At 45.0% G+C, this 144,179-nt stretch overlaps 3 protein-coding genes and 1 long non-coding RNA gene across 7 annotated transcripts; 2 read left to right on the top strand and 2 right to left on the bottom strand.

The window, feature by feature from the left end:
- The first annotated feature begins 28,855 nt into the window (after positions 1-28,855).
- On the top strand, positions 28,856-29,633 carry LOC125946138 (uncharacterized). The gene is made up of 3 exons (XR_007467421.1): positions 28,856-28,918; positions 29,015-29,110; positions 29,408-29,633. It is a non-coding gene; the product is annotated as an uncharacterized LOC125946138 (long non-coding RNA).
- Positions 29,634-34,593: 4,960 nt separating this feature from the next.
- On the bottom strand, positions 34,594-52,516 carry LOC119455924 (transmembrane protein 147-like). Of its 2 annotated transcripts, XM_037717459.2 has the most exons (6): positions 52,215-52,516; positions 51,085-51,223; positions 43,814-43,834; positions 38,393-38,614; positions 37,060-37,181; positions 34,594-34,819 (listed from the first exon to the last, which is right to left on the bottom strand). In XM_037717459.2, exons 1-6 carry the CDS (start codon positions 52,289-52,291, stop codon positions 34,690-34,692), a joined length of 711 nt encoding a protein of 236 aa, XP_037573387.1. In that variant the 5' UTR covers positions 52,292-52,516; the 3' UTR covers positions 34,594-34,689. The 2 variants fall into 2 exon arrangements, with proteins under 2 accessions (XP_037573387.1, XP_037573388.1); XM_037717460.2 differs by lacking the exon at positions 43,814-43,834 and having other exon boundaries at positions 52,215-52,500.
- A 5,930-nt stretch (positions 52,517-58,446) lies between these two features.
- LOC119455922 (DDB1- and CUL4-associated factor 8-like) lies at positions 58,447-116,624 on the bottom strand. Of its 3 annotated transcripts, none has more exons than XM_037717456.2 (14): positions 116,473-116,624; positions 114,553-114,909; positions 108,182-108,402; positions 105,664-106,014; positions 93,632-93,772; positions 89,116-89,210; positions 87,012-87,119; positions 86,725-86,791; positions 83,051-83,108; positions 82,270-82,377; positions 70,407-70,537; positions 67,912-68,031; positions 63,081-63,200; positions 58,447-59,140 (listed from the first exon to the last, which is right to left on the bottom strand). In XM_037717456.2, exons 2-14 carry the CDS (start codon positions 114,866-114,868, stop codon positions 59,033-59,035), a joined length of 1,944 nt encoding a protein of 647 aa, XP_037573384.1. In that variant the 5' UTR covers positions 114,869-114,909; positions 116,473-116,624; the 3' UTR covers positions 58,447-59,032. The 3 variants fall into 3 exon arrangements, with proteins under 3 accessions (XP_037573384.1, XP_037573385.1, XP_049525386.1); XM_037717457.2 differs by having other exon boundaries at positions 116,379-116,620; XM_049669429.1 differs by having other exon boundaries at positions 58,983-59,172; positions 116,379-116,622.
- Positions 116,625-116,751: 127 nt separating this feature from the next.
- On the top strand, positions 116,752-142,867 carry LOC119455921 (hormone-sensitive lipase-like). The gene is made up of 8 exons (XM_037717455.2): positions 116,752-117,682; positions 118,307-118,543; positions 125,294-125,476; positions 131,819-131,929; positions 136,440-136,584; positions 138,320-138,538; positions 138,985-139,655; positions 142,017-142,867. Exons 1-8 carry the CDS (start codon positions 117,176-117,178, stop codon positions 142,218-142,220), a joined length of 2,277 nt encoding a protein of 758 aa, XP_037573383.1. The 5' UTR covers positions 116,752-117,175; the 3' UTR covers positions 142,221-142,867.
- Positions 142,868-144,179: the final 1,312 nt, after the last annotated feature.

The following is a 144,179-nucleotide window of genomic DNA, read 5'->3' as shown; positions in this document are numbered from 1 at the left end:
ATGCACAATCTTGAAGGCTGACCACCTGCGTGCTTACTATGTCTCTGCCGAACAACCCTCGCATGTCGGCCTGTTAGCTAAAAAAACGTAGTTTCGAAATCAAAATTTGCGTCAGAGTACGTTAAGAGTTCTTCAGCCTTAACCAAAAGCTCTGAACGCACTCGCGTAATCCAGCTCAGTGGTTATTGCGAGCTAGTCGGGAACAAACATTCCATGCATGTTTCATGAAATTGAGAAACCAGCAGTTGGGGAAAGCGGACGGGCGGGGTTTAGGTTCATACACAATTCCTACCCCGAACAGGCACACGCTATAAAACACATCACACTGAGATTTAAAACGAATATGCACTTGCACTAATATCGCCAAACGAGTTCCAGTATATAATATGTAAAATGACCAGATCCAAGCACAGAGCAGCAGCAAAGAATAAAATCGAATACCTTTTTCTTTGTCTTAAATATTGAATGTTCCTTGGCATGAGTGATGGTCTCATAAATCGATTGCAGAGAAAGACAAAGATTTATGCCCATTATACAAAATATACTTGTGTATTAGTTTATGGTAATGGTAACTGGGAGATCACGTGGGATGTCGAAAGCGCTTCGCGCTATACTTCATTGCACTCCTTAGTGGACGCGAAAATTCAATGTCTAACACGACAAAACACCTTATACTATAGACCATGGAGGTCTAAGCACTATAAGTGCACAAGGAAGCCTGCAGAACGCGCTACAAACAACGCACGCAAATCAGCGGGTATTGCAAAAGTTCCGCAGTGACAAAGCCAATGCACCTCTAAACCGACGTTGATAAACACTTATTCGGTATAGCAGTGAATGCGCAAACGCTCGCGCGCCCTAAGATTAACGCGATAAGATGTAAAATATCTACAATAAAATATCGACACTCGAAATTTCTATGAAGTTTCTTCGTCAGGCAACAATCTCATTATCGGGCACAATGCATATAACCTATGCAAACTGAAAGCTTAGATGCTACTACGCCTGCTTCACCAAACGCTGCGAGAATATCTCATAATGTAATTTATTTGCACGTTAACTCCCGCAACAACAGATCATAGAAATTTTCCTGTCAATAAATATTTTCCTTGCTTTGTCACTATAGGCCTAAATGAGGCTGACTTCTTCAGCTTGAAAGTACGATTAGCAGCACGACATATTGTGGATAAAAGGCGTTTTGGACTTTCCATTTAGCGTATTGGCACTGATGTAAGCACATTGTGCATTTTCTTGTTTTTAGTCCCGCCTTTTAAACAACTTCGTTATGCACAGCTAGCACTAATGATCTGGGGCCGGATTCACAAATATTTTTGTTCGTAGGGCACTCTCTGCTATTGGCCAATCGCCAACGCTAACAGTATGTCCAGCATCAGGGTTGGCTGGTATTTGTTCTTACGAATAATTCTAGCGTAAGAGTTTTTTTACGGTAACGGGCCCAGATCAGCAGTATACGATCATGCGTATATATAGGATGGCGTAATTTTCCTCAGCTTCGAAGAGTTAAGAAATAGTATTAACGCAACAGTATATAGTTCCTGTTGTAAAGTGACATGCGATACTTTTCTGAGTCGACAATTCGCACACTCGTTGGCTTATTCGTTTCCTCATAATGCCCGCTCACTTCCACAAACACCAACTCACACGAGTTCAGAATGGAACCTTATAATATATATGTGTTTACTGCGCGAGGCAAGTCACTGACTGGAGCAGCTGCGAAGCATTCGCTAAGCCAATAAAACGGCACTACCAGACTGTTTTATATGTGTATAATGGTACGAACCGGAACTGACACCAGTTTTAATGAAACATGCCAGGCATGGTTGCCAAGGCTGCTTAGATAAATTTGACAGTTTTGACACCCTTAGAGCTTCCTCCTGTAGCCTCCCCCCTCCCCCTTGTTTTTTTTTTTTTTTGTGTGTGTGTGTAACGTAGCCGTATATTATTACATCTAAACACTCGGCTCACCCCTGTCACCATGCTGGGAGATATATTTAAATGTCGCACAATAGCGGCTTCAAATACAAAGAGGGTTATTACGAAGCGCATTAACCTGCCCACTGCCAACCCGTCCGAGTTACTACGTCTCTATAGATAAAAGAGGCGGTATAATCAGACGAATAATTTCTCGCTTCGTAAAAATAATCATTGAGAGCCGGCATTAAATTACTTTTGCCCCACGATCCGGCGCTGTCAAAACTAAGGAACACGTATGTTCGACCATAAGAGGCTAATATTTTGGGTGTGTGTGTTTTTCTTTTCTTTTTTTTTTTTACGTCACGCGTAGAGCAAAGGCGTTTTATGCTTATGCGTGTGATACAAACCATGGTAAAACAATTTAAAAAACAATATCATTCCGTTGTCTAGATTACAAGAGCGAAGCGTTGCAATTAATTTTGATAGCGTTTCATCTTGGCACGTTTTAAGACGCATACAACATAATTTTTACTTATTTACAGGATGGCGCTGACCAGAGAAAAGAAGCACCGCCCCATGACAAATTTAAAAAATATATACATACAAATAAGTAACACGTACCTTGCACAGAAGTATGAGATATTGCGACTACATAAAGCGTTCAGGTTTTGATGGCCCCTACAAAAGCACAAGAGTATGACCGATAACAGTCAATGTGGCTCAAACGCTACATGACGTTCTGCTGCTGAACACAAGGTCATAGGTTCAATTCCCGGCCACGGCTGCTGCGTTCCGATAGGGGTAGAGTGCAAAAAACGCTCGTGTGCTTAAATTTAGGTGCACGTTAAAGCCTCGATAATTGAAATTATTTATGCCCCCCCCCCCTCATAACCCCTACATTTTGATATTTCAATCAACCCGATATAACACTTTCAACAATTATTCTGCAAGTTACAGTTGTGCCTGCCCTGATTTTGCATACGTCAACTAGAAAGTCGGTGAAGTTACTTAGAGTCTTTACTGTAATGTTTCGTGCAAAATATTAAATATTTATTTATATTATTAGCGATACGTTCGTACCTGGAAGTTAACTGTGTACGTAAGTGGAATTTTCTCATCAAAAAAGATCACGGATAGATTTTTTTTTCTTTTATCAGTGACTTTTATCTATCTGCGGTCAAAGAGCGCAGGACGTAATCAAGTAAATCAGGCCAAAATACTATTAGTGACGACGTTACTGATCCTAATGTCACTTTGTAATGCTTGTTCCTATAAGCAGCGGCTTCTTATTGTCCCCGTTAACTTAGTCGAAACTAGGGACTAAATGTTTTGCGGTAATAATTTTATAATACTAAAATATACGTCGGTCAAAATTAACGGCAGAGCAACTCGTTCTCAGAGCACGTGCTTACTTGGAGACACCACAGCCAGTGCAAAAGGATGTGCACAAGAACGCACGAAACGGCGCTGTGTGTGCGTTATTGCCGCTCTTTTCGCTCTAAGGAGGTTAGAAGCTTCAACATAAAAAGTCACATCTTATATTCGTGCCGGCCAAACTATACTTCATAATGAGCGTACCGCGATGACTCGGCAGCTGAAGTGTTCATCGGCTGAGCAAAAGGCTGAATCCTAAAAGGGCCACGTGTTATTTGTTTCGGCATTGCTATCACATCACTGAGCATTTTTAGGTCATTTTCCTTTCGCTCGATATATCGTTGTTTCATATGCAATTGCAAGCGATTTCTTGTGAAGAATTTATGCATTTATTTCGATGGCTGCATCACTTACGTTCCTTACTGTGTACAACGTGTACTCATATGGTGAACGCTGTTATGTGAGCGTGCGAATCACTCTTATCTCTTTCTTTCTCTTTTTCCATTTGTCTTTTCTCCCGCTTCCTCCTCCCCTAGTGTAGGGTAGCAAACCTGGTTATCCTTCCTGATTTTCCTTCTCTCTCATACAGTGTCTTGAATGATTAGTTGATGCGAAGCTGCCCCTTAGAGGGCCAGCAACACAGCCAATCAGGTGATATGGCAATTTGGTGAAGTGACAGCCTTCAGTGTAATCCCGGCCGCGGCGGCCGCATTTCGATGGAGGCGAAATGCAAAAACGCGTGCTTGCGTTGTAGTGCACGTTAAAGAACCCCAGGTGGTCAAAATTAATCCGAAGCCCTCCACTACAGCGTGTCTCATAATCAGAACTAGTTTTGGCACGTTAAACCCCAGAAAGAAGGAAAGAAGAAGAATGCTCACCTCCAACATCGCGGATGCAGTTGCAAGCTGTGGCCAATGTTGATTCATTAGCACGCAACACAAGTTGTTGCTGTTGTGGCCTCAAAGCATGGCCAATACCCGCGAAGGAGGATCGGCCACGCAGAAGGAGATGACTGCACACGGCAAGAAATACTGGAAGAAACAGTCAAAAAGACAAATTTGGGTAACACAGAGACAGCACAATTTGACTGGGCATACTACACAACAAAAAAGTGCGCCATGATCGGCATAGGTATGGTCGATTATGTTTTTTTATTCGATTAAAAATTAATCATTCATCATTTTAACCTTTAATCAATTAATTGCTTTCAATACAGGAATTTTCATTCATTAATTGATTATTCGAAATTTTGCCCGGACACTCTTAAAAAGGTTGAAACACAGTAATCTACCTATGTAGGACCCTACATTAATGCTTCATAGGTACAACCAAGTTTGAAACACAAGTGCATAAACGTTTGATAAAGGATAACCTTCAACTTGTTAAAGACTAATCATAGTTGGCACTAGTGGCTTCTGAAAAGATAAGCAATATATGTTATAAAATGGCACTTAAGTAGAATTAAATAAGATGCATGGCGAAAGGTGAGTTCCCACTGAAATATGCATTAAATTGCAATATACACACGGTAAAATCAAATTACTGGTTCAAGATTTTTGACCACATACTGTTTTCTACAGAGCCAAGGAATATCAATTGGCTAGGATGCTTGGGTGAAACCGACACCTTCTTTGATTGGCCACACAACCAGCATGCGAGAATTACTGGTTCAAGATTTTTGACCACATACTGTTTTCTACAGAGACAAGGAATATCAATTGGCTAGGATGCTTGGGTGAAACCGACACCTTCTTTGATTGGCCACACAACCAGCATGCGAGAATTACTGGTTCAAGATTTTTGACCACATACTGTTTTCTACAGAGACAAGGAATATCAATTGGCTAGGATGTTTGGGTGAAACCGACACCTTCTTTGATTGGCCACACAACCAGCATGCGAGAATAGATGCATGCTTGCGAGAATAGATGGAGGCTTGAATTGCGAGGGCATTTCAAGCCTCCGGCTTCGGTCGGCGTGGTGGCATGTGCGTTGTGGGGAAAGAGAGTGGAAACGCTCGGCTCGGCATCACTCGGGAGTCGGCCGAAAAAGCAGACGACAGTCGCTCTGCTGCAGCCGCCCAGTCATTGCTCGTGCGCCGCCATTCCAGAACGACTTTAAAGTTTTGCGCGCCACTCCTGTCAAGCGCTCGAAAACGATTAATCAAAGAGGTACAATCGGTTAAGCCGATTAAATGAAAGGTATACCTCGATAAAGATTTATCGTTTTGCGAGATACATTTAATAGATTAATCGATTAATCATTCATCGGTGTTACGAACCCTAGATCGTCATAGGGAACCTACACGCCGTTTTCGGCACGCCTAGCAGCGCAACGTTCGGAATGAATTGAACTTGAGGATGCAAGTTGTAAATAGTTTCTTCTTCTACTACTTCTTCCAAACACCCACGGCAGCGTTCCTCAGGTTGTAGTCATCATTGTCGTCGTCGTCGTTGCTGTTTAACTGCGACAAAATGCGAATTCTAGCTGCTAAAGAGTCTGCTATCTCGAAACCATGGCAGCACAGCAAGGCTTTAAAGAGAATATTTAGAACATGAGCACTTTGAAACAATGTCTTGCCATCAAATGGCAAGCTGGAACCTCCGCAAGCCTCTAACCACATATAAGCCTCAAAAACAAGTTTTGCAACATCAGAGAAAAAAGACAGCGAAATAAGATCTGGCTGCGGTTCTTCGTCTGAGCTCAGCTCTTTCCCCTATAAGCAGGTCTGGGTAAAATCCTATCGGTTCCTGCGTTCACAAACAACCGTGAATTCTCCGCGGTAACAATAGCCTTTCATTGTAGCCGTTCCAGAAGACACATTTGGCCAGGCAGGGTGCTTTTTGGATTGCTCAAATAAGATGGGAGGCAGGTTTTCTGTAGAAGTATCGAAGGATTTCCTCAGTGTGGTCAGTTACCGCGTGCCCAGTGCGTTTTTGTTTCCACCTCTCACTTCGCTCCTCTTGTTCACAATGCGGTCAATACCGCGCACACTAAACGTGTACCGCATTCTAGCAACGCTATTCGCAAGCCGAATCAATATCGAACCATGCAGACAACGACATTTCGCCTTTCTGAAACGGCTTTTCTTTAACCCTGCTTTCCCTTCAGTCTGACTATTCTGCGTTTAACCCCAAGCTCATAACACGAAACACTCACTTTCATCTCACGGTCGAGAGAGAAGCTCTTGGTGAATGAAAAAAAAAAAAGAAGAAGATGTGAGCTTAAACTTAGACGTGCAGGCCAAGAGAGTGGCATGGTCTGTTGAAAAGCAAACGAGCTTTGCCACCGTATCCACACGGGCTTTGGCAATGTTGCTGCACCTTTCACCGTGCAACTGCCGTTTAATCTGTTCCCCGAGCCAGGCGAACGAAAGCGCGCTGTCAGTCCTGGCCGATATAGTTGCTCTGTAGAGCCTTCGCGGACGCTGGCAGGCACCGGTGGAGCCGAGGTCATATCCGCGGGAGTGTCGCTTTCCTTATACGCCCGGTGCGGTGACAGTGGTAATCCAATTTGCCTAGCTTTTCCTTTCCTTGATCTGACGGCCAACGCACGCTGTCAGACGTGGTCAGGCGGCTGTGGCGATAGCCCGTCCTTCACCGCAAAGGAGGGAGATTGCCTGAGTCTCCTACCTAAGCCTGAAACCTACATACGCCACTCCAGAGACACACACGCTCAGACACGCTGCCTTCTTGCAATGTGGAGATGCATGCGCACGCGCGCAATCACTTAGTGTCAACCCGCGCATGCTATCACTCATCGTTAGCGAATGAGAGACACGCAGGTGTTAAAGGCTGCATAGTGTCTATTCCACCCACATGCTTGTTGTTTTCAATATAATTAACGACACGTGGTCAGCACCGACTAGCAGAAAAGTTGGCACTCGAGCTGTGGCATGAATAAGTGCAGGATTGAGTGTGACGACCGTTTTCGTTTACCTCGTATCAGTATAATGCAGCCGCTTAACAGTTCGATATCGTAAATTTTTGACAGCTAAGCAAAGAGGGCGAGTAAATCTATATACCAGCCAGCATAAAGCAACAGGAAGGACGGTGTCTCACTTGCAAGAGCTGTCATTGGACTATGAGGGATGCCGTAGTGGAGTACTCCGGGCTAGTTTTCACCAAGCCGAGTTCATTAACGTGCACAGGGCTGCAGAATACCAGCGTTCCTGCTTTTACTACCATCTAAAAGGTACCAGAGGCCGGAAAGTGAACTTAAAACCTCTTTCTGAGTACTATAGAACGGGCCAGACTAAGTCACCGCTGCAGTTCGATAAACAAGGTACGTTTGATACTATGTTTCGGAGACGCAAGAGGACAACGGACTAGATTGGGTGCAGAGTTAAAGCTACCAAGGCCTCTTCAATTACGGCTCATGGAATGTCAATGGGCAATTCTGCTGGCGTCGTTCGCTTTCAAGTAGCACCATCTGAGAGAAAACGTGCTACGTGCAAGTCCAAAGGTGTGCAGCTCTTCGCGCTACACACTTGGACTATAGAAGACGCTTTAGAGAAAGTACATGCGCGTGAGCCCATAAGGAACATCGGAACCAGGAAGCTGGAGATCTTACTATAGACCATCATGTTGAGGCAGCGCATGAGCGACTCGTTTCTTCAGACGTAGGCACGCCAAATCATACGCTTTGTTGACTAGGCGACCTTCACAAGATGGTGGAAATATTTTTCAGCGTGTAACATTCCCGTGGGTTTCTGAAGTATTAATGGGATAGCGTTAACATGCCACCACTGGTAACCAAATTGGGAGCCGTAGCTTCAAATTTATATCATCGTCGTCATCATCATCATCATCATCATCATCACTACTACCACAACCCATCAGCCTCTAATCAAGTCTACTAGAAGACAAGTATCTCTCCGAAAACTCCGACTACTTCCCTACCTGTCTTGCGCCAACCGAGCACATCCATCTCACAACCACAATGTATCTAATTTCGTAACCTTGTAAAATTACACTCCGCCCTAGATTGCGTATTTCTCACTTTAGAAAATACTTTAGAAGCTACTTTAATACGACGCCACTTATATGTTCTACGCATTACGTGGTCGCCCCACAGCACTTTCTCTTCACTCAATCTCAAGGACAATGCCATCTGTATACTGCGCGTTCTCGGTGGATCTTTAATTTATGTAAATTATACCACCGTGTTACTGTTCCTTAATGTTAGGCCTATTATTTTCCGTATCTCCTCTCGTTGACCATTCCTCAACTTCAAGTCATAATGATCGATATGCTGGCGTCACTCGGGAGCGCGTCCCGTAAACCTGTTCGGTAAACGAAATTACATGACTAACGTAACGTTAGTATGCCACTACATTTAGGGACCCTAAGGAGAGAGTAGTCGGGAGACCCACTCTTAACGCCAAATTATTTCCCCTTATAAGTAGTCAATTTTGCTTCGTCGGGTCCATGCTGTCTTTCCATACAATAAAAGCCGTACGAGAGATTTCAGAAGCGAGGCTTTCCGCAAGCGTGCCTGGCGATATCCGACTGTTTTGGGAAAGAAGGCTTCACTCGTACTCCTTGGTTTCTACGTGAAACTGAGCTCTGACGTCTTGCTACAGTGGGATGGATGACAGTTTGCACTTTCATGAACGTTCATCCACGTCACCGTATTCCGCATAACTTATTTACCCCTTCTGAGTCGGTACATGATGAGCTGTTCCGCAAGGTTTGCAGACTATACCCGCCGGCAACAAGCACTGCCGCTGTTCCCTAAAGCAGCGCAGTGTCAGAGGAGGACGACAGCTCCAAGTGCAGACTGTAGTTCCGGCTGGAATAAAAGCTACCTTGAACGGAAGTATCTTCTGACTGGGCCCAGTCCAAGCAATGCTACGCCACTTCAATAGCAATAAAACACGAATATAGGAATGCATAGGCATTACACGCTCGTCTCACGTTTCGTAACTATGTTGACACTGTTAACATTAGGGGAGGGGGTTTAAGTGCGGCTTAACACGACTCAGACGTACGACGAAATGAGGACGGCGAGATGGCAGAAAACAGGCGGTGTCATTGCTCCTAAATACGATAAGAACCGGGACACCGGTCGCGCATTATATATTAATCTTATCTTCGTGCGGTCTTGAACGCGCGCGCGCTGGCTAATGCTATTTCTCTGGCACTGTAGCCAGTGGACAGCACAAAAACGCTCACACGTTCAAGACAAGAAGCAACGGCAAATAATGGTGTACCTGCTGTGCGAGCGCACTCGCATGCAAAGCCAGAAAGCTAAGAAGGGAAACACGGGGCCCGCTGGGAGTTAATTAAGCGTGCGCGGGGTAACAAGCCGTAAAAATAAAGCAACGAGACGATGGCGGCAGGACTGGAGCTGAGACTGACCAGGAAAGAGCCGATTAAAAAAAAATACGAAAAAAAAAAAAACAACGAGCTTTCGCTCGCAAAGCTAGACAGTTTGCTTTCAGCCGTCCGCCAGGAACACGTGGCGCACGAAACGCCTTCGCAAACATCGCCGGTCGCGTTGTCGCTGTCGTCGAGCGATGCACAGACTGTCTAGCAGGCGCTCGCGAGTAGTCTCGCTCAACTCTTACTCTGTCATCTTGACTTGCCTCTGGAAATGCTAAACGAATTAAGACATCCGCCTTTGCTGCGTTCAGTAAAGCCGACAGCTTTTGCGAGCTAAGCCTCGCTGAAAGCCAGCGCGTGAAAAGGAGCGTCCGCTCGTCAAGCTACACTTCGCCAGCGACAGCATGACCGCGCAACCAAGTATGGCAGCTTCCGAAAGAGGGCGCAGACTATCGTGCCGCTCGCCAGACGTGTCTTGCTCTTAATCCGCATGCGCATCAACGCAAAGATGCCATAGTAGCACAAAGAAGAGCAGAGCACTCCTGACGTCGTCAAATTAGCACTCTCCGGGCTCCTTCCTATACGCCTGCCAATCTGGCGTTCCTTCAGATACTCGTGTCTTGTCAGTCTTCAATGCCGCTGTCGCGCGTGTACAGACCGTTACGATAGACAGACCGCTTTCTCTGCCTTCCCTATGCCTCTATGGAAGCGTTGTAGTGGCTGAAGCATGGTTTTCGTATTCTGAGCGAAGGATTCAGTGAGCTCCTAGGCCCCTCTGCCTCCGCACCGAGACCTTCTGTTTCTTCGACGCCGAGAGACAAGGATGGACCCGCCAATCGCCGTCGCTCGTCACTGACGTCACTCCCCTGTACTCGCTGGCTTAGAAGTCTACATGCTTGCCTCCATGACCGAGGAGGCGACTAAAAGCCCGTTGAGCCAGCTTGTCATGCAAACACAATACAAATACAAAGCAGTAATACATTATCCCGCCATGTCAAAAGCAAAATTATGTTTGTACTCGTACGTGAAAATACGGCTGTTTTCCGAACGGCGAGCGTGATTTCACAGAACACCAAATACATCTTGGCAGCGTTTCGCATAAAGAAAGTAAAAAATCGAGCGCTCTAACCGAACTATACACAACTAACTATCTGAAAATATTCCTTTCTGATCACTATGTATTACACCCGAAAATCGTTGTGGTCTGAGAAATCCTGTCAATTTAGCTGTGTCCCACGTTTATGGGTCGTTGCTCTTCATGTGTTCCTTCAAATTGGCCCAGTCAGTTCGCCACTCTTTTTTAGCTGTAGGATCTTTGTCAGAGCTATTCAGCCACATCTTATTACTCCGCCCTCCTTTCTTCACGGCCCCAACATCAAGGAATCATTAGTCATCGGCTTTCTGCGACGTACGTACGTAGCTCTCGTCTTTTCTCCGTTACACGGCTAAATCATTCATCACGGTTAAGCGGCGTTGCAGACAACACCCTATACTTTCAGTTTTGCGACCCAAACCATATATTACTCTTTGCACTTGAACCATGGCTCCAATTGGCTTTGGTTCCGAACTCTGTAGTTCTTTCTCACTCTGCAAGTCAATTCCATCATTCTCGCTTCGGCCGAGTTCATCAAACGAACGTGATCCCTCCAGACAATATGATCTCTTCGGCTACACGCATGATCTCTTGTCACCCCGAGATGGTTCGTGTCTTCTTGTCTCACGGTATCTCTCGAGCATGCTGTCAGTTGCTGTTGTTGTTGTTATTATTGTTGTTGTTCCTTAATGACCTGGCGCAACCCACTCTGGGGGATAAGTCATGATGACCAACAATCCCATATAGCCGCTTTCGCGTTCACTGCTATGATTTCACCTAAGCAATTTATCATGTGATGTCGCTTACAAGGCAGGATGCGGATGAGTACGTGAAGCTGTCATCTTCATCTGGGAACCATGATATTCGTTCGATCCCCACTGCCCTGAAAGGGAAAGGCCATGTGACCATTGCGAACAGCACAACAGAAAGTGAAGAACATCAAGCCACTTGCAGGTTCTTCGCTTCCTGTCCTTGTTTCTACTGGTATTATTCGCTATGAAATGTTACCACCTAGCTAAATTTGTCATCCTAGGCCCGTATCATGCAACGATTATTTTCATTTTTCCTTGGTTTGGTATGGTTTGGTTTGTTTTTCCTTTTATGATGGCGCGCATACCCACCGCGAAGCATTGGCCAATATTTTGATGGTATTAGAAAATTTCAGTTACAACTAAAATTTGTAGAATTGTCAGGAAGAAATGAATAAAAAATAACCTATGAAGAGCTTAACAAAATCTCCCTGCAACAGCTATAAATTCTTCCGCGGCGGAGCAAGCGTCCCTGTGGTATTAGTAGTGTGGTTTGCTGGAATCCCCTGCACTGTCATCCCTGTAGTAGTTTCCAAGAGAGGAGGCTCCTAGAGAAAGAATATTCAGAATGGAAAAATTTAAACAAGTTGTCTAAACCTTGATTCTAAAATGTTTTTCTTTAAGGGGAGATGCTACTTTGAGAACTTTTTCTTTCAATATTTGTGACAGCTCAATGAAACTTTCACCATTGACAGAGTTTGAGCTCCTATTTTCAAATCTGCTTTTAGTTTTTGATAGCTCATTTGGTTAACTTTTTGCACACCATACATTTGTAAGAACAATGCATTTTTGTGCAAGCTTAGGCGATAACAGTGAGCACAAGAAAACACTAAACATAGTTAATATTGCTCCCAATGAATAGTAGAATTCAATAAAGCAAGAAAATATAGCGTAACGTTTGTGTTTTAGTCTAGAAAAAAATTCCAACGCTGAGTTTCACTTTTACCATTCTCAACGAAGAAACTTTTGAAATTATCTTACTGAATATGCTTGTGGAAAGCTTTGAAAGTTGTTTCCTTGAATTCTGGATATGTTAAAGCATAATCATGCCGAATTTCATTATGATCAGACTATATGAAATACATAAATTTTAGTGCACAAACTCTAAAAATGCTACAAAATGAAGAACGGAGAAAAAAAAACATGCTTGGAAGTAAAAAAAAAAAAAAAAAGCGCGATGCTAGACTTTGACGGGAAAACAATTTTGTTTCTCATATTTTCAGCAAGAATGCGGCGCTGTCGAATTGGGCTCTGGGAGAAGGGGGTTAGGCCTACATCCCCGCGAACATTTAAGAGCAGGCAACGCCGCATAACCGAACTGCCGCGTGCAATAAACTAGGGTAAATTCGCACTTTCACGAGCCACCGCGAATCCTTTTTGCGTTTTTTACTAACTACTAGTTGATTCTCAGCGTTGATTTGCTAATAAATAAAAGAGGAGGCTTGGAGGAAAGCAAAACACAACAAAATACACAATCAACTTTTTCTGAAAAAAAATCTCGGTTTTTCGACCTTCATCTCCCCTTAAAAAGAAGAAAAACGGCAGCAGAGTAATAAAAAATTATCAATAGTCTCACCGATTGGGCGCAGAGGGGAGGGCGCCAGACCAGCCCTGCGACAACAAAAGTTTTTAAGACTGACGTTCGACAACGTAAGCGGGCAAAAATTACTTCAGTTGTTCTGGTGTAAAAGGAATTTTTGAGCCAAGGGAATAGGAGATGTCGATATTCTGAAACATTAGCTATAGCTGGGTCAAAAAGTATTGAGTAATTGCATATCTCTTGAATTTAGCAATAGTTAGGTAAGCTGATGTAGGAAGTAATGATAGTACAGGGCCGCTGAGGGACGCTCTCGCGATACTTTCAGCCAGTTTGTTCATGAACAATCCCTTATGTCCAGGCACTCAAAGCAATCTAATTAAATAAATGTGGGCAGGCGCTATAAAATTAGTTCTACGTAAAAGATTAGTTTCGCTATTTGCTGTGAGCGATGGACATATAGATAAAGAATCCGTTATTATCACGACCATCGATATCGATTAAATTAGTTTACGTAAGGCTACCACTGCGGCTAGAGATTCAGCCAGAAATACGGATAAGTCCGGAATCCGGATTGAGAATGACCAGACTATATATAGAGAGCAGGAACGAAAATGACAATTCCAGATTTTTCTTCACACTGTGAGGCATCTGTCGCGATGACCGTATTTATATGTAAGCTCAATAAATGATCTTGGAATAGTCATTTAATATATTATGAGAGAGAAGGTTTGCGTTGCTTGGGTAGATGTCGTCATAGATGATTTGTAGACTCTCTCGCACATAACAAATAGATGGCACCTCTCAGATACATACATTTAAGGGATTAATCGGTGCTCGTGCAAAGACCACCTGCGGTGTATAAAACCGAGGCCAGTGTACTCCAAAGAATAATGCAGGCTGGGAAATAAAGATGTTTTCCAATATTCTAACAAAGGATTCATACATAATTAAGAAAGTTTGTACCGTCAGTAAACGAAATCTACACAATATTTAGGGCAACCTGGCATCTTGATGTAGTACGTTATTGGCAATAAATTTCATTAATCCGCAGCACAATCGCCGCGCTTGCCACTCAACCAGAGCAAGGAGGCGAACAAGCTGGCACACCATAAAATAATACGCATCCACATTTTAAAATGGGCCGCACATACATTTTTTATATCATTAGAAGTGGGTCTCTCCGCATCCCGGACCGACTGCTGCATAGCTTGCGTAGCATGCCAACTACTCTCACTCCTTTTCTAACCTTATGGTCAATATGGCCGAGCCAGCTGAGGGAGCCGTCATAGACCACACCCAAATACTTCACCGACTTCACTTGAGATGGAGTCGCGAGACGGTAGCATAGCGATATGGTAACGGGATTGTTAAGAGCGAGAAACAATATCAAGCACTTTCTAACGTTAAGTGAAAGGCGAATCTTGTTTAGCCAGGTTTCGATGGCGTAGAGGTAGTTCTGTAGTCGATAGTAGAGGGAGTGAATGTCACTGTCTGATGCGAAGAAACCAATATCATCTGCGCATACATATGTTTGAGCATCTTGATGACGAGGAATGGAACTCATCAGAATGGTAAATAATAATGGCGAAGCGACAGCTCCTCGAGGAACATCAGCGTGATTGATTATGTGTGCTCGAAGCACACATAAGAGCAGTAAAGTTTCCTCCGATTTTAAGATTCACACATCCAGTTTAAAAGATAATTTGGAAACTCTAGATTTCGTAATAGATCCAATAAAATTACGGATTCTATACTATTGTAGGCTTTATAAATGTCTAGCGTCACAATAGCACCTATCTGCCTCTGTCGTCATGATAATTTTTTTCTGCTTCCCAAGTCCGCGTAAGCATGCCAGATTGAACATGATGGTCGGAATCCAATTTGGTAGGGACTAAGCAAGTCTTTGTTCAGTACATATTTAATCATACGGGCATATAGGATTCTTTCAATTAATTTCACCAAATTAGAGGTTAGCGTGATTGGTGGGCTAATGTTATACAGTATATCGTGTATTCCTCCCCGTCATATTTAAGAATTCTGATTATTTTAGCAATTTTCCACGCACACGAAATCCATGAAAACCTAATTGAGTGATTTATAATAGCCAAAAGGTCATCAGGAGCTTCTTAAAATAAAATTTTGATTATAGCAGAGTTTACCCCATCCTCGCCGGGAGCTGAATTTGGAAGTCACTCCACGATTGCAGCCAATGCTAACATAGTAATTTCTGTAAAATCATCTGGTGCACTTCGCAAACTAGAACAATTTGGCAAGACGGAAGAAAATCTAATTTCTAATCTCTGTGAGATTTCTTCTAATGATTGGTTAATTTCATAACTTCTTAAGACTATAGAGTCAATATTAGTTGGACGCGGAAGTACTTTCCTACTGCGGAGAAAACTGAACAACGCGCGCTTATTTTTAGTGTTAGATAGGAGATCAAAATGCTTGCAGCCGTACTTGTTTTTTTGCTTTTGAAACTGGTACGTTGTTTAAAGACGGCTAGAAAAAAAATGTAATCGCTCCAGTTTTTTGGGAAGCTGGTTATGTAATATCTTTTTCGAAGCGGCTTTTCTCTTTGTGTAATCACGAGCGCCTTCTTCATTCCACCAAGGGCTGCATGAATTTATATTATTCAATCTAATTTCAATCGAAATTCACACTGTTTGCGAGAACTTTCCAAAGCGGTACAGATAATCACGGTTTTTTGCTCAGTACACGCATCAGAGACGAATTAAAGAACATTTCGTGAGCATTTTTAAAATTTAATGAAAGTTCACCCCTGATCACTCATAAATGTTACAGGGTGTGCTACTTAAAAAAAAAAGTCGCAGCTTCGCCCGAAAGGCGAAGAATCGATTGCGATAGCAAATCAGTAGAGAGCTATACGAAGCAAGGATAGTTGTTTATTGGGCTGTGTTAAGTTGTAAACATTCGCTTACTAACTAAATAGACAAGCGCGATGTCACGCGCTCACAGGTAAACATGGAACACATCTCGCTCGATGACCACGGAAACTCGCTGTGGAAACGCCGGAGTGAGAAAGCGCGGCTGCAGCAGCGAGTGAATCGACCTTCGCGCTGTCTCTCGTCTCGCTTCAACGCGAACTAAACGTCGAAAGTACAGCGCATACGAAGGTACCAGCACCCGGCGCATGCACTTTGTCCCCATCGCAAATCGCTTTGAAGATGAGGCCCGCGCGGGCGTGCACTTCGCCCACATCGCAGATTGCTTTCAAGATACGGAGTCCGCGCGGCCACGCTGTGAGCAGCAGCCGACTGGAGCCGAACGCAGCCCCCCCCCCCCCCCTTCCTCTCCGTCACATCGTCCCCGTGCCTTGCGCGCGAAACAAGAACGCGCGCTTCCGGCCTGCCTTCCTCCCTCGCGTGCGCTTCATTGAGCCACGATTGCCAGCTCACCCTCGTACGCTTTCACTCGCACACACAGCGTACGGCGAGCGGTGACGATCTTATCGCCGTTGGACTTTATACGGAACCTCATGGCGATGGCGGCGACGACGGCGATGGCAGAAATGTGTTTGGAGTGTCCATAATATAAAAGTACTGGAAGGTGACCACTGCTTGTCGAATACTCAACTGCTTGTCGAATACTCAAATAGTTTCGGAAAAAATCGGGCCACAGAGTGTAAGATCTATTGCGGAGTAAGGTCAGCCCCGCACAAGCGTAATAGATGTAGATGTAAAGCCTAGATAGGCGTGGCACATACCCACTCTGGGGGATTGGCCAAGAACCGGGTACTTCTATATAACAATAAGAAAGGACAATTATAAGTTAATGCAAACATAAATTTTGGAATAGGTACGTATGTGAGAATTAATAGGTAGATCATATATCATGATTTTGAAAGAATACAGGGATAGTATATCCTTAATATTTCTCTTCTGTATTGCTCTTCGTCTTCGGTTTGTACGAAGGCGTGTCCCCACTATCACTGAGATTGGCTACTCAGCGGGACGTATGATAAGAAATTAATAGAATGGGACAAAAAGAATCCTTACATAATATGATCCCTTATAGGGCTATATATGTATTTTTTCAAGTGAAGCTTGTATACGCTAGCCTGCGCCGGCGATGGAACGCTAAAACTACTATGGCTCATACCCGCATTAGATATGCGTGTATGAGCCAGGGACAAGAAATAAAGAAAGACAGAAGGAAGGAAAGAAAGAAAGAAAGAAAGAAAGAAAGAAAGAAAGAAAGAAAGAAAGAAAGAAAGAAGAAAGAAAGAAACAGCTGGTGCGGGAAAAGCTGTACCGGCGCTGGATGACGTGACGCGTGCGACCAATCAGGGTCGTTTGGAGCGTCACGGGGAGAGAAAGGGAAGGAAATGGTGTTGACTCGCGCTCCGCCGGGCTTCCCTCGCCTCAGATTAGTTTTGGCGCCCGGATGTGAAGGCCTCGCGTGGTGCGTTCCGCCGAGGAGCAGGCTGCGTTTGAGCAACGGCGCCGTAAACTTGCTCGGGAAAGGCCTCGTTGTCGACGTGCCGATTCTAGCGTGAGGGCTTCCGAAGCCCAGGCGAAACGCCGAGTTGCGGACCCCGAGTTGCGGGAGCGTGATGTTGAGGCCAAACGTCAGCGAAGAGCCGCCTACACGGAGTTTAGGGCAAACGAAGCGGAACGCCTGCGACGGCGTCGTCTTGCCACCAGCTTCCCTTTTACTCCCATTTCCTCGACAGGGGAATGGCTCTGATTTTTTTACATTGTTCTTGCTAGGTTGTTTTCGCTATCCACTTTGTTTTCGCTATCCACACCACGTATTCGTGACGTGGAAACACGCAGAATCCAAACTGTTAAATATCAAACTCTTTATTGGGCGATCCTGTGACCAGCAATGAAAGTAACTCACTTTACAACAAGAGCGGCGAGCACAATCGTTGGTCGTCGACAAAAACTGATCAGCGGCGACACGCGTCGGCTTTTATACATGAGTCATCGAAGGTTCCAGAGTAATCCCTGGTGCCCCCGTGTCTTCCAGAAAGTACTACACAATCCGCGTCGCTCATACAATTAGATTACATAAGCGTCGGTGACAACAGACAACGGATAGAAGCATCGATAACTTTCGAGAAACTTTTGATACATGCAGGTGGATCCTGCGCCGAGCGATAACGTTTGTTAGCCGGTGGAAAGCGGTCACCGGTGAAAGATAAACAAGTGCACGTGTCACTATGTTGAGCGTTGAACGAATAATATTTGTTGGTGACTTCTGGATTACAAAGTAATTCTAGTAGCTTTGCAATTTTCATCATTCGTATTATAAATATTTTCTTAGTGTCTCAGTCACGTTATATTTCGCCACCAACAGCTGCTCGCAACGTAACGAAGAAGCCCCACCTCATGCTTAATAAATTTTCAGGAAGTCATCTGTGGAATCAAAACTGCCACTTTGACTGCTGTCTATGATCTCATCTATACCAAATCGTTTCTTGTCGAGTTCTTATGGCCATCCACAAGTAACGATGCTCATTTATTACATTTTCAATGCCGAGCCCTTGTCTGGTGCCCATTCTTGGAGACTTCTGAGATACACTCAATAAATTACCGAGTGAGTTGCTGTGCTGCTCAATTAATTACGCCGCTGCAAGCTTTATGTCTTCAGCTTGCACAACTTCAAACTTAATGACACAAAGCAGCAAATTGTTGCAACCAGTTCCCCCGTTTTCCTCGCTGCCTATGTTCGATCGCAAACGCCTGTAGTTTCAAGACCTTTTAGAAGCACGGCGTTCTCAACCATCGCCTACCGTTGTAAGTAATTACTTTCCGTTATTCTCGTTAAATGCTCTCTTCCTACAGAAAAGCATGCCAACGTCGGTTCCTGGCACAGTCTTTACCGCTGGGCCCTTAAATATCTAAAAGCGCGACGTCGCACGTGTTTGCTATCGAGCGGCAAGATCTCACTTATAAAGAAATAGGTTCGAGGGGTCTCCCACTTGTTGCTGTAAATAATTACTCTTTCACCTGATGGCTCTTGGCGTCGTCTTTCCACGCACAGCGTGAGTTCAGGAAGGAAACGCGGAAATCGTCTTTACCGTTATTAGCAATTAAAAGCGTATAGCGTTGTGCCTTCGAGTTTCTCCGCTGGTGATCTCACTACATAATGCAGAGCCAGACTATAGCGCACGACATCAGCTTGCCTGGTAAGCGTTAATGCTTCGCGCGTTCCAAACACAGCGGTTCTGTTTGTCGGCGATACCGCGCTCCATTTTCCGCTCAAAGCCCCGTAGGTAGAGGCAATACCTACGTAGTGCGTAGGTATTGCCTCTAAAAATATAATGATAAGTTTAACTCCAAATGAAACAAAAAGGTCAAAGGAAGATGAAGACTTGTCGTAATGAAAAATTGGCAAACAAGGGAAACCCTAGCTTGGAACCCATGTTTCGACAACAAGACTTGTCTTCGTCAAAGGCTGACGAAGAACAGGCCCCTTGTCGAAACGTTGGCTTCATGGCTCATACACAAATAATTTGTTATAAAAATAAAAAGAAATTGACCTGAGCTAGTATGATCTGGCCTGCTATACTCAGCAGAGGGGAACCCGCCGTGGTTGCTCAGTGGCTATGGTGTTGGGCTGCTGAGCACGAGGTCGCGGGATCGAATCCCGGCCACGACGGCCGCATTTCGATAGGGGCGAAATGCGAAAACACCCGTGTATGTGCACGTTAAAGAACCCCATGTGGTCCAAATTACCGGAGTCCCCCACTACGGCGTGCCTCATAATCAGATCGTGGTTTCGGCACGTAAAACCACATAATTTGAATTAATTAAATCAGCACAGGGAAAGAGGACAAAAAGAATTATGAAAGAATAAGATGACGACACGAAAGAATGGATAAAATAACCACGTAAAAACACAATGGCTTTCATAAAATCTCGAGTACATTCCGGTGTTCCGCAAATAGTCTATAACAGGTTCCAGTTTAAGACCTTTCTTGCTCCGCCACTGTTGATGCCAGTTCATTTCAGCGCAAGTTTATGGACGGATGTCATGAAACTGGCACAAGACCGACGTCAGTTCTGCAATCGAAATATATGCCCTACAGTTGATTATTATTAAGCATTTTAACGCGACAGCGTTAAGGGCACCGTGTTGCAGAAAATCCGGTGTCGGCGTGCCATGTCGGTTGGTGGCGGAGAAAATCATCCCCAACCACCCCGACCGCGCAGGCCCTCCACGTGGTGCAAGGTTTTGGTGAACAAAAATTGAATTTCTCACAGTGAAATCCGTCAGAAAACTTGTAAAGTACGACTTTACCATTCGACGTCAGATTCGCCGTCGGACCGTTTACCAATCGGCGTTGGCTTGTGTATAATTTGAATGTACGAGAAAACCTAATTCTGCTATGAGGAAACTCAAACACGAACCCCTTTTCCAGCATTTCTACCAGACCTACAGCCGCGCGCGTTCGGGTACTTGCGAAAATGATATCCAGATGGCGCTCGCATCCTAGGCAGATCAAATTGGGACTTCGCCTGCTAATTCGTTTTGGACATGCACGCGCGTCGGGGCAATAGCAAGCAAGTAATAAAATAATAAAAAAGGTGCTAGTGCCTTCACATTTTAATATAAGACCACTTATCTTGCTCCTTGAAAAACTTCTTTCCAGCAATGCATTTCTTTTTAAAAGTGAAGCCGACTTTAAGGGGGTCGGTGTAAGCTTAGTCTTTGCAAGCTGGCTTTCCCACGTTCAGTGTTGCAGTGAATGAAGCCTACTTGCCCTATGCGAACGATGCGATGCGAACGGGTCCCGATAACGCTATCGCGTTCTACTCTTAAAGGCGAAGCTTAAGTGTCCTCCAATTTAGATCGGGCCCCATGTCGCAGAAAATACGGTTTCGGTGTCGGCATAAATGGCGTCCAATAACGCTATCGCGTTTGGAAGCTTAAGCATATTCCAAGTTTTTTAACTTATGTTCTTATTGCGACTATCACATATGGTCTAATATCCGCCAGTCTTAATTTCAGTCGGCGAAGAGGAGCTCAATTAAGAGCCTGGAAACTGCTAGCTTTGGCCCATGGGGTGCTGCCGAGACCAGAGACCTGCGGCGCAAGCCCTCGCGAGAATACTCCTATATAGAACTTTTTAAGCAAGTGCGTCCTCCTTCCATTTAGATAAAGGTTCCCACGACGTTGTTGAGAGTTAGTAAGAACAACCTACCAGAAGAGTGCATGCCCATGTAACCACCGTCAACGACGACTCTCAAAGCGTTAACGCCGTCAAGCACTAAGATAAACCTTTTGAGCGTACCTTACCAAGTGACATTACACCACCCACGTTTCTCAGTTGCCGTTCTTTTTTTTTCTTACTCACACTTTTAAGAGCTAATTCATTCGATTTATTTTATGACACTATGTGCAGGCAGAGAAATTGACGCCCAGTGTTTAAAGTTGCAGCTGTTTCTGTTTCATGCTTTCTTTCCTAGTGCACGTCGTTGGTTATCATAAAAAAAAGCGGACATACTAGCCCGGCATTATTCAACCACTACGCTGAGATAATGAACGAATCAGCGCGTGGAGTAATGTGACGTCACAAAGATCCATCTCACATCTTCTCAATGCCCACCCAGAATCATGCGGACAAGGGAAATGTGGCCGGCGTCGGAGAGGTGTACGCACTTTTTTAAACATTTTAAATCGTGGGCTTCCCGCTACCTCACGGCGCCGCAGTATTCAGTATGTATCAATACATCACCGTGTTCAATTGATTGCATCCTTTCATTGAAAATATTCAAACCTGTCTATAAGGCGCCTTTAGCGATAAGGATTCATTCCAAATTTCTTGTCTGAGTTACAATGAGCCAGTCGTACACCCTTAGCTGGGTAACCCTTAGTATAGGTGCACAAATTCGCATTAATAAGGTACATTGTAACTAACATATTGTAAGGTACGTTGTAACTAATACAAAATATAAGGTACATTGTTACCCATGAAAAAGTTGAAAATTTAGAGGTTACATCAAACCTTCCATTTTCAAAAAGCAACTGTAACCTCTAAAATACGTGTTAAATTTAGGCGTTACTTCAGCTACATTTAGGCATCTTTTTTCTTTTTGATTGCGCTGTATTTTTATAGCCAACCTAGAAAACTTACAATGTCCCACTTCAAGATATTTTGCATCTCGAATTGGGACGATATTGTCATGTCCGCCAGTTGACTGATTTGTTCCAGTCTCTATGTACCTAGGAGATCGAGGATTCAACGCCCTACGTACTTGGACAATCGAGTGAGCCCCGACGCACTTTGTAACTTGTGTGCTCGAGTCGTTATTCATATACCATTATATGTGTCCTATGTATTTCCTATAGGAGCCCTACGTATTCCTATGGGAAAGGCGTTAAGTCACGGACACATTTGCTAGGTAAGGGGCCTAAGGATGATTGCGCATTAAAATCGAACGCCACAGGCAGCGATCAACAGCACCGCGTGCGAGCCGCGCGAGAGTAAAAGCGAGTAAAGCTTCTTTTTTGATTGTGGCGGAAACACCGACGCGTTTCCGTGCCAATCGCTTCTCACCACTTTGCTTTCTTTGTTCCACTTCTCTCACCCCTAGTGAAAGCCAAGCTGCAGCCTATAGTTAACCTCTATTATCCAAAGCAGTAGCTACATACTCGAATCTATTGTCAGTGTGTATCATGGCCATCTAAAGTTCTCGTTGCTACAAATACTTATGAGAACAGTGATGGCCGAGTAAGCCATCATTGCAGGACATTGAACACTTTCCCACTAAAGCGCACGTAGCATACTGCGCTCACGCACGAATTCCAGCAGTCTTACTACACCGGCAAGCGTCCACCCATTCAAGCGACGGGGAGCATCGCGGAAAGAACAAACAAAACACAAAAGCTCATTATACTAAACACAGACAAACCAGCACAATCCAAGAACACTTACCAAGTTCGTCTATTCTTCCAGGCGATCCGGGGCAGTGGTCGCAGTAATCGCATCGGATGTGTGCCGAACTGAAGACGGTGTAGCGTTCACAGTCTCAAAATGAATCCTTGCAGCGGCCGCGCTCTTCCAAACAAGTCCCGGTTCGTCACTGTCATGATCGGACGCAGGCGCAACGCGCATAGTACAGAATTGGCACGAAACCAGCCAGAAAACACACACAAATGCACCGCTCATGACGCCATCTGTGCAACTCCGTCCCGTCATGCAATGCTGGAGCTATATAAGGAAACGCGGAGCGATGACATAAAAACGTGACCACTGCTTCAGCACTGAAGCATAGTTCGGACACTCAGATCCGGCTGCATTCAAACAAAAACAGGTTCGTCGAGCGTAAAAAAAAAAACAAATTTGTGGACCGAGTGCGCTCTTGGAAGCAATATTGCCGCATTGAACACAATCATTCTTTATTGTCATCACGGTGGCAGAACTTCAGACAATTTTGTCTTTCATCTGTCTACACGGCTCCGCGACCGTGGAGCGACCAGCGGCTGTGGGCTGTTTTTCCTTGCCGAGTATCCGCACTGGAATGGATTGGAGCGTTGGACCAACCGTGTTGTTGTACAATATAGCGAAATATGGCGTGTTGCAGACATTTAATCGTACCGTTGCTCGGTAAACAAACAATAATTTGAGAAACGTGCCAAGCGCATTAATGATTGCAATTTGCTTGCTCCAATTTCGCAACCTCGGCTGCACAGATTGTTTGCTAAAAATGCTCAGTTATACCTTCCACTGGGGCAACTCTCATAAAGTTCTTTGGGCACTTTCTACGCAACGACGCGTTGCACCGGCTGGTTTTAATATGAATGACACGTTGGTACACCAGTCTACAATTGAGCTCGCTCCGTGACCCAGCCAAATTCGCACTTAGTAAACACGGCAAAGGACAATGCCAGGTTCCTACCATATAAACAAAAATAGTAATCATGCTTTTAGGGGCGAAGCTCCTTAGGGTCGAGCCTTGTCCGTTGTCGCGCCGTCGTAGCCACGCTAGTACTCGCCGCTCCCGCTAGAGGCGCAGCTGTGCTCTCTTTCTCTTTCTCTCTCGTTCCCGACGCACGCTCTCTCTCTCTCTCTGTCTCGTCCGTAGCTAGGGGCGCTGCGGTGCACAAGGGCTATATAAGCGCTGTATATACTGTACACATGTACTATATATATATATATATATATATATATATATATATATATATATAGTATACGTACGCCACGCTCCGTCTTCCGGAACCGGAAGCCAGCTTCCAGCTTCCAGCTTCCGGAGAACGCTTCCTGCGTTTTGCCCGAATGATCCCCCGGCCGGTGCTTCGCCCACTCATCATCATTCTCTTCGTGGATATGCGTTTTTTTTTTCTCTCGCTTCATGAACAAGCCAGAAGTGACAGATCTAAGGGCATTATTTTGTCACGAAATACACTAAACGTATGTCAAAAGCGGTCCCCAATCCGCGAATTTTTTAATCAAAACAAACATCAACAAAAACATTGCGGTGGCATGTGTCGGCTTATCGGTAATTTAAAATATTACATGCAACAAAATCGCCTGTAGCGAGTGAATGCGGTAGAATAACGAGGTAGCTTTCTGCAGGAACCATGTAGGGCGTGTGAAAAGCGCTAATTGTATAATATTTGTTCTGCCGGTGATTGTACTTCCGGCAAGAATCGTCATTATTATTGTAGGACATTATTTTCCCGCGGGCTACTTCATATATGTGGCTCTGCCGGCTCAATGAGTAATTTGCCCTCAGGCAAAATTTGTGACTGAGCAGCCGTACACGTGCTTATCAAGCGGATGAACCATGTGTGCACGCAGGTAACTTAACCTGCGCTTTGCTGGTGTGTAAATTGCGAACTTCCCCATCCCTATATGAGGTGTTCGTGGAATCTCGGTTAAAGTTTACTTAGAATTATATAGGTTACACGCCGGCGCAGCAGATCAAAGTAACTAATAAACAGCTCCCGTCGCACTCAGTTTCGTCATTGTAACCCTTAGCGCGAGCTATGAAAACATCAAAAGGACGGACGAGGTAACCGTTATTTTATTCGTTACTCATGGTTATAAGTTAATAGGTTACCAAGATTAGGGTGTATGTTACATTCGAAGTGATAATCTGTACATAGTAATATATTCTCATTATATTGTATTCTACCGTATTGCGCTGCACCGCTGCAATTCGCGTGCTTTCTAATTAGAGAGGCTTAACAAACAATTTTGTCTCATGTCGCATTTGTAAGCCGGCCCGGAAAGCAAGCGTCCCGTTAATAGGGACGCAATCTCTCTGCTTGCAATATAGGTGCCCTTTTACCTATAGACGCACCCCTGCATACATTCGAACACGGCGCTCGACTGAGGCCTTGCTGGCTCACGTAATTACGTCGCAGCGGCTTTACGTTGTCTATGTATACAGCATGCTGAAGAGCCCGGTCGTTTGTCTACAGCGTGTAATTGGTGCTACAGAATTACGAAAATTGCCCCACGTGCTTTATGTACTGCCCCTTATCGAGCGCCGTTGACATTACACCTTATTCAATTTATATTCGTGCATAATGCTCCGTATACGTTCAAGCGACTGTTGAATTCACCTCGGTTAACACGGAATTTTCTACCAATGAATTTACCAGCTAACTCCATCCGCGCAACTACAAGCGTTTGAACTTAAGCAATGCTATTAGGTCAGCGCGAGATTTCAATAAAACACAACCAAGTGCGCAATAACCTTACGAAGGCTTTCGTACAAAGGGTCGCAGTTCGCTTTTAACTAACGTTATTACTTCATCTGGCAATTAAGGGACAAAATATTTCGCCTGAGACAACGATGTCACAAAAAAAAAAAAAAAAACAGCCGGTAAAGCTCCGATCCGGCCTTCCACGTAAGCGACGCACGCCGTGGCGTAACACGAACTCGATCGTTCATTTAATTAACTCTTAACTCGTGGCAGTGCGCAACGGCACTCTGAAAAAAAAAAAAGAAAGAAAAGAAGAGAAAAGAAAGGAAAAAAGGCGGGCAGCGCTTGCACCTATGCCCAGCGACAGGACAGGATTCAAACTTCGACTTTTCGGTATATTGCTCCGTCGGGACCCCTGAGGCGACGTACCGTTCTTACAGTAACATAACTAACGCACACTTGATAATTTCGATATTCTGGACACTATCGAATTTCGTCATACTGTTCGCCATGTTTGCCTTTTTGTGTCAGTCAGAAAGAGCGTAGCCGCACTGGGAGCCGTTCGAAGATGGCAAGATGTCGGTCAATATGGTCGGATTTTTCCATCCCAGAGGGAGCTACCAAACTGATTGATTCGTGGGGTTTGACGTCTCAAAGCATCGCGGGGGCTGTGAGGCGCGCACGCCGTATATTATATATAGTCGAAGGCTCCGGACCAATTTTGACCGCCTGAGGTTCTTTAACGTGCACCTAAATCTAAGGTACGCGTACGGTTTTGCATTTCGCACCGTCGAAATGCGGCCGTACGTCGCGTCCTGGGATCGAATCCACGACCTTGCACCCAGCATCAAAGCGCCGTACAGCCACTCAGCCACTTCGACGGGTCGGCGGACCGGTGAAAAGTAACTACTACACAAGCCGGGCGCAAGGAGAAGTCAAAGACTAACCGCAAGACTTAATTGACGTCACGAATAATGTGGCGACGCTGCCGTCCATTTCGTTGTAGGCAAAAAGAGAAAAGAGATGGCTGTTAAGCTTATGGATGTATTCACACAGTAGCGCAAAAGCACACGGACGACGAGAAGGAGCAGACGGGACACAGAGCTGTATCCCGTCTGCTCCTTTTCGTCGGCTGTGCGCTTTTGCGCCGAAATAATGCCATACCAACTAGCCCATCAATCTGTCCTTATGGATGTAATCGACGCAACTATGACGTATATTCTACTGACCCGATTCTCATCGAACTACAAGTTTGATCTTGCAGGCAAGCCCGAAGAAGTCTTAAGTGCCGAATATTTTTTTGTTTCAATCGGCGCAGAGCGAGACACAGAACTTGACGAATTTTTTGTTCATAACTGACCTTTGCCATTGGCCAGTCGCCTTCCGTAATAATATCTTCAGCATTAGGATTGGCTGGAATTTTACTCTTACGAACAATTCGAATGTATAAGAGCTTTTTGTGAATGCCTATACCATGACATCTTGCTTAAGCGATGACTATGCGCTCTTATGCTGCTCCAAGTGGCGTAATAAACGATGTCGATGTCGAGCGTAACAAAATAGGCTGCAGATGTTGGTGCAGATCCTCAGTGGTATCGTATATTGTTCACACAGGGTAATCAGAAGTCCACGACAGTTTACAATAACATTACATAAGGGCACAAATAAGGGCCCGACAAAATGTAGCATACAGCTACATTTTTTGTGAGTTATACGACATCATTTAGTGAACAGTAGCAACGTAGCCAAGGAAAGCGCAGGATAAATTAATTGCTATATTTAACTGAAATATAGAAATTATGATAAAAAGCTTGAAGGCGTTTCCAGTGCAGGTTTCCTGCAACTTGGGGCGAAAATTGAGCACCCGTGACATCGAACTGTTCCATGCTTCTTACGACAGCGTGCCACAGAAGGTATACGCGTATAGGCCGCCTTGGTATCTCCACTGGTGTAGTACGTTGGCGAAAATGTCGTAAAGCAGGCGAATTTCTTTGACGCCTTGAACATTTATAAATTTAGCATCAAGGGTGAGACCCTGCGTATTCATCGCCGCCTCAAGGTCATCGATGTTCCAAACCTCTCGGCTGAAATAGCTGCTGCTGTTTGATAGGTAGCACACTGCCTCTTGCCCGTGTCCTTCTTGAAATTGTTCACAGAGAGTTGCAGCCAACTTGGTGGTACCCGTTGTTGTCGCTGTCGAATTCGTAGTTCGTTTCAGCGCGTCCACGGTAGCGTTCAAATAGTCCAGAGAGCGGGCGTCGGGATCACAAGTAGCCGCGATTCCCAAAAGAGCGCTCCTAGTTCTTTGGTACGAGACCTTGATGACTGAACGGATAGAATACCTGAAAGACGCCGTCATGCTGAAAACCATGGCCGTCCCAGAGTCCACTTGATTCAGGAGTTCCCCCTCTTCCTGCAACAAGGCACTCGCAAGTGAGGTGGCGAACGACTCGCGGTGGGAGATGGTCTGCAAGCACGTCGATCTGGTAGAATGAGTTGAGGAAGCGTCCCGACTTAGCCATTCTTACGCTGGGTGGCATCACGCCTGTTATCATGGCGCTCTTGAGTCTAAAGTCAATAATGATGTCATTGTGGCGGCCGTACTCGATTGAACTTGAGCAGACGTACGCGAAGAAGTCCTGGCCATGATGTCATTGTGGCGGCCGTACTCGATTGAACTTGAGCAGACGTACGCGAAGAAGTCATCGCACGGGTCTACGCTCGTGTTGAGGTGCCTGGCCATGATGTCATTGTGGCGGCCGTACTCGATTGAACTTGAGCAGACGTACGCGAAGAAGTCATCGCACGGGTCTACGCTCGTGTTGAGGTGCCTGGCCATGATGTCATTGTGGCGGCCGTACTCGATTGAACTTGAGCAGACGTACGCGAAGAAGTCCTCGCACGGGTCTACGCTCGTGTTGAGGTGCCTGGCCATGATGTCATTGTGGCGGCCGTACTCGATTGAACTTGAGCAGACGTACGCGAAGAAGTCCTCGCACGGGTCTACGCTCGTGTTGAGGTGCCTGGCCATGATGTCATTGTGGCGGCCGTACTCGATTGAACTTGAGCAGACGTACGCGAAGAAGTCCTCGCACGGGTCTACGCTCGTGTTGAGGTGCCTGGCCATGATGTCATTGTGGCGGCCGTACTCGATTGAACTTGAGCAGACGTACGCGAAGAAGTCGTCGCACGGGTCTACGCTCGTGTTGAGGTGCCTGGCCATGATGTCATTGTGGCGGCCGTACGCGATTGAACTTGAGCAGACGTACGCGAAGAAGTCGTCGCACGGGCCTACGCTCGTGTTGAGGTGCCTGGCCATGATGTCATTGTGGCGGCCGTACTCGATTGAACTTGAGCAGACGTACGCGAAGAAGTCGTCGCACGGGTCTACGCTCGTGTTGAGGTGCCTGGCCATGATGTCATTGTGGCGGCCGTGCTCGATTGAACTTGAGCAGACGTACGCGAAGAAGTCATCGCACGGGTCTACGCTCGTGTTGAGGTGCCTGGCCATGATGTCATTGTGGCGGCCGTACTCGATTGAACTTGAGCAGACGTACGCGAAGAAGTCGTCGCACGGGTCTACGCTCGTGTTGAGGTGCCTGGCCATGATGTCATTGTGGCTGCCGTACTCGATTGAACTTGAGCTTGACGTACGCCCGTACGCGAAGAAGTCGTCGCACGGGTCTACGCACGTGTTGAGGTGCCTGGCCATCTTTTTGACCTCGTCGGGGCAGCAGAACGAGTGTGTCTCTGTGTCGGACGCCTGCTTGCTTCTTCCCTTTCCCACACTTGCGTAGACACTGAAGAACACGATCGCCAGGATTATGGCCACAGACACTGCACCGGCACACCCAGCGAAGAACGCGCGTTGGGAGCTGTTCGTGGGAGGCGGAGCGTTGACGATACAGGTTGCAGCGGGAGCCACAGAGATGCGAAGAGGCGCAGTTACCGAGGTCGAACACCGTCCGCCATGGTATAGTTCTTCTTCTTCTGCGCCTCGCGGCCCGTGACTTGCACGTGCCGTCATTGGGTTGATGACGAGCGTGACATTTTACAGTTAAGCTGGTAATGCGACTACAAAAGCACTCGAAAACGTCATATACGCCAGCTCTCACGGTTTTCAGAACAAAAAATGAAAAAAGGAAACTACATAACACAGGATGTTTATAGTTTGAAAAAATGGGGAGAATTGTAGGGGAAATATGCAAGCAAACTCTGAAGTATGTGTGCCAATCAGGGGTTAAATAAAATTGCCTAAACCTTCGTTTTCGGCCCGCATATAGAACGTTAAATGAAACGCTTAAAAAGTTTATCCGCTTGTCTGAGAGGCGCAAACATGGAAGGTAATTCACATTTCCAGGAAAGTGGACCGCTTTATGGGTGACGTGTGCTGAGAGGTCGAAGTGTTCAGGTTAATTATGGATATTGAAAATAAAATTAGGGCCTAAACCATATTTGATGAATATCTACGTCATGCGAAACTTTATGAAAGGTAGAGACGACACAAATGTGCGCAAAGAGTTGTGACGATCGTATGACGACCATGAAATGACGACTCCTGATCGAGTGACGACGATGGAATGAGGGCGATGTTGGACGATGAAACATCGTCCGCCATTATATCGCTCTTTTTTTTTTTGCGTGTAGCGTTTAATGACTTGAGCGTGCCGTAACTAAGTTGATGAAGAACGTGAAAAATGCCAAGTGGGCATCAGTCTCCCGTCCAGATGCGGTAGTATAAACCGGGTGTCCCAGTTATCATGAACAAGGGTTTCTTATTAGACCGAAGCCTTCTTTGCAGATAAAACCCACTCTATGGTGTTAGCAGCAACCGGAAGAAGTATTCAGAATATTTCTGCTGCTCCTAATTAATAAGATTTCAATAATCGTTTACCTAACTAAATAGTTATGTTAGTTTAAATAGTTTAAAAGTTTAAATAGTTATATTTAAATATTATATGACAGCTAATTTATTATAATTTAACTGTTGAACTTCAGTATTTCAGTCGGAAAGACAAACTTTATTCTATGAATCTATGGTCTTTATTCTATGAACACGTTGCGACGACTTGACGATCGACCGTTGTCCGTGCAGGTGCTCCTTGAAGACCGTCCCCGTCGCTCGTCGGCCCACAAAGCTGTGAAGGCCCTGTTGTCTTTCTTGAGGACGACTGGCCTATGTGAACGCCTTTGAATTGCTCAGGCCCTCCGCGTGCGTGCGCGAGCTCACCGTGTCCTCCCCCCGCCCCTCCTCTCTCTATCTCATCTTTCTATTCCCTCTTTCCCGTCCCCCAGAGTAGGGTAGCCAACCAGACGCATTTCTGGTTAACATCCCTGACTTATTTTTCTCCCCCCTTCCTCCTGTTTTCCCATATATTCGAATTACAATACGAAGCTATCATGGCTGCAGCGTGTGCGTAAGTCGTACTTTACAAATTTTCTGACACACTTCGAAAAATTCACTTAGTTCAGTAAGGCACTTGCACTTGGCAGAGCGCCTAGAAGAATGACGATGTACGCGGCACTTCCACACACGTGCGTGCGCGCGTGACGTACGTCGCTTGTGCTTGTCTAACGTCTGCAAGGGCTTCGCTGTACAACCACTTCCACAGGTTGGAACAGGAGGCAGATGCAGATTTTTTTTTAATATACACATCTCATGCCATTGCTACTACATAATTACATAAATTGCCTCTGCCACATCGTCAATTGTACATAACCCTCAAGTTACAGAGTGTCATACTTCTATTATCCACAATGTTTCCAAGAGTCCTAAAACCACTGTACAAGATACCGAGTTCAACAATGTGCATATAATGTGGCAGTTTATGTGCAACTGTGTGTTTCTATTGGTCTAAGTAGTAATCTGTTAGTAATATTGTGTGGAGCCAGACATTTCTGTGAAAATGTGCCTTGTATACAAGTGCTTAGGTCTTTGTACATTAGCATCCTGGTGTTATTGTGCCGTCATCACGATTCACAATGATTGTATCGTTTGTTGGCATAACGTTTTTCTAAACACACATCACACAGATGTGAGCGCAATAGAATCTAAGATGTGTAAAGCATGGTGAAATAAGGGACATTCCTTACTTAGCAGAACATAGGGATATCCATACATCCGTGCAGTCATCCAAACTGGATGAGCCCAATCAGCGTATATATTGGTCAGTATGGTGCGACGCGCGTCTGCAATATGACTGCTGCGATTGCTGGAAGCTAGATGTTGGAAACTTGCTGGACACGGTTGTGGGTACTATTTGTGTATCGGATAGTATGCACACAACCACACCACTAAAGGCTGCAGCCAAGGTCCAATACTTCGAAGGACGTGCAAGCTTCGACAGACGTGACGCACATGGACGTCACCGTCATGGTCTATGTCTCGCCTACTCTTCCAACTTCGTAACTATGAAACTTATGCGCCATGATCTTGCTAATGTACGCTGTGCATGACTTTGCATGGCGGGTAGACTAGAGAAGTGCACAAAATCATACAATGCATGTTGCTGTTTGTATCAAAGACCCTCTTGCGTTCTACTGTGGACAGTCAATGTGGTGGCACCGCGACGCAGCTGTCGGTGTTGCTGCTAGCGCTGGCACGTCAATGTAGACATTCTGCTTAATCAAAAGTTGTGTTTTGCATGCTAGTAGTGGCAGGATATTCAATGTTCTGTGGCCCAGAAGTGTAGGTGACCCTTGCAACATTTAGACCCCAATGGGAGAAACTCTTTTGGCCCAACCTTGGCCCTACATATTGTAATGGATGGGATGGGTTTATTTATAAGATGATAGATGGTCAATGTAGCGCAAGGGACACAGCAGTCATCCAAGACCAACAGGCAGCAGCCAGCTGCTCGTGTGCACTTTGACTTGCTCTTCATTCATCTCCGCTGTACAGGTGTCACCATCTTAACCGGAGGCAGAGGAAGCTCTTCGAGTGAGTTACATAGCCCCGTGGTAGTAAAGCTTAAGCCAAGCATCATGCACAACTTGCATTTTGCATGACCGCCGGTTCCAAAAGGTCACTCTTGCAGTGGCATATGTCACGTTACTCAAGCAAGTCAGTACGACGAAGGAACTTCAGTATCTTGATAGAAACCGTGTACAGCCCCTTTTAATGTGAAGCAATCTTGTCGAATGAAGCTGAGTTTTCCTGCCGTCTATCTGACCATTTTTGTGAAGCAGCTAGAGTTATCAAACGCCTACATAGTGCCCGAAGTGCCGGTGAAACACTGTGCAATCACTCATAACTTGACACATCCACGCTTGGCTTCCCGGAAAAGCATGCCACAGTCCTTACACAAGTGGTGATTGTTGACTGTTGAGGTCAACCCTAGGCGTCTAGCAAAATACACGACAATTGACCATGTATACTCACATTTCAGCTGCTTTGGCCACTGCTAAACCCTGTTTATTTAAAAATTATTGCTGTACAATGCTTCCTGGATGGCACTTTACAACTTCCAATGCATAGCCAAAATTTCCAATAGGGGCTGGTGAAGTGCCCTTTAAGGAACCCAGTGCAGCGACGCTATCTTCAACCATGGTGCCTCCGACAAGGAATACAAACAAATGATGAGCGTGAAGCACGAGGGAGACATAGCTCAGCCAGCGATCAAGACTGTTTAAATGGCAAGGACACCTAAGGTCCTTCGAAATAAATGTGGCCATGATCATCTGCAATGGCAACCTCCACATATTCGTGACACGACAAGCCGCACATTTCTTGTGCACCGTGCAACGATGGCAGGCTGGTTGACGGCTAAGTTCAACCACTCCCTTCCGAGGTTCAAGCAGCAGGAAGATGTCCAAGACATCCATGATACAGCCATTCAAGCATGAAGTTCTAGTGTTCACTCTCCCTCTAACGTCCTTCTCCACCAGTCCTTGGCACTGCTCAGCTCTTCCACACCTTACAATGACCTCAAGGCGGACATCATAGTTAATTTAACTGTCGCACCATCAACCTCACTCCCCCCTGTCCATGCTACCAATCAGCCATGGCCGTCGGAGATTCCTGGTTGAAGTGCAGGATGACTTCTTCCCCCCAACTCACTTACCACAGCTTGTGTGTGCACAGGCATCTTCTTTTGTCCGATGTGAACACAGCTGCACACTTACAGTGTGCATCAAACACTAGCGCTTTGTGTGCGTGCGCAAGGAGGGGAAGCAACCTGTAGTGGCTCTATCTTCAACAATGGCGTCTCTGACACAGAAGACAAAAAGATCACGAGTGCAGAGCGCAAGGGAGAACACAACCTTGCCAGCGACCGGAATTGGTGGTGCACTGGAGCCACTCAGGCTTTTCTCAAATAAATATGGCAATCTTCATACCTAGCACTATCAACACATTCAAGCATTATTTTTATCTTTTCTTTTAACTTGTATAAATTCTTGTTTGTTTATATCCTGATTTTTTTTTCATTTGACTGCTGACACTGCATGAAGAAAATTTTTTGAATAACATATTACAGAGAATCCTCCTTTCAGTGTGACTGCGGGATCTCAGCCTGTACATTCCTTATACATGTGAGGTCCTGTTGCATGCTCAAGAAAACTATACCAATTCTGAAGGATGTAAACACAACATCTTAAAAGCTGGCACCTGTATTGCAGCAATGAAGTTGTATTTAAGTTTCAACAAATCACGTTTAGTATCAGGGCATTGGTCAAAGAAATCTGTTTACAGAGTAATCTGTTACTCAAGGTGCTATGCAACACTGTCTTAAAGCCAAATATTTCCAGGTGTCAACAGCAGTGCCAACACATAAGGTAACTTTCACAATCAAAAAGTCATTATACAGGCTGCCTTGAACCATTTCTTTGCACTTGACACAGACACATAATAACACAAGCAACAAATGATAACAAGAGCACAGCCAGAACTGTAAAAATAGCATTGTATTTCTAAACATAAATTTAAGGTTGTAGATGGGGTGACTATGACAGTATGTGGTCACAAAGCAAGAAAGAAAACCTTCAGTACGAGTTCATGCTTTGTGTTAGGCTTAAGTAGATGTGTAGGGCACAAAGACCAACACTGATGGCTGCCATGAGTTTGACGGCCAACACAAGCCAGGGACCAAACGCCAAAGTTTGGACCATGAGCCTGAAAAGCAAATGAAAAAGCAAGTGTTACACACAATCTTAAAAAAAAAATTTAACATGCAGGTGCAACATGCTGACCACTGTACTTCTATGACAGCCTACTGCGACCAAAAAAAGAAGAGAGCATTCATTAAATCCGTTGAACTCACGCCTCTAATATTTTCCTCAATCTTCTCAGTCTCAATTTTCAGAAGCCTTTGAGGCTTTTATGCCACTTGTGACCATCCTCTTTCTCCTTCTGTGCATCACTTATATCTAGAGGCGCGTGGATGTTCAGAATTCCGAATACTGATCAAATAGTATATGCTATTCAATTTGAGGATTTACTGTTCGAAGTTGCCCAATATTTGTTCCTGTTTGAATACTAGAAGTTCTAAAAGCAGTAGTCATAGTCTACACGGAGAAAGGCCCCGTAAACTGCAAGCGGAGACTTCTGATTAATTCTGCTGCGAGAGAAGCGATGGTTGTTTCGCAGACACACACAACTTCCCGAGCAAGTGCATCGAGGTCACTTAATTATTTAGCCAATCCCACCATGTTTGGATTCCTTCAAAACAATGTATGGTGCTGTATCTGTCACTTAGCTCCTTAAACCAATAAAATTTAATTCCAGGGTATTACATGCCAAATTCAATCCGATTATGAGGCAGTTCGTAATGAGGAACTCCAGATTAATTTAGATCAAGTTTTTTGAAGTGCCACCTATGCACAATAAATGAGCGTTTTTGAATCCCGCTCTCATCGGAGTGCGGCCACTGCGACTCAGATCGAACCTGCGACCTCGCGCTCGGCAGCACAATGCCATAGCCACTGAGCTACCGTGGCAAGTTCCTTAAACCAAATGCCCACTCTACTACGTGCATGTGGCAACACACTGTTCATCAGTTTCATTAATATCAATGCCATGATGCATCAGATGGAATCATTTCTCACTTGTTTCTCATTTACATTAGTCTGTTTACCTGACATTCAGCTGTTAATGGCATTGCATGCACCAAATAATGTAAATGAGGTCTTTTCTTTTTCTTTTTTTTTTCTAACAGACTCTACACAACTATTAGTATATTTCGCTTCACTTAGTTTGTAAATCTTTGATATTCTGTTCAATATTCAAAGGCCACTTTTCTCTAATATCCATATTCACTTCAAATACAAAATTTCGCTATTATAACACCCCTACATATTTTTTACGACTACATTCCTGGCTTTCCATTTATCTCTTTTTTCCTTTCTGCTATTTCAAGCTCTTTTTCATAATTGCGAAATTGGTGAATTTGAAAGTGGGCAGTGGAATAGATGGGTATTAAATGTAGGCTGCATAACTGCACTTTATGACATTCGGTTCAACGTATGCTGACTCAATGAGGAGCAAGAGTTGCCTCTGTGCAACAGGAACAGTACAATTTCAGCACACATATACTAGTGCAATCATGAGTATGATGAGGTTCCGATAATTTGACATTATTTTTAAAAACTCCACTCAAATCTTTCATTTTCATTACAGTCAGCAAGTCAAACTTCCTTTTAATTAGACTAAGTCACAAAGTTTTAGGTACCCCAAAATGTCGAAGCACAAGAAATTGTTCAGCACTGGACCCGTTACAGACTTTTTAACTATTTTTCCAAAGAATGCTTTAGCATAGACTCTGTAGTAGTGGAGTTTCCCCATACTCAAGTCACTGAGCAAAGCAGGGCATTTGCCACACAATCCTAGCTCCTTGCACCTGAACAGTGCAGCTGCCAATGGACGAGATCAGAGCTTGTGAAAACACTTGGCCAGAGAACGACAGGTCTTTGAAAATTGTCTTATTTCCCTCTTCCTTTTCTTTTACCACCTCTATCTCTTTTATGGTGAATACACTAGCCAGGCCTACTTAAAGAGTAAAACGCACAAGTGCTCAGGGTGAGCAAATTTCCTTTTGTGGCAAGTTTGTAAATGTCTAACTCAGCAGAAGAAACTCATTCCTCTCTTTTTCCTTGCACAGTGTTGCTTTCACCAGCAACAGAAGTTAGAGCACCCCTAAAGTGAACCCTATATAGGGTGCTTAGAGCACCCCTATACCATTAAAAAAAAGTTGTTGCAACTCTAACCATGTCACATAGGCCCATAAACTATGATCAACTACTGGAAAAGTGGTGCTTTCTAAGTGACTCCAAGTTTTGGTGTCACTGGGCAGGCATTGTAAAAATAAAGGTCATGACTTCAGGTACAACGAGAGAATTCGAGATGCGTCTACGTACTCAACGAGCAGTGACCGGTAGCAGGTGATGGCAAGCAGCACTGTCACCATGGGAAGGTGCACTTTACGCAGGTCATGTCGGTTCCATAGCCAAACCAGTGTGGCTGTGGTGATGTGGTTAACCTATAATAATAAATAAATAATAACAAACAAACAAAGAACGCTACAGAATTGCTCACATATGCTTGTTGGAATTCTATACTGGGTGTTTTCAGGCAAGACTGACCCAGCCTACCGAGACATTTTTAATTTTCATGAAAAGAACGCATGTTGAAGATCGTTTCCTCCAGGAAAACAAAGCACATGCTGCCACAAAAATTTCCAGGGCAGGTAAAAGCCCTGTAACAGCTATCATTGTGAAGAACAATGACAACAATTAGAACTTTACTGTTTTACACACACAGTTGGAAGAGAACCACAATGTGCAGCCCTGTCACTCAATAGTCTTAAGAGTGATTTGCAGTGGCCACTTAATGACAGACACCACTTACTAAACTGATGTTACTTATTGCCAGCAATACATCTTCCAAGGGTGGTCAACCAGTGGCAGTTGTCCACCTCAAAGTGTTAGCACTTTCAACTGGAGTGCATTCGGCTGCACGTCGGTGATTTTCTATAGAACTGTCTTTGATATAAATATCCCTTTCATGCACTGCATGCACAATTGTGAACGCCAAGATGGTGCATCAAAAGCGAAGGCACTGATGGAAATATTGACATTAAAAATGTGTTGCAGACAAGACTGTTCTGACTGGACCTTTGATGTAAATTTGAATGATGTGTGCACAGCGTTTTAGTGAAAGAGGTTGAAAGGCAGACACCTGGGTGCTTGCTCTCGGGGCCTATATGTCCGTGTATTAGGTTCGCTTCCTTCCCTGTTTCTGACAATGTTTTATATCAGGTATATTTTTTAAGTGGTTGGATGGGTGCATTCCATGCATACCAAGTACGCTAGATAGCAAATAGTTGATGTTCATATATCTTATATTTATCTAGAAAGTTCATGCATGCAGTCCACATTTTGTAAACTTGACAAAACTCACAGAATAATTGAAAATCCTTAACCAGTTCTGCTTCAGTGCGCTTTTAATAATTCTGAAGGTGCAAGAAATGTGGTGAAACTAAATTTCCAATGGACAAAATTAAATGATGCCCGGAAACTCTATTAACTGAAGTATGCTTTATTTTAATAATTTGATCTGTTTCACCTTCGAAGGTCTTGCTGCTGGTACTGTAACCTTAGAATCTCTTCTACCACTAAAGACCACGAATTCAATGCAATCTTATGGTAACATGCCCTAAAATTAAAGTGACTGCACCCTCGTCACACTCACCAGCGAAATGTTAGAGTCAAAGCTGAGCTGCACATAGCGCCAGTCAAACTCCATCCCCCTGGCGCCGACCCACAGAGGCACGAAACGAGTCATGAGCAGCTCTGCACTAGCCCATCCCAGACCAGCGACCAGGAACTTGGTCTCGCCTTTGCCAGCCACCTTGGTCATCACTATATGCAGGCCCACAAGGTCGGCCAGGTCGACAGTGGCCTTGAGGAACTCCTACAGAGCAACAGGAAAGGAGAACACAGCTGCATTATTCAGTTGACGCAGTGGCAGCAACACATGCCATCTTAAAGGGACACGGAAGAGAAACAACAAATCAGTTTGGAGTGATAGATGATTGCTTTCAAAACTGTATCTGCATTTTTTAAAGCAAAGCTTTCTCTGTAGCATCAAACAGCTATGGATACTGTGGTCGGTGATATAGGGTGCAGGTGGCAAGGAGGAGGGATAGTCACACATGCCGGTTTGTTGGCCCAAATGATGATGCCATCAGACAGATTGGTAAACAATTTACTAGCCCTAGGCAAACACTGTCAAAGTCTATGAGAACATGAGTATCTGCTGCAAAATATTAAATGCAAAATAAGCACCTATCTTACATCCCTGGGTCATTCCTACCTTACAAAGCATATTCTCACAGTGAGATGAACCAATTCACGATTCCATAGGTGTAATTATCTGTCTAAATTAACTTAATGCTCCTCTTTGGCGTCCCTTTAACTGCAAACTACAACACAACATGCAAAAGACGGGCATACAAATGTACACACACGCATGCTACACCAGTAAATTTGCTCCGCACAACAGCTCCAAGTGAACATCTTCCTGATCAACATCAAGGATGAGAACTGAATTCACCAGAACATGCCATTCAGCTCTTGCACAGGATGCTCTATATAGTGCCAGCAAAAAGTGGAATGCAAACAAAAACTAAATTACATCACATCTCCGCACTTTCCACATTCCGCACAGTGTACATCACTGCTGTGGTTCAGGTTTGAATACTAGGCTATGGGACAAGAGTATGTTTGTTTAATCTGTTTCTTTAGGCAAGAAAGACAAATAATGCTTGTTGCAGATAATGCAATAGGCTGATCCCACCACATTCAGAGCACATGGGTACTCGCCCTGATAGCACCATGACACCTGTAAGTAAGTCACAGTGTACAATTTTGTTAATTAGATAAGTGTGTTTCGTGATTTGTCATGCAAGCGACCTCCACCACTTAAAGACGTCCAAAAGAACAGGAGAAACTTTGCTATTATGCAAACAATTTTTTTTTTAATCTGCATAGTAAAAATAAGATCCTTCAGTGGACTGGCCATGCAATGATGCCACATCACACTTTGAATTAGCCAAGCATAAGAAGTGTTTTCATTTATTGTTTCCATTTATATTTCAACTTACCCAGCAGTTCATTAGCACGCTTATTTATGATAATCTTAACATTCACACTGGCTACACCTATTGATAAGGTTAGTAATAAAAACAGTGTGTTTGTAAAGCCTTCCTAGTAGAAGCGTGTGTTAATAAAGCCTTCCTAGTAGAGGCGGGCGAATATCAGATTTTTTTACTATGAATCGAATATGAATGGTCAGTATAGAATATCAAATAGTCAAATGCACGTGCTTATATCTACAGCTCAATTATTTATTTAAGCCTAATACGTACCACGCTTGTACTGGCTAGCGAGGACCCGTAGAGTCCTCGCTAGTCAGGACCATTAGGATCTATCAGGGACCATTAGGATCAGTTTTAAACACATGATTGCTAATTGCCATTTAAAGCTCTCAACATTTTATTGCGATAGCAATTATATGGACACTCCAGGTGAATTTCCGCTGTAGTTGTCACCGTGATGTTCCGTACTAAGACCAAGTGTGACGAGATTGTGGCCGCAATGCACTTCTTTTCTACACCGGCTGCAGCGGCTGACCGTGGTCGCACATCTTGGAAGTCATCTACGGAGGGTTCAAAGGCTAGGCGACCTGAGATAGCTGATGGTTCCATGTGTACTGTGTTCTCACGTGCCTAGTTCACATTGAAGCAAGAGGCAGCACGAACGGGAACTCGCCCGCCGCTGTTACCGCTCTTCATTCTACCGTTCTGACAGCAAGTGCCTGCGGTCATCGAGTGAGATGCGTTCGTGTTTTCGTGTGCATGCATGACAACATGCTTGTTAAATTTAGTCAGTAAGTGAATGTTTACAGCAGTTTATGCAGCTGATAAAACTATTAACCTTACTTCGTATAACTGTCTATTAATTTATTATGTCAATCAATGCTTCACTTTTCAGGAGAAACAGCAACATTTTCAGAGCCTGGCTACAAAAAAGCTGTCTAAGAATGAATGGCTGTTGTATGAGTAGCTTTCCAAAAGGTTAAATAAATGGTTGCAAAAAAAAAAAAAATCAGAAGTCGTGGAAACCGAAAAAAAAAGCTACTGAAGGACTTCTGTGCCATAAATACAAGTAAAAGGCCCTGTTGTAAGAAAAAAACTAACTGGTTGTAAATCTTCCCCATGACTACACTAGTACAAACATTAAAAGACAGACTACGAGCAAAAATCCTGGGTTGTCATGTAGGCTTCTGCTGTAAGACCGAAAACAAAACTTGTATTATCTGTGACGTAGCGTTAACACGACCTTTAATACACCCCGAAGACGCGGCGGACCGATCACACTCAAGGCACAGATCAATCTCAAGATGAATCCCCACAAGCGATGAAGACGAAGAAACCGATGAGATGATGAACATGTGCCGCCAACGAAGAAGTGACTAAGAAATGCCCACACTAATTTCCCTCGCATGCGAGCAGCCAGCCTGGCCGCAACTTAAAGGGACGGCAAATGCCTTGTGAAAGGCTTCATGCGAGAGACAAGGACAATCTCGGCAGCATGACAGCGGTGGTCAGTTGGAACCACAATAGGTTGGACGCAATAATTAACGGGAGAAGTATGCTCCAAGACTCTTTATGGACCTATGAACCGAAACTGAAACTTGTCGCACAAGCCAGGAGTGCGAACTGGTGTCCGGAGTAACACTTCATCGCCCGGGCGGAAGAACACTGCGCGATGGGATGCGTCATAGAGGTTCTTGCGGTCCTGTTGCCTTGCTTCAGTGTTGATGCGGGCGGGCTGGTGACAGTGGAGGAGGCGTGATATATATTGTTCACAAGAGGATGCAGCTGGAGTGACTGAAGCGGAGAAGAAAGAGATGTCAAGAAAAGAAGAGGCGAACGGCCATAGATGAGGTAGAATGGTGAGTAACCAGTTGTCTGTTGTACGGCGGCATTGTACGCAAATGTCACGAATGGCAAAATTTCGTCCCAGTTAGTGTGGTCTGGTTGAAAGGACATGGCTATCATGTCGGAGAGCGTGCGATGAAAGCGCTCAGTCAGGCCGTTGGTTTGAGGGTGGTAACTGGAGGTTGTCTTATGGGTGGTGCCGGAGGCTCAGATCAATTCGTCTAGGATTTGTGAAAGGAATGCCCTTCCACGGTCGCTAAGGATGACACGAGGAGCACCGTGACACAGGATTAATGCTTGAAGTATAAATGCAGCCACTTCAGAAGCCGACACCGAAGTCACGCAAGCTGTTTCGGCGTAACGTGTCAAGTGGTCGACGGCTGTCACTATCCATTCATTTCTGGTAAGAGTCCTGGGGAGAGGACCATACAGGTCAATGCCAATGACTTCGAATGGTGCTGACGGGCACGGGACTGGTTGGAGCTCTCCGCTTTGACCTGATGTTGGTAGCTTTCGGAGCTGGCAAATGGCGCAAGAAGCGATGTACCGCGCTACACTAGTCGATAAGCCAGGCCAGTAGAAGCGACCTTTGATGCGGTCATACATTTTCTGAAAACCAAGGTGACCAGCAGTCATGTCATTGTGATAGGCCTTAATAACATGAGCGCGAAGAGAGCAAGGTAGAACAGGCACCCAACGTTGACCGTCAGGGTGATAGATATGGCGGTACAGGGCGCAGTTGTCGAGCTTGAATTGCGTCAGCTGTCGACGAAGGCGGGCGTTGGGCGGGCGCGAAGTTCCCTGAAGGCGGTCTACGATACGTTGACAGTAGAAGTCTGAGAGTTGGTGAGATACGAGAGATCCATGGTCATCAGAAGGAATCTGGTCAATAGCGGTTAAGGACAACACATGTGGGGAAGGACGGTACGAAAGCTTGTCGCGGAAGGTAGGAGCGGAACCATGGCATGGTGTCGTAGGAAGGGGCAGCACGAAAGCGCATCTGTGTCCTGATGCTTTTCACCACACTTGTAGATAATAGTGAAGTTGTATTCTTGAAGACAGATAATCCAGCGACCAAGGTGTCCAGACCAGTTCTTGAGCGTGGAAAGCCAACATAAGGCATGGTGGTGCGTAACAATGGTAAAATGGCGGCCGCGGGTAAATTACCCATTTCATTTCCTTATTGCTTTGAAAACTTTTGTAATTGTTTCACTTCTGATAATTTGTGATACTTTGTTCAGCAGACAGAGAAATGTACCAATACTTTAATAGCCGGTTGCTGCAAAGTACTATTAGGCTAGCTTAAGGTTTTAGAGAATACCGAATATTTCATTTTCAATTATGAATACGAATAGTCACAGTGTAATAATCTATTTGTATTCAATACTTCGAATATTTGCCCGCTTCTTCCTACATACACAACTGTTTACATATACCTAACATAAAGGTGGCCATTTTTATCATATATGGGGTCAAAAACTGAAGGTGACAAAAGCAATAAGTCATCACTATTCAAAGTTTTTTTTTTCTGCTGCATTAAGTACACATTAAGAGTCACAGCAAGGTCCACTGAAGCATGCAATGTGAAATTGCTGCAGGCCCTACACCAGAACAAATTATACAGAACCCCCACTGGAATGTTTTTTTCCTTCCCTCAAAGGAAAACTTTCTGGCAAGTTTCACATGACATTGTTGCAGGTTTACTCTACTAGTGTGTCAAGCTGCCTACTTTACATGCATAAATTAAGGGCACACAATATGCAAAAGCCTTTTGGTTACTTCCTCACTTCTTAGTGTGGCAGCTGCCTTTTCTACATGTTATGAAGGAAGTAAACTGACCAATCCTGTCAGCTGATGTGGTCGTGGTGATATGTTTTCTTTTTTTTTTCTTTTTTTTTACATGTGTGCGGCTTAGAACTTTGCCAGCATTTTCAGCCAAGACAACATAAGAAATAAAATCAACTGGGATCATCATGCAGCGTACAAACGTCACTCAGGGGGGAATAAAAAAAGAGAAGATACAGGCTAGTCTTCTCTTTCCTTCAAAACAAAAAATAGGAAGCAAGGACGACAATGCGTGTAACTCTTAAGCGAGCTCTAAAGCAATGCACACAACTGCCACTTCTAGCAACCATGCTTTGCAAGACCATTCGACCAAATTTGCTCACCACGTCCATTCGAAAGGGCACCTGGCAGAGAAAAATTCAGTGCAATGTTTCTGAATGCAATTTAAAGCATAACCTACTTGCACACTTCAATTGACCCAAACACACAACGGCACTAACAAATGTGATTGTAAGCATACAAAGCACAAAATGTTATAAACCTGTAGCAACATGTTTCTAAAACTTGTAGTCATCGTAATAATTTTCCATTACCCTTTACCTGGTATGAACTACAGTGCTTTCTACTACTGTGTTGCAAAATTATTAGGATAAGCCAGTAGGCATCATCTAAAAAATAATGCAAAAGCTGTACACATATTAACAAGTTGGTGATAGTATCACCAAGATGATACTTATTCACTAGCATGAAATTCATTTGGTTTTCTTGCTAGGAATGAACACCACTTGTCAACACACAAAAGCTTAGTCATCAGTAATGCATAACACATTAACAAGGCACATATTAAAAACCAGGCAATGGTAACTGAAAATCACTAGTCCCCAAGGTCAAAAATATCGCAATTTCCCAATGTTACAGTGCACCAACAAATGATGGATGTCACATGACTTTTTCTTCGCAAATGATCTCTTTCATCAAATGTTGATTATTCTGGGGGCAGTCACTTCTTGCTTGATTTTCGAGACCTTAGAGTGAATTTGAAAAATTGATGACCTGATCAGTACAAGAATGCCAAGTCAGGCTAGCTAGTACAGCAACATTCGGAAAAAACAGTGCTAGCTACAGGACCTAGCTTTATATATATATATATATTGTCACGTAGTAGTGACGATGAAGCAAACAGTCGTAAAACTGGGGATGACGAAACTGATTCTTTATTGGGCGAACCTGTGCCCACAAAAGCAAGTTACACTTGAAGCACAACGATAGCGGCGAACACAGTCGGCGATCGTCGGAATCTGATCAGCGGCGAAACGCGTCGGCTTTTATACCTGAGTCATCGAAGGTTCCAGATTAATCCCTGATGCCCGAGTGTCTTCCAGAAAGTTCTAGATAATTCGCATCGGTCACACAATCAGATAACATAAGCGTCTGTGAAAACAGGCAACGGAAAGAAGCATCGATAACGTTCTAGAAACCTCCGACACAGGCGCGTCCTGCGCCGAGCGATAACGTTTAACATTTGTTAGCCGGTGGAAAGCGGCCACCGGTGAAAGATAAAGATGTATACGTGTCAATACCCTCCCCTTAAAAAGCATCGTCCCGATGCTACAAGCACGAAAGCGAAAACAAAACAATGCGTTATAAACAACAAAAAAAACAATAACAAAGTAACACAGTACCGAATGTCGTCAGCGGGCGTAGAAAGGTTTAAGACGCACCACATGGATGACTTCAGGTCGTGCCCGGCGCCGCTGTGATTGCGAAATGCCGTCTGGCACGACCTCATAGTCCAGTGCGCCAATACGTCGGATTATCTTATATGGCCCGAAATAGCGACGCAACAGTTTCTCGCTAAGTCCTCGTCGGCGTATCGGAGTCCAGACCCAAACACGGTCGCCGGGCTGGTACTCGACGTTGCGTCGTCGAAGATTGTAGTGTCGGCTGTCGGTCCTCTGCTGGTTCTTGATGCGCAAGCGGGCGAGCTGTCGACCTTCTTCGGCACGCTGCAAATAGGTGGCAACGTCGAGATTTTCTTCGTCGGTGACGTCCGGTAGCATGGCGTCAAGCGTCGTTGCCGGGTTCCTTCCGTACACCAGGTTGAACGGCGCCATGTGCGTCGTTTCTTGCATGGCCGTGTTGTATGCGAAGGTCACGTACGGAAGGATGGCATCCCACGTCTTGTGTTCGACGTCGACGTACATTGCCAGCATGTCGGCGATGGTCTTATTTAGGCGCTCGGTGAGGCCATTCGTCTGCGGGTGGTAGGCGGTGGTGCGGCGATGGCTTGTCTGGCTGTATCGCAGGATGGCTTGAGTTAGTTCAGCCGTGAATGCCGTACCTCTGTCGGTGATGAGGACTTCTGGGGCACCGTGACGCAGGAGGATGTTCTCAACGAAAAATCGGGCTACCTCGGCGGCACTGCCTTTGGGCAAGGCTTTTGTTTCGGCGTAGCGGGTGAGGTAGTCCGTAGCTACGACGATCCATTTATTCCCGGACGTCGACGTCGGAAAAGGCCCCAGTAAGTCCATCCCGATCTGCTGGAACGGTCGGCGAGGTGGCTCGATCGGCTGTAGAAGTCCGGCTGGCCTTGTCGGCGGTGTTTTGCGTCGCTGACAGTCTCGGCATGTCCTTACGTAATGGGCGACGTCGGCAGAGAGGCGAGGCCAGTAGTATTTTTCTTGTATCCTCGCGAGCGTGCGGGAAAAGCCGAGGTGTCCAGCCGTTGGGTCGTCATGGAGAGCTTGCAGAACCTCTGGACGCAATGCTGAGGGTACCACGAGGAGGTAGTTGGCTCGGAGAGGCGAGAAGTTCTTCTTTAGAAGAATGTCGTTTTGCAAGAAAAACGACGCCAATCCTCGCCTGAACACCTTCGGCACAATGACGGTCTTGCCTTCCAGGTAGTCTACAAGGCTCCTTAGTTCCGGGTCGGCTCGCTGTTGTTCGGCGAATTCGTCGGCACTGATGGGTCCCAAGAAAGTGTCGTCATCCGGGTCGTCCTGAGGCGGCGGTTCGACGGGGGCGCGAGACAAGCAGTCGGCGTCAGAGTGCTTTCGCCCGGACTTGTAAACGACGGTGATGTCGAATGCTTGAAGTCTCAGACTCCATCGTGCGAGGCGACCTGAAGGATCCTTCAAGTTAGCTAGCCAACACAAGGCGTGGTGGTCGCTCACGACTTTAAAGGGCCTGCCATAGAGGTAGGGGCGAAACTTTGATGTAGCCCAGATGATGGCGAGGCACTCCTTTTCTGTTGTGGAATAATTTGATTCCGCCTTCGATAGCGACCGGCTAGCGTAACTTACAACCCTTTCTAGTCCGTCAGTCCTCTGCACAAGAACGGCGCCGAGTCCTACGCTGCTTGCGTCGGTGTGGACTTCAGTATCGGCGTTTTCGTCGAAATGCGCAAGTATTGGCGGCGATTGCAGGCGTCGCTTCAGTTCTTCAAATGCTTCGATTTGCGGCGTCTCCCACTTGAACTCGACGTCGGCCTTCGTGAGATACGTCAGTGGCTCAGCGATCCGTGAAAAATTCTTGACGAAGCGCCTGTAATAGGCGCACAGTCCAAGAAATCTACGCACTCCCTTCTTGTCAGCGGGCGGAGGAAAGTTGGAGATGGCCGCAGTTTTCTGAGGGTCGGGGCGCACTCCAGACTTGTTAATTACGTGGCCCAAGAACAAGAGCTCCTCATATGCGAAGCGGCACTTCTCTGGCTTTAACGTGAGTCCGGAGGTTTTGATTGCTTGAAGAACTGTTTCAAGGCGCCGCAGGTGTTCTTCGAAGCTTGAGGCAAACACAACGACGTCGTCCAAATAGACAAGGCAAGTCTGCCATTTCAAGCCTGCCAGTACTGTATCCATGACGCGTTGGAAAGTCGCAGGTGCCGAGCAAAGACCAAACGGCATGACCTTGAACTGGAACAGTCCGTCTGGTGTTATAAAGGCAGTCTTCTCCCGGTCCCTCTCGTCGACTTCAATTTGCCAGTAGCCGGTTTTGAGGTCCATCGACGAAAAATACTTTGCGTTGTAGAGTCGATCCAACGCGTCGTCAATCCGTGGGAGGGGGTATACGTCCTTCTTCGTGATCTTGTTGAGGCGACGATAATCGACGCAGAAACGTAGGGTTCCATCCTTCTTCTTCACTAACACCACGGGGGACGCCCACGGACTCTTGGACGGCTGGATGATGTCGTCGCGTAGCATTTCGTCGACTTGGTGCCTTATGGCTTCACGTTCGCGCGCCGAAACTCGGTACGGGCTCTGACGGAGTGGGCGGACATTTTCGTCGGTGATGATGCGGTGCTTGGCGACAGGGGTTTGTCGAACTTTTGACGACGACGAGAAGCAGTCCTTGTATTGCAGGAGCAGAGCTTTTAGTTGTTCTTTCTTATGCCTGGGAAGGTTCTGATTGACGTCGAAAGAAGGCTCAGGTATTATAGTCGTCGTTGCAGGTGCACTGGAATCCGTGAAGGCGAAAGCACTGCTGGCTTGTACTATTTCGTCGATGTAGGCGACCGTGGTGCCTTTGTTAATGTGCTTGTATTCAGGGCTGAAGTTCGTGAGCATCACCCTTGCTTTCCCTGCACGTAGCTCAGCTATGCCTCTAGCGACGCAAATTTCACGGTCGAGCAGTAGGTGATGATCGCCCTCGATGATGCCCTCCATGTCTGCAGGCACTTCGGTACCGACGGAAATCATTACGCTGGAGCGAGGCGGAATGGTGACTTGTTCTTCAAGCACATTCAAGGCATGGTAACTTATGCTTGTATCCGGTGGTAGCGCGTTGTGCGTTGAAAGCGTTATCGACCTGGATCTTAAGTCGATGACTGCACCGTATTGGTTTAGAAAGTCCATGCCTAGGATGACATCCCTGGAGCAGTGCTGCAGGATTACGAAGCTCGCCGGGTAAGTGCGGTTGTTTACCGTGACTCGGGCTGTGCAGATTCCAGCCGGCGTTATTAGGTGGCCTCCAGCTGTCCGGATATCAGATCCTTGCCAGGCCGTCTTCACCTTCTTTAACTTGGCGGCGAACGCGCCACTGAAGACGGAATAGTCGGCTCCAGTGTCGACGAGAGCGGTGACGTTATGACCGTCGATGAGCACGTCTAAGTCGGTAGACCGTCGTCTAGCATTACGGTTAAGTCGTGGCGTCGGATCACGGCTGCGTCGGCTTGCTCCGCTGCTGCTACGTCGCGTCGGCCGGTCTTCTTGCGGCGGCGAAGTGCTGTCAAGGCTGTTGCTAGGCGGCGTGCTGGTATCTCGTCGTAATGATTCGCGAATCGTCGTCGTCGTCGGCGGAGGATCTTCGGCATTGCGTCGTACAGCAACCGCACCTCCATCGGTTGCTGCCTTTAGTTTCCCCGGTAAGGGCTGGGAGATCGGCCCCGGGTGGGACCGGTGTACTGATGACGATGCGGCGAGATGTAGCGGCCTGGTGACGGCGAGCGTGAGGGTCGTCGGGGTTGCCACTGGGCTCCGGCGAGGTAGTCGGCAATGTCGCGCGGTCGTTCACCCCGCACTGGACGCGGCGCGTTGACGGCGAACCCTCGTAGGCCCATCTCGCGGTATGGGCATCGGCGGTAGACATGGCCGGCTTCCCCGCAGTGATAGCAGAGCGGGCGGTGGTCGGGGGCGCGCCAAATGTCCGTCTTCCTCTGGTAGCTGCGCTGGGCGACGGGCGGGCGTGCTGGCGGCGGCGGTGGTGGACGTCGGAACTGCGGCGTTACGGGGCCCTGGCGCGAGCGCGGAGGGGGGCCTTGACGACGGGCGACGGCGGCGTAGGTCAGCGCTTCCGGCTCGGGTTGCGGCGATTCGGGAAGTCCTAGCGATTGCTGGATTTCCTCCCGCACGATATCGCCGATGGAAGCAACTTGAGGCTGCGACGACGGTAGCAACTTCTGCAGCTCTTCGCGTACTATCGCCCTGATGGTGTCTCGTAGGTCGTCGGAAAGTCCTTGGACTTCGACGTAGTGTGGCGTCGAACGGCGATTGTATTGCCGGTTGCGCATGTCCAGTGCTTTCTCGATCGTCGTAGCCTCCGAGAGAAAGTCTTGGACTGTTGTTGGTGGATTCCGTACCAGTCCGGCGAATAGCTCCTGCTTAACTCCCCGCATGAGCAAGCGAACTTTCTTGTCTTCGGGCATAGCTGGATCGGCGTGCCGGAACAATCGAGTCATTTCTTCAGTGTACATACCGATGCTCTCATTCGGGAGCTGTACACGGTTTTCCAGCAAGGCTGCAGCTCTTTCTTTACGGACGACGCTCGTGAAGGTGTCCAGGAAGGCGGCTCGGAAGAGGTCCCAGGTTGTTAGTGAACGTTCCCTATTCTCGAACCAGGTTCTGGCGCCGTCTTCAAGAGAGAAGTAAACATGGCGCAGCTTTTCGTCGCAGTCCCACTTGTTGAACGTAGCGACCCGGTCGTATGCCTCCAGCCAGCTTTCGGCGTCTTCACATGGCGAACCGCGGAAAGTCGGCGGCTCCCTGGATTGTTGCATCACGACCGCAGATGTTGGTACAGGGGCTGTCATGGTAGCTGCTGCCGAGGTCATGACTTTTGCCCTCTTGGTCTTCTCAGGTAGGGGTTCGTACTCCGGTGGCAGGTTCAGTAGCCTGCGACTAGCTCGCTGGTCGGGGTAGGCGTCGACGTCTTCTAGACGGTGTGGGCTTGGCTCACGGCTGGACGGGGGGGTCCGGTACAAGGACATAAAAGCACCTCCACCAGATGTCACGTAGTAGTGACGATGAAGCAAACAGTCGTAAAACTGGGGATGACGAAACTGATTCTTTATTGGGCGAACCTGTGCCCACAAAAGCAAGTTACACTTGAAGCACAACGATAGCGGCGAACACAGTCGGCGATCGTCGGAATCTGATCAGCGGCGAAACGCGTCGGCTTTTATACCTGAGTCATCGAAGGTTCCAGATTAATCCCTGATGCCCGAGTGTCTTCCAGAAAGTTCTAGATAATTCGCATCGGTCACACAATCAGATAACATAAGCGTCTGTGAAAACAGGCAACGGAAAGAAGCATCGATAACGTTCTAGAAACCTCCGACACAGGCGCGTCCTGCGCCGAGCGATAACGTTTAACATTTGTTAGCCGGTGGAAAGCGGCCACCGGTGAAAGATAAAGATGTATACGTGTCAATATATATATATGAAAAAAATTTTCAACAATTCTGCGGAGGCAATTTTCCAGCCACGTGAAAATTTCCATAATTTGCACGTTTGTTCTACCAGCAGAGACAATAACATACTGTTGTAGCATTAAACAGTCAACGTGGTAGAGAATAGCTTGCATTAATCATATTCTGCATAGCGTGATATTCAAATATAGATCAAGCTCATGTTCATAATGTCACAGCATTTTGTCGCAGATTTTTTAAGTATTACTTCAGCTTAGCATTGACTCGAGGATGTAGATTTCTGTGACAACCAAGCTGGCATGCATGCTGGCAGCAATAAAAACTGCTAGAAAAAACATGCTGTAGCAGCGGATATAAGCATTTTCCTTATTTCAAGCAGCAATAGATGCACGGAACACACATCCTGTCAAAAATTCTAACACTATTACACAAGCAGTGAGCTATTGATAAATCCCTTGTGTTTCGTTGCCTTTTTTTAGAGGATAGCAACAACCCACATTGTTGTTCACTTACCCCAAGAACATCAAATCCACCAACTGAGGAAACATCACCGGGGGGAAAAAATGTTGCCAGGATCAACATTTTGCAGAGCTGCATAACGATATACATTGCTGCGGCCTGCACACACTTCCAAAATGCTCCATATTCCGATCTGAAAGAAGGGAGGAAAGAACAAATTTGGCATAAATTTTATCATGCATTCCCAGGGGCCGTATTCTGAAACGTTCCACTTCGGCGAAATTTGTTTTTCGCTTTCAGGCGCGCGATAATTGGCTGTTTTAGCAAAATTGGATGAGCTGATTGGCTGGTTGAGCCAGACGTCATTCAATTTTGCTCAATCAACGCGCGCCTGAAAGCGAAAAAAGAAATTTCACCGAAGTGGAACGTTTTAGAATACGGCCCCAGCTGCATGACGGCAATCACAAATCAAACTAGTAGACATTGCGCATGCAGCAGGCGCACAGTAACGTAAACATTTACAACGAATCATGAAAACAGAAAAATTATGCCGCTGGTAACATCGGTAACTGTGCTCCCACTTCACTTTTGCAGTGGCTTGTTTTTGCGGCTATTGCTAATTACCTGGTCACTATGGTGATTTTAAGTATGGTTTAAAACCAGGTGCGAGATACATCTTCCGCGGTTTATGATGGCACCAAGGCATTGCCTTAGTGGCCCTTCATCCTTTCTTTTTATAAAGTGGCTTTAAACAAAATATGTCGGTATAGTTTGTGCGCCTTTATAGTTCAGCGTATACAATCCCACTGTTTGAAAGATAATCAGTGTGCTTTCGCTTGAGTTACAATCGCTACACTATGGGATGACTTAATGACTAATGACGATATTCTCTTACAATATCGAACCAATAACGTCTTATGGCACGGACTACGAACACGTCTACATCTGAAATATATATATATATATATATATATATATCAGCTACCGTGGTAACAGGTATCTACAGGAAACAACTTTTCGTTTCTACCACGAAACTAATACCAAAACCGGCATATCGACAAGCGACAGGCAGCGGTGAATGTGCTTGAACATAAGCGCGTTTCCAATCGCTGCTGGCGTGAAATAAACAAGCTGCAGCGGCAGTTCGGTAGAATTCGGCCCACAGGGACGTTTCCAATACTTACAATCCGGAGTACTTGTAGGTGAGGAGATACGGCACGTATGCTAGGGCGACGCAGTTTCCGAAGTGAAACAACGTCATTATAAGCCCTACTTGTAGCACTTGGCAATAGTACCTTTCTTACTTCACCAACCAAACCCCACAAGAGCTCTTTCACGATTCTTCACAGCACTGCTCACAAATATTCAGGATTCTATTAAAATCAGCCTCTTTTCCTCATAAGAATGGAAGGCGCCATGTTGTCATCCCGCACGATTACAGATAAGTCTCGCATAAAATCACATTGCTAGAGAAAGAAACTAAATAAACACTCTTGGTTAAAACTAGACAAAAAAAACTCAACTAAAAAAAAATTCTGTTGATAATGCATTGTTTATAACATGTCTGTTTTCAAAAGGGAAATTTCGGCTACCCACTTGTTACAACCACGACGGTTACAACTGAAACCCCTATATATAAAAAGTAGCGTCACGCTTTGAAGAATGCCGCCGCCTCCTCGCACACCCTGTCCGAGGCCGACGCCGCGTCGGTATTGGCCTAATGGCATCACGTGGACCGTTGAGCCCCCGGGCGCTGGCTGCGTTTGCTTACGATCACGCTCCATCGCCATTTTCGCCCGAGAAGCGTCTACCGACTGGCGAGGAGCACGACGATAGCGGCGAACACAGTCTGCGATCGTCGAATCTGATCAGCGGTGAAAGATAAACAAGTGCACGTGTTACAAGCGGTGTAGGCGGCGCAACGGTCGAAAAAGGAGCGCGAAAGAGAGGAGAAACGAGGAGGAGGGAAGGCGGAGGAGAGTGTCGCTACTTTTTATACATAGGGGTTTTAGTTACAACAAGGTAGTTACAAACACCCAACTTCGTTTGGATTGGTTAGAACATCAATTGAGAACACCTCAGGTACTGCACTTTCTTATTATTTTGATATCACCGGAAGTAAGACAAGGAAGAAATACATTGGAAGGGTTAACATATATACACCGACTGGTACAGCCGAACTGATTTAACGAAATACGCGACTTAACAAAAATTTTTATACGGGTTATTCTTCGCTTTCCTAGCCCCGGGCACCAACAGCCATACCGTTGGACAAATAAAGTTTATTCCTTTCCAATCCTATCCTTCGCTTTCCTTGATTCAACTGTGAAGTAGTGTTACACTAAAGTCTCAAATGAATGATGCAATAAAGGTCTGTGCATATGATTTTTCGTTCCATCGCTCTTTGAGCGGTCCTTAACTCGTTCTTGAGCTTCTTCGTTAAACCCATATGTTAGCGCCGGTAGAATGCAATGATTGCACACTTCTCTTTTGAACGAAAGTGGTAAGCTCCCAGTCAGGATTTGGCAATGCCTGCCGTATGCACTCCAACCCATTTTTATTCTTCCGTAAATTTAATTCCTTCTCATGATCATGCATATAATACTGCAATCCTGGTTGTGGCTGTGGCTGCACATCGCGAGTAGATGGAACGTGCGTTCCTGTGTCTGCACTCGCAATCTGCAGGTCTTATTCCTCCTCAGACTGTTCACTACTGAGGCCTTTTTTTTATTACTATTTCCGTACGACCTTGTATATAAATCAATGAAAATATTGGGGCTGTGGTGCCAGTTTCATTTATGAAAACATGAAAAGCTGATACTATTTGTAGTACACGCTTTGTAGCGTCAACAGAAGGAGAACCAGCTGCATGGCTAACAGGGAGGTGGAAGACTTGCCAATTGTGCAACACTATTCCTTCCACAGTCTTTCCATTCAGCCAGTGACGTGCACAGGAAATTAGCTGGAGACAAAATGCAAACCCCAGCAATCTTGTTCTTGCTCATGATTGACTTAAATGACCTCCAGCTGTAGCTGTGCTGCACAGGCAGAGAGCCTAGTTCCAGAACTTACATCATCTGTACAAGGCTCAGCACACCGCATATGTGTCACACCAGAAGTGGCCACAAGAGTGGATGTGCAGGTCCTGGGATAGCGGTCCATTTGTCCCAGCTGTAAGGTTTGATGTAATGTGGTTTAAGAAAACGTGTGCATGGGACTTTCGAATAGAAGAGTGCATGGGAGAAGAACAGTGCCCTATGCGTGTGATAATTATTGAATGAGTCTTGGTAGCACTAACATTTGGCCAACTTACGTGAGTGGTCCCTGGACATTTTTCAAAATCCACTAACTGTAATGCCAGCTTTCAAAGGAAACCTGCTTTGCAAACGAATACTCTAGTGCGTGGAGTGCAAGCCAATTCTCCCCCTTTGATCCCCTTTTCAACCATTATAACCAAGCTGTCGCCACTGCCTGGCACGGCCAAGCATGGAAGTTGTATTGTGATGGAGATTTAGGTGTGCAAATCAACAGGAACATAACTTTTCACCTTACTATGCGGATGTTTTGGGAAGAGTGACAACTAAATTTCCAGGCTAGTTTTCAAAAGAGCCAAAACCTAACCGAGTGTAAGACATTTTATACATACCACCCTCCAGTGCCCTCCTGATCGCACCTTTTCTAAAAGAACTCTGCACACACTAAGGGAAGAAAAGTGGTCCGTGTGGAAGAGATTTTTCAGTTGGAAAACAGCTTTGCAATGCAGCACTCTTCTGTGTTTGGGTTTTGCAAATTGTCCATTAAGATGCCGACATTTCAATCCGTCGGACTTGTGCCTAGATCCTTTTGTTATGATAATCCACTTACGAGTTCTTAAATAGCTAAGTCATACGAAAGTCTTGGTCACTCTGATATGGCAGCCTTACAAAATGTCCCTCATGCAGCTACCGCTGCAGAATAAAAGCAATGGAGCGAAATGCATTGCCACACTATGTACAGGCAACACATTCTGCGATCTAGTGCTGGGTGCATGCCATCCGCGGCCTCTGTTGGCACTGTAGGTGTGCACATTCATGAGCATGCAACAGCACAATCTAGCAAAGACCATTTGTTAGGGCCTTTTGGGGGGGGGGCTAAGGTACGAGCAACTGCAGACTAAAGTTACCGAAAAGCACAGCAGGCTAGTGTGACCTTGCAGAATCGCAGCCCAATTTCCAGCGAGGCTGCTTCTTTCAAGCATTTGCAAAAAGAATTTCAAGTGCCTGTAGTTAAACCACAAGTTGCCTGCATATGACTTATGAAATGGGAGTCCATTTTGTGCACATAAAAACTCTGTCATATTTTTATTGCATGATGCTAACTTGCATATACTGCTTGTGCAATATCATAAGTAACCCATGTACAGGCATTATAAATTGCATTAACATCAGAAGCGATGTCCCCCCCCCCCCCCCCTTTTCATGTTGCCGCCAAATATGAAGCTGCTACCACGCTTAGTTCCTCAAGGACAGAGGGGCAAGCACACAGAGGGGCAAATAAGTACTCGATAATTATTTCGAAAGCACATCATTTAGAAACATTAAACTTTCACCATACATTACACCTAACATGGGGCCCTATTTTCACTGAACTCAATGACGCATGCAGTTCTAGGACAGTGGAAAACATTGCAATAATGGCCATAGTACAATGCTTTCAAGCACGTACGGCAAACCGCCCACACAATTTGTGAAGTGAGCTTCTGATGCTCTGGAACTGCTTGTACAAGTAATTTCCTACAAAGATACACTTAATTTACCTGCAGTTTAAACTTTGATTGTACACCACCCGCAACATGCCCCCCCTGTTTGAACTAAATGTAAATAAGGTGCCTTGTTTAGCTCACCAAGGAATAGGGGTGTCATATATTCAAAACTTTCGAATAACGAATTGAGTAGTGTCCTATTCGATTCGACCTTTGAATCGAATGATCACTATTTGTAAATGCGAATATTTTTCAAATACTTTTAGAATATTTCAGAATGTCAACTGTACCCAATTAAACATAAAATTGGAGCAAAAGTAAGATAAATTTTCACCCCCCCCCCGGGCATAGTATAGACATAAAACATGAGAACCTGCGTAGTGGAGCAGGCTACATGTCGCTTAGGTAGCCATACCTTACAGGCCATACCGGCGATCATTTGCGCTCTTCTAAGAGCCTTGTACATGCGAGGAAACTGCTAGTTTGCTCCTAATGTTCCATTTGTGCTTTTAATAAACAACACTTTATAACATACTATGTAATGACAGAAACTTGCTAAGCTTAAGAATACTGGGATGTGAACATCATTTTATATTAATTGTGGTAACAGCTGTTGATTATTTGAAACCTATTCGATATTTGATTTGCTCCTGGCCCTATTCGATTCGTTGTCAAAAATCACTATTCGACACCCTTACCAAGGAAAGTGGGGAAGTATAGTTCTCGCCTTGTACAATGCAAGAAAATATGGAGAAAACGAGCATTCAGTAATTATCTTCAAAGCTCATAATTCGAGACTCTGACAATTTCCTAAATGTATGTGTATTGTTAAGAATGTTTACAATAAACCTCAAAAAAAAAAAGTCTGTGCACATCACCCGTAACATGGTCTCCATTCTCTCCAAATATAAAATTGCTGCCCTGTTTGGTTCTCCCAAGGTAACAGAAAAAATTCAGCGTATCATATAAGATACCTAAACAGGCAGAAAACGAGGGTTTATCAATCTTAATTTAGTCCCCAATTATCCCACACACTTCGAAATTTGCCTAAACATTACTTGCAACGCACCCCGCATTACCTCCAAATAAAAACATGAACTGTCTAGTTCTCTCAAGCCATTATGAAAGCACGTATAGTACATTGTTTTTGAGTGCTAGACTCACTAACTGTTTCACTGGGGTACTGTGACATTACTTTTAAGTAAAGCATGCTCTTGCTCACACAGTGTGTCGGCATTGCAAATGTAAATCACCAATGCACACCAGAACAACCAATGTGCTACAAAATGCTGAAGAACCTGAAAAACTGCTATCTGCACATTTTTTTTAAAAATCAGCATTGAAGCACACGTGTGCACTTGTCAAATGAAATACTGTTTCTGTGCAGTACATTAGTCAAAAGTGTAATTGGCACATTTTTGCAACACAGAATCGCGACTGTCATGTGCTTAGCCAATATCGTTCCATTTAGCAAAAGTGTGTCGCCCCAAGTACGGTTTACATATTTCAACATGGCAACTTTCACAGAACTGCAAGGACACTCCATTTTTGGTGGTTGGAAAGCTAGTCCGTACTGAAACCGTGCGCCGTTACGCTACTGCACAAGGAGCATATTTCGCCACTGCAGCTAATAAAGGCCAAAAAGTATCCTTTGCTGATGTTCAGTGTAAAGTCCAAGGGCGATCACATTGTCACCGCACATCATATGCTGTATGTGCAAGTGAAATCGTGCGAGGGTGAGCCGACGATGGTGGCTCACCAACAATGGTGCCTCCCCAGTGGGGAGAAAGTGCGCCATCTTCCATCACATGCAAGGCTGGGGGGCTCTACTCCGGCGGCGGCTGCGTATGGCACGGCCGCGTGGGCCCTATTCTAAAAGCGTTCTGCGATGGGGGCAGAGTGTGCTGAGTGCTGATAGCTTCGTGTGCGTTGCGTTTGTGCCGCTCAGTTCACGTTGAAGCAGGAGGCAGCACGAAGGTCAATTTACTTGCTGCTGCTGCCATGCTTTCTCACTCCAGCGTTCCGACAGCTAGTGCGCACTGTCATCGAGCGAGATATGTCCATGTTTGCTTGTGCGCGTGTGACACCATAATTGTTAATTTGGTTAGTTAAGCGGATGGTTACAAGTTTACACGGCCGATAAAACTACTATCCTTACTTCGTATAGCTGTCTACTAATTTGCTATCGCAATCGATGGTTCACCTTTCGGGCAAAACTGCAACATTTTCTCAGCCAGAATTTTTACCACAGCATGAAGTTCTTTGCCTAAGTTAACGCTAGGTTGGCAAATTTTCCATTTCACTGCTGAGAAAAATGAGTGGTTGTGAGAAGTGAAAAATTGACGGAGATAGAAAATCACTTTGACACTTTATCTTTATTCATTATGGAATACCATCTAGCCCGCTCCCAAGCCTTACTGTTTGGTATAAAAGTGTGCTAGAGTGAAAAAAAATTGCCACACAGCCTTTTCACATTTACCTTTTTTAGAACAATCCTTCTAATTATCAGTATAGACACGGCATTGGGCTCTAATACTATCGCTTTTTTAAGTCAAAGCTAGAAGTACTTGTTTCAAGAATGCATGTATAAGGCTGCATTCACAGCAGAAAAAAGTTTAATATCAAAAAACAAATGTGCAGAAAAAAACCCAGAAATAACTGGGAAACTAGACTAATTCAATTGGCAACAACCTCAAGAACCACTTTATTCAACTAACACTCCTTTACAGAAAAAACTGCACTTAGTACTCTCCAGGGCTGATAACACTGCTTCTTGCATCAATACTCTAGAAGCCACCTCTACATATGTCCAGAGTTGCAACGCAGTAACTTTATCACGCTTGCAACCAACGTCCTCTGTACTAGCTACAATAAAAATTCTCGCCTTCATATTTCAAACCAAAAAAAGTTTTACTCACGACACCTGTGAACAGTAGATGATGCGCAAATTGGCGCTCACATAATTCAAATCTGAGCTGTTATTTTGTACAGACACACATTTTTTATGTAAAGTATTCACATTTTTGTGCAGCGTTCCTACACTAGTATAAAAGAAATGGGTAGCTGTGCAACCCTTTGGTGAAATAATCACTTCCTCCTTGTAAGCACAGGGAACCACACAGCACTATTCGTTTAATTAACGAGAAAGCAAATGACGCTTGCGAGGAAGTGTTCATTGCACACAGTCTCTTTTTTTCTGCTTCATCACACAAAAAGAATCTTCACCAGTGGCTCGGGACAGCACCCATTCCCTCGCACACATCACGACTGTACGCACTGCACAGAGTGCTGAGTGTCCATGTCGTCGTCGTCATCACTGTTGTCGCTGTCGGTGCTGCTGTCGGCGCCGCCACCTCTGTCACTGCGCGCCTTCAAGGGTTCAAAAAGAGAATGTTATATTGCTGAAAAAGAAACAGCAAGCGCAAACATGTGACTGCCTAAGCATGAGAAAACATCTTCCATAATAACACGTTCAATTCCAAACCACTTGTTTTCATGATTGTTTATTTAGTCGAATGTCTTGCTTCTATAGCTCAACAGCTTTTCTCAAAAAAAAAAAAAAAAAAAAGCAAATACATATAGAGAAGAGTGCAGATCAGCTTAAGGGGGGACGTGGCTTTGAAAATCAACTTCCTGATTTCTTCATGGATTTTGATGAAAATTGGCACAAATGTTTAGAATGTCTCCCTGATACTTCCATAAAAGTTTCAGAGTGATACCTTGAGAACATTTTATTGAGCAGAATTTTTCTCTCTTGAACTTTCTGGAGGGCCTGGGGAGCTTAAAAAACATGATGGAAGGCTCGTTGAGTATTGACTGCATAGCTCAATGCGTGCTGAAGGTCGTGACAGTCTTACTTTTTTTTTTTTTTCGCAACACAAATTTTTTAGATAGTCATTTTTCAAGTTACCTTCGCACCAAGCACACTTTCGGGGTGAACAAATAGCCACGCCATAAATTTATAAAATGTCAAGATAAATATGCGAGACTGTCTCGACCTGCACTGTAGTCCAAGGAACGTGACAAAAAAAAACAGAATCAAAATAGGCTAAACGGTAACGAAGAAATCAGCTCCAGAAACTGAGCAGAAAGGCGAAAAAACAGTTTTGAGAAAACGGCTCTCAAAGTTGCACTTTCTCTTCAGTTCTCTAAAACGCACCAAAGTTGTAATCTTTGATGTGTTTTGGGACGTGGGGTTTCTGGGACATGTGGCCTCTGGTCTGCTGAGCCTTCGTTCTGCCTTTTTCATGTTTGTATGGCATTCTTTGCTGCTGCTCTACAAAGAGCATGGTGCCTGGGTTTCAAACCAAGTGAGGTGCAGAACTATGTGGCCATAAATATACAGTAGTTCTAGCGTTGTATCTGCAGACTGCCTCATTGATAGCAGCCTATAGTGCAGTCAGTGAGGCACTGTTTTCTTTTGGTAGAATCGACCATGTTACTGAATGAAGCTCTCAGCAGCCTTCTGAATCATCTTCCATTGACAATGGCTATGGAGGTTAGGAGAGCCACTGATAGATAGGCAGCAATGCAGCTGCTAGGTGCTTTCCAGCATGTACTTTTGTTGCCTCACAACTTGTTGGCTTGAAAAACGCCGTTTTTTCACGATTTCCGCGCAATTTTTCGGCACCTTGGCTGATACAACAATTTTTTTAGAGCACTTCTACTTGGTTTTCAGTGATGATATTTCGGAATCAGATAGAATAAGAGTTACAGAAACTGAAAATATGATTTTCAAAAAATCGATTTTTTAGCCATTTTTCGCGATGCGAAAGCCGCGTCCCCCCTTAATTATTTCAAACTTGCACTGAGCAAGTCAACACACAGTTTGCTATGATGCATTGAATTGATGTTTTCTGTAAAAAATAGCCTCCAATCTTGCACAAAACAAGATTGCAGCCTCTGCAATTTTCCTTTTTCATTGCTTGTAAAGTTAAAATTCTGACAGCACTGTGTGGAATGCATGAACAAACAAGTAAACAAATAAAAAGCAAGCTTCAGCTAGCAATTAGGACAAAGATATGAATCGAAAAAGCACTGCTATTTTTATTGTTTCTTAATATGGCTGCTGTCTCCTCCAAAGTGCTTCACGTCCTTAGTACACCTGAATCTCGTTAAACGAAATTCGCATTGGACACGAGAATACCTTCACTATATTTAACATTCATAAGAAGCTTACACACAGATATCGGCCAAAAAAAAAATAAATAATCGCGATCAGGTCTATGAGAAAGAAACACAAGTTGAGTGCCTCCGATAAGCAAGCAATGGGTCTCCTGCGGATTTTGAGAACACTCAACATTCTGCTGTGCTGATACGAGGAACAGGAAAAATAAATTACATACATACATGCGATCTGCCCCACTGCGAATATGCAAGCGTGCCATCAGTGTTATGGCGTGGGATCGGCACGTTAGCTTGCCTACTCTGGCCCAACCGAGTCAAACCGCTGGCTAAAACGCCAACGCCGCCAACATACATTTCGGACTCAGAGGGGACCACACGTGGATCTGTACTTCGCTACTATGGCCATCATTCTTGCCCGTGCGTCTGATCTCACGCTCGATCACCGATAAGTTCTACAGGTGCAGACATGTTGACGGCTACCGTCCCGCAACGGCTTGCCACCAACCACAGTGCGTCCAATCGAACAGCTTAGGCCACTAAGGTTTGCGGCATAGCAAACAAGGTGGCTTGTAACAGCATGTTACAGGCATGGCATGGCATCAAACCCTCGTTAATTTGGACGTATTTGGCTGCACACTGGTTAATTCGGACAACCCTCGAAGCCTCGACAAATTAGTGATGGAAAAGAGCAAAAGCAGTGCTAGCGCCCATTTGAAACAAAGCAGTGGAGTATGCATCGCCAACACCAGAAACCGTACAGGAATGACAGAAACGCTGAACGCTTCATGTCTATTTGTGCATTTATGCATTTTCCACCAGACATGACACCATGTTGGCCGCACGCGCCTTCAGAGCTCCTTAGTCGCCATCCCTGATTGCGTCGATAATGACCACGGGTTCGTCCACACCATTTGTGGAAAACAGTAGTTTCGTTTTGACTTAGTGTGTGCATCGGTCGCCATCAAAACTGCGGAGTCACCACGAAAGATCGCATCAATATCGACCGTGGTTTCGTCCGCAGCGGTTGCGGCGAGCAGTTATTCCATTTTGACTCAGTGCAATGCATGCGCAATCTCAGAAACACGGTGGAAGCTAACGAGGATGATGACCAATTCTACCGTAGCCCGTACAATGACATAAAACCCACGGCTACATTGCAAAGAACGAACGATCTATTGCCGACCAGCTCACTAGCAAAAAAATAATTGGGATGTGTGGGCGGTAGTGAAAGGCATGTCTACTTGGATAAAGACGTGGGTCTTCATCCAAGTACAGCCAAACGAGCCACACTGCGAAGGGAGTCGCAAGGCTCTCGCCACTGTGATCACTAATCAGTCACGAGATGACGAGCACTGCAGCTTCTCAACTGATTTCTCTGAGTCGACGAAAAGTGCAGATGAGCTCATGTCGCGCTCGGCAATTTTCATACGTTTCGTGGGGAAATTTCCTCGCTACGGCGGCCGCATTTCGATCGGGGGGGGGGGGGGATTGCAAAAACGCTTGTGTAGTTGGATTTAGATGCACACTAAAGAACCCTACGTGGTCAAAAATAATCCGGAGTCCGAAGACGTGCCTCATGATCAGATTGTGGTTTTCGCACGTAAAACCCCATGATCTAATCTAACCTACCCCCGGAAATCCAGTACTACCAGAAGCAGAAAAATGAGGGTAACCCAGGGATACCATTTTTCGGGATCTCCAACCATTTTTGGCACCGATATCATCTCAAGAAGATGTGCATGCAGCGCTAAGTCTACCGAACAGTAGGGAAGTGGCGGCAGCTGCGCCGGCCGCACCGGTGAAGATGGCGACGCATATGGTGGCCAAAACACTTGCAGCTGGCGCAAATAACAGTGCCGCACAAGCCACGAACCCCATGATGATGGAAAGCATAAAAAAAAAAAAAATTTGATGGCGCATGAACACCCTGATATATGCAACCATGAAGCCAGTGCCACCCGAGACAGGCCTAAGTACACCCAGGCCGTCGACGACGATGAGGGATGGAGGACAGTGCTCACTCTCTGCCAGCGAAAACAGCAAGTGGGTGCTCTGTGCACTCCTTAGTCAGCATGATTATCCTTGCCCTGATAAAAATAATAAAGTAAGTTTAACAATGCACCTCCTCAGGCTAGCAATTCAAATCATATTGTGTTCTCTCCTTATTAGGAAAACATCTTACTCGACTCTGGGCTGATCGATGCAGTTGCTGCATGAGATACCACAACATTTGGCTGTCAATGGCTTCGTGCCCTTCACGTTTCCTCTCCTCTTCTCGCTCTTTCATGTTTTTGCACACCCTCTGCAAGTGAAGGACAAAATACATCCTCAACTCACAACCAAGCTATTTATTTCTTTTATTTGTGAGCACACAAAACATCATTCAGCTCTGACAAAATTGTCAAAGCACAATACATGACGACCACAGTTCCTAGTAGTTCATAAGTATCGTGAAGTAATTTACAATCAATCAATATATACAATTCGAGGAGAGCAATAGGAAAACAATTCCTTAGGATTTCAATCACCACATTAAATATTTATAAGTTCTTTTCATATATACATGTATGGGCACAAGCATGACATGCTTTGGTGAAAACAATTATCAAAGTATGATTAATCTTGATAATCAAATGAGCTATGTAGAGATCCACGAGGTGAAGAAAGTTTGATAAAAGGAACAGTTGAATGAATGAACTTTTTCTTTTTGATGCCTTCTTTCTAAGAAAAATGTACTTTGCAGCTTTCACAATTAACAATGCCTGCAAGCATGGGCAAGCAATGATGATATACACTGCTGAAATTGCACAAAGGCCATGCACACATGCTTATGCAAATGATGGCATTTCAGATGTGCTTCACTTGTTTGATAGCATATGTATACCTATGGAATGCTGTGCATTGCGTTTCTGTTTGCAATGACAATAAAGCAACTTTACAGCTCTATGCACTTGGATATCATACAAAAAGCACTGAGATTTATAAAAAAAATTATCTAGAAATTTTTACTAGCTGATGTTCAATGTCAGAAAATGGTTCCTCTGGCATTAACCGAGCAGAATTTGCCACATAATGTGAATATTATATAGCTTATATAGCTTCAATTGCACGGGAGGCCTCTAACATGCATATAGGTGATTGGATTGGTAGGTCATTGAATGATGCAAACACATCCCAATGCCACTCTGGGGTTATGAGGGATGCTGTACTGCAGGGTTTTTGCATTTCACCGATTGAAATATGGCCGCCCTGACTGGGAATCAAACCTGGGACCTAATGCTCAGCAGCAGAACGCCACGGCCGTTCAGCCAGGTTTTCAGTATGTGCAACAAAAGTTGGTCTAGCTCCTATGTGTCTATCTCAGAGAAGTCAGCTGGAAGGACAATCAACGCATAAAAAGACGTACCGAATCGTTAGCATCAACCCATGTTTTCCCATTTTTCGTGTCCCTTACCCATCTACCTGACTTCCTCTAGGTGACCTGATGAATGCAGATAGGGCTCAGGCTGCCAGGTCGACAGAGCAAGGAACCAAGCCTTCTCTGTACCACAGCGGGTGCTGAGTGTGGCTCCAAATGAATAATATGCAATACAGTAAAAGCTCGGTGATACGAATCTCGCGGGGTCATGTGAAATATTCGCATCACCCAAAATTCGTATCAAAACATACACAAAGTCAAGAAAAAATTAATTTACTTTTTAGCAGAAACAATTCCCAATACAGTGAAAGCTCGTTAATTCGCACCTCATAAATTCGAACTTTCGGGTTAATTCGAACTGATGGTCATGGTCCGGCCACAATATATAGCCGTCTATGGGTTAACCAACTCGTTAGTTCACGCGCGCATCGGCTCCTCTATCGATAATTCGAACTGCGCGCCGCTGCGTGGTGGTATTGTATACTGCCGCCGCAAGCTTTCAAGGCTCAACGATAGATGGCGCGAGTGCAGCGGCGTCACTGTCGTCATTGCGCTCGCTCTTCGCATCGTGTGGTGGTTCGTGCCGGACGTGTCTGCGTAGTCTCCGTGTCCTTTGTGTGCCGCATATTCAGTCGCTAGGCCTCGTGTACGTCAGAGCTACGAAGTCGTTCGGTGCCGTGTCGCTACGATGTGACGCTGCTCACGGCCTTGCATATGTTGGTGCGGGCCTGGGATCAGGTCACGGCAACAACTGTTGCCAATTGCTTCCGCCACAGTGGCTTTTGTGTGACCTATGAGGGCACAGCTTGCGAGCCCGACGAGCGCGAGGCCGTGGTCATTCCTGCCGGATTGCGGGATGCGCTGGAGGACGTGACCTTCGACGACTACGTCGATGCAGATCGCTGTGCAGCGGTCTGCGGCACAATCACCGACGATGATATCATCCCACAGGTGACTGGTGGAGAAGCGCCCGTCGTCGATGTAGGTGCGGATGACGAAGAGGATGATGCACCCACGTGGCCCTCAGCTTTGGAACTAATGGAGGCTATGCGTGTCGCGCGTCTATTCTTCAGCTTCGAGGAAAGACGCAGAGGATGCTTTCTGCCACGTTCGCGCGTTGGAAAACAAGGCTATGGCGATCGCATTCAAAGAAGAGAAACAGACAGTGATCACGGATTATTTTCGCAAGTAAATATTTTGAGTGATTTTCCAACAACCCGGTCTCAATTCCTGCTGTTTTTTCAATGAATTTCGTTAGTTCGAATTTCGGTTTAATTCGAACTCAATGGGCGTCCCCGCGAAATTTGAATTAACGAGCTTTTACTGTAGTGGAACCCCTTTGATACGTCCCTTGCTGCTGCGTTTTCCCTGCTGCTACATTGCGTTTTCGCCGTCCCCACCTAGATCCCATTGACTTCCATGTATTAAGTTTCCCTTGATAGGTCGCCAATCTGTAATGTTCCTGCATCTTACGTTGCATTTCAATGTGGCAGTCATGTAAATTTAGCGGAGCAGCCAGCTTGTACGTTACAACAAGTGACCGATGCGTTGCAACAAGCGACCGGCACGTTGCAGTTAGGACGCGGCCGCCGCATCTTGAAAGCTATCTGCGACGTGCACAAAGTGCGAGCCCATGTGGGCCTCATCGTCAAAATGATCTGCGATGTTGACAAAGTGTGTCTAGTGCCGGTAGCTTCGTATGCACTGTGCTTATGATGTTTAGTTCGCATTGAAGCGAGAGACAGCGCAAAGGTCAATTTGCTTGCTGCTGCTGCCGCACTTCCTTACTCCAGCATTTTGACAGCGAGTTTCTGCGGTCATCGAGCGAGATGTGTTCATGTTTACCTGTGCGCGCGTGACACCGTGCTTGTTAATTTAGTTAGCAAGTGAATGTTTACAAGTTTATGCAGCCGATAAAACTACTATCCTTACTTCGTACAGCTGTCTACTAATTTGCTATTGCAATCGTTGCTTCACCTTTCGGGCGAAACTGCAACATTTTTTTTTCCTTCGCGGTCCCTTTAAAAATGTATCAATGGGATTCTAACCATGTATGTTTTCTTCTTGCCGAAATCATCAACAATCGCCTTCTGAAAGGCGTAAAAGTGTACGCATGTGATCTCACGAATGTTTTCGCATGCAACTGAATGCGTCGCAATCGCCTTCTGAAAGGCGTAAAAGTGCGCGCACATGATCTCATGAATGTTCTCGCATGAATGCCTCAGCACTTCCGAGTACAGCGAGCGTTTTGGCCATCGGGGCTGCTGCCGCGGTCGTCGTCTACTTTCTCACTAGTCAAAGCATCAGCTAGGCTGTGATGTGGTCCGGTCCGCTTAACGTAGGGACCAATGAAGAGATTGTGCAGCTGCGTGACGTAGCTGGTTGCTTGACGACTATGGATCCCGCCCAGAGTCCACTATGCCGGCTTTTCTGTGCCAGTCGCTCTGCTGGCTTGGCCGCCGCCGCTAGCTGTTGCTTACGCGTTTGTATGATCCGCAGCGGTGCAGCAACGCATTCGGAACAGCCGATTTTTTTCGTATTGTGAGCACTGTATTTCAGCCGGGGAATGTTACGAATTCGTATCACATCAAAATTTGTACCAGCTGTGATCGTAACACGGGGGGATTTACTGTATAGTAATAATAATCATAACGTTTCCATCACACCAACTTGCCATCGCTCCGATCGTCATCCCTCTGCCATCCTCGACTACCTTTCTCTTCCCTTGGCACCCATTTTGCTACTCATGCTGGCTTTCTGCTCTGTCACCTGGCCAACTCAACGCCATCCCTCCTCCAAATCTCAACCAGAATGTCGGCCAACTTTATCTGCTCTCAAATTCCCACTGCCTATCTCTGTCCCTTAATGTTACACTTGCTATTTTCTGTTCCACTGCTCATTGCACTGTCTTCAGCTTCTTTACAAGCTTTGCTGCCCTCCAAGTTTCAGCATCATGGCTCAGTATTTCGTTATGGTGTACAAGACGTGAAAAAATGTGAAGAAAGAACAGGACAGGCAGGAGCATTCTGTTTTGTCCTTTTGTTTCTTCCCATACTTGCACGTCTTTTGCACCATAACCAAGTATGAACCAACTAGACCAGCAACAAGTACTTATAAGTTAGCATTGGTAGAATGCATCACCAGGGGAACCATATTGCTACGCAGTGGTGATAGTATGCAGGTGGGTAGTGAAGAACACTGCTGAAAAACTGTGATAAGTCTACCTGGTAAAATTGTGCGCCCAAATAAAGCAAAGAATAAACAACTTGGTGGCGGCAATAGCAGCAAGCACCATCAGCGGTCCTCAAATCGAATGCTTCCATCTGGCCACTGTTATACATGCATAATATAATTTCCGATGCGCTCTCAGTGACAAGCAAAATTCTAGAGCATGCCGCAATCGTCTACTAGTGTGCCTACAAACTGATACAATAGGTCTGTCTACCTGGAAAGAATGACTAAGAGACTGACCTATTCTCCGTAATACCGCAGGTGTGTTCCTCGAGCGATAAAAGACACATGATAACAAAGTCGTGCACCAAAAGCAAATGATTGAGGCTGTGTATGAAAATCACGTGGCAATATAGACGCTCACCGTCTTTAGGTCTGACATGTCTGGAGGGTCCTCACAAGAAGGCACCCATATTTTGACATCTTCGTCAAGCCCGCTTGTGGCAAGTATAGGACAGCTGGGATGAGGTTCCAGGCAGTTCACCTATGAGGGCAACATGAAAAAATAAAATTAAAAATAAATAAATAAATTCTGGGGTGTTACATGCTAAATGATCTGATCATGAGGCACACCATGGTGAGGGACCCAGGATAACTTATGACCACCTGGCGTTTTTACCGTGCGCCCAAAAGCCTCGTCGCCGCCTCTCGGGCCCGCTCTGTCTTGTGTCTTGAAGTTGGAGCTGCGCAGAGTGGCAGCCCACTTCGACAGAAGAGCCTCCGGAGCTACTGCCATTTTAGCTGCTATAATACGACACTACCACAACATGTGCGAGAGCTTTGCTCTAGTTGCCTGACATAACTTGCAAAGGGCACTGGGGTATTGTGCGGGGAAAATGTGCCGCAATCACACCAGACTGGGGAAGGTGTGTCTGCAGTGTTCGCCAAACGACTGCCTGGGGATGTTTCACTTTGGGGTGAGGTGGGGGCATTATCCTCCCGCCTAACTGGTAGTGCGTGGTGTTGTCAGTATTTGACTAAGCATTCTCGCGTGTTTCGCACCAGGAGGTCCGAACTCGAAGAGGGGGTCTCTGACTGCGCGGCGGGTCAGTTCTCATGCAGAGCGCAGGCCGAAGATGGCCCGGGTGCCACTAGTCGGGTCATTGCAACATTGAACGCAACCAGCGTTAAAGAGGTAGAAAGAGGATTGCTGGCTATCTGCGCCACTAGTTTGTACGCATGCGCGCTTTACTGCAGGCTCAATAAACGTTTTCCCAATCCAATCCAATAGGATACCCGACCTCCCCTTGGAGGCACGGATGCGACCGTCCACGCAGTTGCCAGGTGGCGCAACGCATGCGCAACATTAGGCCATCTAAATCGGTGCCCTCTCTCCCACCTCACCACAGCTCTCCGCCTTGCGGCTCCCTCACCCTCTCCACCAGTGGAAAATGACTCGCATGCGCAGGCCGGCTTCCCCCCTCTACCTTCCACAGCTAGGGGCAAAGTAGCATAAGCCATTGCTCTTAGATGGTGCCACCATCCCGCAGTGGAGTGTGAGCTATTCGGCGAGACGGCAGCAGCAGGTGGCGGCTAGGGTTAACAAGAGAGGCACAGGGGGTTTTGCAAAAAAAGCTTCACTCGAGAAGTAGTACTGTTACAACACATTTCAAACCCAATGAACAGAGGGCAGGGCACACACGAAATTTCAAATCCCAAAAGCACGACCGAACTGGGTGCATGGCAGCAGGCCCCCTCTCCAGTCCAACCATGACAAAGATACGACCGCCAAGATAAGCGAGCGCCGCACGCAGATTTCAGAAGGTGCGAGGAAAGGCACTTTTAACCATGCTAGAGCAATCATGTTTTTAAGGCATGTCTTCAATGTGCTTCAGGGCGAGGCAGTACAGCGTTTGGCGGCAGTGGTCTCCGAGATAGCACGGGTGTGCATGCTGGTACTTTCTCAGGGTCCATGGCAACGACACTCCTTGCGCAGCTCTTCATGCTGCACTGCGTGCACTACAAACAGGCGTGCACTAAGCCTATTTGCATGATTTCGACCAATATGGACCAACGACCACTCAAGTGTCGTTATCTTATTGTTGCTGTCGATATTCATGTGGAACCATTAAATCTAAATATCGAAGTGGTGCCGACGGCAGCTTCAGTGTCGCTAATTTTTGCACGTTTTGAAGGGCGTGTTCACATATAACGAAAGCGACGGATACAATGACCACTATTCATGCAACTATCAAGTTCTTTACAAGTGGGTTTAACTGATGAAGCAAGGCACTCTCTGTGCAGCTTTGATGTAGGCAGTCTTGCTCGATGGCGACCTTGGCAGCCAAGAGTGCGAAGCACATTATTCCAAAAGAACAACTTTTTCACACAAAACCATGAAGGTAAGCCCCGTTGACATATCCACTTTATATCTTATGCACTACCAGTGCACAGGTAAAATATCAGAAGCACAGCATATCAGGAAATTTGGTGACAACAGCATAAGTCAGCCTTCAGTCGCCTTGCACTGAAAAAGAATTTCTTCCTTTAAATCAATGTGCTCTGCAATATTGACTATCTGAAAAAAATTTTTTATTCTTTTTGTGGTTCTTGTCTGGTAACTCAATTGATTTTAGTTGTTACTATGCCAACGTTGCCACATGTTTTGTTTGCCTGTGTTCAAAAACACCTGTACAAATACCCAATACAGGCCCAATAAAGTTGCAACAGATAGTCAGTGCTTGTGTCATGCTCGTCTTATTGTATGTTTCCTTCTTTGCACATAGTAGTGTAGCAAACCCCACAACTCATCTCTACCTTTCCCACCCTGCTGCTCGTGCTCTTGTACCAGACAGACAGTTGGAAGTGCACGTCTTTCCACACAAAACTGCCCATTGCAGTGCCCTTGAATTTACTCACCACGCCTTCTTCGTCTCCGTGCATGGAGTGAATAATGTGCTCACTCTCCTTGTCCCACAGGTAGATGTAGCCGCAGTCGCTACCGCTGACGACGTATTCACTCCGAAGACCCATGTAGTTGACCCCTTTCACTGTGGGTGAGAACCATCAGCATTATGACGCATATTTTTGAAGTTTTAGGAATTCTACCACATGCTTCTTGTATGTAAAAGGATGACGCTCAACAAATACAGTGGTGCAACAGCCAAAATAGGATGTGGAGCAATTTTTGGAGCAGGAAAATACAAATTTGGAGCAGGTTACGGAAGAAAAACACCTCGTTTTGGAGCACTAAATCCAAAATTTGGAGCAGTTTCACAAAGAACGCTTACTTATAAAACGCCATAAAGTTTACCCTGCCTAATAAACGCACCCCCCAACTTTGCATTGGATTTCTGGAAAAAAAAGTGCGTTCATTACGCGACTATATACGGTAATTCACATTAGCAGCAGAGGTGAGGGCAGGGGCGCGATCGGAGATCGTTTTTCGGAGTGCACGTTCAGTTTCGCCGTGCACCGTTGACCTAGGTCGCACCCGGCGAAACTGAACTTGCGCTCCGAACGACCTCGATCGCGCCCCAGCTGTATACTACACACAACGTTTTCCGCCAGACATGTGTAAAGTACACTTCGTGAGTGGATTCCTTTCGTTTTTTTTTCCTGACGATGTGTCGCGACGCTCCGGCGGCAGTTGAAACATGCAGCGTCTGTTTGACAATCTGTTGGCGTTTCGGTGGTGTGGCTTCCAGTTTCGGATACTATTACGATTTCGGATATTAATTACGGATGACGGATAAAACAGAAATTGACGCGGATTAGCAGGGTCCGTTGTAACGAGAGTCGTCTACAGCGTATGTTTGTGAGAGAGAGAGAGAGAGAAAATCGGCACCATTTCATTGCAAGGCGGATTACGATTTCGGATATTAATTACGGATGACGGATAAAACGGAAATTGACGTGGATTAGCAGGGTCCGTTGTAACGAGAGTCGTCTACAGCGTATGTTTGTGAGAGAGAGATAGAGAAAATCGGCACCATTTCATTGCAAGGCGGTGCCTGTTGCCACGTGGAACCGAACCCTCGCTAGTTTTGTGCGTTGCCTACAAAGCTCACGCCATCAGTGCCGGGTAGCTTGCTGTACCGTACACGCGAGTTTCTCGGGGAGTATTCGTAGCCGCTCCGCTCGTGACCGCATGCACGGTTACGGAGAGGATCTTGTTGAGCCAATGCGGCAATGGCAAACTGCTTTCGTTACTGCAAGCAACTTCGTGTCTCTGTGAGATTTTACTGCATATGCAACACACCATACTGCAACCAGCAGCAACAATATTCTTCGGCACCAACCATCAAACACGCCAACGTCTTGCCTGGGCATGTGTTTGGACCTCGTCTGCGCTACTGGATCGGACTGGATTGGACGGAGATGTACAAGCTGCAGGTTGCCAACGCGGCCTTTGTTTCCCGCTAAAGCTAGCGTAACCGTGAAATTTCGTGGCTGGTCGGGCGTTTTGGCACAGCGTGGCGCAAATTCAACACATATCACGGTTTTGGTGCAGCCGTCGCACCCCTGCAAATACGAGGACTGGGAAATATATAAAAGGTTTAAATAAAATATATAAAACGAGGAGTGGCAGCAGCACTGCAGTCATGTCGCCTAAATTCGCATGGCTTGTTTTACAGAAACTGCCGTAGACCGTCACTTTTGTTGCCTCAAGTAGACAAGGGAACGTGTCATTGAGCGACTTCTCGACTTCGCGATTGCAAGCGGATGATGTCATATGGCCAGGAAACTGGGCGTCGCCACGCGGAGGGACATCACATTGCTTTCCGGTGCCTATAAAGCCTTCACTGCATCACTACTTCATCACTGGGAGCGGCAGCAGCATTGCAGTCATGTCGCCTAAATTCGCATGGCTTGTTTTACAGGTTAGTTACTACAGTTAAACCTGCTTATAACGAACCTCCATATAATGAATTCCTGGATATAACGAAGTTTTTCAATTCCCCGCCATTACTCCATAGAAGCACATGTATATTAGATCTCTACGTAACAAAGTAGCAGCGGGAGACCCCCTCGATATAACGAATTTTCCCCGCAGACAACCTCGAGATTTCGCCCCAAATTTTGTTATTTTTGCGCGAGGCAGCGCACGTGTGCGTGCGAGCGTGTGCGAGGCGGGCCTGCAGCCCTCGACCCGGCGATCTCGCCGCGGCAGGCGTGACCTTTCCCCCTCCCTTCAGTCAAACCTGATCCTGCTGCTTGCTGCAGCTGGCCTAGCCTGCCAAGCCGGTACTCTCCTTTTCCAGTTGATGTTGCCGACGTGCTGGCAGATGCTGTGACACATCACACTCGATGAGCGCGGACACGCGCTGTCAAACGCTGGCGACGTGTGGAAGTGCCGCTGGAGTAGCGAGCGAAGCGACCTTCGTGCTGTTGTCTATTGCTTCAACGCAAACTGAGCGCCGAGAACACACAACACGCACAAAGCTACGAGCCGCCGACGCACCTACACTGCTAGACTCTGCCCCAATGCAGATCGCTTTCAAGATACGGCCGGCGCTACCGTCTACGCCGTGCAGTACGCAGTTGATGCCAGAGTACAGTACAACATCGCCCCGCTATCCCTCCCCCCTCGCCGGTCGTGCAACGAAAGAAGGCGCGCTACCTCCCTGCTTCTCTTGCGCGCGGGAGGGCTCCCCTCGCACGTTTTCACTCACACATACAGCATACGGCGTGCGGCGACTGCGTTATTGTCCTTGGACTTTATATGGAACATTATGAGCCAAAACCAATTTTAGGGTCACAACGCGTCATAGACACCATCTTTACATAGCAAATACGGATCTCAAGGGCCATACTTTTGCTGGCGGAAACTGAAAATACGTCATAGTTGTGGCCCCGGCACTTTGGGCGGCCAATGCCATCGTCAAGCCACCAAGACAAGCGACATGAAAAGTCAAAATGGCCGCTTGGGCCGGCGCGGGGTGGCAGTTCGCAACGTATGATGCGGGAACAGTCCCACAGTTGCGACGCAACAGCGGGGTTACCAATGCATTGGGTTCTATGGGAGCTGTGCCAAGACCGGCCGAAAAACGACGTAACAGCCGGGAAAACGCAGTCCCCGGCAACGTAACAGCGGGATTCTACTGTAACACGACGCTATGACGCCATCGTGACGCTCGCTCATCATTTCTAATGCCTTGCGCTTGTGCGAAACAACACGGGTCCACGCATCCAGTACCTGGTGTGACATTCCAAGGATGAATGCTTCGACGAAAACGGAAAACGGGCGCGCGTTACAATTGAGGGCGCGTTAGAATCGAGTAAATACGGCAAGCGTTTATTTTTTGAATTTTCGTGCCGAAGCTGCATATAACGAAATCCTCTTTATAACGAAGTTTTTCAGGAATTTGTCAATTTCGTTATATCCAAGTTTAACTGTATACGAAGCAGAATATAGTCGAGTCCCGCTACAACAAAATTCACGGGACACGCGAGAGATTTCGTTGTGGAGGAACTTCATTGACGCGAAATTAGTATGTACATACGTATGCCAAACGGCAAGGCCGCGAACGAAACCGAAACCATCATCAGCGAAATCTTCGAGATGGCGTGGGTGCAAAGTTTGAGACGTACCGAAGGTGGTTAATCAGGAGTCAACTTAACGAGAGAATGCATTTCGCGCTACTGTTACAACATTTTTATACATTGCGGTCGACGCCTAACTCAGCGCACGTGCCCGGCCAATCGCGAAACTCTCATTTTGCGGCACATGCACCGTCGCAATTAATGAAGCGGTTTCACAATTATCACAAGCAGTATCGCTACAACAGCCACTACAGGACCACCCACTTTGTCCCTTGATCGCTCGTTCTCCTGTGGTCCCCAACACGGCGTGTTGGCTTATCCGAAAAACTGCTCTTCCAGTACACCGGTCCATATCTCGTGTGCCGCCAAGTGACTGATGTCACTTATGAAATCGCTCCACTACTGACTTCGTCATCCTCTGCTCATCCCTGCACAGACATTGTACACGTCCGCCTCAAGCCCTATCGTGCCCCGGACACCCCTTAATACTTCGTGTGCTAGCTTTATTTTTTTTATGTAGCCTCCGTTCACCTGCACCGAGTCAGTGCTTTCGCCGCCCGAGGGTAGTGTTACCAGCCAGTTGTCCTGCGGACAAAGAAGATGCGGAAGCATAGAGCCGACGAGATGAGGAAGAAGTGAAACTGGTTCGCCATCTTTGTTGTTGCTGTCCAACTTTTAGTATCCTTGTAAATAGTGTAAATAAACCCCCTTTTCTGTAAATGTCCCCGTAACAATATTTATGACAAAGTCGGCAAACTTGGCAAGCTTGCGCTTACCAGATGTTTTATTTCCAGAAGTCGGTAAGCCTGGATTTATTACGCTTCACAGCAAGCAAAGGTGTTACGAGAGTCTCACAGTCCGTTAAAAGAGCCATCGCAATGTCATTGTCGTGGGCTCTGTTAACTTTTAAGATGAGGTCAAAAGGATCCATTACTTTCAAAGCAGTCGCTGGAGTCAGTGTGTCTAGCAGGTTGTCATTTTTCCCAGACGACATGTTGGCATCATGTTGACAACAGCGGCTGCGGCGCGGCCGCAGTATCTTAAAAGCAATCTGCGCCATGCATGAAGTGCGCGCCCGCGCATGCCTCATCTTCAAAGCAATCTGCGATGTGGGCAAAGTGCAAGTAGTACCGGTAGAGTCGTGTGTGCTGTGCTTTTTTAGTTAGCGTTGAAGCAACAGACGGCACGGAGGTCAATTCGCTCGCTGCTATTGCTGCGCCCTCTAATTCCAGCATGTTGACAGCGAGTTTCCGCAGTCATCGAGCGAGATGTGTTCATGTTTACCTGTGCACGCATGACACCGTGCTTGGTAATTTAGTTAGTAAGTGAATGTTTACAAGTTTATACAGCCGATAAAACTACGATCCTTAGTTTGTATAGCTGTCTACTAATATGCTATCGCAGGCAATGTTTCGAAACTGCGAAATTTTTTCCTTCCGCATTCTGCCTCGGCGATCATATGTGCCTTCTCGAGAGAGAGAAATTTACGCTTTTTTTGTTGACGTAGCCATTTCGACCGGACACACGCACCACTGAAAATGGCAGAGATTGTGGTGAACCTGTGCATTTGCGCACAGGCGTGTGATGACCACGCGTGGCTATGGATTGCAGTGGCGTAAATCGGTACGTTGAACTTGATTTCGTTCGCGAAAACCTCATTCAAGCGGACATACGATTGTCACAGCTTTGGAAGGGCCTTCTAATTTGACTACTCCCGGCAGTTCCAATTTCAATTCAATCCCAGTTTCATTCTCGAAAAGTTCGTTGAAGCGCATGAAACACCTTCGTTATGGAGATACTTCTTTTGTATTACTTTCTATGGGCAGCTGATAGGGAATCGGAAAACATTCGTTGTGGTGGAAATTTCGGCGTAGCGGCATTCGTTGTAGGGAGATTCGACTGTAGTACTTATGGGCGATTTCAATTTACTGGGTATTGAGTGGAATAGACGAATTCCAGGTTCCTTAAATCGTTTGTACGTGGACGTAAAGCTAGAAATAATGGGAATAGTACAAGTAGTGAATTGCCCAACACGGATACAAGACAATTGCCAGTCAATTCTAGAGCTCATATTTTTGTTTGATAAAACTTTCATCCATGATGTGACTGTTGAAGATGGGATATCAGACCATAAATCTGTAGTAGTTGTCCTTAGTGCGACAAACGAAAAATTAACTAAAGCCTGAACAGCATACGTGTACGATTTTCAACGAGCTGATGACACATCAATTCTGGATGCTCTGGAAGTAGGTTTCAACATGCTTCCACAGGAAAAAGATGTAAATAAATTGTGGGAGCACTTCAAGTCCCTGATATCACATTGTTTATCTGGCTTCGTTCCCAGGAAAGTAAAGCGAACAGAAAGGGCCAACCCGTGGGTAACCCGCAATATTATTCATTTAAAGCGCTGACTGCAACGTGCTCGAAAAAAAGTTCCAAAGATAGCGGCAATGATTTTGCCGCTTGGCACGCAGATACGAAGAGAGCTGAAAGATGCCTGAAATCGTTTCTTTTCGTCTACGCTGACTGATTACATGGTTCATAACCCGAAAAAATTTTGGAGGTACTTATCTTCTTCAAAGCCAATGATACATAGTGTTTTAGTCAATGAAACCGTCTGTAGCGAACCGGTAAGAATCTGAATGGCTGAGGCTTTTAACAAATACAGTGTAGACCGCTTATAGCGTAAGTCGCCGGAGTCGCGAATATCCGCACCATAAGCGGTACCACACTATAACCAAAGCAACAATTTTCAAGGTCCGCACGTATGCAAAACATGTGCACCGAGCCACCTCGCGTATACGACAGTCAAGGAATGCGGCTAGAACGTTTGCATCCAATTTACAGTCGAATCTCATTAATTCGAACCAAATCACGCGGCGGCGCCTCCGACCGGCATTGCTCCGGCACCGCCATAGAGTAAAAGCTTAAGAGAGACCCCGAAATGTCGCGCGCGAACAAAAGAAAAAAAAAAAAAAAAAACACCCACGGTGGAAATTTCACCCTCTCTCAAATGGCAAGGTCGCCGATTCTTCGTTGCGCCAGAACATGCGAGTACGTGCCGACGTTTCAGCCACGCTACCGTAGCCACGCACGCATAGGACATGGCAGTGAACCCTTCTTTCTCCTTTACGCTTCCTCTACTTTCTGGTCACGTGTTGACCTTGCACGTTGCGGCTATGGCGCAGACGGAAGCAGCGGCGCTGTCCCAGGACGGCCAACAAAACTGCCCACGCCGGCAATCACCTTCCCGATAAAGGCAGAAAACGAAACTTCGGGGAGCTGGCACCGGGCCGTCTGGAGCGGTAACGCCTGCATGGCGGCGGGTGTGCACGGTGACAGTCGAAAGTAAGGGAGCTACGAGGGAGGGCGAGGGGAGCCACCGAAGCGGCGGAGTTGCCGAGGCGAAATCCGCTTCCCTGCCGCCCTCCTCCCTCACATTCCACGGTCTCCGCATGTGCCCTTCGCCCTGCCGTACCAGCGCCGCCCGCTCCCTGCAGTTTCGTTTACTGCCGTTATCGTGAAGCGAGCGTTGGCCGGCGCTGGCAGTTTCATGGCCCTCGCTCGCTATGCGCGCCATGACATTTCACGACTCGCACTCAAGATTCTGGTTTCAACCTCACTGGCTGTTCGTTCACACCACGTGCCCTTCTCCTCCACTTCGTCTCTCTTTCTTCCTCGAGCACTCCTGGGGGTGCCCGTTTGAGGGGAACGTTCGCTGTCTCCGCTGACTTCCGTACTCCCAGGCAGCCGCACTGTAACCGGTATTTCGTTTCCCCGCAACTGCACTATAAGCGATACGTGTATACATGGAGTGCTATGGGAAAATTAACAGGAGTCTGAAAAGACCGCACTATATCCGGTCCTGCACTATAAGCGGTTACATTATAAGTGGTCTATACTGTACTTTGTCACGGTGTTTTCCTCTCAGAAAGAATATCTGGTAGAAGAAGCTGGGATAAACGAAGAACGTACTAGTGACATCATTATTTCTAAAGACGGAATCGTAGCACTACTTCTAAATCTAGATGTGAGGAAAAGTTCTGGTCCTGATAAAATACCGAATACGTTTCTAAAACGTTATTGTGAATAGGTTTATAATCTTTTAGTAGAAATATTCACTTCTTCCCTCGAAACGGGTACCTTACCAGATGACTGGTTAGTTGCCCGCATTGTTTCGATCTTCAAAGCTGGAGACAAGCTAAAATTAAGTAATTACCGTCCCATCTCGATAACATGCATCGTATGCAAACTACTTGAAAATGTAATTAACAAATATCTGGTTCAGTGTGCCGAAGATAATTTACTCTATGCTAAACAACATAAATGGTTACTGATGGCCTCCGAGGGAGGATTGCGCGCGCGTTCTAATCTTGCGCTGTTCAAGCCAGTGCAAAATCCAACATGGCGGCCTCCAAGATTGGGTAGCGCAGCTAGGAAAGAAAGAGCGATGTTCTTTGGGTTCTCAATTCGTCCAAAAAATTGGGTGCGAGCATGAACTCAATTGATGGTGCATTTTTGATGTCCGGATTTTGGAGTCAACCACCACGCCCACTTTCGCGGCACGATAACATATTTTTGCAGATACTACGTTTTTTGAGCCAGATAGCAACTAGGGCGGCGAACCAGTAATCCGCATCGGTGATTACAGAAAAAGGTGATTTTTTTTGCTTCTTGCTTGTTTTCTTTTTTTATTATTCATTTCGGTTAATTCGAAGATGGTTTCTCGAATTATCGAGGTTTTACTGTAATTACCGTCCCATCTCGATAACAAATATGCAACTACTTAAAAATGTAATTAACAAATATCTGGTTCAGTGTGCCGAAGATAATTTACTCTATGCTAAACAACATGGTTTCCGAAGGCGCTTGTCAACTGTTACGCAGCTCTTTGAGACAATTCAGTATTTTGCAGATACTATAAACCAGAAAGAGCAAGTTGACGTTATTGCTCTGGGTTTCTCAAAAGCGTTTGATAAGGTCTGCCACGTAAAACTTATTCAAAAACTGAAAACATACGGTATAAATCCCATGGTAGTAAAATGGATTGAGGCGTACTTGTGTAACGGATGGCAGTTTGTGGAAATAGCTGATGAGTACTCAGCTTCATTGCCTGTCACCTCTGGGTGCCCCAAGGATCTGTGATAGGACCCGTGCTATTTTTGCTTTACATCAACAATATTGCTAAAGATGTGGACCCACTAATTGAGGTTCGCCTTTTCGCGGTCGAGTGTCTGTTATTTTGTCGAGTGAGGAGCGTCCACGACCAATCCCTGCAAAATGATTCCCTAAACGTAATTTCTAATTGGTGTGCAGTGTACGACATGGAAATTACATTTGATAAATCGGTCTGCATGAGTGTTACAGCAAAAAAAACCCATTGCAATTTACTTACAGGATTGAACGTAAGAAAATTCGACGAACAATGAAGATGAAATATCTGGTTGTTACCAACATTTGTGGATCAGCACAGCGAAAGCTGGGAATGCTTCGACGAAAATTAAAGCAAGCGTCTCCTGACGTAAAGCTGAAGGCTTACACTACGATTGTTCGACCTACCCTGGAGTACGCGAGTATAGTGTCGGACCCGTATCGACAAACTCTAGTAAATCATATCGAGCGAATACAGCGTCTTGCTGTGCGCTTTATTTTTTCTAAATACGAGAGAACTGAATTGATTGATAAGGCAAACCTTCCAGATCTAGATTCACGCAGGAAAATAGCCAGGCTAAAATTTTTTTATCAATTGTACAATGGCATGTTAAACATAAACTCGCGCGTACCGCGTTTCTAGGTGGTTTCTTTCGCCGAGGGCGCTCGAACGCAATCATATGGTTCGCATGAATGCAAGCTTTGGAAGCGTGGCTATATGGCCGAGTGGTTACGGTGCTCGCATCGGGATCATGCTGTACGCGGGTTCGAATCCCGCCCTGGCTCGATTTTTTTTCTTCTTAATATCATGCTTTTCCTTTTTTTCTTCCTCTCTGTTTGCCAGCGCGGTCGGTTGAACCCCAGTGCCACGGCGGCAGCCGTGTTGCCAGGCGCCGACGCGAAGCGGCGGTCGTTGGGCCCAAATAAAAACATACTGCTCCAGTATCTCACTATCAGGGTAGACTGCTCCCTCCCTGATAGTGAGATTATATTTGGACCATCAAAACAGTGATGCGTTTATGATATCACTGATCCCAACAGCAGGCTAGTCACCACCAGCCCAGCGCTTTCTCGGTCAACGCCTCCTCCGTTCCAACAGCGGCGGCTAGAAACATGGTACTCGCAAGCGGCGCAGCGTGGCGCCAGCGGTCGAGCGCTGTATCTACTAGCAATTGGAAATACGCATCCCGGACTCTACTTGCGGCCTCCTGGCAGAGTGTCACCTCGGTCCTGTCACCCATACGTTGTTAGACCTTATGTGCCTAGAGTTGATGTTTGCAAACATTCGTTTCTGTTCAAAACTATAGAAGAGTGGAACAAACTTAACTAAGAAATAGTGGACCGTACGAATTCGCTTGCGAGTTTTGAAAGAAACCTAGAATCATTATATGTTTAAATTCAATGTTTTTCTTTTTGTCCATATGGCGTTGTGCTGCGCAGTTTCTGCTGCCGTTTTGTTTATGTTTTTCTATGCTGTTTATACGTTTTTGCTTTCAGTTTGCATTGTGCTGCTTGTATTATGCTGTTTGTACATTCGCTCTTAGTGTTGTGAACTTTCCCACCCTGTAACAGCCCGCAAGCGCTCACAGTATTGAAAATAAAAATAATATAAATAAATGCCAGAATTTCAAAAGTAGGAACAGCTGGGCGAGTTGTGGCAACATGATAAAAACAAGTGCCAAAGACGAGCAAAAAGAAACCATCTTGTTGTCTTCCTTTCTTTCTGCTCATCTTGGTTAGTTACAAGATGCTGAACCTGGCATCATTGACATTATACCGACATTATGACAGAGCAAAATTCACTGACCTCATGTCCGGCTAGGTATGATGACGGTGTTCATAAAAAAATTGAAAGACTGCTGTGCGTATTCTTTCTGGCTGCTCTCGTGTATAGCAGCCACAGCGATCACAGGAATGGAGCAAGCCAATGTATCATGCTGTCATAACGCATCTACCTCCTGGGTACCAAAGCCTAAACTGGTTCGTAAAATTAAGTACCACAGTCCAAGCTCATAAAAACGCATCCCGCATACAACATACTTTCAAATATAACAGACTATTCTTGCCACCTAGTATGGTTTGCCTGTATTATCAATGCAGCAAATTAACTCCTATTTTAAAAAACCCAGCTATAACAGACTATCGAGTACAATGGAGAATGTTCCTGCAAGTTTTGTGAAGATGGTGTAAATACAATGTACTTTGCTGCAGCGATGTGTGTATGAAGCCAGTGCACTGCACACAGCTATTTCCGGCCATTCGTGGCCCGTGTGACACCTGTACAAGACTTTACCGATAAGCAGCAACTAACACTGAGAGCAGCCACCCTACTTTCCTTTTTGTGACCCTGCTGGATTACCATTACTGAGCAATGAGTTAGATTAAGATTGACCTGTTTGGTATTCCACAAGTGTAGTTAATCGCTTTCACTTGATAGTATTCACATTGTAGTGGTGGATTGTAGTAGTAGCTGATGGAGTACCATTCACTGCCAAAAGCGTTAAGAATCTACCGGGTGAACTTGTACCCACAAAGACAAGCAATACTCAAATTACGACGACAGTGGCAAGCACTGTCGTCAGCCGTCGAGATTAAACTCACGCATCAAGTGCATCTGCTACTTACTATACATGTTCTGCCCTACATTTCCGAGTCATCACTGGTGCTTGGGTACATTACACATGGTCCGACAATATCTGTGATGCGTACACATACTGATCAGACTTGCTTCCTTTAGAATGGAATTGGCGACAGCGTTCAAGATATTTAAGGATTTTGCAGGTGTGCCTTGTGTTGAGTGAAAAACTTGATGACAATGATAATCCAGCGAGAATGAACACCAGAAATAAGTAAAACAACACATGACAATATTTCCCTTCTACTACCTTAGCGCCTTGGCCGACAATAGGGAGTTTTAGGTGTTGTAAACCCAACATTAGGACACACAGAACACCAGGCGTACGAATGAATGCCAAAAAAAGGTATACAAAACGCAAGCAGGGCGTGAGGCTTTAGGTACACAAAGACGATTAGGTGCGCTATTATTAAAACTCCCCAATAGGCAACAGAAGGAAGCAAAACTCACCTGTCTGGCTGTTCCTGTGGCCTCTGTATCTGTGCACAAATTCAGCTCCATCAGAATGTTTAGAGTTGAAAATGTAAATGTCCTCATCATTGTATGATGCCAGGATCTCTGCAAAAACATTTAAAAAAATACAGTTCGAGTGAACAAAGTGCATTCCAATGTATGCCAAAGTATTAACTTAGAGAGTGACTCCAACCAAATAAGGGAATTTATTAGCCCTACGTTTCAGAGCCAATTCGGCTCCTTCTTCAGGGGGTATTTTTCGGAGGTGGCAGTGTGCAGCTTTTGAAATGTCCATCTTAAGAAAGGAGGAAGGGGAGAGAGAGCGGAAGGTGGGGAGACACTTGATAGGGCACCTGTTCTTGACAGACGGAAAAGATGAAGGGGTCGGGTGGCTGCGGCGTTGCTGGTCGTAATTTGCTATGATGAATTGATGATTTCGCCTTTCAGGCGAAACTGCGACATTTATTTTTTCTCATAGCCCTAATGCATAAGTTGATACTCTTGGTCCACTCATCGTTATAACGATATTTCATTACATGTGATATCGTTATACGTGGACTGCACTATAGTTTTCTCACAACAGCTCTGCAATACCCCTTGAGTTTTTTCATGCAACTTGGTTATAACAATGGAATTTTTTTGGCACCTGAACACTGTTATAAGTGGGTCTGGCTGTACTGTACACTGTTCCAACGTGCCCATTTGTAAATGTATGCCACATGCATAGCAAAAGGTAACTGTCGTAAAGTAACAGGAAACAGAAAAAGTGCAGCCATACCTGAGCCATCATAGTTGTACACCAAACAAGAAACACTTGCTCGCACTTCACAGTTCAGCTGCAAAAAACAAGTATTGTGGTAAAAATTGGTAAAAAGCATTCAGCAATATTGCACAGAAAAAAAGAGAAAAATTTCATTTCATGAAACAAGGCCCCCTAAAAATGCACAGAACAATATTCCCATGCATAAAGCAATTTCGCAGGGTGGCCGCCGACCATGCATTTATTGATATATATATGTATATATATATATATATATATATATATATATATACATATATATATATATATTTTTTTTTTTTTTTTGGGGGGGGGGGGGTGCTGCTGCTGCTTACCATCACAACACCACAAGTACTGTCATGCTGAAATGAGTCATGAATCAGAGCGGAACATCCTTGCACTTGTTTACTTGAAATTGTGGTGCGTGATTCGCAGCCATAACTGGGCGTTAAACCCACTTTATTTCTCAAAGCATTTGTGACTGAAGCCTAACAGCGTCACAAAAGATTGGCGAATGCAGAAAGAGAACTAAATCTTCTATATTGTCTTCTCTTGTAAAATGACAGGAAGGTGGGGGTAAGTTGGAGTAGATTTGTAGCTGTTTTAGACAGTGCAACAAGACGAGGACAAAGGCAAAGTGTACAGACAGTACAGCGCATGTCCTATTGGTTGTGGGGGTACGATCCCCAACCCGTAGCGCGTGTGATCGCAGCTGCGTAGAGTTCGGGCGAATAAGGCAACAAGCGAATCAACTCAACATTTATTGCTGCGGGCAATACGACACACTTGCAGAGGGAAGTCCACTCTGTAGTAAGGAATAAATAGGCTTGCCTCGTTGTGTGTGGTAGTCATGCAAGCGAGGTCACTCACGGGTTGCAGCAGGTAAAATCAGTTCCGGCAGGTTAGAAGTAGGGACGCCAGAGAGAGCAGGTCTCTCCCAGTCGCGCTCTTTTATCTCTTCTTTCCTTTTCGCGAGGAGAATGTCCTCCTCGCCCGTTGGATACCTCCCCTCTTCCCGCGAGGGTAAGCGTGTCACGAGAGGTAGGCGAGAACCGGAAGAGGGCAAAGTGCCTCTCTCTCGTGTCTGCGACGGCGCCCGAGGCATTCGCAACGTGCGCACGCCACGACGAGCATAAGCGGGAGAAGATGGGCACGCGGAAGAAGATGGGCACGCGTGCTCCCCACATGCTTCACTCCACCTCGGTCCTTGTCTTGCCATGCTAATACTTAAAGCAGCCGTTTTCTCTTGTTCGCACTTCATTGCAGCATGACAGTGCATGGAGCCAATTTATTATGAGAATGAAAGAACCTTTCAAATGCAATCCGAGTGGAATGCATCACTGCAAATATTCCTAGTGTAAATAAGGTTTCCCTAATCCAGTGGCAGGGTAATGTGCAATGTCTAGTCACTGGGCCTAATATCTTTCTGCCGCTAATGCAATGTCCAAACAAAAGACAGCCTTCAAGGTGGCTAATGCAAGGAAGGGAGAGAGATCGGTTTGAGTGAAAAGCCTATGGTCTTTCATTCCCCTTTTGCGAAAGGGGATTAGGAGGAAAACTTACGGGAGAAGTATAGTATGAGAGAGTTTAAATCAAGGAGATTGAAATCACTCTACAATGCAGAGTTCCACACACTGTTGACACGGCAGCAGCAACATTTGAACAGGAGATTGTGCACGCACTCTTGAATGATGTCAGCTCATCAGAATCGGTGTGCCCGTCCCCTGCCAGCCGACCTACAGTCGGCATCAACTACCTGATCCCCGTAACTTTGCCTGCATTGCCACAAAGTGAAATAGACAAGCTTCGCATGAGGCCACAACATTCCTGACTGAGTTAGTGCCAGGCTCTCAATGTAGCCCATTATATGACACCTGCATGTAGCCACACTGCAACAGGTGGCATGTCGGATTGTGTCTTGTGAATGTGAAATGCATTATCATCATGTTTCAAGCAGATACTACCACACTGAATCACAGGACTGAGAAAAGGTGCATTAGCGAGCTTGCAGACTGCTTTACGAGTACCATACTTTGTTGTGTAAGGTCCATCATCCCATCTTGAAGCTAAAAATTTTAAAGAAATAGCCCTCTGCAACAACACTAGCACCAGCAGCTTAACTGCAGCAATTGTAAGAGCAGAAGGTGCTAAAAATACTGAATAAAAGATTACCTGTAGGAATCAGATGTTTCAGATTCTGCATAGGATTAGCTGCACAGTATGCAGTAAGAAGTGCAAAGTAGTACACTTTGACTTGAGCAGGATGTGCACACTGTCCACCATCACCATAATGTCCTCCACGAAAATGTTACGCGAATGAAGCTCTGATGACACAGAAGACTGTACACAATGTATTTACACAGCGGACTGAAGCACTGGCCAGTTTAGCTAACCACTTGCGCACGAGTCTCTTCTTTGTCATCTTTGTCGGAACAACTGTGTTCCGTCCTTTTCAATAAACGTGCATATCAATATTTTAAAATAAAATGCAGGTTTTATAGGAGTAAGTATATATAACAATATAATATATTCTTTTCTGCGCTGAATTTGCCAATTTAGACTGTCTGATTTTTTTTAATTTTTTTTTTTGCAGACTTCCACAGCTGTGTTCATAAAAATTCATTCGTGGCTGTAGAACGTAGAAGGAAACACCAGATTCACATTTAGGGCCATCAAATATCTGCCTGCTGCACTGAAATCTGGAGGCTGTTAGCAAGCATTAGCGAGTGGAATCCAAAGTCACACTTTTGCGGCTACTGTTCCTTGAGCCCAAATTAACTGTTCCCTTTCAGACTGGCACACGCTGTATTGCATGAATGGTGATAGACGGCCAGAAGATTTTAACAATGCAATTTAACCCTTGCTTATAACTGCACTTAATTCAATGAGATCTAAACTGCAATGCTGAACGAAGTTCACACTGCTAGGGTGTCTTCAGAGAGAACAGAAAACAGTGTCTTAGCAGACAGCAATGTCTTAGCAAGACCTGCAAGCCCCAAACAAGCTGTGTGACAGATGCCTCCTTGTATGTGACTACCACTATGACTGTAACTAATGTTTCTTTTTTTCTTTCGATTTTAGTGCCGATACATACAATAATAATATCAACTCCCGTTAAAGAGTTTGCATTAAAGTGCTTGTGTTGTAGTGCATGTTAAAGAACCCCAGGTGGTCAAAATTAATCCGGAGCACTACGGCGTGCCTCATAATCAGAACTGGTTTTGGCACGTGAAACCCCAGAAAGAAGAAGAAGAAAGAGTTCTACATTTAAAAGAGCACCGGCACATTATACTAATTTTTGGAAATAAAGGCCAATGGCCAATATGCAAGCCAGCATGTTCAATGTGTGACATGGAGTACTTCAGCAGTGTGTCAGTAAACACACCACATCATACTGCCCTACTTGTTCTCTCATGCAGTGAAATCGCGATCAGCTGTAGAAGCAGCATTATGATAAATTATTTAAACTGCACTAAGGTGTGCTAATCGATTTTTACCACAGACAATAAACTGTCACTACTCTGTGCAGTAAGATACCACACTGATGGTTAAATGGGTATGCTCCTTTAACGACGGTTCAGAGAGCAACAATATTTATGCACTGTCAGTTTTCCTATGACAGATCACAATGTTCATCAGCAAACTGTAAATGAATGCTTTTAAAAGCCACTGACCAAATGGTGTGGACAAAATTTCTTCATCGGATTAGAATCTTCTCTTGTGAGCCTCCGATCGTAAACTCTGAAAAATAAAATGCCATGATGCATCACTAAGTTTCAATCTTACGGAAAGCATGGAAATTTATTATCAGCGTGGATGAAACAAAATAAGAGGAATGAGAGAAGCAGTGTCTGACTCAGCTGTTGAAATAAACACTGTATTCGTACCTGACATATTCACAAAATCAGAGAAACAAGTGAAGCAGTGTCGACTCAGCTGTTGAGATAAACACTGTTCGTACCTGACATAGTGGTCTCGACCTCCAACTGCATACTCGTTTGGGTTGGCTGGGTTAATAAATATTGTGTAAAGGGGAACCTTCTTGTCGTTTTCCTTTACTAAGACTAGTCTGAAAAACAAAGAGGGGAAAGTAGCAATTAGTTAATGAGTACTTATTGCCAAACATTGCGCAACATCAGACCTTTAAAGTTCTAACCCTTTCTGGTGTATTTTTTTTTTAAAGTCGAGCTATGTATAACGGAGTTGCGTCCAACATGAAAATATTTCGTTATACTCAGATATTCATAATAAGCATATATTCATTACACATTTATATCAGCAAAAACATTCAGATTTGTTTTATTATAGTCTGTCCCGAATATATGGAATTCTTGTCTATATAAACGGTTGTAAAATACCCTTGAAAATCCCATGCCAAAAAAAAGCAACAGCGATGTACTATGCGTACATCGAAACTCCATTCACTTACCACATTCGATATATCGAACGCTGCACTGCATTGTGCTTCTGGAAGTGCGCTTCTGCTAACGAAGACGCGATCACTTTTTGTGTCTTCGGAAATATTCAATGTCGACAAATTTGAAAAGGCACTGTTTTGGCAGATGCTCCCAAACAAGAATTGGAATTTGAAGGACATTACATGCCATGGAGGAAAAATTAGCAGGGTGCTCTCAGTTTTGCTTGATGCGCATGGCTTGTGCTAAGTGCAGATGTTCGTTATTGTCAAGAGCAGATCGCCGCCCTGCTTCAAGAAAGCGAATGGCCTCCCAGTCCGATACGCATTCCACAACAAAGCGTGGACGACACTCGATCTTTTCACTGAGTGGCACTGGGCATGAGACGCCGAACTGGAGATGCAGCACCACCCGGTTTGTCTTCTTGCACATAAAGGCTTTCTGTGAACAGAACTTTAGGATTCCGCAAGCGGGCAAAACAAATCCAACCCCAACCTCCACTTGGACGGATCTTTACATGACAGTTTTAATTTAACAAAACCACCGCACGCCACATACACACTTCTCTATATCTGGGATCGACTGCATGTCCATTAATTCGTTATACATATCAATGTTCATTAAATTGAGGTTCAATGTATTCTATGCAATTTAATGAGAAGACGAAGAGACATTTCTTAACAAAAATAATTAAATAGGCAATTAAGAGGCAAGCACATGGGGCTTAGGGAAAAATAGGAAAAAATTATTTTCAAGCAGCCTTATGTGATATGAGAGCCATGTGTCACAAATTCAGTATCATGCGAGGTGCTTGTGGAGCTTCTAACTTCTATATTTCAACCGCAAGTGTATGAGCATGAATTATTCAAAGACTTTCCATGCCACACTTAGGACAATTTACACACCTTAGGCAGCAGCCTCCAAAGCTGCAGCTATGATGCCTAATCTCGGCTTGTGATAACACAAGTATTTTTTTTTTTAATCTCTGAAGAAACCATCTGCAGCACTAAGTTTACATAAATTATACAATTAGAGTTGCTTGCCCTCTGATTTCTCAGGTTAGTGTATGCCTTGTTGATTTACTTTGTCAGATATTCCTTGCAAAGGATTATAACTCCTACAGAAATCACTGGACCAGGAAGGGGTAAAAGAGCGTACAAACTAGCGGAAAAACGCACGCTGCGCAAGCAGCCGCACAGCAGCTTTTTTTTTTTTTTGCCACGGGAGGGATGAGTCTTGGACAGATTTTTTTGCGGTTTGCCGTGTGCCGCGGAACAAAGGAGCCCAATGAGAGCTGGCCGCTACCGTGACGTCCGCGCGGGAAACTGGTTTCATGCGGACCCGCCTGACCGCTCCTTTCGTACTCCCGTCCGGTTTCAGCTGGAAACTCGTTTCACACTATCGTCTGCACACGTAAGCTGCCGGACAGTTTGAGAAAGGGCAAGGAGTCTATGCTGTCACGTGACTGCTGCAGCGGCCCGCTGCCGGTTGGTGTGGCCGCCTTGCCGCAGCTGCGTTTTATCACCGGCAGCGTGCTGCGCGCATTTTTACGTTAGTGTGTATGCGCCTTAATCGGCTATTTTCTGCACCAAGCTTGTTGGCCAAGCCACAGAACTACCAAGCAGCAGAACATCAACTCAAGCGGCTTACTTGTCGGGGGTGCTTTTCCGCAGATCAATGCCAAAAACATAAGCATCTTCGCCACAGCTGAGAACCGTGTGTGGTGAGTCGTTTTCAATGGCAAGCTGTAGTAGAGAACATGGATGACAGTGAATACTTAGATATTTTACTAAACTGGAAACTGAGAACATGCACAGTGAGATGATGCACTGAATTTTGTATGCCTTTTACCACTGCGAGTAGGCATTCTTGTCGCATTATCAAGTCATGCCTTTAAAGAGCTCCTCACCAGGTTTGCGCACTGCAAACTGACAAGTGCGGCGCATAGATAATGTGCTATCGTGTTAGCAAGGTACCGAATGGCTGCACGGTGTGAAGACAGCCAAGATTTCAAACACGAGCCCACGCTTTCTTACTCTCGAGGGAGCTCGACTTCCAGCTAAAGAGTCACCGGTCACAAACACAAATGCTTCTACGTAAGACTCACTGCATGTAATGTCACCAATTATGGCATGTGACTTCGGTAAATTGTCCAATGCAAAATGTGCCATACTGTCACTGGAAGTGTGTTGTGCAACAAAAAGAGAAGGAGAGGAAAAGGAAAAAGAAAGAAAGATGGGATTCGTGACAAACGTAACACAACGCCTTATCTCCAGTATGGGAGAAGGCAGGAAATAAGTGTCACTTGCGGATGCTAGTCGGGGCAGAAGTGTGCATTGGCAGTGAAACTCACCTACAGGCAGCATGGCAACAAGACACTTCAATTTCTCCTGCCTTCTCTAATGAACACTCGGTAAAACACTCCCTAGATGAGACCCTGCAACTTTCTGTGTACTATAAGCTAAATTTGCAATGGGGCCTGGTGAGGGGCTGTTTAGGTGTCCTATAAAAACATAACCGGATTGAAGAGATGTCTTGCATCAATGTGTGAATTTTGAGAGGGTTATTTCAAAATTTTTAATGTTCGAAAAACCTGAACACTCTGCAATCAAAATGCATGAAGCCGCAGCAAGCTTGTGTGGTAGCTTCAAGACAGCCATTGCTCATATGTCTTTTATTTTTACATCTCTTCTGGCTTATGCCTTCTCTCCCTGTAAGTAGCTTTTTTTTATACTTTATAAGGGTAACTTGCTAATACAGCTCAAGTAACCTTTTTTCTTTGTGTCCCTTTAGAGCACCGCTATAAAAATTGCAGGACCATCCCTTAGAAACAAAACAGACTAAAGGAAGCAGAGAGGCACAACGGAGGGTAGTAGGAAGCTTATCTATACAGAGCAGCAGCTGATGCCATTAAAGAAAAATGCTACCGCTCCCCGAAGATAATGTTCTTCTACACCTTCTTGGCAGTGCCACTTTTGAAGATTTTATCAACATCAATGCTCAAGTAGAAGTCTGCAGCCCCGTGACAAGCACGAACTGCCACAGGTAAAACTGCAATCGGCAGTGAGGCGTGTGGGCGATTGTGCCCAAACATAAAAGAAGCTTGATATACCACAGAATCAGTTCAACACAAGTGCCGTACTGAATAAGTGTTTGTATCACATTCTATGTCATTTTATCTCTAGTGTTTGTTAAGTGAGACATCAGCTATTGCAGATTACATGGCAAGAAAAGTGAGGACAAATTGGAGTGCTTTTCTGTCCTTCCGTTAATTATGCAGTGCCGGATAATTAAACTTGATTTTTGTTCTACCATATGAGTGATATGAACAGTAGTCGACTGTGACATGAAGAGTTTCTATGATATATTGTTTGGTATGGGTAAATCATTGTCAAAACGAAAAGGCAACGCTGACCATATATAAAGATAAACACAGACAATCACCTCTGTCTGTCCTTTTATAATTTCAGCAATGCCTTTTTTTCTAAGCTATAGAATGTAAGAATCAGGCTGCTTCATGGAAAAGTTCACTAGAGACAAAACATTTTTTAAAAGTTGGAAAGTGAATCAACCTCTGTTGAAGTCGATCAAGCACAATGTCTTCCTGAGCGAGTTGGAAGTTAGAATGAGGCAGAGTCGGTATGCATGGCACTCTGCCCTGTCACCCCTCACGTAAGGGAAGCAGGGGCACTGGACTTTTTGACTGCACTATCTTTGAGATCGACCAACATTTTTAGATGGCAAATACTCAGAGAACTACCCACAAGAGACGCTAGAAGCACATATACCCAATACGAAGGAGTACGGGTAACTCACTAAGAAACACATTGTTTTTAAAAGTTACAGAATTTGATGCCCACAGTTAATAGAGAGAAATGTTCAAAATTCTGTTAACCTCTTACGAGCTCTGACTAGGGGTACATTGAACTAATATGTAATGAAGGTGAACATGTGGTAACATTAACTTCGCTAAGTATTCGAAGACCCACACAATGACAAACGAGCACAAGCATATAGTACAATGAGCATGTGTATGCTTCTTTGTTTTTGTATTTGTCTTGTAAATGCTTAGGGCAGTTTTTGTGATGTACCAACAAGCTTCATTTCGCTCTACATATCAACAGGTACTCAGCAATTTTGGGAGACAAGTAAAAGCATCCGGCAGTGGTTTTGCGTGACTAATATGTTTGAAAATAGTACTCCTTTTGTTCTTTTTTTTACTCAGAATAAATCAGATGTAAGATGGTCTGTAGTGGTGCTGAGGTAACGAAAACTTTGAGTAGAAGCAATCTTATCTGCTCTTGCATGGGTGACACAACTCTGCACTGGGTGATGGCTGTTTTGCTCTTGCAACTAGACAATGCCACTGATTCAACATTGTTGTAATCTATTTGTCCTCTCTCTTTCTACACTTGCATTTTGCACAGTATACATTACCTGTTCTGTATGAACCGATTAGTCCACAACAATGTACAGTAGAACCTCGTTTGTACGTTTTGGAAAATGCACGAGAAAAAACGTACTAACCGTGAAAACCATACCTGCCAAGTTCGAAGAAACTGAATCCGGGAGATCTTCCGACCGGCAGGCGGGGGGGGGGGTTAACGAAATAGTGCATGTATAGGGTTTGCCTACTACTTCCTTAACAATGTCTTGCGCGATTAACTTCCAACTAGTTTTTACCAATGTGGCCTGACAAAGCATTGGACACGCATAGAAACGGGACGCAAGTGCAATTTCCGGGAGACTTTCCTGTCAACCGTACAACCGGGAGAAATAATCCAAATCCGGGAGACTTGGCAGGTATGGAGAACGTATGATCTGACCTTACTAAAAGATTTGATAGGCTCAACTCAGTAGATGACGTCTATGTAACGCAAAGCGCGCTGAGCTAGTGGGGCCTGAGGTGCACATTGTTTTTGTGGCTTCCGCAAGTTTACGGTTTGCGCTCCTCGAATTCAGCTTGGGTCAGCAGCTTCTTCGAGCAGGGCATTTTGGCATGAATCATTGCGGCACAAGACACAGACACACAGGGTCATCTTCCTATTTCGTAGTTTTTTGAGATGGTGACAGGGGACTGAAACGAAATTGAGATGAGCTGCTAAGCCCGAGATTGTGGGATCAAATCCCGGCCGCAGTGGCTGCAATGCGATGAGGCTGGAATGCAAAAATGCCTGGGTACCATGCAATGAGCGCAGTTTGGCGTTGTAATGAATATTCATGCCAAAAGGTTGTAGTTTCCGGGAATGAATGAACCCGTAAAAAAGGAAGCGTAAATGTATTGTCATTTTTTACGTTCTCAATTGTGAACGTTGGTGTTGGGAAATCGCTTGTCACGGGATCGTATCAAAAAGTTCTACTGTACTTCTGCCTACTTCTGAGTCATTATGGACGAAAGAGACTCCGAAATGAGGTACTAACAAAATACATTGAGTGACTCTTCTGCACAAAATTTCCGTACAAACAAGCTAGTGATTGATCCAGAAATGCAATTTTTACCTGTCTTCTAAAGTGACGCAACATCCTATTCGCTACCTCATTCTAGGATGCCACAGGGCAACTTGACAGGTGTCAATAGTTTTCCCAAACCAGATGCACATTCTGCTAAAGCAAACTAAAGCCCCCACCACACACTTTAGGACATAATCTCAAATGTACAGTATGGTCCACTATTAAAAAGAACACCTACCTGGTAATAAAGCCAATATAACTGAAACACTTCTGCTTTATCAAGAGAAAAACGTGGCTGATAGGACACATTAGGCTGACATCTATGCATTAAAAAATGGTTTGCATGCCTTCACGCTGTAATTCACTTGTAACTGGTAGCCAAATAACAGTGGACTGTACAGCACACATGGTAAACCAGGCAGCAGTATTCTGAAGCGATCACTTTCGCGAAAGTTCGCGTAGCTCATCACCAGACATGGTGAACTATAGAGCCGACAGCATTCCTCACATCGTGAGAAGACAGCAAGGTTGGCCACAGAGCCAGGAACACTGTCAGCCGTATATGCTGACACATCTGGTGCCGAGTTACGCAAAATATAGTGAAAGTGAGCGTATACCCAAAAGTGAATAGGCCCCAGAACAGCTTGCCATGAATTCTTTTTATGCAACGGAGTGGGCATGCAACTGCGTGGCACTTTCTGCAACAAGCCCTTGCCTTGTGAGCGGTGGCACGATGCTGAGCAAGTCTCCTGGTTGTCTTGCAGACGCCCGTCGAGGAGAGTTCTGCCAGCCGAACCAGGCCATCACGGGCACAGCTCACTATGTAGCAGTCGCCAGTCATGGGAACAAACTTGGCCTGTACCGGGAGGGGAAGAGAGAGAGAACACGAGTTCAAGAGCAGGTACCCTGGCTGTTCAGCAAGTGGCGCTGCTTCTAGCCTTGCAAAATAGTTTTTGCGCAAGCAGACACGAACATTAAGGAGGAGGACTTGCTTTTGAATTCCATTTCTCAATGCATAACAAACTTGCCAAAATCGCCACACTGAATCCTTCTACCCATTTGTGTTGGTTGTGTGACAACACACAAAGGACAGGCAAGAACCCTTTGGTATGTGAACTTGTTTGTTGTTCCATTCACGCACCGCACGATTATTTGAAGAGAAAATTAGAGTCTACATCCCATTTTTTTTATTTGCTCCGAAACCCTAACATCGGTGCAACAGTGTAATGTCACATATCTTTGAAGTTTCTTTTTATTTTGGGCTCTTATAGATCAGTAAAACTGACATGCCAAGTTTATTTTGTGGCTATATTAGAATACAATGTAGTCTATCCTTATTGATAAAATAACTAGGTCAGAACAGACCCCATCGAATACATGACGGATGGCAAGCTAGTGCGGGAAACTGTTGGAACTTTGAGGTGGTGCCACCACCCATGTTTCATTTTTGTCTCTTCCAGCTCACCAAGCCTCAACTCAGGACAGACAGGAGTAGACTTTCTCAGTATTCTAGAAGAGTAATTCACTGATACAGTTCAAACTATTTTTCCCTTCAGTGTCCCTTTAAGGAAGACCCAGCCATTTGAAAAATTAGCCTGATACCAATAATTGCAATCAAGAACATCAAAAGGAGGAAATTGCTGGAGCCCCCAGAAAAAGCCCACACACTATACTATCTTCTAGCACCTTTCTTCTAAGATGCTTTATGCAGACTGAATCTGCATCACAAGTGTAATAGAGTATGATAATGAGTCTAACTCGTAGCAAATGTAGCAAATTTCAAATGCCGTTATTTTCATTAGTGCTCATGACTTAGAGGAATGATGTGTGCACAATTGTAGGTATAGCACCTGAAGCGATGTCTTGTCCTTGGAAAACACCCTGGTTTTTACATCGGCATTATTGAGATACTAAAGGGAAGTATGAAGCCAAGCTAGATGGATAGATTATTCGTGTATAAGTCCAGTATAGCTTTATGTGAGCCAATATATGACTTGGTTGAGCAGAAAATTGCCACTGAAGGTCCCATATACAATGTTTGTTATGAGAATATATATTCATTACGTGCTGATATTGGCTAGAAATATTTTAGGTTTACTACAGTATGTCTAACAACCCGTAATGAGTCGATCGTCCCGCTGCTTCTTCTCAATTTTAATTGCCTGCTCCAGAATGTAAGAGTTGATGTAATCTCCAAGTGACCTAGGTCTCTGCCGTTCTCTATGAATCAGCAAGTGCTGACGCATCACGAGAAGTACCATAGTCCAAAATGGGTGGTGCCAATCCACTTTTCTATTTTCATAATTTTCTCGCCTACAAAAAAATCTGCTCTTGCTACAAATGACAAATTTGTTATTTCAGAAGCCTAACCTTTCAATCTAGCTCGACTTGATGTTTTCATTTACTGAACCTTTAAGAGATGTTCCAAAATCTGCTAAAAAAATTTTGATGTTACAAATTTTGTGGCTAACCACTCAATATTATGACATACATTACAAGAAAAAAAAAGAAAGCACAAGCTTCCTTAAAAGCACAAAAGAAAAGCACAAGCTTCCTAAAAGCACAAAAGAAAAGCACAAGCTTCCTTAAAAAAAAAATTATAGGAGTTAACGTCTCGTTACAACACATGGGTTACGAGGGATGCCATAGTGGGGCCTCCAGAATAATTTTTGACTGCCTGGGGTTCTTCGTGTTACACCTAAATTTAAGTGCACAAGCATTTCTTGCTTTTTTGCCCCTATCAAAAGCAGCTGTGGTGGCTGAAAATAAACCTGCAATGTCATGCTCAGGAGCACAATGCCATAGCCACTGAGCTACTGAGACAAGTGAATGAACCTGCAACTGTACAGAAGTTTTCAAAGCTGATTATTCGAGATCGGATTTTTAGGCACTAATAAAACGCTGTTTTATGCGCCTATAGCACGCAAATAAAAGGTGCAGTTTAGACATTTATAGGAACTAAAAGGTGTGGTTTAGGCAGATATAGGCACTAACATTGCTTGCCGAGTAGCTATGACACTGCATTTTGCTTTTATAATAGGGAAGTAGGTTGGTATGCCATGTTTCCCGGATACTTCATACTGCATAAGCACGTACCCATATTCAACATTCCTGCATGGTGTCTGCCTAGACACAAGACAAATTATGGAAGCAGCAGCAAACAAGCACCATCTCGAGGTTTTTTAGAAAAAATTTGCGCCTTCCGACGCTGAATATCAGCTTACACGCAAAAAATGAGCATTCAACATCCACAAATGTAAGCGGCGCACACTTATACAACAGAATGTTCAGTGGTTTCACATGCTTTGGGATTCCAGAATGTTGGGCATTGAGAACTTCCGACACTTTCTTGAGCACAGAGTACCCGGTATTCTTTTCCAAGACTGATTGAAGCTTTCTCCAAACCCTTTTGGCAACCGTTATGTCGGAGGGCGGATCTTGGACTGCCACAATGAGACCGACATTCCGAGTGAGGGTTTCACTAGAAGCTTCTCAATCGTATCAGCCAAAAATGTGAAGTGGGCTTCCCACCAGGGCCAGCTTGCCCAGTGCATTTGCAGCCTTTCTCTCCATCGTGCTCTTGTTTGCTGACCAACCACTCACCACATCCTTGATGCCCACAAAATGCCTGTGGTAGTACTCGACTGCTTGTAGCCCCCAGCGTGACTCAGTTGGAAGAGATACTTCCGGCAACTGTTCCTTGAAAGTGCAAACTTGAAAAGGTGTTGTAGGAGGACGCGACGGCGGCCGTACGAGCCGTACTGTCGTCCCTACTTTTACAGAAGGGCGAAGGCGGCAAGCCAAGCGACGTGGCTGCGACGACCAGCGTGGCTAGCCTTCAGAACGACACTGCGCGTGCCGAGCTTGCGCTTCGAGCATGCGCTGCGCTTCTATATTTTTCTTCTCCTTGCAGCGCCGACCATGGCGCTCCGCGCTGCAGCTTTAGTAGGGGCTATAGGGCCCCCCGCCCAGACGGAACGGCAATAGAGCAAATCACAAGAGTGAGGTTCAAAAGGGTCCGGGGTCAGTCAGCCTAATACGCAAAAAACGAGCACTCAACATACACAAATGTAAGCGGCGCACACTTATACAACAGAATGTTCAGCCAACAACAGAACAACAACAACAACAGAAGTACAACAACAACATAAGTCGTTAGTCCATTGGAGGCGAAGGGGACTAGCAAGTCTTTCCGGTGGACGAGGCTGCGAGTGGCGGTGCGGACGCACGGGACACAGCATGCCGGCACAGAGAAGGTGAAGGCAGACGCCTCTGCAGCAGTTCACACAGGCCAGGCGGAACGAACGGGGACCGGGCGCAGTCATTGGTGGGCACGACAAGCCGCAAGCTCGATTGTCACTGTGCGTGCAGATGCGCAAACTCTGGGGGATGTGCCATGTGCACGCGCTTGTCCCGTCTTGCCCGATCCGCGGTAGACGTCGTAAGCTGCAAGCTTCTGCACACGATACCGCCCGAGTCAAGAGAAGAGGGTCTGGCGTGTGCCTGCCAGATCCTGGGTGTTGCCACATTCAACAGCGTTGGAGTCGAGTGGCACTCGAGACGAGGAAGGCGTCAGGGGACAACGCTCAATGACCACACCGGTGCAGGTTGGCGAAGATCAGGGAGAGCCGGGGCAGCAGCTGCCGGGTCGTGTTGCTTGGCGAGCTCCAACGTGGGCACGACGCGAGGACAGGATCAAGTGGTGGGTGTGAGACACCATCAAGACTCGCATCACGGGATGGTGGTGTCAGTCCATCTGCCGTATCCGCATGGCGCAACGATTGTTCCCAGCCTACAACGTCCGACTTGTCAGAGTAGTCGCTAGAAGGGCCCAATGGCAAGTTGGCCGAAGGAGAGGACGGGGAGCGCAGGGCAGGGAAGAAGGTCGCTGCTGCTGTGTCGCTCTCGCTGACTGGTAGGTCCTGCGGTGTAGTGACAGCTGACACGGTTGGAGGCAGCGGAGTCGGCACGGGGCAAGGCTCGTGCGCTGACTCGGAGGCTCGCTCAGCCGGCAGCGTGGACAAATCCGGTGAAGGGTTGGTAGGAGGCCGAATGGCAGGAGTGACGTCGTCGCCAGACCCGACGGCGTGCGGCACGGGAACCGGCATTGGGTCGGCAATGTCTCTACTGTCGCCTGCCATCGTTGGTGGCGAGAAAGGCGATGACGTGGCCGGTGTCATGGTCGTGTCGATACCCTCGGCGACAACATTGTGCGCGTACTCGCACAAAAGAGACCCCTGGAGAGAGCCGGATGCCGGGGACTGTGCGGTAGCGCATCGGGTGGTCGACAAGACGGTATCGGGGCAAGTCGAGGGAGGAAGGCTCGCCTGATGGTGGCTTATGGGCGTTGAAAGAGACGCGTCTGGTGCTGGCCGGGACGGTGTTGGCACAGCGTCGTGCACCGTGTAGTCAACCTCTGAAAGAGGGCGGTAGGCAGCGCCGTAGAAGTTGAGGACAGACTGCCGCAGTTCGTTGTATGGGCGCAGGCCAGGCGATGGAACGCCGAGGTGGAGCTGGAGAGCCAGCGGCAGGACGTCGAGGAGTACCGCGCGCTTGAACTCCTGGATTCATATATGGTTCATCTCCAGAGCTGCCTTGAACTGGGCGAACCAAGTGCCGATATAGCTGGACGAGAACAGCGGCAGTGGTGGGTCAAACTGCGGCTCTGGCCAGGTGGCCATGGCAGCGCGTCGCTCTGTGCTAGGCGCATTCTCCCGGGTCACCACTGCAAGAGGACGTGACGGCGGCCGTACGAGCCGTGCCGTCATCCCTACTTTTACAGAAGGGCGAAGGCAGCGAGGCTAGCCTTCAGAACGAGACTGCGCGTGCCGAGCTTGCGCTTCGAGCACGCCCTGCGCTTCTTTGTTTTTCTTCTCTTTGCAGCGCCAACCATAGCACTCCACGCTGCAGCGTTGGTAGGAGCTATAGTGTCTTTAGGAACACAGCTTTGACTTCACCAAAGATGCACGCAAAATTGCCCACAGATGCACGCAAAATTGCCGCGCGACTGGCCGCTCGAGGCACTTTACATGTATTCGCGGGCATCTTTCACGCTCGAAAAACACTTTTATGTTGCACGCATTGAGCAACAAAAAGCTGTATAGGGAGTTTTTCATAGTGCTCTACAATTTTCTCATTGACACTTTTCATCTAATTATAATAATTGAGAAGTTGATTAATTATGACTAATTATCTAATTAGGCGGAATGCAAAAAATAATCTGAGTATCTCTAAGCGACCGCAAACAGAATTACCTCGGTTCTGTTGAGCTAGGTGGCATTTGCATATTTTTAAAGTTCGGCTAAAGTTACGTGGTACGCCCTGTATATTATTCCTATAAGGCAACTGAGTCCCTTGGGGAAGTCTGGAATATCCAGCAAGTACTAATTTTTGCAGTACGAAAAAATTGTCAGCTACTTTATATCAAATAAGCATGACAACATAGGAAAAAATAGGCATATTGCCTGAAAATCCAGTTTCTACTGATCATTCCCAACAAATTTTGTCCCGACAGTTTGGTAGACATGGCACTGCAGTAGTTCATCAAAGTGTTCATTATCTCAGGGGTCGTGTACATTCCTAGCAAACTAAATCATTAATGCCACAGCTCGTGCTCTTTGAATGGAGAGCTGAAAAGGTACAGGATGACTGTAAACAAGGCCATTTGGTGTGCAACCCTGGAGCAAATAACTGCACCATTATTGTTTCAGAGGAATGAAAATAACCGGTTAGTATCACAGAAAGAAAAGCCACTCCATAAAGAATAAGTGGGGTCAATGCCATCAACACAGAAACATTATTCCGTATATCTCTCTTTGAAAGAGCTTCTTTCATTCAAGGATAAGATAAAATGCGGCTGTCTGGGCACTTCAACCACAATGATTTCAGGTATAGCCCACACTTTAAGTCCACGTTTGTATGGCAAAGAAAAAAAGAAAAAAGAAAGTGAGTGCATGGTACAAGCACACAAAATGCAGCAGAGAACTACCTCTTAACTTGAGAGTGCCCAAAACTTATGTGCAGTAAAACCTTACACGTTCCCAATCAAGTATAAGGTCACTAAATCCCCACTCGCTGATGACAGCAACACGTTCAGCACACTTGTGTATACAGTTAAACCTGGATATAACGAAATTGACAAATTCCCCAAAAACTTCGTTATAAAGAGGATTTCGTTATATGCACGTTCGGCACGAAAATTCGAAAAACAAACACTTATCGTATTTACTCGATTCTAACGTGCCCTCAATTGTGACGCGCACCCGTTTTCCATTTCCGTCGAAGCCCTCATCCTTGGAATGTAACACCAGGTACCGGATGTGTGGACGCGTGTCATTTTGCACAAGCGCGAGGCATCGGAAACGAAGAGCGAGCGTCACGATGGAGTTGTAGCGTCGTATAGTGTTATAGTAGAACCCCGTTGTTACGTTCCCGGGTGCTGCGTTTTCCCGGCTGTTAGTCGTTTTCCGCCGGTCCCGGCACAGCTCCCATAAAACCCAATGCATTGGTAACCCTGCTCTTGCGTCGCAACTGTGGGACCGTTCCCGCATCATACGTTGCGAACTGCCACCCCGCGCCGGCCCGAGTGGCCATTTTGACTTTTCATGTCGCTTGGCTTGGTGGCTTGACGATGGCATTGACCGCCCAAACTGCCGGGGGCGACAACTATGACATATTTTCAGTTTCCGCCAGAAAAAGTATGGCCCTTGAGATCCGTATTTGCTGTTTAAAGATGGTGTCTATGACGCGTTGTTGGTTTTGGCTCATAGATGTTCCGTATAAAGTCCAAGGGCAACAACGCAGTCGCCGCGCACCGTATGCTGTATGTGCGAGTGAAAACGTGCGAGGGGAGCCGACGACCGCATCTAAATCTCTCGCGCGCAAGAAAGAAAAGCAGGGAGGCAGCGCGCCTTCTTCCATTGTGCTCGTGGCACCGGCGAGGGAGCGAGGGGGGGAGGGGTAGCGGGCGGCGTTGTACTGTACTCTGGCATCAACTGCGTACTGCGCAGCAGCGGCGCGCGGGCCGTATCTTGAAAGCGATCTGCGTAGGGGCAGAGTCTAGGCAGTGTAGGTGCATCGGCGGCTCGTAGCTTTGTGCGTGCTGTGTGTTCTCGGCGCTCAGTTTGCGTTGAAATGATAAACAGCCCGAAGGTCCCTTCGCTCGCTTCTGCAGCGGCGCTTCCACACGCCGCCAGAGTTTGACAGCGCAAGTCCGCGCTCATCGACTGTGATGTGTCACAGCGTCTGCCAGCGCATCGGCAACATCAACTGGAAAAGGAGAGTGCTGGCTAGGCGGGGTAGGCCAGCTGTAGCAAGCGGAAGGATCAGGTTTGAATGAAGGGGGGGGAAAGTCATGCCCACGGCGGCAAAATCGCCGGGTCGAGGGATGCAGGCCCGCCTCGCACACGCTCGCTTGCACGCACGCACACGTGCGCTCGCATCGCATTCTGTCGCGGCGGAGAAGGTGCTTCTGGTTGCTGCTCGCGCAAAAATGACAAAATCTGGGGCGAAATCTCTAGGTTGTCGGCAGGGAAAATTGGTTATATCGAGGGGGTCTCCCGCTGCCACTTCATTACGTGGAGGTCTCAAATACATGTGCTTCTATGGAGTAACGGCGGGGAATAGAAAAACTTCGTTATATCCAGGAATTCGTTATATGGAGGTTTGTTATAAGTAGGTTTAACTGTAATACGTTTTTCCCAGCTACTCCAGTATTTGTATTTACTAGGTAGGAAAAAAAAGAAGACTGCAATTTGAACAAATAATATTTGGTATCAGTTGACACTGTTGCCGAGTGTTTTAAGGTTACTGAAGTACCTAACAGCATGGACGGTACAAAGAATGATCGTCTTTGGGAGAGTTCCAATGAGGTTGTAAGCTCCAGTGACGATGGGAATGAAGAGTGGGAGCGATGAAAAATCAAATGGAACTTGAGCTCTGGTTCTGAATTTTGAATAAATTTGAGTGTAGTGTGCAACCAATGTTCAAATTATTGTGTGCATAATTCACAATGCCATCTGTGGTTTTAGTGAGTAGTCACATGCCCAGCTTGTGCAAAATCCATACCTTGACAAGACTCAAAAAAAAAAAAAAAGGGTATTACACAAGTAAATATGGTACATTCTATTCCTGTGGTTACGTAAAAGTTGTATTGGAGAAGCTTAATTAGAAAGGTGCTGGCAGCAATGTGGTGCTGGCTAGGTTGCTGCGCATACGCTGTAAGTATGGTGAAATCTGTCTATTGCAGCTGCACAGTCGCAGTTATGCAATGCTATCTTGCTGTATACATTACTACCTTTGCAGTGATGTCACAGGCAGTTCCTCCCCACAAAATACTATATTTACTCGCATAATGAGAAAACTTTTCTTCCTGAAAGATATGCGCCAAGTTGGGGCTGCGTTCATTATGTGGGATAAAATTTTGAGCGATTTTGCGGCCACTTCTAAAAATGTTGCAGTTTCGCCCGAAAGGTGAACCATCGACTGCGATAGCAAATGCTAGACAGCTATATACAATGTAAGGATAGTAGATTTATCAGCCGTACAAACTTGCACACATTCGCTAACTATGTAAATTAACAAGCATGGCATCAGTGCGCAATGGCAAACATGAACTCGTCACACTCGATGACCGTGCGTGGAAGCGCAGCAGCAACAGCGAGCAAAGTGACCTTCGTGCTGTGTATCGCTTCAACGCAAACTGAGCAACGAGAACGGAACACGCACAAAGGTGTCAGCTGCTGTCACACCTAGACTCAGCCCCTGACGCAGATCGCTTTCAAGATAGGACGTGCGCGGCCGCACAATGCGCAGTACCTATGCCACCGCTGCCCTCCCTCCCCTACCCCCGGAGCCATGCGTCCGATGGAATACGGCGCGTTTCCTCCCCGCTTTCCTCCCTCCCTTGAACATGGGCGATAGAGGTGCAACCGTCAGCGCCAACGGCAAAAATGCACCTGGAGTGTCCATATTGCCACGGGGATGAGAGTAGCAAAAAGGGATAGGAAAATTATATTTACAAGATATATATAGAGAGACGGCTGCAGGCAAGATGGCAGAACAACAACACGAGCGCTACTCAGTACGTCATCTTGACCGGCTTTCTGGCGCATTCTTCCATGCTCGGCATAGCGCGTAACAATATAATAGCTATCACAACAAAAGTAGGAGACACACAATACGCTACGGTGTCCGATACAATCGCATCCGGACGCAATCTTAGACTCCAAATCGTATCGTTGCTCTTCTACTTTACGGCAGAAAGTTCAGGGTGCGTTCATTATGCGAGAAAAATACATACTTCTTAATTGGAAAAGTTGAGGGTTCGTTCTTTATGCGAGTAAATACGGTAACTGCAACAGCTATGCCTCGATCTTGTGCAATGTTCCCTGGCATGTCGTCATAACTCAATTCCCATCCCCAATATATAATGCATGTCCGTCTATGTCATATCATGCTGCTTAGTGATTAAGAACAGCAGCAAAGCTGTGCAAGAAGGTTTGTACTTGTGGTTAGGACCAGCTCCCTGTCCATTTCTTCTCTGTGTGAACCATCTTTTAGTACTACAGTTAACCCTCGATATAACGAACTTCAATATAACGAAATTCTCAATATAATGAAGTATCTAACTTTTCATAACCTTTTTTCCATAGAACAACACGTATTTAGAACCTCAATATAACGAAGTGTGTTTGTATGCGATTTCAATATAACGAAATTTTACTGCCGCCGCAAATGAATTCCGAGACAATAAATGGAAACTTTCGCGGACGCAAGTGGTGAAATGATTGAATTACAAGTCGCTGCTTGCAAATGCACCTCTCAAATCGACAAGAGTGACTGCCGAAGTGGAGCCACATCATGTTCTGTGTTCCGCGAACGGTGTGCTTTATGTGCGAGTGAAAGCGTGCGAGACAAGAAGAATGGTGGCTTCATGAGTGCTGCCTTCCCGTGGGAGCAAAGGGAAAAGGGGTGCAAGCTCGCGGTAACGCAATCAAGCACACGCGAGGGGGCTGGGGGGGGCGGAGTGGATGGTAAGTTGGCGTGAGTCTTGGCCATCGCTGCGCATGGCTGTAAACGGGCTGAGCGCATACGAAGCTGCGCACCCTGCTTTAGAGGTAATCTGCTGCGTGTGCAAAAAGTGGGTGTGCCGAGCAAGCATGGCATCATGTAAGCTGTCTTCCCATGCGTTTAGTATTGGAGGTTGTGTAATCTCCAGTTTTGGTGACCCGCTGGAGCGAGAGGCAGACAAAGCATTCGCTCCCCGCTGCCGGCACTTTTCATGATAGCGCCGTCCCAGTACACAAGACGCTATCAGCCACAGGGTCGGAGTGCACACGAAAGCATGGCTGGCTTAGCTTAATTCGTACCGCTGATGTGAAGATATCATCGATGTGGCATGAAATCTTGTCATTCGTCACCGACTCCCAAATTCATCAAAATGAATTGTTTTCCCATTCAAATTCTCATTCAAATTGGGGGGTAGCTACTCGGGAAATAATACGTAAGTGCTTAGAAAATGCGCTAGATGGCATAGCTAGTCCACAGGAGTGCCGGTATTTTAAAATTTTAGCGCGGTGCCTTTGGATCACCAGTGACCTAAGTTCAATGGGCATGGTAACAAAAGAGTTAACTTTGACTTTCCACACTACACATTAGCCCCTTAGGCGGCTACTGTGATTACCCTGCATTCTCAAAACACCCACCGATATCATACCTTCCAGACGTTCACTAGTTTAACCCTTTCAGGGTTAATGCCGTACATGTACGTCCTCCGCGAACACTTTCAAAATGGTACATGCACGTTATCGCTTGTACATTTAAAAAGTGTGCCTTTTTCGATCATTTCTTTTGCTTCGCATGTGCTGCCACACTGACGGAAACGCGTGGAATTTTTTACTTGCGCCAATGCCTCTCCGTTTTTTTTTTTTTTTTATGGCAACGGGGTGTCGGCTATCGCTCACGCAACCAGGCGCACGCATGCGCGCGCGGCACCGGCGGAAAATTACGGTTTTCACCTGCGGCGGATCCCGCTTGTTGCATGCGCTTAACTGGTGGCTATCTGGTTTCAAATCTCTCAAAGGGTGACCGCTTGTTACTCGATCATTTATCGCCCACCGCAGCGCGATTACAGCTGTTCCCAGGCAGGCGCGTATATACACAAACGATGCTGCCGTTTTTGAGTTTCCTTTTTTGGAGACCACAAAAGCTCTATCGCACCTTGTTGGCGATAAGGCAAGGCTTCTCGCTTGTTCCGGTTTCCGGACGTGCACACCAACCATTTTTCAGTGCGCTTATCTTCCAATTCATAAACAAACATTGTGTATTTTACAACACAAATGATTTTTTCCTCACTTTACTGTCACTCTAAAAAATATAACGACCATATTTTTTTCAAAATAGGTTCTTTCGAAGAATTTAAATCAGCAATAAAAAAAATCGACCCTGGGGGGTCGCATTTGGCAAAAAAATTCGACCCTCAAAGGGTTAAGGTAACCATGGCAGCTTGCCATGGTAAGCATTAACATGCACTACCATGGCAAGCTATGGTGACACAACACAAGCAATGCCTCTTAGTGCATGCAAATTATTTCCCTCATAAATTCGAGTTTCGCAAAGAATAAATACTAGCAATGCAATGGCAGATCCTGTTACACTCAGAGCACATTCTTGGCATACAATTCACACTCTTACTGGGGGGAGGGGGAGAGGAGAGTTCACCACATCAAGCACAGCCTCTTCTCGCACCTGAAACACATTGCTCCGGTGGCCACTGTCGTACTTGAGCACAGGTTCACCCGTGGCCCAATCCCAGATGACGACGCTGAGATCATCCGATCCACTGGCCAGCCGAGTGCCTGTTGAGTTGAAGTGCAGCGCATTGACACACCCATCATGGGCGTGCATCTTGTACATGAGCTCCAGTCGCTCCACTATGCGCCGGCTGCCGTAACAGTCCAAGCGAAACTTGTCCACATGTGACGCAGCTGCCGGCCGGCCATACTGGCGTTGCGTCAAGGCATCCCAGACCAGCCACTTGTATGCGGGTGCAGGGGTGTTTGGCGTTGGGTCGTAATTGCCCTCTAGGCTTTCTGCATCCTGCACATGACACGAAAGCAGTGGTGACTGCCAGGCCAAGTTTCCAGAGTTTCTATGAAGTGTACGGGTAATGTGTTTTCTAACCTGCCTTCACGGTAAACATGCCAAGACACTGTGTAGCATTCTGTTAAACTTTTAATGCACTGGATTATATATTAAAGACAAAATCCACTGAAATTTCACTTTGACTAAATTGGTCATGAGCGAGAATATCATAATCATCATCAGCCTATTTTTCTATCCACTGCAGGACGAAGGCCTCTCCCTGCCATCTAACTGCCCCTGCCTTGCACTAGCCGATTCAAAGTTGCGCCTGCAAATTTCCTAATTTCATCACCTCACACAATTTTCTGCCGTCATCTGCGCGCGCGTCCCTTCCCTTGGTATCCATTCTTTAACTCTAATGGTCCACCGGTTATCCATCCTACGCATTACATGGCCTGCCCAGCTCCATTTTTTTTCTCTTAATGTCAATTAGAATATCGGCTATCCCCGTTTGCTCTCCGATCCACACCGCTCTCTTCCCGTCTCTTAACGTTAAGCCTAACATTTTTTGTTCCATTTCTCTTTGAGCGGTCCTTAACTTGTTCTGGAGCTTCTTTGTTAACCTCCAAGTTTCTGTCTCATATGTTAGCACCGGTAGAATGCAATGATTGTACACTTTTCCAATGTACAATGATTGTACATTTATGCTCGTTCCGTACCTGCGGACAGTTGTTTTTTCATCCATTTTCATTTCCATTAATTTATAATTTCTTTAATTCAATTAGTAAGTGCATGTAATTTCCCCTATGTTGTCCTTGGTGTCATTGTTTGGTGGCTTTTTATGATATGATAATAAAAATCGGGCCCCTCGGTTCCCTTTCTTCTCGTTCATTACATAACAAGGGCTCGAATCCGGCAACATTGATGCCTTCTGGTAGCATATGTGGGTTTATTGACCGGTTGCCATTACCCAAAAAGATCACGTGCTCGTGACGCCTGCGGCAGAAAGGATGTTTCACATCCGCCCCTAGGTTTGTGAGTGGTGGCGCTGGCTAACACTCCCAGGGTTAGTTCTAGTTGTAAAAGATAAATACCCCAGAAAGCGGATGGGAAAACGGCTCCGCAGTAGCTCAATGGTGAGAGCATTACACGCGAAATGCGAAAACATGGGTTCGTTCCCCACCTGCGGACAGTTGTTTTTTTCATCCGTTTTCCTTTCTATTAATTTATCATTTCTTTAATTCACATAGCAAGTACAAGTAATTTCCCCTATATTGTCCTTGGTGTCATTGTTTGTTGGCTTCTTATGATATGATAATAAAAATCGGGCCCCTCGGTTCCCTTTCTTCTCGTTCATCAACTATATGGGAATAACAGTTACAATGAGAATTAAACTTGGAAGGAATTCATATATTCTCGTGCATTTTATTTTTACAGCGAAAGCTGTATATGGCTAGGCGAAACGAAAAACCGTTCCCCACATGTTTAGATAAACGTCTCCATTGGCTGCGCCGTCAGTTACGTTGTTCTCTATGTCGCACCCAGGCGTGCGCGCAAATGGCAGTGCCGTTAGTGATGTCGTTAGCGAACACGTTCCGCCATTGCCACATTGATGCCGCTCTGCCCGCAACGCCGCCTCCTCGGCTCGCCGTTGTCGCATGCGTTCGATATCTCGAGTTAGCTCGGCGTCGTGGTTAGCAGCATCCGCCTGCCATTGGCGCTTGCGTTCCACTAGAAACACAAACATGTAACCGATAATTGAGAAACGCTTCAATACAGCGTCGGGATTAACCCACTGCTAAACACCGGGGCCTCACGCTTCAGCTTCGCCGGTTAACCATCTGTACAGAGTGCTTGGGCGGTGCTTTTTATATATTTTTAGCACAGCCTCCCTGATCCTTCTATAATACATCAAGACTATGTGGCTTTCAAGAAATGGCAACTCGTATTTAAAGATAAAACACAGCGCTACTGAATTTTTTTTAATACAGTTACAAAAATAGGAGAGAGTAGGAGAAATCATTTCCTTTGAGCCACTTTGCCAGCTTATACAGCTATTAACATACACTACCTTTGATTTAACAGGTAATGTAACTGCACAATATCTCAACTAAAGGCAAAAACGAAATAAGCAAATATACACATACGAGACATTCCAATAATGATAACGCAACAACTGTACCTCCTCTTTGTCATCTTGGCTCATGTGGAAGGTGTCATCACTGTTTATGGAGATGTTGTCGTCAGAGTCTTCAGTGAAAAAGCTGCTGCTTCCACCTCCTCTGGTTGTGTCACCACTGGTGTCTTCAGATGTTGACCCCGACCTTCGCGTCCGACCCAGCAGGTTGAGCAGCCTGCGCTTTTTCTTGTCCTCTGTTTTCTGCTTCTTCTCCTCTGGAAAGCCTAGGCAAAATGGAGACAGAAAAAGCCTCAGCTTGTGTGAAGGCAGCGAAATATTAAGCACAGTGAGACATGCAGTTGCACGTGAACATTCTGCATGTCACTGTCAGGCTTAAGGGACGCCGTTTTTTGTTACACTGGTGAGTTGTGCAATGTGGTGGTACTTGGACTGGAACACGGCCTCAACTCAAGGAAAAGCGCAGCGAGGTTGCTTCTGCAAACCTGCAGTAAGTGCCAGTAAGGCTTTTGGGCTAGCCAGAGGAGACGCACACCTTTTCTGGGATACAAGCGCAGTTTACTAACAATGATTTACGATTATAAGCAGTACAAAAGCAGTAGCAAACTTCGAGTAGCAAAGACAGACAAGCAACAGACTGTTTTTAGACCTCACTCACTTTTTCAGTGAATTTGTTGTTTTCGATTTTGACTGCTTCAGGAACTTGTCTGTATAAATTTGCTCAAATTAGGTACCCCTCTGGAATCCTTTTACCATAGGAAGACTACTTCTTTCTGGGGTTTTACGTGCCAAAATCAGTTCTGATTATGAGGCACACTGTAGTGGAGGGCTCCGGATTAATTTTGACCACCTGGGGTTCTTTAACGAGCACTACAATGCAAGCACACGGGCGTTTTTGCATTTCGCCTCCATCGAAATGTGGCCACCACAGCTGGGATTCGATCTCGCGACCTCGTGCTCAGCAGCGCAACGCCTTTGCTGACATAGGAAGATGTAATAGTTCAGCGGAAGCCCGCTAGGTGGAGAGAAGTAATTAAAGGGAAAATGCGACATACACCCAATCGTAGCAATTGCTACAAAGGAAACCCATATGGGTTACACGAAAGAAAAGCCTCACAGTGAGAGAAAAATTCATCCTGGTCCGGGACTCGAACCCGGGACTTCTAACGGTACGGTCGAAGTCCAACAAGTGATTTTTGTTAATAGTATTTATTTTTCCTAAAACCTGACGCAACATTAATAAAATCATAGCACAAGCCTAAATTTGCAAACTCTTTAAAGAAAATTTCGGGAGAGTTGGCAGGTGTGTACACTGTAAAGCATGGCCTAGAACTGTCACTGTTGATGGAGGTGACGCTCAAGAGACTACTGACATAGAATCTGTCTTGCTTTTTTTTTTGTTATATTAAACAGTTGGTGTGAGGTATGAGGCCTCAATTCCTCAAACAAACAACAAACAATAAATTACAGTGTCACTTAATCCAAGAAATTCCACTTATTTTACATCACATAATGCGACGAGATCCCTATTAAGAATAATCATCGAATCAAGGTGTTCCAAATTACTACAGAATTGAGAATTTTACGTGGCAGTGTGCGCACAATCATTTATGTCATTTTGGCCATGTCAAAGGAGGGGATAAATACAAGGTAGCCTCGAGAGGGAGGCACTATCATCAAAATGTATGGAGAACGAGGAAGGGAAGAGGGGGGGGGGGGTGCCCCCTTCTGGATCTGGCAGTGGTCAAAGGTCTTGTAGCGCCACCATAACTGTGGTGACGACAAGGTTGAAGTTTGCCTTGCTCGTGAGGAGAACAAGCGCAGCGTCTGACTAGATGGTCACCATCCTAGAATTTCCTCAGGCTGCGACCATCCCGCCTGCGTCCATGGCTAGGCCGGCTCCAGCAATAAACACGAGGGCTCATTACCACTCAGCCACCAAAGTCTCTTTTCTGTTGTATGTGATGCAAATTTGGATTGTGTAAATTCCCCCCCTTTGTAATGCCCCTAGGGGCCCTTAGGGTATGTAAATAAATCTTTTTTTAAAAACACAATAAATTCCATTAAAACCTCCCTATGGAAGATCGACACCATGCAATCAACACTACGCTTGCATCCAATGAGTTATTGAGCCTATATGAAAACGACCCAGAAGTCTTACACGCCCACATTATGACTGAGGGTGATATGTGGCATTACCAGTGAGACCCATAAACAATGCAACTGTCTACACAGCAGAAGCACAAGCAAATTGCCAGAATAAACTTGCTTAGAGCAAGTACACCTTTGATGTCCTTTAACAAACAATCAGGAGACTTCCGAGACTATGTTTGGAGACCGATGGGTGAAACTTTATCGGTAACAGAATTTATTTTTTTGTGAAACTTGATAAAGCATTTGTAGAATCATAGAAGACTGAATTCGGAAACTTTAAGCAAAACTTGAGAGAGTTGGCAGGTATGTATTAAAGGGCCCCTCACCAGGTCTGACCATTCTGAACTGACAAGTGCAGTATACAGTACAATGTGTACTAACGATCAAGCCTGCAAAGTATTACACCGCTATATGCCACAAAAAAGAGCTGAAATTTCAAACCAAATGCTGTGAGCCCTTCTCCTCGCGGGCACCGTACTCCCAGCCGGAGAGTTGACGTGAACCGCATAAATGGCAGTGCTGTGGCGTTAGTTACATGCGACTTCGAAAATTATTAAGGGCGGCATCAGTTATTTGTTTGTTCTGTTGCTTCTATAGATAATTTAAAGTTTAAAGAAATAATAAAACCTACAAACCGAATGTCTGCAAGTCTTTGATTTACTCCATGCCGTAGCAAGAGGGACATACTTCCGTTTCGTCTGCTTGTTCCCACGTCCTTAGTGACATGCGCAAAAAAGGAAACTACCGTATTTTCCCGCATATAACCCGCACCCCCAATTACAACAGCCGGGAAATAAAATAAATATCCGCGCGTATAGCCCGCGGTAATAACTGCATGCAACAAGGCTCAAATCTTTGCAAAAACAGTCCATTCACGGTTACACGACTCGTCCACATCATCACATCATCGGCCAGCGGCACTCTTCCCCCCTCTTCGGCGATGCTGATAAAGCTGAATTCACACGACGGAAGCCATTGCGGACAAATTATTCACGTGACATTTGACGCAAATCGGGCCACTTCGCAGGTGCAGCTAGCATTCACACGACAGAGGGTGACTGTGCGGCCAGAGTAGCACTCGCATGGGCAACGGCGATTTGGCTATCAGCTATATCGCGAAGCGCTTCGTGTGAACCACGAGAACGGATGACGTACGAGTTCACCGGTACCATGTGCGTTATTCGTGATACGCAAAATGCCGACCCGTAAAAAGGAGGAGAATGGACGACCATGATGGAGGGGAGAAGGGATCTTCAATGTGCAGTGGTGGGGAGAGGGTAGGATTCCCTAGGAGATAACGAAACTAAATGGCGGAGAGCTTTGCCTCAAGGTGTGGCTACACTGCAGCGTGCCGTGAAGCCACACCTCCAAGTAAAATTCACGTATAACCCGCACCCCAACTTTACCGCTAACCTTTTTGAATTTTTGGTGCGGGTTATACGCGCGAAAATACGGTATTTGCCATTTTCTACTGGGTTCCAGTGCATGACCATGCTCTTTGATCCACTTGCGTCTGCCTCAGTGCTCGTGTAGCACTGACTTATACAACTAGTCAGGTGTTCTCCTGCACAGCGTGCAAAATTGTGTGCTGCACGAAAGAAGACAAACGCAACAGCTTGCACATGAGACCATCACCAGAAGTGCGCTAGGCAGCAAAAACACAAGGAAGAAAAAAAGAAGGCAGGGCCTGTGATGTATGCGACACGCAATCCTCCAGCTCCGGTATCAGAGAACACAGGGAAGGAATTTTGCTTTGTGGAGGCTAGATGGGGGGCAAGTGGAGTGTCTATGTTGGTTGTGATGCTCGCCTCCTAAATTCATGGGTTCATGGGACTGAAATATTTCCATCTCGGCTATTAATGAACCAATTTGAAAGATTCTTAGGGTAGAACACTACTAGAGGGCACGTAACAATTTCCAGCATATAACCAAAATTTGCTATGTGACCTGATGAGGGGCCCTTTAATAGTGTGTGTGGCCATTGTGAAAAAACTAAAAGGATTGATGACAAAAGGCGTACTTTTGCATGACAAAGTTTCGTCTCACAAATATTGTGTTGCTCAGGTGAAGAGAGTGCCTTTAAAAGAACTCGACCACCCACCCTATAGTCCCAACTTGGCCCCCAGTGACTTAATACTTTTATTCCTGAATATGACGGAGCACCTCTAGGAAACAAATTTTGATGACTTGGAATGTACTGCAAGTTGCAACAGAGCAAAGCAATCTCTCTCTTTTTTTAAAGGAATCGGAAGCCTTTCAATCAAATGGGAAAAGTGCATCAGTGTGAGTGTCACTTAAACTGATTTTACTTCAAGCTCCAGGTAGTTTTCTTCATACCCGAGTTGCAAAACTTTCCGATTGCCCCTCGGATACTTGCCAAACGCTTATGATGGCAGGATAAGATGGGAGAGAAGGCAAGAATGTCACTGTGCATTCTAAGAGAAGCGAAAACAGAGGACCAAGCATACACAGTCATTGTGTGGCTTTCGACCACTACACCAGGCTGGCTGGTGTTTGCATCAGCAGTTTATGACACTACGAAATCACCGTCTCTGATCTTTGTAATGTTATCCTCTTAAAACACTTCATAATACATTGCACACTGCCTTCGATCGTTTTCAAATAAACTAACTCGGACGTTATTATGCAAGATATTCATCTGCGATGTGAAGTCAGATGCATGGCAAACTGTTTGGAAGTGGTTTAGTCATATTATTGCTGTCAGCTATCGAGAGGATTGACGCTATATAGATCTATACCACCGTGTTGTTACAAATGACAAAAATGAACAATGAGGTCCATTCAGAATACTGCGAGACATGAAAATCTAGGATGCAGCATCAACATGCCAACCTATCACACGATGTTACACCTCTATGTTTTTACACCAACAAAAGTGGCTTTTGAGACAAGTAACATGAGAATATGGCTACTTCCGCCACGTACATGGAGATGCTGGCTTCAGCACCTTACGTGACAATTAAAAAAAAAAAAAAAAAAGGTGGGAAGGGGGGGGTCACATTCGTAACATACCAGTCGGTAATAAGAAGTGACTTAAATTGCAATCATGTCTTCAAGATGTACTCAGGTCTCAGGAGAATAGAGGAGTCCTGTTCAATACACACTATGCTACTATGCACAGCTTTTGGTTTACTTTGAAATGGTTGCATTAAAAAACAGGTTATATTTAATAATAATTTGCTGTGCATTCGAGGAATTCTAGCACTATACCATAGTGAGAGTTTGTAGCTGTCTAATAAAGCAAAAAAAAAAGAAAAGATATAAAATTTTTCTATCGGTATTAAGAACAGATTTTTCTGACACCATTTTTTGACAACGTGCACTGACCAAGATGACCGCCTCAGAGAGCATACCATATGGCTGTTTCCACCGCCACATGACTGCCACTGCAAGCTCTATGTCTCCGATTCACATGCAGTTTATAGCAGTGGCGGTGAAAAAATTTGTGTGGTGCTAGTGCAGCGTATGAGCATATATGCTGATAAAGAAATGAACATTACAGTTCTTTTAAAGAATGATGAGCAAATCGTACTTAGTGTGCCTAACCGAAATTTTTTAATGTACTAACTTTCACATTGCACCATGTTATGGCAGAACGTCACACTACTTATGTGTGGTGAAACAAGCTAAGATGCAACTTAAAACAAGTATCATGGGGTACATACTAAAAGTCCCTCCCCCCCCCCCAGTCTCGGCAATCGATTACTTTCGGAGATAGTTTCACTTTTGCAAGATTTCATGTGACTAGCATAGTACGTGTAGTCGTTGATGGATGACAGTGGTCCTGGCACTGTCCGAAGACAAGTGCGCTCTGCGTCGTGTCAGGAACTCCGTTACCCATAGATGCAATGAATTGGAGTTCGGTGTGAGACATGTTTTGGTGTGGTAGGGTTTTGTTTGTTGGTTTGTTCGATGTTGGGGGGGGATGACGCTTTAGTGCAAAAACACTTCTTTCGGACTGCTGCACCCTTTCACACTAAAAAAAAAAAAAAGAAAAAAAAAAAAACCTCGATCATAACCCTTGATGTGCAACACCAAATTTAAGCTGTATGGCAAATTATCAAATTAAAGCACAAGAAGAAAGTATAATTTGTGTGTCAAGTACATCATCTTGCGTTTATTTATTGAATAATGTCAACCCCCTACTGTTGGCCATCACAGGGTCACTATGGTTATATGTACCAACTTGTCCAGCAAGTTATCCCCCCCCCCCTCCCATCTGTTTCTGCAAGCCTACTTACCATCACTGTCATCTTCAGTTTCCGTTGTGGGCCTTTTCTCAGCTGTGCCAGGTGCCTCCTGACGCTCAGATGCTCCAGCCTCGGCGCAGTCCTGGTTTCCAGAGTCCGGGCTCTCTTGCCCTCCGTTTGCTGCGTGCGCAGACACCTCTGGGCGGTCATCAGCTGGTTCACTACCAATGCCACTGTCGTCTTTCCTCATCAATCTCCCATCCAAATTCCCCTGGCTCTTGCTATCCTTAGCTTGCTCATCGGCATCAGCCTCTTTGCCGAGAGCGGCCTCATCACATTGACCACTTGCACCACTGTCAGCACTCATCTTCACAGCAAGATCTTCTCTGCAGCTCCAATACGTTTCATCTAGAAATTAGAATAACACATATGGCACAAATAAATTAGTACATGAAAAAGAGAAAGCGAGTGCACCAGTGCAAATTACATCACTTCAAAGAAAGATGGGACTTAAGCAACTGTTTACAGGTAAACTCAAGTGAGACAGAACAGCTTCGCCTGTATGAGTGGAACACGATAGCATTCAAAGATCCCTGCCTGCTTCTCCCACTTCCCGGCAACTGCAGCTTACGTAACCGTAATGTTTACTAGGTAACGCTGGCGGCGAATGCTATGCACAAAGGCGAACTTTCTGGTAAAAACAATGCCTCTTGCATAGGCCGATATTCTGTTTCGCATTTTTAATATTTCTGTCTGAGAAGATTTAACATGAAAGGCATGCGCTGTCATTTTGTTTCAGGACATTTGTTTGTGGGCTGTCATTCTTGAACTTCCAAGGAATAACCGTGTAAATAATGTAAGACAAGGCATGAGCAATTTTAGTGATTGAAGAACTTTAGTGTAGTATAGAATACACATACGGCAATTTTGGCTCGCAGGACGACAACAGCGCCGACGCCGGATTTTCTGTGACATGGGGCCCTTCGCTATCATGTTAAAAGTTGAAAACGGGGGGAATACACAGACGAATCCACAAATCTCCATACAATTCTCATAAAACTTACCGCTTGAACAGCGGCAACTTAATATGAGCATACACACCACATTTTTGCAAGTGAAAGCATGAGGCCCTCGTAGAAAAAGTACGATCGCAATTAATATGTACCTATTCTGCGTGACACTCCTCTGATCTTCGTTGCCAATACTGTCAAAGCAAGCATCGTAATGCGCCGTGATAACGAGAAGGACGTAACTCACTTCAAGAAAGAAGCGTTTTAATTTATTGTTACGTTAAACTAAGACATACGGGGGGGAAAGGAAGAGGAGGCACACGACTGATTAAATGTCGGTTATTTTTTTACAGCCACGCTTTCTTTTGTGCAGTACAACCCCCAAACTAAACTGCATGTTTACTCAACTCTTGCTAGCCTCTATGCACGTCCTTGCGGAAATCGCACTTATCAGTAGCTTTCTGACGAGCCACGGCTAACATACTGCCGTGATGTTTTGAATTAATTCGTACCCGAACAGAATTACATAACGCTAGTGTAGGGCCTCAACACAATACACCTGCTGCGCAGAACAGGAACTCAGAGATCGATGCAAACACAGAGAACTAAGATTAGCTACGCTTTTGCGTGTGCCACTTGGCACACACGCATAATTCATCAGTTGAAAACAAGAGGCACACGCACGACTGCCATTTTTTGCAAGGTTAAGCCTAGAGATACGAGTAGCCAAGCGCTATTTTGGCTCCTACGCACAATGTCTGCGGGTACGGACCAACTTAATCGTTCAACTACGTATTGTTCATATAACGTTTCCGCTGCTGCACCAACGCAAATAAAGTGCTAGCTGTAAAGCACGCCACTACCAACCTTTACGGTACCTCCGACTTCGCGTTGCGCTTCGCGCAGTGTTTAGAACCGACACAGCTGACGCTTGTTGTTATGACGTAAACGCTATACATACCGCTCCATGTACCGCTCCATATGCGCAGTCACAAGCAAACCTTTCCAAGAACATGCCAAGAAGATCATTTTTCAGTGTATTATAAATCACGTATGCGCATTACATTACGCGAGCGCCGAGCGAAAGCACCAGCAACTCAAATATACGCCTTTGATTATGAACGCTAGAGGGCACGCACTGTTTCCGCTTTATTTGCTTATTTTTGCTTGTAAGTTTAGGATTCTCGTGTGTTTTTCTTAGTTTTGTGCTGATTCGTTATCCGCTTGCTGTCCTTGCGTTACCGGTGGCCGGAGAGCTAAGTGGCTCAGTTGCCTTTGTATTTCTGATGCGCTTGGGTGTTGAAGCTCGAAGAGCCGGAGGTTTCGTGATGCTGCGGCCGAATCTACTAAGGTCTCGGAATGCGTGAGGACGTAAACAATGCTAAACTATGCCTGCTTATAGTGTAATGCAATTGATTCAGCTGTCAGAATTTCCCGCATAGTTCAAGGCGAAGTTTAGTTTTTTTCGCTTGTGTGCGTCAGCGGTGGCTGGGACATCTGCATCACCAGATCCGCTTTCCTTGCCCCCGAGTATTCAGAAGAAAAAAAAAAAAAAAGTTTGCTCAGCTGTCTGTCGTTCGGCCAGATAAGAAGCAGCGTTCTCGCATTTCGCAATATGACGCGCGCATGATCAGCAGGTCGAAAGCTCGTTTGCATCGACGACAATGGATGAAGGAAAGTGCTCGGAGCTGTTGTCGCTCATCGAAGACAATGTGGATTATTTCGAGAGTGCGCAGTCGGACATGGGACAACGTTTCTCCAACCAGTTAGGCGATCTTCACGACGCGGTCACGCAACTTCGTGACGACTGCACGCTGATCGCTCAAAAGGCCCACCTCTACGATTTCGATGCCGAGACACCTGGGAACGGATACAGGACATGTCTGATCATAGTGAACAGGTTCCTCCCCATCTGCATTAAGCTCTGCCGACATGTCATAGCCAGCAGGGATTCGATGTTCTTCAGGGCAGAGTTTTACCAGAAAGAGCTGGAGGCCCATCTGAGCGTGGTCGCGGGAATGCAAGTGAGCGCCCAGTTTTTACGCCGGATGCTTGACGTTGGAACAGTGGGCGACTTGTTTGTTGGCGAGAAGCTGAGCATTAAGGAACTCCTAGAAGAGTACGGGTCTCTTCCTCAAGTCGGCTTCTATGGAAGACTGGCTGGCTTTTATGTAAGTTAAGCTTCTACTACTGATACTATCATACTGCTGATACTACTACTGATACTATCATAGCCATAGTCGCTTTTGCGCCATTAAACCCTACATAACTAACTATCTATTATCTCAATGAATGTTGCCGGATACGATTAGGAGGTTTCGTACGAAAGAGTTCTTGACATAAGAAAATGAACAACCTGTATGAAATTGCGAACCCAAGAAAAGTACAGCGATTTAAATCTTGGTCTGTTATACAGATGCAAAAGTATGTACCTGTGTGCACATTTTTAGAACACATTGCTGGATAGTCAAGCTTGCAAGATTCTGTTTTGAGTTACTGATTTTTCTTCACACTTTATAGATTGCATAACACATTTATGTAACTCTAGTACTTTACGGGAAACATCAATGGCTTCACAGAAAAGCAAGGCAATAGTTTCCTGTTGCCATCAAAGCTTATCGGGAAAGAGAGGTGGGAATAAAAATAATGTTTGTTATGTAAGGGGGCTCATGAAACAATCAATATTTGTGATTAGAGAAAGGAGATTGATGCGCATATGTGGCATGAAATCAGCCATTATAAATGCAAGCTTCAATGTGCAATTTTGCTAAATTACAAATATTTATTCCTTTCAGTTCTGTGAGTCAATGCGCCGCATCATTACCGGACTCAACATAGTCATGGCTTCATTCAGTGATCAGTACCGTCAGTCTGGAGGGGCACTTGCCCACGCTGCGGCCTCACTCATCAACTGTGGCAAGTACACCTTGAACCCAGAGGCAAGAGCCAACCACATTGTCGACGTTACTCAGAATGCATCTCTGGACTTCCTCAAGGCTTTCTGGAGCCTCAACGAAGGAGAACTCCTCAAGGCATGCCACCTTCTCTCCTTTTTTATGAACAATTCTACCGTATTATATAGATACAGTTGTGCCATCAAGTTTCAGTTATCTTGGTTCTTGTATGGAAAATGTGTAAAAACCTGAAAGCTGGCAGCCCTGAAAAGCGCTCTTACAACCAAAAACTCTGGTCCATGCACAGACCAACTGTTTAATTTTTTTTTTTTTTCATTTAAAAAATTAAATGTGGGTATAAGATTTGATGTTCCTGCCTATTCTGAGGGCTGTGTGGAGTAGAGTAGTAGTTTGAAGGTGTCTTTGCATCAGTATAAGCCACCTCATTCTGAAGCACAGGTGTAGTACTGAGACAAAAGCCTGTTTCTAAGTAAAGAAAATGTGAAAGTAATTATAGTTGCACTGTTGGCCAGCACCCTCATAATCACACTTTACCCTTAGCCCGAAGCTCTCTGTACTTGTGGCAGTAACAGTCGGTCGGTGGACAAAATTTTAGGGTCAAAGCAAAGCCTTGCAAGGCAGCTAACTTACAGAATTTTGCAAATTGTCCATTGCTGGTGGAGATGCTGGTAGATGTAAAATTTGTGAAAATTTTGAAGGCACGAAAACAAAGAAGCATTTTTTTTTCTTTGCCTAACCCCCCTTAGGTGTTTTACATGTTTGTTGCTGCTGGTTCGGTGGGTAGTTCACTGGATATATATATATGTGTGTGTGTGTGTGTGCTGCGCGCGCGCACCAAGTTCAAGCTCAAAAGTAGTGTGAGTTAGTGCACCTCTGTTGTGCTTAGTCAAACAATAAGTCACAACATAAAATCTGAGCATATAGTAATGTCAGCTGATAGGTACTTCTAAAGCGCACAGACTGCTATGGAATAGCATGCAATATTTAATTACCTTTTCAATTTACCTGATTGTCTTTTAATTTAGACATTCGGTAGGTGCCACAGGGCATATGCCCATTTTTCTTAAGTACAGAATCCTTAAATATATTTAGATAGGTGTCATACTTCTTTATGCATACCCTGTTAACACTATTCTTCCTCCCCCAAGCATCATACATTGCCTTCGTCATTGACTGTACGTCCACATTATTTGGTTTTGCATTTGGCATATTTTGAGCAGTGTAGTGCATAAATATAAAAGTTGCATGAGATTTTACATTGCATATGATGAAAATAAACACATTTGTGTGCATTTCTGTTAGTTGTATAGTATTTATTAAGCCGCTTCACTGAAGGTTTGTTTCACATGTATTCCAGCATGTGCATTGGATCCCATCTGGATATATATTTGTTTTTCAGACAATACTCTAAGCTATTTTAGCGTAGCGAAATAAAAGGAACTGCAGGCAATTGTTCATGCAGAAACATGTTTTCACCGGTTACATTAGTATATTGACATGATATAACAATTAACCCTCTTTTTTATTCGCTCAGAGATTCTTGGCAGCTTCCTGAATTTACATCTACCGACCTTGCAAAATGATCCTCCATAAGGAGGGGAGGCTGGTAGACTGCCTGCATATTCATTGAAGCTTAGTTTCTTTTATTAGTTTTCTGGTGTCTGTAGTTTGTTTTTCTATGTGGTCAATTTTATGTCATGCCTTCATCATTGGGAAAGTGAGGTCATGTGTCGGGGCATCTTTAGCGTACTCAATAGTATCAACGGACCAGCCATGAGTAGTTTCTGTTTTGCCACCCACTTGCAGTTGAACATTTAAAGATGTCCGCATTGTCTGCCTTGCATGAATTCAAGCAAACCCAATGACTTGTCTGAAGCATACTCTTCAAAATATATATACATTATATTTGCTTGACACTACATAAGCAACTTGAAACAGAGAATAAGTAGAAATAGAGGACCAGTCTCCCTGTTTCAAGTTGGTCAACATCATGTATCTTACACCATGGTCAACATTAAGGCAAACAGAATAATGTACTATAGCAAACCTAAACAGCAACTTGCCCAAGAACATGACCTCGCTTTAGGACTTCTTCAATTCGATTTGTGTAGCAAGACAGCTCACTGCAGGGAAACAGCAGCATAAAAACTTGCAGTGATATTGGGAGTTAACGAAAGGAAAGTTTATGGAGATTTTCCTTGATAGAGTGAGACTGATAACCAAGCAAACTTTTACAGGAAAGCATAGCTATTATTTGTAACAGAATTCTTTTTTCTTTTTTATAGGACATTGCTACTGGCGTAATTTCTTGTAGCTTATTCAGGTCCCGCTTTTGTATTACCATGGTAAAAATTAAGGTCAGAATGGCATGCTTGCTTTCATTCTGAGAGACACAAGTACAGTGTAGCTCCCTCATATTCACCGTGTTGATGGAAATGGAACGTTATTCTATTGTATTGGCTGTCTGCTCGGCTCACATGCATCCCTGCACTTGGTGAAGACAAGTGCTAATTCTGTCTTGCGTGCAGGCACTGACGTTAGTGGAGAGACTAGGCAAACTGTCTAACTTTACTCTCGAGGTCAGCTTTTGCGGAATCTTGGTGAATGAAAACATTACCAGGACTTTCCACCTTGATGTTTTTCATTGGCACACTGTTTGATCCTTGTCCCTCAACATATGTGGTGCATGTTGAGAAAAAAAAAAAAAAACACCCTGTAGATTTTGTTCAAAATTGCATCTTTCTTCCAAGCCGTCACATCTCTAATTATGCTTGTTAGTATTACACATGTCATATTCTACTATGTTGTGTATCATTAAATCATGTCTCTAATTATTGTCCATGCTCATTGTTTGGAACTAGTGCTTTCAAATAGTTACACTTCCTTTTATTGGGATTCTCCGCACAATAGAAAATATTGCTGCAGTTGTGAGACAAGCTTGGCTCTCTGAAAAGATAACTGCAAAAGATATTTTGCAGGTGTTTATTGGGTATAAACTGTGGGACGTATAAAAAATGCAGGGGCAGTACGTTTATTGATAATTCAAAGGTAGGAGTAGGATGGCAAGCTTTCAAGGTTAACAAGAAATAGCACGAGCGAGAAAATATTGATACAAGAATTAACTTTATAAAGGTTTACTTGGAAACATTTTTATTCTGACTGCCCTTCATTAGAGCTAAGAAGCTGGAAAACGCAAAGGGTGAAGCTTCAGATGCATAGTAACGCTCTTCTATTCTCTACTGCAGACAATGCCATGCATATCGTGCTGTACTCCAGCCCTCGGTTGCCCGACACAAGATAGGCCTTTTACACTTTCGATTTCAACACAGACTGGCTGAAACCTATAGGAGAGCACAATCAGAACATGGAAAAAGAGTGGGAAAGATAACAGGGAGCTGTCCAGCTTGCATGAGTGATTTGGAGAGTACGTTATGCAAGTTTGTAGCATTTGACCTTGCCATATGCCACAAACTCATACGTAGTGCCATATGGCACACTTCCTCGGACAGCTTTATTGCCAATTATCTCTGATGTGCAAACTTTCCACTCGTTCATTGTTCCAAACAGCATCTGCATGTGAAATAGCAAGATCCTGCTGCAATATTATTTCTTGTTTAGCTCGGGGAAGGCTCTTGCTGGGTATCATGAGCCTCTAATCACTCTTTGTTTTTGCCCGATACGTACTATCTTGTGCTGATTGTGAACTTGGACACCTGCCTTTTTGATATGCTGCAGCAACGGTTTTCCTTATCGTCTAAACAAACTTGTGTCGCGTGCCACGTGCCGCTGTCACCACATTGGGTGTCTACATTATCACCAGCCTTGTACGTCAGGCATATTATTACGCCACAGCTCCCCTTCCATTCGAAAACAAGTGAGGCCTCATGTGCGTGGTGCAAAAGCTCATCATTGACTTGCTATTTGCACCTTGGTGCCACCGCAGTGAGGGATACAGTGGTTTGCGAATAGTTTAGTTTGTTTAAATGTGTTTATTAACTCCTCGATTTTTTTTATTACCTAGAAATTTATGGTGAATTTGTAGTTTGTAACTATAGACCTTCAAGCATCGTACCATACTTCTGAAACCAGTTGTAGTCTCTGGTTGCTTATTTCTGCATGAGGTCAACATAAAGTTTATTTGGTCAGGCAGCAGACATTAATCCATTTTGAGACTGCCAACTTGGTCTTTTGCTTAATGTGACCAGATGTCTTGGCTGCCAAAGTGGTGAACGATATCCAACATTTATTCCAAGTTTTATTTATGTGAAGGAAAACTCTTTTTAAAACTATTCAATAAATTTGCTTTTGAGTTTCGGCGTTATTTCATGTGCTTCCAACACCACGTGCATGACAAGCAAGACAGTGTGGTGAGTGCGCTTTCGCTATGGCTCGTTGGCCAGCACATTGAGAATTTCATTGTAGCCGGATTGAGAAAACATGCGAGCCGTAAATGGAAAAGCGAGTGGTTCGCTTACCGAACCGTTATAAAATTATAGGTGCTGCTGCCTTAATTTTGCGAGCTGCTTGCCTCTAGAGCCTTTTGCAAGGTAGTGCCACCACACCTGAAAAAGTAAACAGCCACTTTGGCACCACAGTGCAGGCATTTCAGTGTTCGGAGGGGCCAAAGCTGGACAAAACACCGTCTCATAAGTAAGCCATGAAGCAATGGAACCATGGAGGTAAACACGGGACATATCCCGCCTAAATCGTCACATCTTGTCATTTTACTTTTGGCTCTAGGTGTGCTCCGAATGCATTTTGAATGCGGAATGGGAAAAATAAACAAAACACCAACTTCAACAAAAAAACATTGTATGCAGTAGAAACAGCATGTGCAAGGGAAATAATGCATTGCAAAACAGAGGTCCAGAGGGATGGAATGAGTGAGCCTTCTTCAGGGCTGTAATTTTATAGTGATGCCTTTTCCCGATTTTAATGCCTGTCGGCGCTTTTTGCATTCGTGAGTATTCAAGCAACACCCTGTCCCGGGTGGAGCACTAAAAGAACGCAAAAAGTGCCGAAACCCATTAGCATCAATAAAGGCATTATATAATATAGCGACCCCGGAGTGGATGGCCTTTTGGCCTGAGAAAGGTTATGGGGCAAAGGCACAGCACAAAGCTCTTGGTAGAAATACCGGAACTCGGAATAAAAACATGATGATCACGCACAAGAAAGGAGATTACCATGAGTGCTCTCTTGTGGCTGCCTGTTGCCAGTTAAAAAATACCATTCCCAACAGAAGAACTGATACCTAAATCTGTTGACGCATATATCCACACCTGTCGCCGCAGATAGCCGCACTTGGCAATCTCTCCTTCTGCATGCACTTTCTTTCTCCTCTCTTGACAGGTTTTTTTTTTTCTTTTCTTTCCTTTTGCTACAACAGCAGTTGAAAGTTCAAAACTGAATTCTTTGTGTCCGTCCTTCTGTACATTTGTCATTCCCATAAGGCTGTTGTTGCCAGGGCAGGAAAGTGAATGCGCAGCTTCTCATCCAAGCGAAACATGAACAAGGACACCATCTGGTACTCAACAACAGTGTCAAGTCGCATTTTCTGATGACATGCGTGCATACGTATTGAGTTGTTCGACATTGTGCTCCTCCTCTTTTTTGTTAATGGTAATGGCTTAATGTTAAGCAGTAGCACTAAGCTAAGCTGTCGTGTCTCCTATCATACCTCGTCATCCTCTGCTTCGCCGTCACCATATGGTGATGGAAAAGAGAACTTTGCTCCCCACTGGTTACTGAAATCCTGCCCCTGTGCCAACCTCTGAGCTACTGTGCAACATTTTTTCCTAGTAGTTTTTGCGATGTTTTGTGTGCAATGTAAAGTTATTGGGATGTTTTGTGTGCAATGGTGCTGGTCTGAAAAAGTATCTCGGAGGCCACACCAGGCAATACTGTCATTGATGATAGTGGTTCGTGCACATTGTAAACCAGAAGTTCTTGGGAATATGGCGGTGTCTACTGTGAGAACCTGCTGTTGTTACACTGAATGAGTTCATAGCCAAAGGAAATTGTTTAAGTGTGATGATCTTAGTGCAAAGCATTTTTTGCCTCAGTTAGCCACTTTGAAACTGCTGTGGTCTGTCTAGCACATTTCAGCACCCTGTGCATTTAGAGCGCGCAGCAAGTCCATAGAGCAAACTGATTTGTTCAGCACCGTGCACCTGTAGACCAGAATTTTCAGCTCTTGTAGGGTGCAGCTATCTTATTCTGGGGACTGCAGGAACAAGCAAATGAGCGAGACAGATTCTGCCCAGCATGTTCTTGTCTCATGCACAGGCCCTCAGTCCCTGCATGGACGGTGCATGCGACAAAAGCGTGCTGAGCAGTACCATTCTCGCTTGTTTTCCTGTTCCCCCAGTCCCCAGAACAAGGTGGTTGCCCCCTACAAGAGCTGAAAATTCTGGTCTATAGGGGGCACAGCAAGCCCAGAGAGTAAACATATATGCAGTGGGTAGCAGTGTTAGGCAGTGGCTGTACTGGGTTGTGCAATCCTCTCTAATTACTGCTTGGTGCCGGTGGCTGACACGCACACGCACTTGCGCACTCATATGCACGCACACACTTTCTTGAACCTGGCTCTCTTGCTGCAGGTCATGGCCAAGTTTCCCAGACACTTGGAAATGTCGTTCTGTGGGTGGTGGGTTTCACTTGTAATCCGGCTGCCAGCGGGTTGTGCAGCCCCATGTCCTCGTTGCTAATGCTTCAACATTGACCTTCTAGGTTGTGTGTGATGAGCATAATTGCCTTTCTTTTTTTTTTTTTTTCACCAATCTTTCTTGATTGTGGTTAACCATCTTGTCCAGAAAGAAGCCTTGCTGATCCACCTGCTATACTTGCTTATTTGTCTCTCTGCAGCGTGTCCCCCAGTGGATCTGCCCCTCATTGGAGGTGTGTGAAGTAGTGACTGTGCCTGCAAAGATGCAGAGGTTGCCAACTGAAAATGGACTGGCCTGGGTAGACATCCCTGTGCCCTCTTCTCACCTGCCAAGGGCTGCTGTTCGCTGTCGGCTGCTCTCCTATCGGTGGAGACAAGGACAGGTGGGTTTTGACTGCTGCCTAATTTAAATGCCTTCTCCTTGAAAGGGTACCTAAATGACATTTTCAACTTGTCATTTACTTGCGTTAAAAGAAAGTGCAAGCCCTCTCCTCTTCATCGTAAAAACAGGTACATAATTATAAGTGTTGGAGCACCCCAAATAATTTGCTATATTGCTGGTTTCTACAAACAAGTCTCAATTTTAGTACCCAGGAGGTGGATGCGTCATGAGTGACAAATGCAGGCACAGCCGAAAGAGACACCCACAGCAGTCTTGTTTTTTTTTATGAGCAACATCATTGTATCTACCTAGCCTTATTGCTACATGACATCAGAAAATTCTGCTGTGTGTTACGATGTCGCGATGTTGTTAATGACAGTACGTCTCGCAGTTCATGGCCAACTTTATTATCAAATAAGTATTTTCCTACCTTCATAATTGCGGAGCTCAATTATTCGATGTGCAAGAAGAGTGTGGTAGAGCTTCTAAAACATTGAAAGTATGTGTCAGTACTTTTTGAATGTGGTATGTAAACTTTCCATTTGGTAGATGATGCTCTTATGAACATCTGAGCCAAATATTTATTCCAGTACAAGAAGCAGGGTGCCTGCAGCGAGCGAACGCTTCAAGGAAGCGTCAAGGAAATTACGTGTGGTTGAAATTGGAATGTAGAAAATAATTAATAAAAGGCAAATGAAAGTGGTCAAAAATATAACTTTTCGCCGACGGGAGCCGAACCCGCAACCTCTGCATTACGTGTGCGTTGCACTACCAATTGTGCTACGGCGACGGCCATCAATTTGCCCACCAACTTGGGTGTTTATGTTTACTAGGTCTAGCCCTAGGAGTGTTAGCCAGCGCCACTCGGAACCTAGGTAGTGCTACTAGGTAGTGTGCAACGCACGTGTAATGCGGAGGTTGCGGGTTCGGCTCTTGCCGGCGACAAGTTATCTTTTCTTCCACTTTCATTTCCCTTCATTATTTTCTACATTTCAATTTCAACCACACTTAATTTCCCTTATGATTTCCTTGGCTTCATTGTCTGTTGGCTTTATGTGGTTACGTATATCAAACATGAATTTCAGGGAACGTGGGAGAGGTTGAGTGGCCCCCACAACTGGTTTCATGTGGGGGTGTGAATATTTGAAATTTAAATACAAGTCAAATAGCACTACTCTTTTTCAGAATGAACCTATTCAATTCGAGGGTTTGATACAGATTAATTTCTGTCAAATATGTTGTTATGACTGGGTATTAAGCTACTGGGGCAACCAGAGCCTTCCTGCCATGAAAAAAGGCTCGTTCACATGGTCCACTGGCTACATAAAGTGTGAATTTCAAGTTGAGAAGCTGTGGTTAATGGCTGCAGGGAGGGTTAGAATGTCTCCAGAGACATGCAGCACGCCTGGCTGCAAAAACAATGAAGCTAAGTGGATGCACCATCATGCTTAGCTTAGTCGACTCTGCAGCGCAGCCAGAGCAGCGTTGTTTCTGCTGCACAGCAGCAGTAGCCTCGCATGCTCAGATGTACCAACATGTCACATTTGTACATTGTCACATTGTCACATGTAGAGATAACACATTTGTCAGATCAGTATTAGAATATGCTAATGTTGTTTGGTTTCGTTTCACTAAACCCCCGAAACACAAAACGTCTTAAAAACTTCTCGGAACGGCTTCAAACGGCTAAAGACGTCTTGGTCTATGCGAAGACGTTAAACAGATGTTCTTGGAAACATTATGTAGCAGGAAGTACGGTTAATCAAATATGCTGTTGTGTTTCAGCTGTGGTAGCATCCCACCTCTGGCGTCACCGGAGTATACGTTGGTTAACGTCTTGAGAGCGTCTAACTCAAGAACTTATTTAGATGTTTTTGTCAGAAAATGTGCGACATGCTTGGGCGTGCGCTGTGAAAGTGAAAAAGATTTAAAATGCACGTGCCCGACGCGCAGCGTTACATTCTGTGCGACTTTATCAAGCCATATGCAATCCATTAACGCCGCATCCTACAGCCTTTCGCTCCTTTCCCCCTTTGGGTAAATAAGCAGAAAAATCCTGCGGAGTTATTTTCTTTGATTTCTTTCCGATCACCGCGTCGACGTGTTTGCCGCGCAGATAGCAAAGCTCACCCGTGCCACGGCATGATGCATTATACGGGTGAGTCTTTCACACGGTGTAAGATATATCTTACACCGTGGTCTGTGACTACAGTCAAAGTTTAGAAAAAAAGAAAAGAAAACAGCCGGGCGCACACGTGCGCGCCTGTTCAGCGTCTTTATCAGAGCTGCGCCTTCCTTTCCCTTTGCGTGAACAAGCAGTGAAGCCGGAATTGCGATACCAGCTATCGTCACCGACATATCTGGCCGCGCGCGACAGATCTGACCGCACCAGGGGGCGTGCTGAAGTTACCGCGAGAAAAGCTTCCAGAGGCTTTAACCGCGAGCGATTCAAAGCGCCGTGCTCATGCTCGCAAGCGTTCGCTCGCCGGTGCTAATGGTTCTCTTCGCAAGTTCTATCGAGTCTACATAGCGTGTGCACCGCTCGTGGCTCTTTTGGTTACGTTCAAGCCTTGACCAGCGCCTGCACATATGGTGCAGTTCCTTACGGTATGTATACGTTTACCTGCTACAACTTGCAACCTTGCAACTTGCACGTCACTTTTGTTTTTGTGGGCCCATGCATCTTTTGTGTGTCCAGGACAGATATATTTTCAATAGTGTTATGAAGATTTTGTGCAATTAAATATAATCCGCATAATTACATGCAAAATAAATATCAGGGCTGCAACTTTACAGACTGCTGAGCATGAATTGTAATTTTCTTACATTCTTGTCACCCATATATCGTTGTCAAGGTTTGTATGCTGTTATAAATTTGTTTTTTATCTTGCTGTAGGGCACATGTTGGAACGGTAATAAAGAGTTCAACGGTGCCTAAGCAGCCGTATTTTTCAACAGTTGTGTGCTCATCAATCAAACTTTAGGTGAACATATAGAAGCATGCTAGGCTTGACTGTTTTGTTGACTGTCTCTTTTTATTTCCTATGTAGTTATTTTACTCTCACGGAACCACAAGGCCTGCTGGCTCTCATTGTTTTTGTCCAGTCAAGGTAAGTCGCATGGTTGCAAGCCAGACGTTGACTGTTTTGTTGACTGTCTCCTTTTATTTTCTATGCAGCAATTTTACTCTTTCACGGAATCACAAGGCCGGCTGGCTTCCATTGTTTTTGTCTAGTCAAGGTAAGTCGCATGGTTGCAAGCCAGAGCCTGAATGTATGCTTATTCGGTCGCTTTGTTTATGTGCGTGCTCAATCTCTGCATTGTTTCCATACTTTTGGCATTTGACCATGTGTATGCTGCTACAAATTTGTTGATCTTGCTGTGGGGCATATGTTCTGCAAACATATGAACAGGGGCCAAACGGTGTTTGTTTCGCAGTTTCATGCACACTTAATTAATATTAAGGTAAACCTGCATGTAGGAGCATGCAAGGCTTGACTGTTCTGTTAAGTGGCTTCTTTTGATTTCTATGCACCTCTTTTGTGTATTGTTATTTCTTATTTGGCACCATGTGGCTGTCTGGCTGCCATTTCTGTTAGTCATGGTAAGCAAGAGCTTAACTAAAATTGTATTGCTGTTGAAAATGCTTGCTGTTTACTGACAACTGTGGTGTTGATATATAGTTTACATGCTTTTTGTTCATTTTTTTCTTCACTGTTGTATTACAGAGCAAACTTCTGTGGGCAGCCAGTGGTATCCAAGAGGGAAGGGACCTGGATTGCTGTGGTTACTGCAGCTGTGTCTTATTTTATGTGGTCACGTTTTCTACTGTATTTAAAAATGTAAAATCATTCTGCATGTCCTTTATTAGTCAATAAAGCCACTTTCTCACAAGGTCAGGGTGTATTTTTTTTCTGCATGTTGTTATGCACATTTGCTTTGGATGTGTATTGCACATTTGATATATGTTAAAACATTTAATGCAAGTTATTATAAATAATATAATGCTTCAATTTATTTTTCAGTTCTATATAGTAACATATGTACTATGAAGCTAGCATACGGATGCATGGTATGCTGAAGTGGCCAATAATTTTGCTTACCATGTCACTGTAGGATGACGATCTATAAATGCTGCTTTAAAGACAGCTATAAAAGCCTGCATATTGTTTCTGAAGCCATTATACATTATGACTTAAACAATATGCAGGCTTTTATAGCTTAAGAATTTTGCTAGACGTCCCCTGAATTCTGCTATAACTTATAACTGAATTCTGGGAACGTCTAATAAAGTTCTTAACTTGTTCTTGTCAAGATGTTTTATAAAAGCCTGCATAATGTTTCCGAAGCCATTACAGAATTATGGGAATGTCTAATACAATTCTTGAAGTTGTTCTTGTCGAGATGTTTATTAGCCAACTTTTAGCGTAACGTTAGCAGGGCTTACTGAAGTACCTGTAGACGTCCACGGCTAGAAAATGTCTTGACAAGGACAGCTATTAGACTTTTGAATTATCCGTTCAAGACATCTTTTAGACATCAAATAGCTGCTTGTGTGTTTCGTGGGAAGAACTCATTAACAAACTGGAAGCAGTTCAAAGGAAGGCACTAAGATGTATTTACAATAAATATAGGTTAACAGACTCACCCACAGAATTTCTAAAACAGGCCGGTATCCTTACCTTACAAAACCGAGCCAAGCTTGCACGGTTTAAAATAATGTAATAACTTATTCATAACGAATTAAAAATAAAAAGCTCAAAATACTTATCTATAACACAAACACGACCCATCCGACATAAACACACTCTATCATTAAACGAACACCCAGTTCATTCGGAAAGTCATAAGCATTACTTTTTTCCTTTAATGACGCGTGAATGGAACAAGCTGGACCCTACCATTACAAACAGCCCAACCATATCTACTTTTTTAACATTAGTCGAAAACAAATTACATGCTTCACAATTCTGACCTACCTGTGTTACCATTTATTTCTGTGCCATTTAATTTTATGTTATTGTATACATAATCCCAATTTATTTATAGGTTATCACCTCTTGTGTAAACCTAACTTTAATACCTTGTAGTACTTTGTCATTGCCGAGTTCCATTGTTTATTTATGCTAACTTTTTACCTCTTTACCAGTTGTTTATTATGAAATTTATTGCCTTGTATTATTCTGTCATTACTGCCTACCATTCTTTACCGCTTCTAATTTCTTATTTCTTTACCTTTTATTATTCCTAAGCATACTGCAATGTATATCTTGTAATTAATGCTACGATTTCGTTCACCTTTGTCAGTTGTCTCCCTTTTTCATTACTCTCTCTAATTTTTTTTAATATGATGTATTGTATGTAAACTAAATATTGTGCTAATTGTTATTGTTATATTGTAAGACAACTATGTACAGTCTGTTTCACACTTAGGGGAAAACTCGGAGCGCATTGCAAGACATTTCGAGTTTCCCCTAAGTGTCAGACTGTACATGCCCTTCTGTTATGATCCCTGATGTGATCGACAGTATAAATAAATAAATAAATTAATTAATTAATTAATCAATTAATTAATAAAGAAAGAAAGAAAGAAACAAATAAATAATAAATGTCGCCCCCATGTATAGCTAGAGCGCTGTCTGAGCAGCTTGAGCACAATGCACAATGCCAAACCTTGCTATCGCTGTCAATGCTTTGCCCTTTGGGTAAAACTGCCAATTTTTGTACTACGATTCCTCCCTGTGTTTCTTTTTTCTTTAATTATTATTACCTCTGGAAGGAAAAAAAAAAACATTCTGTGTTCAGTACTCTATACAAAGCCTGCATTATCTAAATAGTCTATACAGTTGAATTTGATTTCACTGTTTAATATCTGTAATTATGCAGAAGCACCAAAGGTGCGCTTAGTTGCACATTCCTTGGACAGCTGCTGCTGACAAATTTTCTTTTCAGAGCCACTGCAAAGGAATGGCAACTCTTTTAAGTTCTGTAGTTAGCAAGTTGCAAATATTTCTCCAGCTTGCTGCTTCCCTGCAAAGACGAGAACGTGCTGATTGTACGTGGAGGTCTCTGGAAATGTTTGCTGTGCTGTTGATCACAGTACTTTGCTATTGGCCAAGCGAACTGCCAAATGGAGTATTTGTGAATGTAAACATGGCCATTCTAAAACTGCCTTTAGTCTGTAGTGCACTAAGGTGCTTTTTTTCTAAAAACTGGTGTCTCCTTGTTTTTCTGAGCTCGAACTTCATACCTTGATGAGGAAACACTATAGAGATTGCAGTTTTGTTTTGTGTTGCTATTAAGTCTGTATTCTGATGTTGCTGTGTGATACTTTTGTTTGTAGGAGGCTGTCACAGGGAGCCGATGGTTTTCTAGTCCATCCCCACCATCCGAGGGCTTGCTGCTTCATTGCCATGGTGGTGGGTTTGTGTCCCAAACTCCCGACTCTCATGAGGTGAGTACTTGCTGTGTTATGCCTCTCACAGTTACTCCTCAGTGATACCTTGTGGCTGAGATTGCTGTTACTAGACTGGAGTGAAGAAGAATATTGTTGTTAAAGTAGAAATCTTTATGATAATAACCCTTTGTTTCCAATAAGGATGCCACTGAAAACAGATTTTCGTCTGTCATTTCTTTCATATATTTATGAAGGGAGACGAGGTTGCATGTTTCTTTTAAAGGGCTCCTCACCGGGCCACGTAGCACATTTTGGTTATACACTGGAACTTGTTACATGCCCTCTAGGGAGCGTTCTACCGCAAGAATTTTTCAAATTGGTTCATCAATAGCCGATAGGGAATGAACGAAATGCATTTGTTAAAAATTTGCACTACTCTCAAGCCCGATGTTTTCCAACAATGATGGAAGAGTGCCGAAGATTGCGCTCAGCAAATTTCATTCAGATCTGTTGACCTCGAAAAATCGCCAGAGTTGTCCTTTAAAGCATTGAAGTTTCATGCATACTGTCCGGTCCAAAATGCCTATTTTCTGCCTGCTCCAAGAAGATTTTCAAGCAATAACGGTAGCCTACTATGTCTGATTACGGTATTTACAGATTCTAATGTGCACCTTTTTTTTTTTTCCCTCAGGAAAATTGGACCGATACACGGTCGCTGCATTTGTATTCTTTGCCGCATAACAGGGCTGTAACGCAGCGAAAGAATGCATGGATGTCACGCAGTCTTTTCACTCGGTGGCTTCGGGCACAGGATGCTGGACCGGATATGTCTGGCAACTGGGCTTGTCTTCTTGTTCAGGAGATCCCAAACTGGGTTCCGCGAACAATATTGTAGCATTTCACAACTGGCCAAAACAAATCTTTCCCCAGAATTTGAAATTATGGTTTTTATTTAACAAGATCCCGGCATGCCACATCTGCACTCCTATAGTGTTCGTGGACAGACCCTCACGGCAGCAACGACTCATTGCTAAGGCGATTTGCAAGCAGTGCCCGTGCGGCGCTGAACACATTTACATTTGTGTCACGTGGTGGGCACGTCTCACGTCACCTGGAATTTCATCAATGTTCTGCACAAATTGAGAGCCACTTTTGTATCTACCAGCGTCTGCCTGGTCGGCTCGGTGCCTGTCTGTGATGTCAAGCAACGTATGGCAATAGACATGCGTGGCACATTCACACACAAGTTGTGGTACATGTGCACTGATTGCGGCATGGTGCATATTTACAAAGGTTGGTTTGCATCTGTACTGCATGCATTTTTGCTTTATCCGAAATAAAAATGCACAACAATCACATCGGCGCATGCGAGATGCACCGAGATCCCATGTGGCTGGTGATGCGGCCTTTTAAGGTTGCCGTTGCGATCACTAAATCGAAGATAATTTCGCAATGCGAGTTACTTGCGACATTCATATGTAAATAATAAAATAAATAAGTGAACTTCTGTTAGTTTGTCATAGCCTTGGAGTAAGGAATTGGTAAGTTTCTGCCTGTGACAATCTCGGTCCCGAAGCATGCAGATTTTTTAAACAAGCTTCAGATAGGCATATTTTATATTTCATATATCGATATATTGAATCATTTCGTGACCTCCTTCGAGTTTAATATATCCAGGATCTCTCGCCGGTACTGCGATGACTGTCTGCATTCTGCTTTGGCATCAGCAGTAAAGGCATCAGCAGACATAAAGCAACTTTTTCAATTCCTTTGATCTCGCTAGCTTTCAAGCGCTCCAACTTTTTAATTGGTCTGGTAGCTGGTTGCTCATTTTGTTATTCATGATGATAGGGTGCCTGTGCACAGCTGTTAGTAAGGAAGTGACACAAGAGGATGGGTTTAATATCAACATGAAATTGCTATACAGCTGTTAGTAAAAATGTCTATAGGTATAGTATGTGCAAAGGAGGCTTCGCTAGTCATGTCCTCTTAGCAGTGGTAAAAGTTGATGTTTTTTTATTTTGTTGTTTCTTTCATGGTGAAGATAATCACTAGGGGTGTTCAGATAGTGAAATTTACTTATTTAATCAAATATAAAATTTTCTAATTTCTAAACAACATGAATTCTGAAGTTTAGCTGAAGTCTATTTAGTAAAACTAGAAATTAGGCTTATGTACAGCCTCCTGCATTTTTAAAGGGCCCCTAAACCACCCAGAAGTCAAAATTTAGTTGTAATGTTGCAGTTGTGCACGAGTCTACAATGAACACATAGCCGCGAGAATTTTTCGAAATGGTGCTGTAATAGTGGAGTTACACGCATTTGATGATCGAAACACGGCCCTCACTCATTTCGCTCTTTCCTTCGCTACTCTCCTCGTCAGCTGGTCTCTCCTCCTCGCCGAGTGCTCCTCCAAATGTCACGTGACATTCTTCGTTGCCAACGCGCTTCTCAAAACACTGTCCACTTCCGGTTAAGGCACGTCTGCGCTAACGGCAAATATACCGACGGTGAACTGATCTCCAGTGCCATAGACCGTCTGCCGCGCGAGAGGTGTCTAAAGTATGCGGCAGTTCGGCCGGCGTACTGCCCGCTGCACGATCGACGGGCTAATCGATGACGCATGAAGCTGCATGCCTCCGCCGCCGGCGACGAAAACATCGGCTGCAGCTTCTGTTCCAAGAAAAATTATTTCCGCTAGACTAAGCGATGCATAAATTTTACATTTTATGAAAAACAATATCCGCTGCCAAACGTTTAACATGAACGAGAGCTCCGATACTTGTCGAACTCAGCTGCAGCGCACGGCTACTGACAGGGAGACGACCGGCTCGGCTGTACTCGCATCGTAGCGGACAGCGCTGCTAATATCAGCATATTTTTCTTCTTTATGTACAATTATTGCGAAGAGCGACAACAACGATAAGAAAATATTGCGGCTCGTGAGCGTCGGTGAATTCATTTCGAAGCAGCTGTCCTCTTTAGCTTTGAAGGGAACTGGAAAAGGCCTAGCGACGATATCGGCGCCGTCGAGCGATCAGCGGCGGTGAGGCTGCTGCACAAATGAGTCCCGGTCTCATCCTTCTCTACGTACGGCAAGGAAATCTCTCCAGTTCGCGAGCAAACCACTGGCGAACGGCGGCCCGCGAATGGCAAATGGCCTGCGGCAAGTTACCGTGCCGGTAACGTGGACGGGCCTCAGCCGCGACTCAGCGCTTCTCGGCTACCCGCTGTTGCTGCCGTGCCGCCCGTGTTCATGTGAAGCATGCCGCTATGGACCCTGTGTTGCGCGCATGCCTAGAAAGGCCAACACTGTCGCACTCTGTTTGTCAGCTAATCAGACCGCTAAGCACGACTGTGGTAGAACGCGAGCGATTTGACACTTGAGTTTCTGGCTGTAATTTCCGATTCGCAAGTGCGCACAAGCGAGCAACACGACGAGAAAGAGCAGGGAGCCACGCGTACCTGCTAGCAGACAAACCAGAAGTTGTACGTTCTTGTTCGACCAGTGGGCATCGTCGACCCGGTTGACATCACCAGATGCACCCTGCTGACATCGTGACGACTGCTGGGGATACCGGAAAGGCTAGAAGAGGAGGACGGCATTGTTTTTTTTATGTTGTGGTGCGCCCGTGGCGCGTAGCGTTGCAGCATTTGGCATCGTTGATCGTGACGGCATTCTGAACTCAATGCACGTGTTTACTTGAAATGTTCAAAAAATATCTGAGGTGGTTTAGGGGCCCTTTAACTATATTGCTCGAGCATCCATCACGCATCACTTTAGTGCCTTTAAGTTGTGATAATTAGTGAGGCCGGCAGAAGTACTCTCAAGTGCACTAAGCACTTTCTTGTGAAGAGTCGTCTAATGCGATGTTCCCTTCAGTAGTGCGCATGGCCATATTATAGTGTTCTCGCGCGATATAGTTAGAAATGCGGGAGGCTGTACTTGCACGCATGCATGTAATACCGTTCACAATTAGACGTCTGGACAACTGTGGAGCTTGTAAATGATAAACAATTGCTTTAATTATCTTGGGCACCATGGCAATAACAGTAATTAAACATTACCAAATGCACATACTACAGGGTTGTGTTTGCTAAGAAGAGGTGTTATACTACAGCACTGCACATTGTTTTAAAGGAACATGATGAGACAGGCAAAATAATAAAGCGGAACACATTCGCATATAGGCTGCCAAAAACGTGAGCCACACTTAATGAATGACTGTAGATTATTAAGCAGAAGTTATCTGACCGGTGCATTCACTCATGAATTGGCGCCTCTGTGCTACAACTGCAGCTATCCTGCAGCAGAATCATTTTGAACAGTCCTCTCACCCATTTTTCTGTCTCCGTTAGACTGCTATATTCGAAGCAAATGAATATTTGACAACTTCTAATAGTGAATTATCTACCAAATGTGAATCTAATAGCTACTCGATTCGTATTCGAAATTTTGAATATTCACATACCTTTAATAACCACTGCAAGTAACTATGGATAAAACAATGCACAGCACTTATGATGCGACCTGTTCTTGCTTCCTCACATTGTTTGAACTTCACCAGATCTACCTGAGGGACTGGGCAAAGGACCTTGATGTGCCCATCCTGACAGTGGACTACTCCCTGTCCCCGGAGGCACCGTTCCCTCGGGCCCTTGAGGAGGTGTTACATGTTTATGCCTGGGCTCTCATCAACCACAAAAAGCTTGGTAAGTTGTTAGCATCTGCTAGATGCCGTTTTGTAGGGTTGCGTCCAACAGGAAGCACGCTGTAATTGATAGCAGCATAGCAAGATGTTTCCAGCAGCACTGCGGCTGTCATATACATATTCCGTTGTATTCCGGTACATGTACTATTACTTTGCTGTGCTGAAACTGTTGCTGGAGTATGGACAGCATTTGCGTGCTGCTTTTCCTTATGGAATCTTTCTTTGGATGGTCGTTTTTGAGCGCTCTAAAGTGCTCTCAAAAGGTCGATCTTGCTTGCATGGTCTAAGAGAGGTGCCCTGGCTACATTTGGATGGTCTTTCTGATCACCCAACTCCAGATCACGAGCGCCGAGAGGTGCTCCCAGTATTGCCATCGGAGCAGCTGAGAAATCTGGTTGCTTTTCGGTTGCATGGCCCTGCCCTTTCTTGTGGTTGCGGCGGTGAAAGGAGACTCTCACTCCATTCAGAGCGACTACAATTATCATCAGCAACGGTGCTGTCTCCATTAGCGGAAGCTCCCCACACCTTTCACTTCCTTCCGTCCCACTGCCCCGTAAAGCAGCCGGCCCTTTGGTTGGCGCAAAATATCTTCTTGGATCCAGAGTGCCTCCAGAATCTGTCCACTCGTTTTTAGAGGATCACAGCGACCATCCAAACATGCCACTAATTGTCTACTCATTACTATGGAGCAACAGTAACACGCATTGAATAATGATCGTCGTCATCCTCTTCGCACGGCATAAGCTGTAACCAACATCTTGGAAACTGGCACTCTTTGAAGAGCACCTATGGTGATTCTTTATCATGTCAGGCAGGTGGTTGTTTTATTTTCCCCTGAGCTTCCTGTCATCCTTATGATATGCAGGAAAACAGACAGTTGGTCGTCCACCAGAACACTTGTTTTACTTTTCCTCTTTATCCTCTTCATTTAATCATCCATAGTTTGTGCTTCGCCTTCATCACGGATAGTTCAATTAACATGGAAATGCAGAGGTAATTTTAAACGAGCGAGAAACACTTCATTAAAACTGAAACACCCGAACAGCCCAAACATCTGATTATCTTGACATAGAACAGACACACCCTGGGCACAGGACTGCGGGTGCTGACATCTTGAGACAGTATCTTCAACTATCATTAATTGTAAACATTGTACAGCTTCCTCTTGCAAAAAAAAAAAAAAAAATGCTTTATGAAGGTTATGTTGCTTTCGGAACCTTTGCACCAGCAGATAAGTGAAATGCAATTGTTGCTGCGCGCAATTTTCTTGAAGACAGGTCTGCAAGATGACAGCACCAGTGCTACTACTTCCATGCTGATGCCACAATAGGCAAGAACAGGGGGTCAGTAGAAATCATTTTGAGGGTACATGCCTTGTGTACACACCAATTTTTAGGATTCATTTGCAGCAAAACTACAAAACTTTCAGTTGTACCTTGTTGCTGAAATGACCAAATTGCCCAAGAGATCATACAACTTATAATATTGCCTTAATTGCCCTATAACACGCTATTCTTTTAAAAATAATTTTTGGGAACACACACAACAAGTTTTGCTGTTTGGGATATCTGACCACAGTGCCCAGCCCAACATACTGCGCAAATTTCTTTGAAATTTGTAGCCCTGAAAAAACTGCTTGAGTGCCCTTTGTTATATATAGTAGTATTCTTAATTGCAGCAAACTATGTATGACTTCTGCTTTTCTTTTGAATTTGTTTTGCACTCTTTTTGTTTAGGTTGGACCGGGGAAAACATTTGTGTGGCTGGTGACAGTGCCGGAGGAAACCTGATGTTGGCTCTCTGCCTGAAGACCATTGAGCTCAACATTCGGAGACCGAGCGGGGCGTTTGCAGCATACACGCCCGTTATGCTTAGCATGGCACCGTCACCCTCAAGAATTCTGTGTGCTGTGGATCCTCTGCTCCCTCTTGGCTTCATGCTGACCTGTCTTCATGGTAGGTCCTGGGCATTTGTTCTGCTCCTGTTAATTGAGTATTGCATGTTCTTTGTTAAAGAGATGCTAAAGTGACACCTAAGTCAAACTGAAAAAGCATTATATTTGCTGAGAACAGAGGTGTTATAAGAGAGAAAAACTAAAGACTAACACAGGACAGAATAATGTGATACCAAATCCTCTGATGGTACCAATTTGTTTCTTTATATTCGTTCAGTTGTGCTCAACTGATGATAAAAAGGTTAAAAGGAAGTGCAGTTCGGCCAACATGGGAAATCTGGTATCATCTCTGTGTGGGCTTCTGTCTCAAAACAAGCAGTAATGCCTGGCAAATCATGATTGCCGGTGCACCTGTGCAAGAGAGCCAGTTTGTCATGGACAATTGAACCACGCCTAGTTATGTAAAAGCTGTGTATGCTTTGTAACAAAGTGTCTTTCTTTTTGCAGCATACATTGGCTGTGCCACTGAGCCAGACATCAGACTGTGTGCCAAAGCACCTCCAGAGAAGCCGGCCCGTCGGCAGAGTGTGACGGAACACGGCATGTCGGATTCCAGTCAGAGTCCCACAGAAAGTGTTCATGTTTCTAGTACCCAGCCTGCACAGGAGAATGAGGTAGAGATGGGTAACCCTGTGAGCACCTCGCTAACGACGAAGGCCAAGATGCCTTTGACCCGCACAAAGAATGTGGTGCAGCTCGAAGTGGCGGGAGAACTGCCTAGCCAGTACCTCTGCCGCTTTGCATCTCAGTGTGACGACGCAAACACTTCGTGCCAAGGCGGGCAGCATGAAGATGAACACATAGTGCTAGAGATGCCCGTGGACCTGACGTTCCCAGTACGTAATCGGTGCTGTCGTGCAGCCACGTACTGGGTACGGGCGCTGGTGACTGTGCTCAGTGCCAGCCACCTGTACCAGAGGCATGTGCTGGCCAACTGGGAGCTGCTGTGCGGCCAAAACGGCAAGAAGAGAAAAGGCCTGGCCGTTCCATGGTTCCGAAGGGCCTCGCGCTTTGACCGCAAGTTTCAGACCATGAAGATTCTGGCCAGCAACCCGTTCATCTCGCCCTACCTCGCCCCTAGCTGGATGCTCCAGAGGATGCCTCCTTGCTATTTTGTGGTAGGTGCCCATGGTCAAGCTCGAATTGCGTTCCAGGTCATCTTTTCTGCCCTGCTTGTGCTCTTCCTTGGTGCAGAGTAGCTCAATGGGGCCCAGCGTGGTTAAGCTCCGTGCCTTTTTTTTTTACCATTCCTCTCTGTCTATCTCTGTAACAAATTTTGGACAACGTCCTTCAATTGGGCATGTAATGGTTCATTGTAACTTAGTGGTAGAGTTTGTTACAATGCGAGAAGTCATGTACTGGCAAATGTGTAAAGACCACAAATTTGGACCCAGATATTTTGGGAATGTTTTGTACATGAGCCGCACTTTGTCAGCTGCAACTGTGTGGCATGTACTGTGGTATCTCCTTGCAGTACCGGCACGGTTCACGTGCAAGTTTTCTGGCTTCTGTAGTTGTTTGACCTGCTTGTTGGTTTTACAGTATAGCTAGGCTACTAATTAGAATCTCATCAACATTAAGCATTGGTATCATCCCGAAACTAGTGTGCCAGTGCACCAAAGCTTGTCAGCTGCCGCACTTTAAGTGTGAGCTAAAGATGCTGTAGTTATAGACCCCATCTCTGTCATTAGAGGAAAGGGGCTGATTTTATTTAGACATGAATGAGTGAAGTTCTACGAGGGGCTATTGGCCTTAGAATTCCCCCCCTCCTATTTTTTACATTTCTGTATCTGGCCCCAGAGGTGTCTCATCACGCTTTTCTCCTGCACACACATGTTCATATGTACCACCCTGAGCACTTACACCCTATGCACTCAGATTTTCAGTGCTTTGTAAGTATGTTTCTGCAGGGAACTTTCATCACTGCTACAATAACTGAGATGCATAGTGGTGGACTGTAACATTCCATTCGCTTTTCATGCCTGGAAACTCCAGTGCCTTTTTTCACCATGCAACCTTACATGTGATGCTACATCTGAGCTTGTGTCTGAGGACAGCTTCAGCTTTAAACAGTTTGGTTCCAGTGAACAGAACTCCAGCTGTTCCAGCTCTGAGGTTAAGTGTCAGTGACAATGAATTAGATAGCACTCATAGCTAAAATAAGTGTTCCCAAGTGTTATCCATACAGTGGTGAGCATGTTAAGGCTTCAGGAAATGTATACCACACATTTATTTACTTTTCATTAGTGTATGGGCCATACCGAACAAATTTGGACCCAAATAAAAAAAGAAAAGGGCACGGTCTTTACATGAGATTCTGCCGATGCAAATTTTGGTCACAAGAGAAGTCGGAATGGCTTCTGACCTTCAGTTTATTTGCAGGTCGAAGCCTGACAAATACATACGCATGTGTACAGCATTCAACTACCGTACTTACTCAATTGCAGGCTGATTATTTTATTTAAAAAATAATGTACAAAAGTCTGGAGTCATCCTTAGATTCAAGGATGCAGTTTGGCCACAACCGCCAAACACAACTGACTGCAGAAAGGTCGATGCCACGAGGTGGAAAGAGATGTTGCTGATTGTATCAGGACACATAGAGAAGAGAGAATGTCCCTAATGACGGAAATCATCTGGCGAAGGAAGTCGCAAATGTTTCAGGTGTCGCTCGAAAAAAATATGCACTAGACGCCAGTCTACTTTGATATGCCTCGAATATGCCTGGTTAGTTTAGTCAGGTATTGAACTGGCATGGGATAAAATTCTGGCTTATCCGATCGTGCATGCATTCTGAAAGTGCGACATCTGGACAAGCTTGCTGTTGCTTTCGCAGCCGAATGCCATTTTTTCGTTCTGCTTACATTTGAGGTATACCCGCCGTGGTTGCTTAGTGGCTATGGTGTTGGGCTGCTAAGCACGAGATCGCGGGATCAAATCCCCGCCAGTGGCGGCCGCATTTCTATGGAGGTGAAATGTGAAGACACCCCTGTACTTAGATTTAGGTGCACATTAAAGAATCACAGGGGGTCCAAATTACTCCGCAGTTCCCCACTATGGCATGCCTCATACTAATCAGATTGTGGTTTTGGCACGTAAAACCCCATAATTTAATTTTAACATTTGAGGAAATCTTTTTTTCTGATCTTCTGAATTTTGGGGGTTGGCCTGGAATTGAGGACAGCCTATATCTAAATAAATAGGGTACACACACATTCCATTACAGAGCTGGGATTTACTGCTGAAAGGATAAATGAACATGTTACTGATGCAACCTGCATTGTTGTACCACCTTGTGCATATTCTCAAGAAAAAAATTATTTATTTGCTTGGCATTCTCACTTGGTGTTATGTAAATATGGCTCGCACAGGCATACAGTTAAATTCTTTTATTACATATTGGCCTACAGTTTATTTTCTCCTTTAATTGTCCGTATGCACTATAATACATTTTTTTATTTCAATGCCTTCTTGTACAGGGCCTTCACCTGGACCCCACCTTGGATGATCTTGTCATGCTGTCGAAAAGGCTGAAGGCGGCAAACAGCTATGTGCAACTTGAGATATTGGACAATCTGCCACATGCTTTTCTTAATTTTCTGCCTTTTAGCAAAGAAGCTCACGAAGGTTCCAAGAGGTGTGTTGAGATGATCAAGCAAGCGCTCTGTATCAAAGTGCCATAGTGTACAGGGATGTATAACTTAAGCTCACTGTAATCCTGCAAAATGGTGTACAGTCGCGTGCGTTACGGATTTATGCTTCTTGCATTCCCAGGGACCAAGATGGATCTATAGCGTTGTTGCTTTATATGCTGTATGATGCAAGTATTCGACATATTGTAACATTCCTTTTCTTTTAGCTTAATGGGCTGCAGCTATCACTTTAATTTATCATATCACCTATTATATTACTGTTACTAGTGAGAACAGGTACAATGTACCACAGATGTACCAGGCTGGCTCTTGGTACACTTTTATTTTTGTACACATCATGTAGAGTTTTAAGGTACTGTAACTGTTTTGCTCCTTTGAGCACAAGTGGAGAATTTTTAATCGAGAGGATTTTTGTGTGGAAGTATAGAGCTGTTGTGACAGCTACCGAGTGACATATTTAGGTTTGATAGAAGGTTATTGGGCTTCTTTTATATTCATACACTTTTCCTTGGAAGAAATACATTTTTACGTATTCGTTAAGTACATTGCCATTTTTTTATGTCATCCCCTGAATGCAACAAAAGCTGCGTTGCTGCCTTTTGTCTACCTCACTAGCTACAATGGCACAGCTACTTTTATTTTAAAATGGTACAAAAATAAAACATTTTTTAAATAAAGTGTTTCCTGTTTGGGGTGCTTTCTTTCATCACTATGATAGTGACATTGCATTTGGAAGCAGGACATCAAAAGAGCCATGTGGTTGCACTGGCTTGTGGCATTAGAGGTGGAGCTGCAATGTGTTTTTCCAGATAGAGGAAGTTTGAATCAAGTGACAAAAGAAGGCCTTGTGTTATGATAAAAGCATGATGCCAGTGTTGCTTAGAATTAAGGTGGGGTGATACTACTTGGTGCAAAATATTGTTTTTATTTTGTTTTCATTTGATAGTGCGTGTTTCTGGGTTTCAAAAAATGTATAACACTTGGGTATACGCAACTTCTAACGTACTTATTTATTTTATTTTAGTTGTTGCGTCACCTGGAAAGTGGGCATGCCTCGTGGAGTCTCGTTTCTGTATGAAGCTTTCATCACATAAAACCAACTTGTGTTTGTCTCAAGTTTCAGTTTTAGTGTTGCGATTTTCTTTCTCTATGTAGTGCATCTTCCAGTCGTTAGGGAAGTCTGTAGCACTCATGCAGTCCTCTTTCATTTGTTTATGGGGGCGCACGCTATTCAGAGGGTCAAAGACCGATTTCATGCCTATTTCGGTGTTGCTGACGGAGATAATGCGAAGACTCCCACAAAAACGCATGTTTTATGTCAACCGCAATTCATGTATGCTAAAGTACTTATGGTTCACTCCTGGACATTTGTGTGCGTTTATGTGTGCACTATCGATGAACTCGCGGCACGGTTAAAAAAAGCAACTTCTTACTAGAAGCTGAAACAGAACAGCAAATGAAGGACCACAGAAACAGAGAAAGGCAACGCTAATGTTCACCACAATAAAGAGTGTAACCCTAAAATGTTTTGATATATCAAGCAGTTGGACACCCCTTTATTTCTGTTCTCTCCATCTTTGATCTGTTTGGATATGTCAAACCAGCAATAGCATACCAAGCCTTTCACTTGGCTAACCTCTCCAGTTATCATTAAAATTTGTCAGCAGCGTGCACATATTTTCTTGTACTGGTTTAATGCATACAGTTTCCTTGTTATACGTACATTGTTGGAATATGCAAGTTGTGCGGACGATGGGTGGGCTATGCAGTGCAAATAACACTTACAAGAGCTTATTGTCCTAGTCTAGCAGTTCGGCATAACGCAGCGCCAACTTTCTGAGCAGTTTAACTCGGACGAACCAAAGTGAAAAATATTGGTATCTTTTCGTTCACTACTGTATACTCTGTTTCATTCTCAGCAAGCAGCATTACAAAGGCTGCTTGCTTCTTTCATTGTTCACATTCACAACCAAAAAAATAGAGCATCAT

Source organism: Dermacentor silvarum, chromosome 6, assembly GCF_013339745.2.
Source record: "Dermacentor silvarum isolate Dsil-2018 chromosome 6, BIME_Dsil_1.4, whole genome shotgun sequence".
Lineage (NCBI taxonomy): Eukaryota > Metazoa > Arthropoda > Arachnida > Ixodida > Ixodidae > Dermacentor > Dermacentor silvarum.
The sequence above is the reverse complement of the archived record's forward strand: the minus strand, read 5'-3'. Positions and strand labels throughout refer to the sequence as shown.

Coding starts and splice junctions, on each gene's coding strand:
- LOC119455924 (XM_037717459.2), bottom strand. CDS start 52,291: ATGACGTTGTTTCACTTCGGAAACTGCGTCGCCCTAGCATACGTGCCG. Junction 38,615..43,813: donor TGCCCTTTCGAATGGACGTG/GTGAGCAAATTT, acceptor GTTGCTCTGTAG/GAGTTCCTCAAGGCCACTGT. Junction 34,820..37,059: donor TACCGGTCACTGCTCGTTGA/GTACGTAGACGC, acceptor TTTGCTTTTCAG/GCTCATGGTCCAAACTTTGG.
- LOC119455922 (XM_037717456.2), bottom strand. CDS start 114,868: ATGAGTGCTGACAGTGGTGCAAGTGGTCAATGTGATGAGGCCGCTCTC. Junction 106,015..108,181: donor GCCAAGATGACAAAGAGGAG/GTACAGTTGTTG, acceptor TGTCATGTGCAG/GATGCAGAAAGCCTAGAGGG. Junction 82,378..83,050: donor GTACAACTATGATGGCTCAG/GTATGGCTGCAC, acceptor ATGTTTTTGCAG/AGATCCTGGCATCATACAAT.
- LOC119455921 (XM_037717455.2), top strand. CDS start 117,176: ATGGATGAAGGAAAGTGCTCGGAGCTGTTGTCGCTCATCGAAGACAAT. Junction 118,544..125,293: donor ACGAAGGAGAACTCCTCAAG/GCATGCCACCTT, acceptor GTCTCTCTGCAG/CGTGTCCCCCAGTGGATCTG. Junction 131,930..136,439: donor AAACTCCCGACTCTCATGAG/GTGAGTACTTGC, acceptor GAACTTCACCAG/ATCTACCTGAGGGACTGGGC.